Source organism: Trichosurus vulpecula, chromosome 8, assembly GCF_011100635.1.
Source record: "Trichosurus vulpecula isolate mTriVul1 chromosome 8, mTriVul1.pri, whole genome shotgun sequence".
Classification (NCBI taxonomy): domain Eukaryota; kingdom Metazoa; phylum Chordata; class Mammalia; order Diprotodontia; family Phalangeridae; genus Trichosurus; species Trichosurus vulpecula.
The window spans coordinates 74,992,418-75,101,995 of NC_050580.1; the positions used below are offsets into that span (position 1 = coordinate 74,992,418).

The 109,578-nt window shown below is 40.2% G+C and overlaps 2 protein-coding genes, 1 long non-coding RNA gene and 1 pseudogene across 5 annotated transcripts; 3 read left to right on the top strand and 1 right to left on the bottom strand.

Moving 5' to 3' along the window:
- Nucleotides 1–40,009: 40,009 nt before the first annotated feature.
- Nucleotides 40,010–40,863, bottom strand: LOC118830220 (annotated as a pseudogene).
- Nucleotides 40,864–54,273: 13,410 nt separating this feature from the next.
- Nucleotides 54,274–60,771, top strand: LOC118830222. Its single transcript, XR_005009006.1, has 3 exons — nucleotides 54,274–54,464; nucleotides 54,776–54,882; nucleotides 60,207–60,771. It is a non-coding gene; the product is annotated as an uncharacterized LOC118830222 (long non-coding RNA).
- Nucleotides 60,772–66,505: 5,734 nt separating this feature from the next.
- LOC118828284 (cytochrome P450 2C44-like) lies at nucleotides 66,506–92,920 on the top strand. Of its 3 annotated transcripts, XM_036734807.1 has the most exons (9): nucleotides 66,510–66,782; nucleotides 73,366–73,528; nucleotides 77,076–77,225; nucleotides 78,175–78,335; nucleotides 79,073–79,249; nucleotides 82,950–83,091; nucleotides 89,391–89,578; nucleotides 90,815–90,956; nucleotides 92,344–92,920. In XM_036734807.1, the coding sequence occupies exons 1-9, from the start codon at nucleotides 66,606–66,608 to the stop codon at nucleotides 92,523–92,525; spliced, it is 1,482 nt and encodes a 493-aa protein (XP_036590702.1). In that variant the 5' UTR covers nucleotides 66,510–66,605; the 3' UTR covers nucleotides 92,526–92,920. The 3 variants fall into 3 exon arrangements, with proteins under 3 accessions (XP_036590704.1, XP_036590702.1, XP_036590703.1); XM_036734809.1 differs by lacking the exon at nucleotides 90,815–90,956 and having other exon boundaries at nucleotides 66,506–66,782; nucleotides 92,344–92,528; XM_036734808.1 differs by lacking the exon at nucleotides 73,366–73,528 and having other exon boundaries at nucleotides 66,575–66,782.
- A 6,648-nt stretch (nucleotides 92,921–99,568) lies between these two features.
- LOC118829551 (cytochrome P450 2C23-like) lies at nucleotides 99,569–103,571 on the top strand. Its single transcript, XM_036736528.1, has 2 exons — nucleotides 99,569–99,852; nucleotides 103,380–103,571. Exons 1-2 carry the CDS (start codon nucleotides 99,676–99,678, stop codon nucleotides 103,569–103,571), a joined length of 369 nt encoding a protein of 122 aa, XP_036592423.1. The 5' UTR covers nucleotides 99,569–99,675.
- Nucleotides 103,572–109,578: the final 6,007 nt, after the last annotated feature.

The following is a 109,578-nucleotide window of genomic DNA, read 5'->3' on the forward strand; positions in this document are numbered from 1 at the left end:
TTGAGCTCGGGTCCTCCTGACTCTAGGCCCAGCACTCTATACACTGTGCCATCTAACTGCCCTTATAACCTGTATTAGTGAAGGAAATATCCACAGTGTTGAAATCGTGGCTATTATGAAGTAATGCCTTATATAGTTGTTTCTTAATCTTTAGCCTTTCTAACTTTGCTTTTTCTCTAATCCAGCAGTGTGTTGACATAATACGATTAAAAAAAAGGAGGACTAAGTGAACTTTATGGTTTTTTTCAGGTATTTACGAGGCTGTCTATGTAGAGGAAAGATTGAATTTGTTCTGCTTGGCCCTAAAGGGAAGAGTAGGAGCAGCGGGTGGAAACTGAAGAAGAATAGATTTATATTTGCTATGAGGAAGAACTACCTGACCATTAGTCATTCCAAAAGTAGGATAGGCTGCTTCAAGAGGTGGTGGTTTCTCTTCACTGCAGGCATTCAGGGGGTAAGGCTGGCTGATCATTTGTTGGGAATAGCTTCTTTAAAGGGGAATCAAGTGTAGTCATGGGTTGGATTCCATGGACTCTGAGATACTTCCCAACTCTGAGATACTATGATTCTTTAAAAAAAAATACACCAAGGAATATAATCTTCCATGGATTCCTACAGCACTAATGGGAGACATCTAACTAACTAGAGTTGCATCCCAGCTGGGATACCTTTCTCCATGTTGTGTCGCACTGTTGCTCCAACTCCCACATCTGCAGCTGCCATTTTTGTTTTTATTTCTTTGCCTCCAAATCTGATGCTTGCTACTTCCCCACAGAGCTAGTTTTATATTTGTTGCTGAGATCCTGCTGTTTTTTTTTCCAATTCAGCTGTTGCTTTCTGATGAAGATGTCTTCAGACGCTAGAACTTTGTCCTCAAAAGGAAACTGCCAATTCTCAGGATAAATTAAAATATTTCAGCTTTTTTGTTAATCTGCCCATAGTGCAACTCAGTCCGCACAGAAAAAATATCCTCGGGTCAAGATTTTTCTTTTCTAACAACTTGCAAATCTCACTCTCCTACGATGTGAATTACTCTATCTCTGCTTAGTATTTAGTTGGAGTTAATTTCTTCTTTCTTCAAGCGGCTACTGACAGTCGTTTAAACTTCCCTGACACTTTGACAAGTCTCAAAGAGGCACTTACAACACTGTAACTGGCAATTTTTACCTTCAATTCCTACAACTAAATTCAAGTTACTGCTTTGGAAAATTGGAGAATCAGATGTGATGACCTCTAAGGTTTCTTTCCTAGAGGCAGTTAGATGGCTCAATGGCTAAAACACTGGGCATGGAGTCAGGAAGACCTGAGTTCAAATCTGACCTCAGAAACTTGCTTGCTATATGACCATGGGCAAGTCACTTAACTTCTGCTGGCCTTCATCTACAGGAGAAGGAAATGGCAAACAATCCAGTATCTTTGCTAAGAAAACTCTATGGATAGTATGGTCCATGGGGTCATGATGAGTTGGACAAGACTAAACAACAAGGTTCCTTTAAGTTCTGTTTATTACTCTTTGAATTTGGCTTGATAGGAAGAAGGACTAAAATTGGATAAGAGGACAGACTAAGAGATACAGGACAGACTTTTGCTACTTAATTGTGCTTCCCTATGACATAGGGAAACTCGTCCCATCCCATTAGGTGGTGTCAAATTCTTTTAGAGTAACCAAAGGGGCTAAAGGCATTAAATCTGGGTGTAGCTAAAGAAGACTTAACATCAAGTCTCTTCTCCCTGAGTCATAGATGGTATTTACCTATTGGTTTTGTGTGCAGTTGAAATTCAGTGCAAATGCCATAAACTCCAGATGAACTAGGTAAGGAGGTATGACTGAATTGTAGAGTATGTAGATATAAATATATAAATGCATAATATATAATATAATATTTGTATAACAAATGTAATAAAAGTAATATATAATATATAATACAAATGTGTATATACACACATACATATGGAGAGAGAGAGAGAGAGAGAGAGAGAGACTGGGAATAGAGGAAGGGCAAAGATTATAAAGAGCTTTAAATGCCATGCCAAAGTCATTTAACATCTCTAATATAGTTACTATCTCTGGTAAGAATTCTAGGAATTGGTGAGCCAGTTGCCAAGGTTCAGATATGGTCAACAAACCTGTTTGAAAAGACCTTGTCACCTTCTGTCCTCTTTTCTCCCATACTATTCCTCAACAAATAAAACATTGTTTGTTCTGAAGCAGTTACTATTTCCACAACAGACTAAAATTCTTTGGAAACAATGTACAACTTATCTTGAAAGTGATGCTTTATTTGCATTTAATGAATGGGTTGTGTGGAAATAAGTGACAGCATGTCATCAAGTGATGACACTGTAATCAGAAAAAAATCACAGGTTGGTAAATGTGATTTGTTTTCTGCCAAAACACAGTGTTTTAATGGTTGACCATCATGTGAAAGATTCTATGGCACAAATTAAAAATTAACAAATTGACAATCAAACCGTTGATAACAATTTATGCATTTAATAATATCAAAGGTCTAAATTCCATTAAACAAGAAGAATTCAGCACAGAAACTAAGTGGCAAAATAGGTGTGCTTTCAATAAATATTAGGCCAAATAATTCATCCCACCACTTCAATGAAATTGTATTTTTCCAGGCTCCCAAATCATCTCTTAATGGCTAAATCTGATGACCTTTTCTCAGTTTTCATTCTGCTTGACCTGTCTGTGGCTTCTGACATTGTTAAACATCTCCTCTCCCCCAGGTGCTCTCTTTCCCTTTGCTTCTGTAACACACTTCTTGGCTTTCCCCATACCTATGTGACTGCACAGTTTCTTTACTAGATCACTCTCCTCCCTTCTTCGAAGCATAGGTATCTCTTAAGGCTCTGTCCTGGGTTTTCTCCTTTTCCTTCTCTACATTCTCTGTCTTTGTTATCTCATCCACTCCCACAGGTTCAGTTAGCATCTCTACACAGATGATTCCCAATTCTATAGATCCAGGTTTTAATCTTTCTCTTAATTCCAATCTTAGATTACCAACTGCTTTCTGGCCATCTCTACCTGGATATCCCACGGGTACATCAATGCCTAAGAATGGAACTCATATTTCCTCCCAGACTCAAACTTCTTCTCAGCTTCTTAATTTCTGTTAAGGGTACCACCATCCTCTCAGTCACCCGTGATCACAACTTGGAGTCATCCTTAATTCTTCCTTCTTTCCCTTTTCACCCTCCATATCCAATCAATGGTCAAAACTTGTCTATAGACCCTCCTTCTCTACTCCCATAACTCAAAGACATCCTCTATACATCTGCCAAAGCTATATTTCTAAAATTCAGATCTGACCATGTCAGATCCCAATGAAAAATCTTCAGTGACTATCACCTCGAGAGTAAAATGCAAACTTCTTAGCCTGGCATTTAAAGCCAGCGATGTCTGACTCCCACCTGTATTTCCAGTGTTATTTCATTTTATTTCCTTCACATACTTTCCATTCCACTTAAACTGAACGATTAGCTATCTCCTGTACATGACGTTAAATATTCCTCCTGCTTTTCGCCTTTGCGAAAGTAATTTTCCATGCTTGCCTTCCTCATCCTCTCCTCAGAATTCCCAGCTTCCTTCAAAGCACACTTTAGGTGCAGTTATGTGGCACAGCAGATAGAGTATTGGACTTGGGATTAAGAAGAACTGAGTGTAGACCTGGCCTCAGATATGTATCAGCTGTGTGACCCTGGGCAAGTCATTTAACCTCTCTGTGTCTCAGTTTCCTCGTTTGTGAAATGAGGATAATAATAATAATACCTACTTCCAAAGGTTATCATGAGGATCAAGTGAGATATTTGTAAAGCACTTTACAAACCTTAAAGCATTATATAAAGGCTAAATAGATATTATTATTATTTCTGCTATGCAAGGTCTTTCCTGATCTATTTCCTTTTTTTAAATTTTTTTTTGGAGGGGGAAGGCAGGGGTTAAGTGACTTGCCCAAGGTCACACAGCTAGTAAGTGTGTCAAGTGTCTGAGGCTGGATTTGAAACTCAGGTCCTCCTGACTTCAGGTCTGGTGCTCTACTCACTGTGTCACGTCTCTGCCCCTCTATTTCCTCTTTTGAAAAAATTAAATATTTCCCCCAATTACATGTAAAAACAATTTTAAACGTTCTTTAAAAAATTTTTTTTGAGTTCCAAATTCTCTTCCTCCTTCCCTCCCCTCCTCCTTTATTGAGAAGGCAAGCAATTTGATATAGGTTATATATTTTCAGTGATGCAAAACTTATTTCCATGTTAATCATCTCCATTTCCTTTTGAAATTACTTTGCATTATTTTGTATATACTCCATATTTGTTTACTTGTGTGCATTCTATATCCTCCCTATGGCGAGTAAACTTCTTGTGGACTGGCTTGTCTTCTGTCTTTTTATCTCCAGTATCTCAGATTGCATTGGACTTATATTAATTAACTTATTTACATGTTCTCTAACCCTTCCCTCCCCCTCCCCAATAGAACAAAAGTTCAAAAATTGAGGGTAAGACCTATTTCCTTTTTGCCTTTCTAGTCTTAGGATCTTGCTCCATGACTTGAACATGGTTGGTGCCTAATAAATATTTCTTGTTTACAGACCGAAATGAATTGGAAAGAGAATAAGTAGTCTGGGCCCCAGTAGACCAATTAGACTATTATAATAGCCTGTACAACTATACTCTAAAGGGTGTCTTGTGATGATTAAAAAGTTTGAGAGACATAGTTTCTGACTAATTAAATCATCTTATTAATAAGACCACCAGGTTTTAAATAAAAGGACAATCATTTGGTCATTTCTCTTAGACCAAAGACCCTTGATGGTAGTGGAGTCACAGTTTATATGCTCTTTGAAGAGGTGTTCCTGAGGGATGCCTTATCACCTCTGATTGGTTAATCAAATGGGAGGTGGGCTATCTTGGGATGTATGACTTGGGTCACTCAAATCTTGGTTAAAGAGACATAAACTTTCCATAGTACCTGTCTTGATAATAAGGAGGATCAACATTTTCCCAGGACCTGTTTGAACAAACAATGAGCAGGAATATACCTATTAGCCGAAATTTAGAATTTCTTTTACTGTCTGATTGGATCTTGGCTGCGGTAAATCTCTGAGATTTTCCACACTGGATGGTTTCTGCATGAGGAAGTAGAAAAGGGGGAAATCTTGGTCTTAATACAATAATTAGTTATTAAATAAAGAAATATTCACTTCTGACATTCCAAAAGTCTTAGTGTAATTTTAAACTATTTGGGATGCCTTGTCTTAGAACAGGGCTGTCCAAAATGTGGCAGTATGATTTATGTGGCCCGCCTACAAGCATATAAATTTACATAAATGCTGTAGTAAATGAAGCTGAGCTACCACAGAGCTCTCACTAAAATGGCAAATCAAAATATATTGTCTATTGTTTCAATAAAAACCTAAGGTTGGATAACCCTGTCTTAGCATAGTCTTGGTTAGTGATCTCTAAACTTTCATGATAAAAAATATAAAAGTAAACTTTCTTGATCACCCCCCCACCCCAATCAGTAAAACATTTTTGAACAAGTACCCCCAATAGGGGCAACGGGTAGCACAGTAGATAAGAGTTCTGGGCCTGGAGTCAGGTAGACGCATCTTACTGAGTTCAAATCCAGCCTCAGGCACTTAAAAGCTGTGTGGCCTTGGGCAAGTCATTTAATCCTGTTTGCTTCAAATGGCAAACCACTCTAGCATCTTTGCCAAGAAAACCCCAAATGGGGTCATGAAGAGTCAGACACAATGGAAATGACTGAACATACACCAATATATGTATATTTGTTTATTTATAAATTATGTCATGTACTATTACAGGAACAGAGTACCTGATAAACCCACAAAAATATAAATTTTAAAAGAGGAAATAAAGATGAAATAATGTTTTTAAGAGATTTATTTTATTTAGTAATAGTACATTAAACCTTTCTGTTCTAGAAAGCAAATGAGATTTCATGTTTCATTATTTTAGAAAAATCCCTGTGTTTGTCCTGAAAGATAGAGCAGACTTATAAAGAACAATTTGTTAATAATTAATTATTTAGTTAATTTGATTGATGCAGCTGGCCAAACAAAGAAATTTCCATTTTTAGTTATTGTTTACTGAAAGATACTCAATACAACAATCAAATAATATGTTATATCAGTCAATAAACCAAAAGAGCTTTTCAGCAGGAATCACGTCCTTTTGTCTGTAGATATTCTGTGTACACAACGTGAAAACAACCAACAAAAGTGAGCTCTCTTCAACTCGGCAGAAAGTTTTGAGTATAAATCCATTCTTCTTCCACCTCCCTCCATGTTTCTGTTTAATAGATGTTGTCAATACCTTCATTTCTTAGCTGTATTTGGATATTTTAATTGTGTTTTTGTGTGACTTGAGTTTTGTACGAGGAAGACCAGTTTGTCTGGTGTATACAATGCAGGAAGGGTAATATTGTATAATAAGGCTGGAGAGGTATGTTAGAAGCATTTTGGGAAAGACTTTAAATCCCACAAAAAGAATTTTTTGTCTTTGCTTTTAGAGGTAATTGGGAACCCCTGGAGTTTGTTGAAGAGGGGTATGACCTGCTCAGACCTGTGTTTCAGGGAGATCACTTTGGCAGGTATCTGTGATGAGGTAGATAGAGTACTCAAGGTAGATGGAGCAAGCAGGTTGCAGGATGTGAGATATGAGGTAAGATGCAGGATGTGACCAGCCAGAAAAAGTGATCAAAGAAGATCATGCATTGAAGCCCCCCACCATAGACTTACCTGTGTATTTTCACAAAGTATCCCCTTACCTGACATTCCAAAACAACTTTCCCCCTCCCCTTTCCTGTTCCCTTTGCTTATCTGTATGGACTAGGGAGCAGCACCCCTCTTCCCCCTTTCCCGGTCTTCTTGCTTGGCACCTCTGGGCTACTTGATATAACAGGGATTCCAGAGCTGAGCTTGTTCCTCCTCCCCTTTCCCCTATACCATCGAGCTATGTATAGACCAGACACCTAACCCCAATAATTGCTCTGCCTCCTACAGGAAGCAGGGGTGCTCTGCCTTCCTTAAGGAGTAGGGCCCGGCCATCTATGCTCTGTCTCTTGTGCGTGGAAACAAGGCACTCGAGTGCGTCACCCCAATAAATGCTTTTCTTTAAGTTGGAGGCTATCCAAGTGAATTCCTTCAGATGCTAGGACCCACTCATCTATTCCTCATCATTTTAAGTGGAACCCCAACATTCTTGGGTTGTACCCTGAACTCATCCTGTGAAGATTGAACTGGAGGAAGGAGGGTCTTAAGGCAGGGAAATGGACTAATTGGAAAGGTCCATGAGAGGTGATGAGGTCCTGAACTAGGGCAGTGGCTGCCTGAGAAAGAAGAACTAACGTTAGAGAAGTGGAGGCTGAATCAAGTCTTGTTAGACTTGGTCACTGATTGTATTTAAAGGATGAGAGTGAGGAATCGAGAATAACTCCAAGTAATGGCATGAACCTAGTTGACTGGAAGGATAATGGCATCTTCAACAGAAATAGGGAAGTTCAGAAGGCGGCTAAGTTTTTTGGGGGAGAAATATAATGTAATGAGATCTGTGTGGCAGATGGAAATGAAATGTAGTGCACAGAGTCTTACTCCCTGGTCATGCCTTGGAGTGCAGAGCCTGCTCTCTAACTGATGCCTTTCAGACACAAAGTGATCTGGGGGCTAGAGGCTTAATGCGCTGGGGCATGGAATTTTCCAATTGCATTTGGCTGGTTATAACTGCTCTGAGAGGCCAACATCCGATGCGAAAAGGGAGAGGTTAGGAGTGTCAGAGTTCAGGAAGGGGCAGAGCTAGGAAAAAGTGGGCTATAATGGGTGAAGGGTTGCTGTGATTGTATTAGAGACTAGCCCCATAATTGGTGACCTTGGGTAGGATGAGTTGTTTCCCATCTTCCCACCCTTCTGGTTGATCTCATACCTCTCAGTCTCATGCTATGCCCTCCCCCCCTTTGGAGAGCACTGGTTTAAGTGAACAGAAACATGGGCTTGAATATGTGGTGGCAGAGGGGGTGGATACGAGGGGTTAGATTCCAGAGGGAGAGGAGAAAGAAAAGGAATTATCATTCGATTTTCTTCATGACTAACTCTCCACGTGACCTCCCCAGTCTCATCTATAATCTCAGGATTGGCCAGACAGGTTCTACCGAAACCAAACAAATCAAAATGTTTTTCCTCATTACTTTCATCTTTGGGTCTAAGTCAGGTGGAATTAACAAACATCTTTAAAGGAACTGACTGAGTAGTAACACAGCCCACAGCTGTACAGAATTTTAGTTTGCAGAATGTTTTCCTCACAGCTATGTGAGGTAAGCAGTGCAAGTGAAGTCCACAAGCATTTACTAAATGCCTACTATGTGCCAGTTATTGTGATAAGCTCTGGGGATGCAAGTATTAGTATCGCCATTTTAGGATCATAGATGTAAAGTTTGAAAGGGCCTTAGAGACCATCTGGTTCAACCTCATCATTTTACAGATGAGGAAACTGAGGCCCAGAGAAGTTGCATAATTTGATCATGGTCACATGGGTGGTTAGTGTTGGTTGTGGTATTTGAATCTAGGGTTTTAAATCCCTTTTCTGATGCTTCTGTGATGTGGAGTTTGTTAAAACGGGGAGATGACCTGGTCAGACCTCTGTTTTAGGGAAAGCACTTTGACAGGTATATGGAGACTAACTCCAGTTAATTCCAGTTAATATCTTTGGGCCTCAGTTTCCTCAACCATAAAATGTGGGGATTGGACTACAAAGCTCCCTTCTAGCTTGACATCTAGAATGCTATGTCTCTATAAAACTGAAGCTCAGAGAAGTAATAAATTACCCAAAGTCATATGGCTACTGAGAAAATATTAATACTAATATTGTACTCTTTGTTTTTAGGGTCAAGACAGCCAGACATAATTTTATTTATCATTAATCTTATATCCAAGAGGGGAGAGGGAGAGAGAGAGAGAGACAGATAGACAGACAGAAAGAGAGAGAGACACAGAGAGAGAGAGAGAGAGAGAGAGAGAGAGGGAGAGAGAGAGAGAGAGAGAGACAGAGAGAGAGACACACAGAGAGAGACAGACAGAGAGAGACAGAGAGACAGAGAGAGAGACAGACAGAGAGAGACAGAGAGACAGAGACAGACAGAGAGTGAGAGAGAGAGAGAGAGAGGGAGAGAGAGAGAGAGAGAGAGAGAGAGATGTTCTAATGGATATATAGTACTTCATGGCCTCCAACAAGACCCTTCTCTCAAAGACATTTGGTTGCATTTCTTTTCATTCTTGTTTAGTTGTTTTCAGTCATGTCTCTGACATAGGAATCAACGTTATGGTTCTGGGTTAATGTTCAGAGTATTTGAATAACCAAGTCACTAACCCATTCTTCTTGCACCATTCCCCTTGAGGAAACAGTTATTGTTGTGTGTCTTTGTCCTTCATTCTCGAAGAGGACCATGACATCAGGTAAATGAGGACATGGCCCAGGAGGAAGCAGTGGGGTATCTCCCAAAGATCTATATCAAGAGTCTAAACTGAACAGAAGATGGTAAGAGTGCCCTCTTCTCAGTGGAATAGAGGGCAGTTCCCATGGGGTGAACCCTAGCCTAATCACTTCTGGCGATAGAGAATTGGAGCCTACCTTTAGATGCGTAAATATCCTGATCACTTGTGGGTTGGGGAAGGCAATACTAGAACAAGACAAAAGTTAGAAGGGTGTATACCACCCTGAATTTATTTATCTAAGAAAAGCTTTTTTTGTCCTTAAAACCAATCACCAATCTTTCCAAGAGTGTTTTCCAAGGATTTTGGAAAGAAAAGTATTATTTATTTCTTAACATTTCTAGAGAAACAAAGAAAATAGTTTTTAACATGCCTTCACATGCTAAAGTGACAAGGGCAAGATTTGATCCCAAGGCTTCTGAACCTAAGTCCAGAACTCTTTTCATGGCACTAAGCTACTTCTTTGCTGCTGCTGTCCATACCATAATCCCAAAGTGGCTGCATTCAACTTCCTGACTGCTTCCTTGTAAGCAGGAGGCTATTTTTATTTCTCAAATTTGGTTGAAGCCAGGGAGGAGGACTGGCTGACTGTCACCCACAGTTAACAATCTTCAGCTCCAGCCTAAAAGAAGATATACAAGTCCCACAAGCCCAACCTGTTACCTAACGGGCAAGATGATACAATAGATAATCTTCTGGGCTTGGAAAACCTAGCTTCAAATTCTGCCACCAGGATATACTAGCTATGGGACCCTGGGCAAATTACTCATGGAAAGAAGAAAAGGAAAGGAAATAGGCATTTATTAAGAGCCTACTATGTGCCAGGTACTGACCACTTTATGAATAAATATCTCATCTAATTCTCACAACAACCTTGGGAGGTAGGTTCTGTTTTTTTTTTAATTTTTATTTTTTTAAATTTAATTTATTTAATATATTTAGTTTTCAGCATTGATTTTCACAAGAATTTGAACTACAAATTTTCTCCCCATTTCTACCCTCCTGCCCACTCCAAGATGGCATATATTCTGGTTGCCCCGTTCCCCAGTCAACTCTCCCTTTTGTCACCCCACTCCCCTCCCATCCCCTTTTCCCTTCCTTTCTTGTAGGGCAAGATAAATTTCTACGCCCCATTGCCTATGTATCTTATTTCCTAGTTACATACAAAAACTTTTTTTTTTGTTTTTGAACATCTGTTTTTAAAACTTTGAGTTCCCAATTCTCTCCCCTCTTCCCTCCCCACCCACCCTCCCTAGGAAGGCAAGCAATTCAACATAGGCCACATGCGTATCATTATGTAAAACCCTTCCACAATACTCATGTTGTGAAAGACTAACTACATTTTACTCCTTCCTGACCTATCCCCCTTTACTGAATTTTTTTCCTTTGACCCTGTCCCTTTTCTAAAGTGTTTGTTTTTAATTAACTCCTCACCCTATCTGTCCTCCCTTCTATCATCCCCCCTTTTTTATCTTCCTCCTTCTTTCCTGTGGGGTAAGATACCCATTCGAGTGTGTATAGTATTCCCTCCTCAGGTCAAATCTGATGAGAGCAAGATTCACTCATTCCCGCCTCACCTGCCGCCTCTTCCCTTCCTACAGAACTGCTTTTTCTTGCCACTTTCATGTGAGATAATTTACCCCATTCTATCTCTCCCTTTCTTGCTCTCTCAATATATTCCTCTCTCATCCCTTAATTTGATTATTTTTAGATATCATCGTTTCATATTCAACTCACCCTGTGCCCTCTGTGTGTGTGTGTATATATATATATATGATACACATACATATATACATACATACACACCCATATATATATATATATGCACACATATACATATATGCATATTCCCTTCAGCTACCCTAATACTGAGGTCTCATGAATCATACACATCATCTTTCCATGTAGGAATGTAAACAAAACAGTTCAACTTTAGTAAGTCCCTTGTGATTTCTTTTTTTTGTTTACCTTTTCATGCTTCTCTTGATTCTTGTGTTTGAAAGTCAAATTTTGTATTCAGCTCTGGACTTTTCACTGAGAAAGCTTGAAAGTCCTCCATTTTATTGAAAGTCCATATTTTGCCTTGGAGCATGATACTCAGTTTTGCTGGGTAGGTGATTCTTTGTTTTGATCCTAGCTCCATTGACCTCTGGAACATCATATTCCAAGCCCTTCGATCCCCTAATGTAGAAGCTGCTAGATCTTATGTTATTCTGATTTTGTTTCCACAATACTCAAATTGTTTCTTTCTGGCTGCTTGCATTATTTTCTCCTTGATCTGGGAGCTCTGGAATTTGGCAACAATATTCCTAGGAGTTTTCTTTTTGGGATCTATTTGAGGAGGCGATCTGTGGATTCTTTCAATTTCTATTTTACCCTCTGGCTCTAGAATATCAGGGCAGTTTTTCTTGATAATTTCTTGAAAGATGATATCTAGGCTCTTTTTTTGATCATGGCTTTCAGGTAGTCCAATAATTTTTAAATTCTCTCTCCTGGATCTATTTTCCAGGTCAGTGGTTTTTCCAATGAGATATTTCACATTGTCTTCCACCTTTTCATTTCTTTGGTTCTGTTTTGTAATATCTTGATTTCTCATTAAGTCACTAGCTTCCATTTTCTCCAATCTAATTTTTAAGGTAGTATTTTCTTCCATGGTCTTTTGGACCTCCTTTTCCATTTGGGTAATTCTGCCTTTCAAGGCATTCTTCTCCTCATTGGCTTTTTGGAGCTCTTTTGCCATTTGAGTTAATCTATTTTTTAAGGTGTTGTTTTCTTCAGTATTTTTTTGGGTCTCCTTTAGCAAGTCATTGACTTGTTTTTCATGGTTTTCTCACATCCTTCTCATTTCTCTTCCCAATTTTTCCTCTACTTCTCTAAATTGCTTTTCCAAATCCTTTTTGAGCTCTTCCATGGCCTGGGACCAGTTCATGTTTTTCTTGGAGGCTTTTGTTGTAGGCTCTTTGACTTTGTTGACTTCTTCTGGCTGTATGCTTTGGTCTTCTTTGTTACCAAAGAAAGATTCCAAAGTCTGAGACTGAATCTGAGTCTGTTTTCACTGCCTGGCCATGTTCCCATCCAACTTACTTGACCCTTGAGTTTTTCATCGGGGTATGACTGCTTGTAGAATAAAGAGTACTTTGTTCCAAGCTTGAGGGGATGTGCTGTTGTTTTCAGAGCTATTTCTATACAGCCAGCTGTGCCGCACCAGCACTCCTCCTTCCCCAAGAACTGCCAACCCAGACCTGACTCAAATCTTAAGCAGGCTCTGCACTCCTGCTCTGATCCACCACTTAATTCCTCCCACCAGGTGGGCCTGGGGCCGGAAGCAACTGCAGCTATAGTTCTGTAGCTACACCACCTCCGCTGCCCCTGGTGTGGTGGCTGAACCAGGAACTCCTTCACTCTGTCCCTGCAGCTTTTCCCACTAACCTTCTCTGTTGTCTTTGGTGTTTGTGGGTTGAGAAGTCTGGTAACTGCCACAACTCACTGATTCAGGGCGCTAGGGCCTGTTCCACCTGGCTCCTGGTGTGGTTGGTCCTGCCCCTGCCCATGCTGGGGTCCGCTTCTCTCTGTTCCCCTCTGCTCCCAGCTCCCTGCATGATAGACCTCACCCAGTGACCATCCAGGCTGTCCTGGGTTAGAGCTTGCTACCCTCTGCTATTTTGTGGGTTCTGCAGTTCTAGAATTTGTTCAGAGCCATTTTTATAGGTTTTTGGAGGGACCTGGCGGGGAGTTCAAGCAAGTCCCTGCTTTCCAGCTGCCATCTTGGCTCTGCCCTTCCCCCTTCCCCTCTTTCCCCCCTCCCCCCCATTTTATTAATATCCCCATCTTACAGTTGAGGAAACTGATACAGACAGGTTAAATGACTTGCTCAAGGTAATGGAGCTAGTAAGTGTCTGAGATCAGCTTTGAACTCAGGCCTTCCTGACTCCAGACTTAGCTCCATACATTATATTACCTGGCTGCCCAAAACTGAAGCTGAGACTCTTTCCTCATCTGCAAAATGGGCTTAATAATAGCAACTACCTTACAAGACTTTTGTGAGAATGAAATGAAATTACATACACACACACACACACACACACATATAGCACTTGGCATACCTCAAAGTGCTACCTATTTAAATTATAGCTGTTATTATTACCTTCTCACTCCAGGTCCTAGGGGGCAGTAACTAAGCAGCCCTATCTAATCAGGAATCGAAATTTGGTGGAGCCTTGATTTCATCAGTGTCCTCTCGACAGGTGCATGTGATTCTTGACTCTGGGCAAATCAATTAACTTATCAGTGCCTCAGTTTCCTTATCTGCAAAAGGAGGGGGTGTACCTGATCACCTCTAAGATCCTTCCAGTTAAAATAATCTCTGATCCTATGATTTATATCCATCCTTCCTTCATAAACATTCCACCTTATGAGTTGGAGGCATTTCTTTTGTTTTTTTTTTTCCTGTTATCACCAGGTACTGCCAAGGAACTCTTTGAGTTGTCCATATGCTAACTCTCATGCTCATTGCATCTATATCCTTTAGCCCAACATATTTCCCTGCCTTGGCCAGATGGCCAGTTATCCCAGAGTCGGATCAAAAACACTGAATTAACCTTTAGAAGGAGACTGAGGGAAATCATTCTCAGTGAGCTCTTTTTGGCCAAAAGGAAATCATTTGCCCTCTTTATATGGGCAATATCCTGTCTATGAATCTCCACCAAGTGTCCAGCTTGGGAAGCCCTGGCTAGGGAAAAGCTCAGGGCCAAAGACCTGTGGGGTCTGGCTTCAGGGCTCAGGCTAGCACCAAAGGTTCTAAGGTGAGACCTCTTGGCCCAGATCTCATAGTATTATCATAGAATGTCAGAATTGAAAAGGACCTCAGTGGTCATAGGATCATAGACTTAGAGCTGGAAGGGACCCCTTAAGGAGTCATCTAATCTAACCCGCTCATTTGACAGATGAGGAAACCGAGTCCCAGAGAGTTAAAGCAACTTGCCTAAGGCTAATCGTTAGAGCATGGCAGTCAGAATATCAAAATCTTTGTTTTTTGACCTTATTTGTCCATTTTCCAGTTCTGCTGTTGAGAAGCAAACAGAAGACAAATTCTGTATATAATGTGTAAATGTAAACAAAATAGTACAAATGCATTCTCATCTCCTCCCATTCCCCTATTTCTTGCCAAGTATCCTAGGCAAGAGATTAAGATCAGTACTACCTGGGATACCTAGGTAGAGTTTTATGTACATGAGTGCGTGCGTGTGTGTGTGTTTGTGTGTGCATGTTATTAGAAGGGGAGGAGACGAAGTCATCTGGTGGCTAGGAAAACACAGGTGTTTTTTGGAAATGGAGGCTAAGTAGTACCAGAAATATACTTACCCCCTAAATAATCCATCACCTTATCATCTCTCACCTGGGCTATTCCAATAGGCTCCTGACCACTCTCCCTACATCTAGTCCTTCCCTTCTCCAATACGTCCTCCACATAGCTGCCTATTTGATTTTCCTAATTAATTAATTTGCTAATTAATTAATTCATTTTCCTAACTAATGTTACTCTCTTACTCCAGAAGCTCCCATGGCTCACCATCTCTTCTAGGATAAAATGTAAGTTCCTAAGTTTGGTATTTAAAGCCTTTAACAGTTGGGCTTCAACCTAAGTTTCCAGATTTATTTCACATATTCCCCCTCACTCTAAATACTGGCCAAACTGTCCTAATTGTTGTTTCTTGCAGGCTAGGCTCCATCTGCTCTCTTTGACAATCTGAATTCATTAATGTTCACTATGGGCCAGGCACTATGTTGCACACTTGGGGACATAAAGGCAAAAATGAAACATTCCCTGCCCTCAAGAAGCTTAGGCTCAAGTAGTGGACAGTAGCATGTATACAGATAAATGTAGTTGGGGGAAGGAGGAGGGAGTGGTTGGAGTTGGTCACATTACCTCTGATAATTTGACCTGGGTATGATTGGGCAAAGCTCTCTCTAGTTAGTTTCTCTCCAGCCATGATAATCAGTTACACTATTATAGTTACAATGTAACTTACCCCAAGATTCTATTCATTTTTAAAGATACAGTAGCATCATCCACATTCTCTATAGTAAAAGTTTTGAAGCTGATACTGAATGAATCATGAAAGACTCATTAAAGAAGATGGTCCATGAGCTAAGCCTTAAAAGCACTTAGTATGCTTTAGAGGATTATTGCACATGACTCTCAGGACCTCTACATTCCAGCCAAAATTGGCCTAAATGATGTTCTCCATCTTCCTGGTCCACACCTTTGCCAAGGCTTTAACCATGCCTGGAAACCTTGCCTTGTTTACCTTTGTCACAAAACAATCCCTAGCTTTCTTCGAAGCTCAGCTCAAGTATCTCTTAGTAGTCAACTAGGTGCACCAAATGGATAGAGCACTGGGACAGAAATCAGGAAGATCTGAATTCGTATGTGGCCTCAAACATTTACTAGCTGTATGACCCTGGCAAGTCACTTAACCTCAGTTTACCTGTTTTCTCAACTGTAAATTGGGGATAATAACAGTGCCTACCTCCCAGGGTTGTTTTAAGGATCAAATGAGATAATATTTGTAAAAGTGATTAGTATGGGGCAGCTAGGTGGTGCAGTGAGTAGAGTACCAGCCCTGGAGTCAGGAGGACCTGAGTTCAAATGCGACCTCAGACACTTGACACACTTACTAGCTGTGTGACCTTGGGCAAGTCACTTAACCCCAATTGCCTTGCCTTCTCCCACTGCAAAAAAAAACTGTAAAAAAAAAGTGATTAGTATAGTGCCTGACACAGAGTAGATGCTATATAAAACCTTATTCCTTTCCATTATAGGGAGCCTTTTCTGATTTCCCAGTTCCCTCCTCCAAATTACTCTGACTATATTTTGCATTTGATTTTCTATATACATACCCCCATTCCCACTCCCAATAGAATGAAAGTTTCCTAAGGGCAGGAATTATTTCTTTTGTGTTTCTGTATTCCCAGCACTCAGCACAATGCTTGGCACATAGTAGCTGCTTAATACATGTTTGTTAAATTGAATTGCTGAATTAATAATCTAGGTCTAGCTACCTGGGCCTCCAAGAACACCTGTCTCTTGCAGGGCTTTGACTTTTAGGTAGCATTCTGTTTATGTATTCTGCCGTGAGCTTGGACCACCTGGGTCCTCTCTCTCAGGCCCTGTTTATTGCTTTTAATCATCAGCTGCTTTGGTTTCATCCCTGGAGGGCGTGGGGAGCTGACAGTACCCTTGATTACAGCATCTGGCCCCTTGGGGGAAGAAGGGAGCAATAATGAAGACAACTGTGTGGTTAGTCACAGGGCAGACTATAAGTGGAGGGCCAAGGCCCAACTAGGTGGTAGTGGTGGTGGTGGTGGACACTTCCAGTTGGCCCAGGGTGTGTTGCAGATTGTTAATGGACCAATTGGTAAAAGCCAAAGAAGTTGAAAAATGAAAATGCGGTGTGGAATTTGCAAAGTGGCCATTGTACGCTTGACAAATGGGGAAAAACTTGACATCAAAGAACCACAGATTTAGAGCTAGAAGGAATCTTAGAAAGCGTCTAGGCCAATCCCCTCATTCTATAGATAAGGAAACTGGGCTCTCAAAAGTTTAACCAACTTGCCCAGAGTCACACAGGTAACAAATAGAATAGGATTTGAACTCAGGGTCTTTAACTCCAAATCAATCATGCCTTGGGAGGGAGTAAATTTCGCTCACTGGAGGTCTTAAGCAGAGGCGGGGAACCACTTGTGAGTAATGTTGTAGTAGAATTCTTCAGGTGTGGGTCACTGAAGTCTCTTTTAACTGAAACTGTGATTCTTTTTTCATTAACACTCAAAATTTTTACGCTTGTTTTATACTTGTTACCTTTGCAAATAAACCATCCCAAAGTCACTTGGACTAAACTATTGTGTTTGTGTGTGTGTGTGTGTGTGTGTGTGTCTGTGTGTGTGTGTATGCGTGTTTGTCCACGTAGTAGCAATTGGATTTGAAGATCTTTCCCACCCATTAATAGGCCATGTGACCTGCTTACATCACAGGAAGCCTAAGTTACATGTGGTGGAAGGAGCTTCCTGACAGGAAAAGGAAGTTATGTCACAGAAAATGCTGAGAGAGAAAGAGAGAAATGTTATGCCTACTAATGGCTGCTAATGGCCGCTAATGGCCGCCCTCGTGACTGTTAGAACTGAACAGGCTGACAGCTGTACTGTGAGTTTGTTTTGGGAAGACCCCAGCAGGGGGTCGGAGAAGTTTTTGGGATGGCCAGGCTCCATGCTGTGATATTCTGTATTGAATGTTTTGGGTACCTTGCTGTTATGATGAAGTGGACTGACTGGATAAATGGTTTGTGGGATATGGTCCTCTGGTATCTGAATAAATGGTTTACTGCTTCTACCTTCTACGTGGAGAGTCTCATATACTTTGCGATACGGAACTACATAGGCATTTCGACAATTATCATCCACATTGTTATTGCCTTACCATTTCAGTCCATCGTTCTTGAAGAGGACCATGACATCAGGCAAATGATGACATGACTTGCAGTTGACTTTGATTGGAGTGAGGGAGGGCTGTGCAAGGTTGCCACCAGCCTCACTTTCTCCTCCAGAGCCATCTGGGTCCAGTGGCCTGATATTCACCAGGATGACTAGAGATGGCCCAGCATGCATTGGGAGACCTGGCCTTTTCAGGTTAAGGACTAAGCTATATGTAAAGGGGAAAGGAGAAGTGGGTGCTAGGTACAAAGCACCAGAGGGTGGTGGGTATATAGGGATATGGGGCTAATGATCCTTGAGAGGGCAGATCCTGGCATCAAACTCTAGCCTAGTAAGAACATAAAGTAGTCTGGTGTTGGGAACAGTTTCAGACACATTTCCTTGGTAGTCACCAAGAAGTTGTAGGTTTCAGCTGAGTTCCAGTATGTGACCTCACATAGAGGTGGGAGCATCGATCTCTTGGTATGATAATGATTCCTGATCCTGGGATAGATATCTACATAAATAACTGGTTAGGGTAGAAATGGACATCCTGGATACTGGGTTTTCCTTTTCCTCCACCCCATGGAAAGCTCCTCTGATTTCTCTAGAGAGGAAGTAACCTGATACCACATCAGCAGAGGCGGTGTGCTGAGTGGTACCCCACCATGGCACAGTCCTGCTCGTCTGCCAACTAGGTTGACTCTGGTCTCTGCTTTACCTTGTGGTGCCTAGATCTGATCAAGATAATAATCTAGGATAACAATAAGAATTGATGTCCATGCCATACTTTAAGGTGGGCAAAGCACTTTATATGCCCTGTATCACACAAACCTTATAACAACCCTGTGAGGAGGATTTTACAGGTATTATCATCATCCTCATTTTAAAAGATGAGACAACTGAGCTCCAAAGAGCTTAGATGACTTCCCCATGCTCACAGAACTAATAAGTGTGAGATACAGAATTTGAATTGGTCTTTTTGGAAATTTTTTTTAATCCTTCCTTCCTTTCTTCCTTTCTTCCTTCCCTCCCTCTCTCTTTCCTTCTTTCTTTTTCTTTTTCTTTCTTTCTTTCTTTCTTTCTTTCTTTCTTTCTTTCTTTCTTTCTTTCTTTCTTTCTTTCTTTCTTTCTTCCCTTCTTTCTTTCTTTCCTTCCTTTCTTTCTTTCTTTCTTTCTTTCTTTCTTTCTTTCTTTCTTTCTTTCTTCCTTCCTTCCTTCCTTCCTTCCTTCCTTCCTTCTCTCTCTCTCTCTCTCTCTCTCTCTCTCTCTCTCTCTCTCTCTCTCTCCCTCTCCCTCTCTCTTTCCTTCCTTCCTTCCTTTCTTTCTTCAACTGAAGGAAAAAAATGAAAAACAAAGCCCTTGTAACAAATATGCATAGTCAAACAAAATAAATTCCCATACCAGCTGGGTCTGAAAAATGTATATCTTATTCTGTATCCTGAGTCTATCACTTCTCTGTCAAGAAGTAGGTAGGAGCATTCTTCGTTTTCAGTGCTCTAGAATCATGGTTGGTCATCGAGTTGATCAGAACTCTCAAGTCTTTCAAAGGTAGTTTTTTCCCCTTTTATAATAGTTATTGTATAAATTGTTTTCCTTCACTATTCTTCTTTCACTCTGCATCAGTTCATTCTGGTATCCCCCAGGTTCCTGTGAAACCATCTATTTTTTCATTTCTTATAGCACAATAGTATTCCATTATATTCATATACTGTGATTGATTCAGCTATTCCTCAACTGATGGGCACCGCCTTAGCTTCCAATTATTTGCTACATTAAAAAGAGCTAGTGTGAATGTTTTTGCACACATGGGTCCTTTTTGTCTTAGTTTTTTTTTTTAATTGGAATACGGACCTAGTTGGTGTTGTTTGGCCTTCATTCTTGAAGAGGACCAATGACATAAGAAAGGCAATGTTTTGACTTGCAAGTGAATTGGATTTGTGAGGCAGGGCTGTGCAAAATCACTAGCCTTACTCTCTCCTCCAGAGCCATCTGGGTCCAGTGGCAGAATATAGATCAGGACGACTGGAGATGGTCCCAAATGGAATGGGAGATGTTGGCCTTTTTTTTTTTAAGTTTTAAAATTTATTTTAAACTTAAATACAAAATAAGAAAAGAAAAAAAAACATTGCCACATACACAGCGGAACATGAGAAGACTCAATATAAAACAACAAATTTCCATTTTAAGAAAATCTATATAATAAATACAATATATTGTTTTCAAACTGTCCAGTTTTTCTTTGCTTCCTTGTAGGTTTTCTTTTGTTCTTTGCTGTGCACTTTTTACTTTATTTTTACCTCTTTCTCTTCCCCCAAAGAAAGCTACAATTAAGCGTGGAAAAAATGTGTATATACATATATATACATATATATATGTACGAACATATACATAGATATCTATAAACATCCACATATCTACACATATATGCTCATATATGTAAGACCGTACTATGCTTATTTCTTCTCATCATCTGTTTCTTTGAAGATGGATAGCATCTTTCTTCATAAGTTCAAGCCCTTCCATGTTTTTCTAAATCAACCAGCTCATTATATCCTATACCACGCCAATATTCCAACCCAATCGCATTCTATCTGAGAGATTGTCTCTGAAAGTTTTTTCTCAATTTTCTGCACTCCTTCTATTCTTGGCTGCATGGATTCTATTTATATAAGAAAATTTTAATTCAAAATAATCAAAATTATCCATTTTACAGTTCAACAATGCTCTCACCTTACAATATAGTTTAAGGTCTGATACTACTGAATCTGCTTCCTTTACATATTTTCCCTTTGGTTTCTTTGAAGTTTCCAAACATTTGTTCTTCCAAATGAACTTTGTTATTATTTTTTTCTAACTCAGTAAGATAATTTTTAGTAATTTAATTGAGATGGCATTACATAAATAGATTAGTGAGGTAAAACTGTCATTTTAAAAAAAAATTATATTGCCCTTACCTACCTGTGAACAATAAATATTACTTCAAATATTTAGATCTGAATTTATTTGCATAGAAAGTGTTTTATGTTTGTGTTCATATGGTTTTTGTGTCTGTTTTGGCAGGTATACTTTCTGGTATTTTATACTGTCTAGTTATTTTAAATAGTCTAAAATAATATTGAATAATATGGCTGACATGTAGTACAGTTTCCCTATCTTTCTCTTTTGATGAGATCTATTTTATCTTTAACTTTGTTTGAGATTATTATTACTACCCCTGATTTTTTTACATAATAAATTCTACTCCTGACCTTTATTTTATGTTTGTATCTCTCATTTTAATAGCATTTCCTGAAAGCAACATATTGTTGAATTCAAATTTTTAATCTGCTATCAGTTTCTATTTTGTGGGCAAATTCATCCCATTCTCGTTCTAAGCTATAATTACTTGTTGTATATTTTCCACCTTCCTATTTTTCCTCACTATCCTTCTCACTCTATTTCTATCCCTCCTCACTCTTCTGCTTTACTTCTACCTGCTACCTTGCCCTCCTATTTCTTAACCTACCCACCCCTCCAATAGTCCCTCCCTTATCCTCTCCCCCCTCACCCTATCCCCTTGCCCTCTTATTTCTCTCTGAAATTAGAAAACTATTATACCCTTTTAGATATAGATGTTGTTCCCTCTTTAAGCCATTCCTGATGAGAGTAAGGTTTCTGAACTACCTGCCCCCCCACCCGCCTTACTAGCTTCTACTGTATCAATTTTTCCTTTTATACCTCTTTTGTATGAGATAATTGCTCCTTTTTATCTCTCCCTACAGTTTTATTTTTTTTAGAATCAGCCCATCATACTCAGCTTATCCCAAGCTTTTCTTTCAAACTGCTCAAATAAAAATGACAGTCATAATAGAACTGATAATATTTTCATATATAAGAAGTAAACAATTTGACCTTATTGAGTCCCTTATAATTTGTCCTTAATGTTTATCTTATCTTTCTCCTGGATGCTAAATGTCAAAATTTCCCTTAGGTCCTGTTATTTGTGTCACAAATACCTGAAAATCTTTCACTTTGTTAAATGTCCATCTTTTTGCTGGGTAAGTTGCCCTTGGTCATAACCCCAGCTCCTTTGCTCTATGAAATATAGTTTCCCAAGACCTTCAGAGTAGTAACTGCTAGGTTTTGTTTAATCCTTATTGTAGCTCCATGATATTTAAATTTTTTTTTCTTGTTTCTTCCAATATTTTCTCCTTAACCTGGGAGCTTTGGAACTTGGCTATGATATTCTTATAAGTTTTCCTCTTAGTGGTGATGAGTGGATTTTTTCTTCTATTTCTGCTTTGCCTTTTTGTTCTAGAACTCCAGGGCAAACTAACTTGCTAATTTCTTGTGATACTGTATCAAGATTCTTTTTTTTTTTAAGTTATAAGTTTCAGGTAGTCCAACTATTCTTATGTTATTTCTCCTCGATCGGTTTTCCAGATCAGTTGTTTTTCTGATGAAATGTTTCACATTCTCTTCTATTTTTTTCATTCTTTTGATTTTGTTTTATTACTTCTTGGTGTCTTAGAATGTCATTAGCTTCCCTTTGATCAATTCTACTCTTCAAGGAATTATTTTCTTCCTAAAGTTTTTGATTCTCTATTTGTTTGACTTTCTTTTCATAATTTTCTTGATTTTCTGGAATTGCCTTATTTTTTCTAATTTTCCCCTCAATCTCTCTTACTCGATTTTTAAAGTCCTTTTTAAGTTCTTCCAAGAACTCTTTGTGCTTGGGATCATTTGACATTTCTCATTGAAAAAAGAGTGGCTTTTTTTTTATCTTTATTGTGTTCCTTTGACTATGAACCCAGATCTTCTCTATCCCCAAAGTAGTTATCTATGGTTGTGTACTTTCTCCTATGTTTTCTCATTTTAATTTTTTCTTGTTTTATTTTGTTTTTAGCAGCTATTAGTGTAATCAAGTTGTAGTCCAGAGGTATGGGGAATGCTGCCCCTAGCCTCAAGTCCTTCCTACTGTTATTTTCTGAGGTCTTCTTCAGGGCCCAACTCTCCATTCCTAAGCCACAGCTAGGGCCCCCAGCCACACTGTGCTGAAAATGACCTTGCTCCCTGTGGTCCCTCTGGTGGCTGCAAACTATAGTTGTCCTATCTGCCCCGGAACTGAAACCAGGGACTGCTCTCCTGCAAGTGCCCACAGCCAGCAGGGTCCCTGCCCCTCGTTACAACACTCATCAGATGTGTGCTATCGCTTTCTCTCCTGGATTGACAACCCCAGGTCAGCACAGCTTTCCGGGAGATGAAAGTTTCTAAGGCTGTCCGCCTCCCAAACCAGAGGCCCCAAGGGCTTGTTGTTTGTTGATTCTGCAGAGTTGGCCCAGAGGTGTTTGGTCTTCACTGTGCCGAACCTCTGCCCCTGGAGGTCAGATCTTTCCTGGGTTGTCTTAGGTGAACAACTGTTTTACCCTGACTTTTGTTTATTTTGGCTGCCCTACATTCCCCCAGAGGCAATGTTCAGTTTTTTTCTGCGGGGAAAATTTGGAGGGCTGAAAGTTTTCTGACCTACTCTGCCATCTTCCCAGAATCCTCTCCAGACCTTGGCCTTTTAAATCTAAGGCCATTCCCAGGTTTCATTAGGTCAACGGGCATCCATACACATTGTAGCAACTTTGGGGGTTTGGTGAACTGAGAACTTTGTGACTGAGAATCCAGCCCTTTGTCAATTGCGCTATGCTACTAGAGGCACACAAAGGTGAAAAATGTCATATTTGTTCCCTTCACTGAGCTTGTGATACGGAGCATGCCATGCACATGAATAAGAATGATATAAGGCATCATGTGATGACGCACAGAAGAGGTCCAAACTAAGTTTTATGGGAAATTTGAGGATAGGGAGATTGCTTTTATTGAACCATAAAATGTCAAAGATGAAAGGAAATGTAGGGGTCATTTTGCTGGAGACACCTCATTTTATGGGTAAGTAAACTGAGGTTTGGGGAGAGATTTGTTCAGGGTTACACTTCTAGTAATGGCATGTACCTGGACTTCATCTCCAGCAGAAGTAGAAAGTAACATACAGGGTTCACAAGCATCAGAAATGAACCCCCTGAATTCTAGCTAGAGTCTCCTTTGTCTCATTTCTAAATTTTGTAAAAAGGTCAGAAGCAATTATCGTAGCCCAAGTTCTGGATGGAGGTTTATTTACGCTAATGTTAGGGCCTATTCCTGTGCAACAGAGGAACAACGAGACTATGAGTAGGGCCCATCTTCTCACACATAGAACTGAAGGAAACCAAACACCTTTCTCACTCAAAAAGGAGTCATCCTTGGTATAAATTTTTAAATGTTAGCGCCACCTAGTGGTTCATGGTGGTTTAATAGTTGTCTTCTTTCCAGTTTGGACCCACCCATCTGGAAAGTTCATCTGGGAATATCTACGCCCCATGCTAGGCTGTCTGTCATCCCAGGGTTAGATTACCTAAATTTGAAGAGGTTTATCAGCAGAGGTTTAGTCATTTGGTAAATTTTTTTTGGCAATAACAAATCATTAAGTTATCTATTTAAGAAGGCAAGGGTGTATAATGTCTGGCAGGGCATGAGATATACATTTGTAGAGGGAGTCACCACATCTATGAAATCTCAGATTCTTGAAGTAGTGAAATAAGTATTACTTTTTAGTTTTTGAGTTCAGAACCAGCATTGTTTTCATTGTTCAGTCGTATCCCCTTTTGGGGTTTTCTTGGCAAAGATACTGGAGGGGTTTGCCATTTCCTTTAGCTCATTTTACAGATGAGGAAACTGAGGCAAACAGGGTTAAGTGACTTGCCCAGGGCCACACAGCTTTTAAGTGACTGAGACTAGGTTTAAACTCAGGAAGATAGTCTTCCTGACTCCACGTCCAGCACTGTATCCACTGTGTACCTAGGGACAGCCTTAGAGGACAGGAAAAAATAGATTTGAGTACTGCTTCTAACTGTAACTTTTTGATCATAGGCAAGTTACAGTCTCTGAATGCCACAGACAGCCTAGCATCGTGAAGAGAGCACAGGACTTTGTGAGTCAGGCTTTGTGAGCTGCTGATTACTGCCTATGTGATCTTGAGCAAATCACTTAACCTCTGGCCTCTAGTTGCCCTATCTGTAAAAGGAAGAGAGGAATAGATGCTCCCCGATCTAGGTAACTTTCAGGACTTCTCAGTTATAGATGAATTGATCATTAGGAATTCCCCATGCCATTAAAGTCACAGGTCAGGACCTCCTGAAATCTGCTTAATTCACTGTTGTTTTTTTTCTCTGATTTAAGATGACATTTATTTCTAATGGTCGTTTGTTTTTCCAGATATGCTCTATAGGTAAATACCAGTACACTGAGGAACTCTTTTATTAAACCTTATTCATGCAAAGACATACACAATTCATGAGGAAATTGATGAAGTGATTGGACAACTTAATTTCTTCTTTAAGAGACAGAAAGGACCTGCCCCGCCTTGTCCCATGGACATAGTCTTGTGCCAGATTCAGAGACATATTAACCTTACACCTTACACTGCGCCTCACAGAATGACAGGGCAATCAGTTCAGACAATGCATTATAATCAAAGTCAGAGGTATTTCAGGTGTTACATGAAAAAGGCCTAGAAGGGTGTGGTAACTCATTTCCTGATAACTCCTAATTCCACTTCTATTCTACTCTCACCCACACAGGTGCAAGCAAAAGTGATTCTGCCAGTAGAATGAACATGCAGTATGTGGGAGGAACAAGAAAATAAACTCATAGAACCTAAACAGACTCTTATAACCTCTTTTAGTTTCAGATTTCCAGCCCAGAATAGGTTCATATTGTGACTCACTATTTGATTGAATAACTAAAGGAAAGCAGTGACTTTAAATTTCTTTTTTTTTTTTTAAAAGTAGTTTTCATTGACTCCTTTTGCTTTCGTATCATCTAAAATATAGAAGATATAATTTAGAATCAAGATTTCCCCTTGTATCCCCGCCTCCTCCCCTCTTTTAGAGAGCCATCCTTTATAACAAAGAAGAGATTTAAATTCTAATGAGCTTGCCCCGGGCAGCATGTTACAGTGTAATGTACCAAATTTGGACTCTGAGGACCTGTGCTAATCTTGGCTCTGCCACTTACTGCTGATATGACTTTGGGCAAGTCATCTAACATCTTTTTGCCTCAGTTTCCTCAACTGTAAAATGAGAAGATTGAGTTAGATGATCTCAAATGTTACTTCTATCTTTAAATGTATGATCTATGATTTATTACTAGCTGTGTGACTCTGAGCAAGTCACTTAACCTCTGTTTGTCTTAGTTTCCTCATCTATAAAATGAAGACAATAAAAGCACCTACTTGTCAGAGTTGTCAATATCAAACGAGATAATATTTGTAAAACACTTAGTGCAGTGCCTGGCACATAGTGAGCACTATATAAATATTACCAATGATGATAATGATGATGAAGAAGAAACAGGAAATGAAGTCATTTTTGATTTGATAGTAGTATTTTTCCCAATTACTCGTAAAGACAATATTTAACATTCATTTAAAAATTCTTTGAGTTCCAAATTTTCTCCCTCCCTCCTTCACCTCCCGCATCCCTGAGACCATAAGCAATTTGAATAGATTGTATATTTGCAATCATGTCACATATTTCCATATTAGTCATATTGTGAAAGAAGACACAGACCAAAAGAAAAAAAACATGAAAAAAATTTAAAAAATGAAAATAGTCTGCTTTGATTCACATTCAGACTCTATCCATTCTTTCCTGGATGTGGATCACATTTTTCACTGAGTCCTTGGAATTGTCTTGAATAATTGTATTGCTGAGAATAGCTAAGTCATTCATAGCTGGTCATCATACAATGTTATTGTTACTGTGTAAAATATTCTCCTGGCCCTGCTCACTTCACTTTGTATCAGTTAATGTAAGTCCAGGTTTTTCTGGAATCTGCCTGTTTGTCATTTTATATAGCACGATAGTATTCCATTACAACCATATACCATAACTTGTTCAGCCATTCCCCAATTGATGGGCATTCCCTCAATTTCCAATTCTTTGCCACTGACAAAAGAACTGTTATAAATATTTTTGTACAAATAAGTCCCTTTCCCTTTTTAAAAAAAAATCTCTTTGGGATACGTACTTAACAGTGGTATTGCTGGATCAAAGGGTATGCACAGTTTTATAATCTTTTGGGCATAGTTCCAAATTGCTTTTCAGAAGGGTTAGATCAGTTCACAACTCCACCAGCAGTGCATTAATGTCCCAATTTTTCCGCATCCCCTCCAACATTTATCATTTTCCTTTCTGTTATATTAACCAACCTGTTAGGTATGAGGTCGTACCTCAGAGAAAGAGAAGGCTCTTTCTTTGATCATGGCTTTCAAGTAGTCTAATTATTCCTAAATTATCTCTCTTCAATTTTCTAGGTCAGATGTTTTTTCCAATGAGCCATTTCACATTTTCTTCCATTTTTTCATTCTTTGGAGGTTATTTTATTATTTCTTAAAGTCTCATGGTGTCATTAGCTTCCAATTGTCCAATTATGATTTTTAAGGACTTTTCTTTGGTGAACTTTTGTACATCTTTTTTCCATTTGGCTAATTCTGCTTTTTAAGGAGTTCTTTTCTTCAGTGAATTTTTGTACTTCTTTTTCTATTTGGCCAATTCTGTTTTTTAATGTGTTATTTTCTTCAGTATTTTTTGTGCTTCTTTTAACCAGACTGTTAATTCTCTCTTTGTAATTTTCTTGCATAACTCTATTTCTTTTCCCAGCTTTTCCTCTACCAATCTCTTTAACTCTTCCAGGAATTCTTGTTGGGTTTAAGTCCAATTAGAATTTTTCTTTGAGGCTTTGGTTGTAGGAGTTTTCACGTTGATATCTTCTGAGTTTATGTCTTGGTCTTCCCTGCCACCATAGTAACTTTTAATGATCAAATTCTTTTTTGTTGTGTTGTTGTTTGCTCATTTTCTGGCATATTTCTTGACTTGAAACTTTATGTTAAAGTTGGGCTCTGCTCACCTGGATGTGGGGAAGCACTGTTCTAAGCTTTAGGATTTATTGTGCTGCTGAACACTAACGCTCCTCTCCACCCTGGAACTGTGATCCAGAACTACTATAGGCAATAAAGTTGTCAATCAGTGCCAGCCATACCCAGTGCCAGCAAAGGCTCCCCCATAATCTCTTTCTGACCAGTTGTTTGACCCCCTACTGTCTCTAGGCTAAGAGCTCCTGAAGCTACTGCTGCTGCAGTGGCAGCAGTGGCATCCATTGTTGCTGCCACCACAGACAGACCTGCACCATGGGGGCAAAGATGTCTCTTGATAACTTTTCAAGTTTCCTTAGGTCAGAAAAATATTGTATCCTGACCTTTTATTGGCTTTGCCACTCCAAAATTTGATTTAAGGAATTATTTAAAGTTATTTGGAGGGGAATATTGGGACAATTCAGCTGGGTGGCTGGCGCTAATCCACCATCTTGGCTCTGCGTGATGCTCTAAACAATTCGTTTTTCCAAATCTAGCCACCCCATTGGTTTTCAGTGAGGTTTAAATCAGATAAGTTTTCAGGTTATTGAAGTATACTTATCCCTATCTCCTTGGTACATTTTTCAACTTTTCAGGATGTACAGCATGGTAAAAGCTCATTTTAAAATATTATATCACCCTTTGTGAATGTCAGTCCATAATAATAGTAGCAACAATAAAAAAGTAACAGCTAACACATATATAGCACTTGAAGGTTTGCATATATATGTATACATGCACATATATATCCTCATGACAATCATGTATTATCCTTATTTTTTTGAGGATAAAAGAGATGAAATGACTTCCTTAAACTTACATAGCTAGTAAACATGTCTGAGGCAGGAATAGAACTCAAATCATTTTTACTTCAGTATATTGATATAATGATTATAGTTCATTATTCCCTCAATGGGGCTAAGTTTCAGTCTCACTGGAAGTAAAAAATTCCCTAATATTTTGGAGAGTATATACATATATATTATGTATACGTATATGTATATGTATATATATACGTATATGTATATGTATTACAGTTTGATAAAGCAACTCACCTGAATTTCTTCTGACAATGATTTTGGTATAGCCTTGAATAAAAAAGTGAGTTTCATCAGTAAAAATTACCTTTTTCTAATCATCAGTGCTCCAGGCTTTGTAGCATCTTGTCTATAACAGGATTTTTTTCTCCATAGCCATGGTTAGCAGCTGGTTTTTTAAAATAATCTTCCTATTTTTTCAAATTCAAGAAGCCTATGTACTCTAAAGGAATCAATAACAACCTGTCTGGCTTCCAAATTCCTTTGACAATCTTTGCCTATTATCTGAAAATTAATTAAGGTGTTTTGCAGTAATGATTTGTAAGTTCTTCACATTATTTTAAATTTTTGATCACTCTTTTATTTGTCCTATGGTAGAACTGATCCTGTTTCATTGTGGGCTTGAATGATCCTTGAACTGCTTGACTTCCCCACACCAACAGTAATTATAATATCTCTAATAGTCATTGAAATGTGCTCTTTAAGAACTAGAACTGTTACATGTTTCCTTAGAATAACATATATTCTTTTAAATTCAGAATTAAATACAACAAAAGAGAACAATTAAACATGCATTTAGGTTACAGAAAATAACTAAATGTAGGGAAATTAACTCAATTTGGATTAATCTGGTTATGGTCAGATATTTTGACTTAGCCTGGTGTTATTAGAAGCAAAATGACATGACTGCTGCTGTCACAAAATGAAATCACATCAAAATTATTGCGTGTCCTAAGTAATTTGCATACCACTATCGTATTTAGTTATTTGCAAGTTATTTCTTCCCACCACATCATGTAGCCCTACTTAAAGTAGCCCTTTGTCTTAAATGGCAAAAATTGAGGACATTCTGAGGGAAGGAAGAAATTGAAGTCTATATGTTTTTTTAGTAGCCTGGCATAATAGTTGGAGAACTGACCTTGGAGTCAGAAAGACCTAGATTCAAAGTCCATCTCTGATATGTACTAGTTGGGTCATCATTTCACTGAGTCTTTGATGAGAGTCATTGAACTCCAGTGACAAGTTTCTTAATCTGTCAGTGCCTCCTGGAGACTCATTAAGATTAAACTGCCATAAGATTAAAAATTGCATAGCAGATGCTGATTTACATTGACAGAGGGAGTTTCCTCGTTGGGGATTCCCTATATAATGCAATCACAACTCTGGTCCAAAAGAAAAAAATCAAATATTCTCCAAATGCCTTCTTCCAACGCTCCTCCCATTTTACTGAGGAATTGGGAGTGGAAGGTGGAATGGGAAGAGGATAGATAAGAAACATGAGTAACAGTGATTCACCAGAACTACACTCAAACATAGGAAAGTTAATGGTACAGTTTCATATTTTTTAAGTTTAAATAGATGCTATTAGTGTGATATTTACTGACATATCCTTGGATGAGTCCGGGATTGCCAGGAGGTGCAATCCATCAATATTTATTAAGTGCCTACTAAGTGCCGGGCCCATTGCTAAGCTCTGTTTCAGCTGTACACCTGATAATGGTATACAGCTACCAGTCATTCACAGACTAGCACTATTTCAGGAGGATGAGGACTTAGGGAAATGAAATTAAGAATTTTCATAGTAAATGAATTGTCTTCATTGGCTCAATCATAGATCTACAGCTAAAAGGGTCTTAGAATGCCTTCAGTCTAAACACCTCATTATACAGATAAAGAAATTGAGGTTCAGAGAAGGTGAGTAATTTGCCTATAATCACAAGGCAGAGATGTGATTTAAATCCAGACATGGCAAGCACTTTTCCCACTACCCTACATTCCTAGAGAAAATAGCACCTGTGTATGTGGTGAAAGAAGCAGGAACTGAGTGCTAGGACCAAAGGAAACATTGATTTCCCCCCTTTAATAGTATTTTTTCCCAATTACATGTAAAGATAGTTTTCAACATTCGTTTTTGTAAAATTTCGAGCTCCAGATTTTTCTCCTTCTCTTCCCTCCTCCCCTAAGACAGCAAGCAATCTAATATAGGTTATATATGTACAATCATGTTAAATATATTTAAGATTTAAATATGAAAAACACACAGATATATGATTGGCATGGGAAACTGTAATGTGAATGAGAGGGACAGAGAGAATGGGAGTGAATGAGAGTCAGTTTGATCTGTGGAAGGGAGTGTCAGGCCCTAGCAGTTTGTGTGTGAGTATGGAGGAGGAACAGTGAGGCACTGAATTCGAAAGAGTTTGATAGGGACCAATGTTGTTTGTTCTTGGTTTTTGAAGAGGACCAATGACGTCATGATGTTGAGGTAAAATTTTGGATGATGGGTAATGTCTAGAGCATGAATTAGATTAAGTGAGGCCGAGCCTCACTCACTCTTCTAGAGTCATTGAAGTCCAGTGGCAAGACAAAAGTCAGGATGCAGGGGATGACCTTGGCATCTTCAATGTTTCACCAAGCTCTAAGTGCTCCAGAGCACCTGCTTCAGCCTCCTTCATGTCCATTGGAACAAATTGTTCTCATCCACCCATTCCTCTGGGAGAAATCTTTATATACTTGGGGTAGATACTCTAGGGCCTTTCACAAACTGCACCTAACTAACTGTTGGAAGTGAGTTAAGATGAAAGAATTGAGTGAGTCTGAGAAGATACTGAATGAGCTTAAGGCAGGGGATATTGGAAGGCTTAATAGGAAAACTTGTTCAATTCTCAATTTGAATGTCTAGTTCTGAGCTCCTTGTAGTGTCTGCAAGCGAAGAAAGTGGGACAGGTGGAGGCAGTGCACACAGTATGAGCGTAGCAGGCGGGGACCATAGAATGAGACAACCATGCACAGCCATTATACTTAATACTACTTGTGTAATTTAAAGCAAGGCGAGTCACTTAACTAATTTTGCCTCAGTTTCCTCATCTATAAAATTAGGGGATTAGACTAAATGGCTGGAAGATCCCTCCCACCTCTAGACCTATGATCCTATGAAGATAATTAATTTGCTATGGAAAGTTCTGAATTCCAGCTCCCACGAGTACTTCCCCTGCTGTCCACCATTTTGTATAACATCAAGGAGCTTCCCAACCTGATTAGTTTGACCATTTGCCAGGTATATTAAAGTGGGGATTTCTTTCACAAATAGGCTCGATTTGTTGGCTGCTGAGATCTCCTTCTACTGCCAAATTCTCTGATTCTCTGACCCAGGGCAGGTCCTTCCTGGATATTAATGGCTGTTTAATAAGCGATGACTTAATGCATTCCCCCTCCATAACAGTTTTTAAATTATATCTCAATCTTGATTTTTTGGATCCTTTTCATACTGTTAATTAGTCTGAACACATCTTTTTTTTCTTCTTCTGCGATTTTTCTGTGTGGTATAGTTTCCTTTCTGAAATCACCAGGATCAGACACTGACATAAAACACCCCAGGCTGGCTTCCGCTTTGGGCTGGCTGTCTTTGTTCTTTGTCAGCAGAAATGCACTGGCCCAGAAGGACAGCTGGAAACTAGAACTGTGTGACCACTGCCCCCTCGTGGCCAAAACCGAATACAATTTAAAGCCTGCATTTATGCATATGCATTTTCCCCACCTCCAACCCCCAGAATGTTTTTTCCCTGAAGAGGATGCCAGTTTAATTTTTGTCTTTGTAAATTCATCTTTTTGAACAATGCTCTTAAGAATGTTTGTTTAATGGAATCTAAGTTCTAAATGTTATGAGTGTTACTTTAACAGTCAGCCTAAACCTGACTCTCATTAGCTGCCACCTGGAGTATTTCTAGAGCTTCCTAATTTGTCTGCTTGTTTCCAGTCTCTCCCCTCTCTAATCTATCCTCCAACAGCTAGCTGCCAGAGGGATATTTCCAAAGTACAGTTCTGGCCTCAGAAGCTTAATAAGCATCAATGGCTTCCTATTTTCCCTAGAATCAAAGATGAATAGCTCTATTTGGCATTCAAAGCCCTTCAAACCTGGCTCCAACTTACCTTCCCAGGATTACTGCACAGCACCCACTCTCTGGTCTATCCAAATTCTTGCCACTGCTCACACATTCCTTCCATCTCTTGGCTACCTGCCTTTGCATAGGTACACCTCATGCCAGAAATAGTCCATCAATCAATAAGCATTTATTAAGCGGCTACATGCCAGACACTGTGCTAAGCACAAAGGCAAAAGATGGTCTTTATCCCTGAGGAATTCACAATCTAATGAGGGAGACATTGTATAGACAAATATAAACAGAAGCTATGTACAGGATAAATAGGAAATAATCAACAGAGGAAAGGCAGTAGAATTAAGAGGGATCAGGAAAAACTTCTTGCAGAAGGAGAGATTTTAGCTGGGACTTGAAGGAAACTAGAAAATCCAGGAGGCAGAGATGAGGAGGGAGAGCATCCCGGGAATGGGGAATGGACAGAGAAAAGTCCTGGTGTCAAGAGAAGCAGTGACCTACTCATGGAACAGCAAAGAGGTCAGTGTCACTGGCTATACACTGGGCATAAGGTGTAAGAAGATTGGAAAGGTTGTAAGTAGGGTACAATTCATGAAAGGCCCTAGAGAGTAATAGGGAAATTTGGAAAGGGGAGGGTTATGAGTTTAGTTTTGGACATGTTGAGTTTAAGATATCCATAGGGCATCCAGTTCAAAATACCTGCTAGGCAGTTGGAAATGGTGTTGCCCTTCTTTACCTCTAGGTGCCTAGCACAGTGCCTCCTACCTAGTAAAGCTTTTAAGATAAGTGCTTGTTAACTTGACTTCCCTTCCTCTCTTCTGAACTTTAAGATCATCAACTTTACTTAGCCATCTGTCATTGTTTTCATTCGGTAGAAGTTCTAAGGCTATTAATGTAATTATAACTATCATGAGTCCTTTAAGTATATTCTTTTACCCACTGGAAAACATTTGGAAATCAACCACATAAGTTCTAGTCCTAAAGGGAAAAGTCTATTCTTGTTGCCTTTCTTAAAGTTTACTACTCAATTAAGAATGAAAGCTTTTTATATTTTTATCACTTCCTGCCTTTGAGGTTATATTTGATCCTCATATCGCGGAAATGGAAAGGTGTATTTAACCAGAAAGGATGTGAGGCTCTAAGGGCATAATCACATACACAAATTCTGTATATGTAACTGTTAAATGTGTATGTATTATGTTTATGTAAATGTATATGTAATTGTTAAGCTAATGAGCAAGTAGATGGCATATCTAGAACAGACTTGTTCTTTTTGCCCTAGGTTAAGAGGTAGAGACAAGTAATGGCCACAAATTCAGAAGAGCAGAAATAAAGCAACGGTATCCTTTATACCCTCATCCTATTATAGTAGGCTTAGTGATTCCACATGATTGTAACAGTAAGATTCATTATGAAACACTTATAGTTCTCCTGTCATGGGCAGAGAAATTTGCCATGAAAGGGGGTGGGAAACAGTTGTATAAAACTCCCTTGGCTCTGTTTGATTTGAGGTAATAGTCACAAATACCTTTTGGTACAACCAATCATGCAATAGAGATCCACATTATTCAAAGGGTCTTATAGGCACAGTCATAATCTACCAGGTGGGAAATATTTCTGTTCAGAAAGGAAATAGCATAGTAGGGAAACTGAGTCCAAAGGATACTGCTATTACCTTTGTAAGACCTTCTCAACCTTCATAGTCATCTCCACTTGTAGTATTTTTAGATAGCACTCCCTTTTGAGCAGTTCTTGGCATTTTCCCTTGAAAATGGTGGGTCACTTACCATTTTAACAGTAATTCAAATAGTTATACCTGGATTCAAACTCAGAGCAAACAAAATCACAGACCCAAGATATTCCATCTCATAAAGCAACTATTGGCTGAGCTGAACTGTAAAATCTATGCCTTTGGCCATGTCTGCAGGAATGAAACGTGCCACTAATGGATACTTTTGCTTTCCTGTAACCCCTTCCTAAATATGCCCATGATCACTATTTCCTCCTAATCAAATCTAAAACAAGGCACCACCATAGCTTGTGACTGTTGAAATTTGTTCATATAGGCAATTGGTACCTGGTCCCCTTGCTATGTCTCTAATGCTGTGATGGCTGCATCAAACTTCTGGTAGGGGTATCTGAATAACAGCTAACACTTAGAAAGCGTTTAATATATACCAGGCACTGGGCTAATTACTTTACAATTATCATCTCATTTGATGCTCAAGACAACCCTGCAAAGTAGATGCTATACTATCCCTATTTTACAGATGAGAAAACTGAGGCAAACAGAGGTTAAATGACTGGCCCTAGGTCACATAGCTAGTAAGTGTCTGAAGCCACATTTGAACCCTGGTTTACCTGACTCCGGGCCCAGCTCTCTATCTACTGTGCTACCTAGCTGCCTGAACCCCACTAAGAAATATGACCTCATGATGAGCAGATAGATTTCAGGAAAATCTGGAAGGACTTACATGAATTGATGCTGAGTGAAGTGAGCAGAACCAGGAGAACATTGTACACAGTAACAGCAACATTGTTCGATGATTGACTTTCAGCAATGCAAGCATCTAAGACAACTCCAAAAGGCTTGTGATGGAAAATGGTATCCACATCCAGAGAAAGAACGACGGAGTCTGAGTGCAGATGGAAGCGTACTGTTTGCTCCCTTTTTTTTTTCTTTCTTGTGGTTTTTCCCTTTTGTTCTTTCATGACGTGACTAATATGGAAATGTGTTTAATATGATTGTACATGTATAGTCTATATCAGATTTCTGCTATCTTGGGGACCAGGGAAAAGAGGGAGGAGGGAAAATTTAAAACTCAAAATCTTATAAAAGTGAATGTTGAAAACTAAAAATAAATAAATTTAATTAAGAATAAACTATTTTCACTCATGCAATAAACTTTTATTGAACACCTTGTGTTGGTAAGAAAAATGGGCTCCTTAGCACTTAGTTCAACAAGTGCCCTTGAAGGGTTTGGCTTTTGTTTGCTTTAATTCAGTGTATTTCATTTAGTCTTACTAAGTGCTAAGCTTTTGAAGAGTTTGGCTTTTGTTTGCTTTGATTAATTCAGTGTATTTCAATGAGTCTTACTAAGTGCTAAGCCTCAGGGCCCAAACCCCTATTAGGTATAAAACCTTAGTGGGTGTGGATTGGCAACTAAGGTGGGGCCCAAGGTGGGGCTAACTCCAGGGAGGGCCTAGTTTACATGTCTGGGAGAGCAGAGGCTTTTAGACCACATGGGTTTAAGTCACCTCTTTGTGACGATTCTAGGTCACGTGGGTGAGTTGCATGTGTGACTCACCCCTGATGCTGAAAAAGATATAAAAACCAGGGGTTTTTATGTCTGTTCCTTGGAGCTCTCTTACCCACAGCAGTGGTGGTGCCGCGTGACTGGGCCAGCCCTTGTTCTGAGCTCCCGGGCTGAACCTAGACGTTGGTAACTATGAATTGTATTGTGTCTGTCTGTTTGTAATTTGTTTAAGGGCTCTCGAGATGGTGTTGATGAGGAGACTCTGGGCAGCTGTAGCTAAGGAGCCCTCCACCTTGTAAACCTGGCTGCTGAGACTTTGTTGAACTCTGGTAACTATGTATTGGTATTTGAATCAGACAAGGTCTGTCTGTTGATGTTTGTAATTTGTTTGTATTTTGTTCTGAAGTTCAGGATGCTGGTTTTTTCCTCTGAACTAAATGAATGATATTTACATGCTGAGTTAAAGTAAGCTTGTCAACCCCTTCCCTTGCTTTCCTTAGTTAAACAGATCAAAAGAACCTGTGCTGTTGGCAGCTTTCTGGGTGCTGCCTGTGGGTGGATCTTACTCCCCCACAGAAGCTGCTAGCCGGATTGTTGAAACACACCTGAAAAAGAAAAAAGAAATTTGGCATCTGTATATATTCTTTCAACATAGGGCTCCCTTCTTCCATGGGGAGAACTGTCTAGTTGAGACTAGATCCTCCTAATTTTAATTTCACAAAAGCCACCTGTACCTGATCTGTGAAGATAGTACCAAGTTGTGCCTTAAAGGCTATTCATGCTGGCCAAGAGGAGCTGGCTAGTGTTTTCTTTGACTGCCTTTAAAGATGGGCAATCAGAGAACAGTAATAGGAATAGGGGCAGGGTTCCTGCTTCTCTTGGCACTTGGCAGGATAACCACAGAATTGTACCTAGAATGGGGCAGCCAAGGCTTTCCACAGGTGATGTTTGAAATTGGAATGCTACTTGCTCCCCTCTTGTTGTCTGAGACTGTCATTCCTTTCCCTTGTGCCTCTTGGCCACTCAGAGTGCTCCCCACTTCCATCCCCTGCCATGGTTGGTCAGGGGAAATGGTTCTAGAAGAAGATGGGGGAGCAAGGTCACTTAGTGGAAGATGTCAGGGGAGCAATCAGGACAGGGGATTCTTGGATCCCCAAAGCCCCAAAGAATATGGGTTGGGCTTTCACAGGGTAGCAGAGAGGTTTTATTTATTTAATTTGGGGGGGGGGGAGGTTGTTTTTGTTTTTATTTTTACTGAGTACTGCCAAAAGAGAGGAGATGTTTAGCTCCCAGGCAGAACAGGGATATTAGTAATGGGCTAAAGAGACACCTAACCACATATTCTACCCCAGGGAAAGGAGAAAAGAAGCAGTTTAACACCCAGGCAGTTGGGGGACCACCATACTGAGGAATGATCTCTACCCATGAATGGGCACTTCTGGCAGGGCAAGGAGGGAGAGGGTAGACAGCCCCTCAACTTCTGCTGGAGGGTCAAATGCTCCCTGCCTTCTCTATCCCAGGAATCTTGTCTTTCTGTAGAGTTTTTAATCCTGCCAGTCTTCTAGAACTTTCTGGCTGACCAAAGTCTAGGATGGGGAAAAAGATGCAACTGAAAGTATGGCTGGAAAGAAACTAGTGAGCAGACATGGAGCAACTCAGGCAGCAGGCTAGAGCGTTTGAGGAGACTGTGACACATCTATTGAAATCCCTCAGAAGAAAGGCAGGGTTTGGGAGGGAGAATGACCTAGGACAGGGGTGGGGAACCTGTGGCCTGGAGGACACATATGGCCTTCTAGGTCCTTGGGTGCAGCCTTTTGACTGAGTCCAAGTTTTACAGAAAAAATCCTTATATTAAGGGGATTTGTTCTGTGAAGTTTGGATTCAGTCAGAGGGTGGCTCTTGAGGAGCTAGAGGGTCACATGTGGCTTCCAGGCCACAGGTTCCCCACCTCTAGGACGTAGTAGGGAAGGTGCTTCAAGTAGAAATGAGGTCCAAGGAGTATGCTGATCCCTCCTTCCTCTCACCCAGTACCTGGATGTTGGTGGAGTTGGTGGGGAGGACTGAAGAGCATACCAGGTGTTGGGGGTGGGGAGGGACCAGAAACACAGTGTTTTCTAAGACAAGCCAGTCTTCCCTGACCACGAGTCAGAGGATCAGATTTAAAGCTAGAGCTGGTAGAGACTTCAGAAGCCGATTACTACAACCACTTCATTTTACAGAGAGGGAAACAGAGGCCCAGAAAGCTTAATGAGTTGCCTAAAGTCATACAAATAGTAAATGTCAGAGGTAGGATTCTGCCTTCAGAGCCAGTGTTATTTCCACAAATCTTCTGTGGAAGATGTCTAGGGCAAAGAGGAGTTTTTAAAGAACAGAAAAGGGCAGCTAGGTGGCACAGTGGATAGAGCACGGCTTTGAAATTAGGAGGACTTCATCTTTCTTCATGCATTCAAATCCAGCCTCAGACATTTGGTAGCTATGTGACCCTGGCCAAGTCACTTAACTCTATTTGCCTCAGTTTCCTCATCTGTAAAATGAGCTGGAGAAAGAAATGGCAAACTATTCCAGTATTTGTGCCAAGAAAATGCCAAATGAGGTCACAACTCAACAAGAACAACAAACAACATGTTTTTTAAAAAATAAAATAACAGAAAGCCAACAAAGGACACAATGGAAGGGGAGGGCAGAGCAGTAAAAGGCCTCCAGAGGGGTAGGACTGAAGTAGATCAGTTGGAGGGACTGGGGGAGGGCTAGCAGGGAAAGGGAGTTTTCACCTACGTGCACTGCACCGTGACTCTGAATTGCATAGATTCAGAAAGAAGAAAAGATCTTGCCCTCCACGTGGCCGTGGATTCTCACCATCCTTGACTACCCCCTTCCATTCTAACTGAAGTTGCCCTAAATGTCAGAATTCTTAGTTAGGACTCTGAGTCACAGCGACACAAACAGGATATTTTTTTTTTATTTTTCACAAACAGGATAATTTGCTGTGACATAAATGGGGTCATTTGCTGTGATGCAAACCTTGCAATCACTGTCTTTGACTCACATAGGAAAGTTCTATACCTTCCCTTACCCCAAACCTGACCTTCAGCAAACTTCTTTGTCCTCGATTGAAATCAAAACACCTTTAGTTCTTAATACGCAAAAGTCTTCTCTTTCCCATTCTTTCTGTACCTCTTCTCCCAGTGGAACAGTTGGCAGAAAGAGAAAGGAGAGGAACAATGCCTCTACAAATTGGTCATAGAAAGGTTTTTCTTCACAGGAGGGAAGTGTGGTTATACTATTGTTCATTTTGCTGCTTTTATGCTCCAAGTTAAACGCTATTTTGCTTTTAAAAATTCTAATCAGTTATTTTATTTTTTTTAGGATGGTTGGCTGAAAGGCAGAACCTTTATGTTGCTTTCAAAACCCATGAACTCAAGAACAAATTTCTCTTAGGTCAGTCAAATTTGCAATACACAATGTTCCCACTTCCTAGTCTTTTCTGCATCGCCTACTTCTTTCTTGTGATCTCCCAAATCTACAGTGAAGATGACATAAAATTTTGCCTGAAATAACTAAAAAAATTTCCTTTCTCTTTCTCTTTGTCTGGGAGCTAGAGAGTGAACATAAGTGCATGGAGGCTTTTGACCCCCAACTATTATGTAGTTTGAGATATAAAGGAAGAATGTAATTGGTTTTTTATCTAAGGTCAGAGTTAGAATTAGCTTTAGAGAAAAAATATCCCATCTAGTATCATCTTTACAGAGTGAGCATTCAAAATTGATTCTGTTGATCAGTTTTTAGAAATACATTTCTCTTATTATTAATTTTTTTATTGTGATACCTTTATTGACAAAAATAATCCAGCAAATTATATTCACAGATGGTGACCTTGGTGACCACCCTTTCTGAGAGTATATCAGAGGGATTGGAGTGACATTCTCAATCTGCCCAATCTTCATTCCAGAACATGTTAGGGCTCTCAGAGCTGACTGTGGGCCATGGCCAGGGGTCTTAGTCCTATTTCCCACTGTGGCCCAAAGTTTTTTTTCCTGGAACAATTCGTGGCCCAAAGTTTGATGTGAAGGGCAGTGATACCTAGATCTTTACATCTCTGGGCAACATCCTGAGAGGCTAACATAGCAGCATAGGGAGAAGATTCATCTCTGTCAGCCTTGACCTTCATCCCACCAGTCACTCAGCAGACAGTTTCTTTGCCAGACCGATCAGTCACATGGACAAAGGTGTCGTTGAAGGAAGCAAAGATATGGCAGACACTGAACACATTCTCTCACTCTGCAGCCTGAGGTCCAAGGCTGATGACCTGCTCTTCCTTCTTTTCCTTCCCCTTGTGAGGGGCCATTTCTGCTCCTCCACTTGGGCTACCAGCACTGGAAAGGCTTATTATTCACCTTAAAGAGGAAAGTGGAATCTAATGACACAAGTTAAGTCTCTCCAGAGAGAACTTTCAAAGCACTAGAAAAGCCCATGTCTTGGAATTCATGAGACAGAAGTCCCCATCAGCCACATGGTGGTGGTGTATCCAAGTTTAAGGGATAAGTGAAAGATAAACCTGTAGCATCAGGGCTGATACTGGGTTTCCCAGGTGAAAATCTGAAAAATATTTGTTGACGACAATGGTAACATCTCAAAACCCAAACCATTTTCAGAGGAGAAGGGGGAGGCTACATAACAACAAAATATGAAAACATCAACCACAGTTATGTACAAAAGGGGATTTTGTGTGCCCTGAGACCTCTCAGGTAGTTAAGGTATTGGAAGTATCCCCGAAATACTGGTGACCTGGACTCTGATGTTACTATTGATTGGGTAGCCACCAATCAGTGGGACAGTTCTGCTCTTAAGAGTCAAAGTAATATATTGGTGGCAGTGGAGGAGATAGGGTTGCAGGCTGGCCCTCCTCAGAAGCATTTCGAGAACCCAAGATACCTTGGAACAAAGGAAAGCAGAGCAAATGGTGCTTCTTCCTGTTTGGATACCTCAGCAATGCAAAATACATGGAAATAGATTACAACTGCCAATCCCCCACCTGTTTATCATGTACCAGTCTATACATACATATATATGTATTTATATATATATATATACATACACAGACACATAGACACACACACACATACACATATATATACAATATAAGAAATTGATCTTATCAATTATAAGCAAGGGTTTCATATTGATCTTTGAGAGGTGCAGTGGATAGGGTACATGACCTGGAGTCAAGAAGACCCGAGTTTAAATCTTGCCTCAGACACTTACTGGCTGTGTTTCCCTGGGAAAATCACTTGACCTCTCTAAGACTCAGTTTCCTCATCTGTAAAATAGGGACAATTAGAGCATCTACCTCATAGGATTGTCAGGTAGCTAGGATAGAATGCAGTGTATAGAATACTGGATCTGGAGTCAGGAACATCTGAATTTGTTCAATCTTAGACACTGACCAGCTGTGAAATCCTGGGCAAGTCACTTCACTTCTGTCTGACTCACTTTCTAAATTTGTAAAATGGTGGTGATAATAACACTTACATCTTGGGGTTATTGTGAGGACAAAATTAGTTAATATTTGTAAAGTGCTTTGCAAACCTTAAAGTGCTGTGTAAATGCTAGGCATTGTTACAGGCATACCTCTCATTTTATTGTAATTCACTCACGTTGTGTCTCTTTGTCACATTTTGGTAAGTCTCACAATATTTCAAACTTTTTCATTATTATGGTATCTACTATGGTGATGTGTGATCAGCGATCTTTGATGCTGCTATTTTAATTGCTTTGGGGCACCGAGAACAGGGCCCTTAGAAGATGGTGAATTTAAATGACAAATGCGTGCTTTGACTGCTCCACCTACTGGCCATTTCCTGTCTCTCTCCCCCTCCTTGAGCCTCCCTATTCCCTGAGACACAATATTGAAGAATATTGCATAAACTTAGCTGGTAAAGCTGCGGCAGGGTTTTTGAGGAGTTACTCCAATTTTGAAAGAAGTTCTATTGTAGGTAGAATGCTATCAAACAGCATTGTCTGCTACAGAGAAACCTTTCATGAAAGGGACAACCGATTTGTCCAAACTTCACTGTTGTCTTATTTTAAGAAATTGCCACTGTCACCCAAGATTTCACCATCCTGATCAGTCAGCAGCCATCAACACTGAGGCAAGACCCTCTACCAGTAAAAAGATTACGACTCACTGAAGGTTCATATGCTGGATGCATCTTTTACCAACAAAGTATTTTTTAATTAAAGTATGTACACTGTCTTTTTAGATATACCATTGCACACTTAATAGGCTACAGTATGGTATAAACATAACTTTTATATGCACTGGGAAACCAAAAAATTAATGTGACTCATTTTATTGCAATATTTGATTTTTTGCTGTGGTCTGGCACTGAACACTCAATATCTCTGACATATACCTGTATTTAGCTGTCATAGAGATCAAATGAGATGATATTTGGAAAGTGTTTTGCAAACCTTGTGCTATTTATAATAATAGTAATAATTCTTCTTATTTTTATTATTATCATTCCTCAATGGCACCTTCAGGCTCCAAGTCACACACACACAACATATTGAAGACATACTGATGATAATCATAATAAATCAGCAAACATTTATTAAGTACCTCTTATGTGCCAGACATTGTGCTAGGTGATAGAAAAATAACTTCATCTCCAAGCATAGATTAGATAAAACTAGAGCTAAAATGGAGAAGTTCCTAAAATCCAGAGAGGGAAAATTTGAAGAACCTAAAGTCTTTGTGCAAAAACTTTTAAATTTTATATAATGAAAGGTGACCGTTTTATCTTCTGTGATTCTCTCTATCCCTTATTTAATCACGATCTGTTTCCCATCCATAGGTCTGAAGAGTATTTTTTCTTTGTTTCTCTAATTTATTTATGATGTGACCATTTATATCTCGGCATGTATCCTTTAGGAACTTATCTTGGTATATGGTATAAAGTGTTCGTCTAAATCTAATTTCTGCCAGGCTGCTGCACAGTTTCCCCAGCAGTTTTTGTCAAATAGTGAGTCCTATCCCCAGTAGCTGGAGTCTTTGAAACCCATATAATATTAATGAAACACAGGGTTCACCCATCACCTTAAGGCAGGCATAGAAAGATTTATATATATTTCCTAGTTTAAAAGAGGAAGTTTGATAAGCATTCTTAGAGCACATGGGAAACAGAGCTAACACTTACAGGAACACTTTTGGTACAGACATCACTTCATAAAGCAATAGTAATAGGTACAGGCCAGCAGATTTGTCACATGGAACCGAAAGTGGTTTAGATTTAGGTAGAGCCTATGAAATCATTGAGATCTAAGAGTAGAATCAAAGAACTCTTGGGGGGCTACATCCTCATGAATTAGATCATGTTGATAAACTAGGTAGTGTAATATTTGGAGTGCCAGACTTGGCAGCAGGAAGACTTGGATTTAGATCCTGCCTCAGACATGTATTAATTGTGCAATCCTGATCAAGTCACTTAAATTCCCTGTGCCCCAGTTTCCTCATCTGTAAAATGGATTCTAGCCATGGACTCCATTTTCAGGGCATTTTCTCTCACACACAGACATGGCTGTTCCCATGTATGTACGTGTACACATACACAAACACACACATTTTCTCTCACACACAGACATGCTTGTTCCCATGTATGTACATTTACACACACACACACACACACACACACACACACACACACACGCCCCTTCCTCCCTGTGTTGTTTGAATTTACTAAAAAGTCAACCTCTTTTACATCCCTAGTCTTGTTCTTTGTCCAGCAGGATACCTCTCATGGGTTTTACAACTTTGGAAAAATGAAGAATAAAGAAATTAATTCCACTCCAGGAAAAAAATTAAAGCACACAAACTAACCAATAAAAAAAAAGACTTAAAACTCAAGACATTTTGTAAATGACACAGCACATCCACGTGGTCTAGGATAGGGAGGAAACTGAAAAGCAGTTAAGAATGTACAGAATCAACAATAATTCCAAAAAGTAATTTGGGGAGGGGTCCTGGAACCTAAGCAAGAATGACAATGACTTCCCTTTCCCCTGAGCCCAGCTCCCAGAGGTGCTAAAAAAACATGAGCTAGCAGGACTTGAGTAACAGGACTGGAACCATTGCTTCAGAGGATTTCTGAGGCCTCTTAGATGCCCTCAGGTAACCTAAAGAGCCAGTCAGAGATAACCTATCCAAACAACATCTGGCTGTGGTCCATGGCTCCCTTGGGCAACAAGTGGTGGTTTCTGCCTCCCCTGATTCCTAGCTGGTGAAGAATTGGTGACCAGTTGAGTTTTCAGGTGACTTACTATTGTCCCCTACTAACCTAACTTTATGGAAGGTTGGTTCTCTCTGAGGCTGGGGTTCTTAACCTGGCTTCTATGGATAGATTTCAGGAGGTCCATGAACTTGGATGGAAAAAAAAGTTATAGATTTTCACTAATCTCTGTCTGAAAACTAAGAGGACATTCAACAATTGAGGAATGATTGGGTAAGTTATGGTGTGTGAATGTGATGGACTATTATTGTGCTATAAGAAATGAGGGACTAGATCGTTTCAAAAAGAAATGTAAAGATGTCTATAGACTGATGCGGAGTAAAATGAGCAGAATCAGAAGAACAATTTATACTATATTACAAAAGTGATTGATCTTGAGGACTTTTATAAACAAATCAATGGGTAGTTGGTAGAATAGTAAAGGCAGCTGATGGTGCAGGGGACAGAACACTTGCTGATCTTGGAATCCAGAAGACCTGAGTTCAAATCTGGTCTCAGACACTAAGCTGTGCCAGCCTGGGCAAGTCACCTAACCTCTATTTGCTTCAGGTTCCTTAACTGTAAAATAAGGATAATAACACCTACCTCCCAGGGTTGTTGTGAGGATCAAGTGAAATAACAATTGAAAAAGTACTTGGTATAAAAAAATGAAGATTGCAGAAAAAGCCTTTGACAAAATACAACACCCATTCCTATTAAAAACACTAGAAACCATAGGAATAAAAGGAGCCTTCCTTAAAATTATAAATAGCATCTACCTAAAACCATCGACATGCATTATTTATAATGGGGATAAACTAGATGCATTCCCAATAAGATTAGGGGTGAAACAAGGATGTCCATTATCACCCCTATTATTCAATTTGGTACTAGAAACGTTAGCTGTAGCAATAAGAGAAGAAAAAGAAATTGAAGGAATTAGAATAGGAAAAGAAGAAACTAAATTATCACTTTTTGCAGATGATATGATGATTTATTTAGAGAATCCTAGAAAATCAAGTAAAAAACTACTTGAAATAATAAACAACTTTAGCCAAGTTGCAGGATATAAAATAAACCCACATAAATCCTCAGCATTCCTATACATTACTGACAAAGCCCAACAGCAAGAGATAGAAAGAGAAATTCCATTCAAAGTTACTGTAGGCACTATAAAATATTTGGGAGTCTATTTGCCAAGACAAACCCAGGGCCTATATGAACATAACTATGACGCACTTTTCACGCGAATAAAATCAGATCTAAATAAATGGAAAAATATCAGTTGCTCATGGTTAGGCCGAGCTAATATAATAAAAATGACAATTTTACCTAAATTAATCTATCTATTCAGTGCCATACCAATCGAACTACCAAAAAATTATTTTACTGAGCTGGACAATAATAACAAAATTCATCTGGAAAAACAAGAGTTCTAGAATATCTAGGGTATTAATGAAAAGACATGCTAGAGAAGGTGGCTTAGCCATACCAGATATTAAACTGTACTACAGAGCAGCAGTCATCAAAACTGCCTGGTACTGGTTAAGAAATAGGGGTGTGGATCAGTGGAATAGGATAGGTACACAAGAAGGAGAAATCAACAAGTTTATCAATCTACTCTTTGATAAACCCAAAGAGGCCAGCTTCTGGGCTAATAATTCACTATTTCACAAAAACTGTTGGGAAAATTGGAAAATGGTAGGGCAAAAACTGGGCATAGACCAATATCTTACACCATATACCAAAATAAAGTCAAAATGGGTTCATGATTTAGGAGTAAAAACTGATACTATAAGTAATTTGGGAAAGCAAGGAATAGTTTACTTATCAGATTTATGGAAAAGTAAAGAATTCATGACCCAACAAGAGACAGAGAGCATTACAAAATGCAAAATGGATAATTTTGATTATGTCAAATTGAAATGTTTTTGTACAAAAAAAGCCAATACAACAAAAATTAGGAGGGAAGCAGAAAATTGGGAGAAAATCTTTGCAACTAGTATCTCTGATAAAGGCCTCATCTCTAAAATACACAGGGAACTGAGCCAAATTTATAGGAATACAAGTCATTCCCCAATTGAGAAATGGTCAAAGGATACGAACAGGCAGTTTTCAGAGGAAGAAATTAAAGATATCTATTGGCATATGAAAAAATGCTCTGGATCACTACTGATTAGAGAAATGCAAATCAAAACAACTCTTAGATACCACATCTCTCCTGTCAGATTGGCTAAAATAACAAAACAGGAAAATGATAAATGCTGGAAAGGATGTGGGGAAATTGGATCATTGTTACATTGCTGGTGGAGTTGTGAGCTGATCCAGCCATTTTGGAGAGCAGTTTGGAACTATGCCCAAAGGGCTATAGAAATGTTCATACCCTTTGACCCAGCAATACCACTTCTAGGGTTGTATCCCAAAGAAATCACACAAGCGGGAAAAGGAGCCGTATGTACAAGGATATTTATAGCAGCTCTTTTTGTGGTAGCCAAGAATTGGAAATCAAAGGGATGCCCATCAATTGGGGAATGGCTGAACAAGCTGTGGTATATGAAGGTGATGGAATACTGTTGTGCCATAAGAAATGGGGATGATGCAGACTTCGTAACAACCTGGAAAAACCTACACAACATAATGCTGAGTGAGCGGAGCAGAGCCAGGAGAATGTTGTGCACAGCCACAGATACATGGATTCCGGGAGGACCAACCCTGACATACTTTGCTCTTCTCAGCAACGAAAGGTACAAGGACAACTCCAGGGGACTCACGATGGAGAATGCTATCTTCATCCAGAGAAAGAACTGTGAAGTTTGAATACAGATTGAGGCGCACTACATGCTCGCCTTTTTTGCTTCTCTTTTGTTTTTGTTTTTGGGTTTTGTTTTTTTTTGGCATAAAGGTTTCAACAACCTTATTGGGAAGAAACACAACATCATGGTTTCAGCCCTAAGGAAGGCAGATGAATAAAACTCCTATTTGTTGTTGTTGTTTGTCCTGCATTCTAGAAGAGGACCATGGCACCAGGGAGGTAATGCCATGATATGTAAGTGAATTGAGTGAGGGAGGGCTGTGCAAAGTCACCAGCTACACTTTCTCCTCCAGAGCCATCTGGGTCCAGAGGTGAGATATAGATCAAGACCCAGGATGGAACTAAGGTCTTCAACAGGTTTCAGTTTGACTAAGGCAACATCCATTCAGTGATAAAGGCTTAATAAGAAATGAGGCAAAAGGGAAAAAAAAAAAAAAAGAAATGAGCCAGAGAATGGCCTCTTTACCTAGTCCAGAAAAAAAAAAATCAATCTGGAGGGGAAGACCCTCAGGGTTTCTAGCCAAAACAGAAACAATTGCTATTTACATTCATTCTGAGCCAATCAAGAAACTCCTACAAGTGGCTCTTGGCTGTTTCCCAAGGAAACAGAGCTAGGGTTGGAAGGAAAAAGCACAGTTTGCTGGAGCCCACCCAAACCTATGCTGGCTTTCCCTAATTACGGGGAAGCAGCAATAGGAGAAACAAACCCAGAATCCAGCTCTCTCTTAATGCCACAAAGACTTCACGTTTTGCATCAGATCCTTCCTTTACTTGGGTCATTCCAGAAGAGTGGCTCTCACTCCCTTTTTCTCCCCAGCCACAAGAGAAACAAAACACAAAACCAGAATGTTTATCCGTTCTGACATATACATTCTCACTTCACTAGCCTTTTAAATCAGCTTCTGACAGATTTGTTTCCTTCCTTTCCCTTTTTCATTTGAATCATCACAGCAAAAACGTGTCAGTCTGCCCCAAGGGAGACTGAAGGAGGGAGAGAGCGTCAATGACTGGAGGAAGAAAGAGTATTGTAGGCTTTGTTTTGTTTTGTGTCACTTACTTTTAAATTCCATCTCACTCTGAGAAGGTAGCATCAAAAGGTCAGAAGACTATAGAATAATTTGCCCCTACCTGGCCTAAGAAACTAGGGACAGGGTCACTATGCTCTGGAATCAGGAGAAACAACAGGAAGAAAAATCACCACCATCTGCTTGGCCCCCAATGTCTTCAGGGCAACAGGAAGCCACCAGGGAAGAGCAGCCAAGATAGGACTTGGTATTTCTGCCAAAGAAGCCTTCACACTGGCTCCCTCAGGACTGGAAATGATTCTGGTGATCCATTCTAGATTCATCTCTGAGATGAGATGGGGTAGTGGGAAAAGCCTTGGAGTCACAGCAGGGAGCTGGGTTCGAAACTGGACTCTGATACTTACGAGTTCAGTGTACTCGGTGTACTTCTCTGTAAAATGGTACCCACCTGACGTGCTGTAACGATGAAATGGGACAGTGGACAGCCCTACCTCATGGGGGGGGGTGGAGAAAAGAAAAGCAAAGAGAAAAGCAAATTTCTTGTAATAGCTATGTGCAGTTAAGTAAAACAAATCCCATTAATAGTTATATGCAAAAATATGTATGTCTCATTCTGCACCAGAAATCTATCACTTCTTTGTAATGGATAGCATATTTCATTATCAGCCCCCCGGGATGCTCATTGTATTGATCATTGCTCATATCTTTCCAGTTTATTTGTTTTTATAGTGTTATTATTATATGAATTATTCTCCTGGTTCTACTCATTTCATTTTTATTTAAGGAAGGAAGGGAAGGGAATAAGCATTTATATGCTATACCTACTATGTGCCAGGCACTATACTTTTCTTCATTTTTTAAAATTTTTTTTATTTAATTTATTTATTTATTTTTAGTTTACCACACACGGTTCTACATAATTTTGAGTTCCAGATTTTCTCCCCTCCTTCCCCCCTCCCTTCCCAAGATGGCACAGAATCTCATATAACTATCATGTATAACTTCGTATTGAATTAATTTATACACTAGTCAAGTTGTGGAGAAGAATTATGACCAATGGAATGAATCATGAGAAAGAAGAAACAGAACCAAAAAACCAAACTGATATTTCTCAGCAACCAAGATAGTTAGAAATTCAGGCAGAAGTTAATTTAGAGAGCAAAGTCCCAAGGAATCATACGCAGGCCTCTAAATTAACTATCTTGGTTTCATGCATTGAGGCACCTTAGAAATTCCCCCAAAGTTTCTAGGTTGCTGCTGCGGTACATATTAGTCAAATTGGCAAAGGACATAGTTAGACCCTTGTGCGTCATTGCTTTATTTCTGCAAAAACGATTTGGGACTGACACCCTCCAAGATCACTGCAGCCTACAAATGTAAAAGTAACAGAGATATTTCTGGCTTCCTTCAAGTCTCACCTAAAATTTTACCCTCTGCAAGAAGCCTTTTCGGGTCTCTCTTAGTGCAAGTGCCTTCTTTCTGGGATAACCTGCGATTTAATCTCTATATATTTGGTATTCACATAGTGTATCCTCCATTAGATTGTAACCTTCCCGAGGGCAGGAACTGTTTTTACCTTTTTACCCCCTGAGTTTAGTATGATGTCTAGCATGTGTCAGGTGATTAAAAAATGCTTGGCTTGCCTTAACTTGCATAGTGAGTGCGGTGGTCCCTGCCACCCACAATATAGGATCGTTATTAAGTGCTAACACTGGGATTAGAACAACTGTCTGCTAGGCCAGTGCCCTTTCCTTTATATGAAGGGCTCTTAATCTTTTTTTTTTTTTTGCAGTTATCAAAATATTTTTTTAGAAAGCAAGTTCACAGACCAGAGGTGAAGAGCCTCTACAACTGGGTTGGACCTGGAGTCAGGAAGACCTGAGTTCAAATCCATCCTCAAACACTTACTAGCTCTGACCCCAGGCAAGTCATTTAATCTTTGTCTGACTCAGTTTTCTCAACTGTAAAAAGGAGATATTAACAACACCTATTTTGAAGAGTTGTTGTGAGAATCTAAATGGATCAAAACTCAGTAAAAAGTGTCCTAAACTGAATGCCTTCTTAATATATAAGTGCTACCCTCCTGTCTTTTTTCTATACTGCTTCTTTCTTTCTTTCTTCCTTTCTTCCTTCCTTCCTTCCTTCCTTCCTTCCTTCCTTCCTTCCTTCCTTCCTTCCTTCCTTTCTTTCTTTCTTTCTTTCTTTCTTTCTTTCTTTCTTTCTTTCTTTCTTTCTTTCTTTCTTTCTTTCTTTCTCTCTTTCTCTCTTTCTTTCTTTCTCTCTCTCTTTCTTCCTTCCTTTCTTCCTTCCTTTTTTCCTTTCTTCCTTCCTTCTTTTCTTTCTTTCTTTCTTTCTTTCTCTCTTTCTCTCTTTCTTTCTTCCTTCCTTCCTTCCTTTCTTTTTTTATATTGTTTCTTTACATAGCTATAACCCAGTCATGAGAGCTAGTATACCAAATGTCACTTATACAATGAATTTTAATATTGGTTTTCCTCTTGCAATATGATCGCTAATTCTCCCTATTTGTAAGCCACACTAGGTACATTTGTATACAGAAATCTGAGGCCAAGGGTTTTATTAATGGATTTCTTCTTGGATAATTGTCTCCTAGTGTTGATCTCTTTGAATATTTTTCCTTGGATTAACCTGCCGTTCTCTGTGATATCACGAACATAAAAATACTCATTTCTCTATGCGTTGCTGCAAAATTCTCCCTACCCTCCTCTACACTTGTTAAAGTAGGATCCGCAGTCATTTTGTCTTGTTGGTAGCTTTCTGAGCTAACTCTCCTCCTTATTTGTCCCTGAAAATTGTCATGCTGCACGCTACACTGATGGCTCATCTGAAGGCTGAAGTTTAATTTTGTGGTCAGCTTCCTGCCTTTTTTTTTCTTTCTGATATGACATTATCTGCTCAGCTTCCTGTAATGGGCAACTGGGATTCCTACAGAATCCTACCAATAGAAGAGGTTCCACAAATAGAAATGTAATTATCAGCAAGTCCTGTCTAATTAACCCTAATTACTCACTTATTTTCTCCATTCCTTGTTGAACTCCCGATAACTCCTAATGCTTCCCTGATCTCTTTCTCTTTTTTCACAGTTGGTAGGTGAAGACTAATTTATACGTGGTCAATTCCCCTCTCTTTTTCGCAATGGGATGATATTATTTGCTCAGCTACCTTAATTTTATTTTTAATCTTATTTTTATTGATAACTTTTGTTTCTGTACCTTTTTAACATCCAAATTTCTTCCTCCTCCTCCCCTACCCCATCCCTTATACTAAAGAATAAAAAATAAAGATAAAGAAACAGTTCAGCAAAAACAATCAGCACATCAGCCATGTCTGACAATATATGCAATATTCTACCCTATGGTTCTTTGCCACTGCTGAAAAGGAAGAGAAGTATGCTTTTTTAATAATTACAGTATACGACTTAATTTTTTATATATAAATTATGTAAATATAATGTAATATATGTTATAAATACAATATATAGTAGAAAATAATAGATATTATATTAGGTCACCTTATATAATATTCCATTTTGAGTTTTTTGTTATTTCCATGTATACTGTTGTAGTTATATGTCTCCTCATGATTCTCCAAATTCTTCATATTCAATGCTGTTATGGTATATCAATAATAATAATAATGATAATTAACATTTATATAGAACTTTAAGGTTTGCAAAATGCTTCACACATATTGTCTCATTTGCTTATTCATCTCCCATTTCATGCATATTTGCTTTGTTTCCAGTTCTTTGCACCACAGAGTGCTAATGAACATCTTGGGGCATATGTCTGAAATTTTCTTTATAATTTTGTAGAATCTCTTAAGACTCTAAGAAGAATCAGCTTGAGTATCACCTTCTGTGGGGTGTCTTTCCTGTTATCCCCAACTGCTAAATGCCTTCCCATCTAATCTACCGTATATGTATCTAATATATACCAATTTATGTATATAATGTCTCTCCCAGTACAGAGCAATCTCCTTGAGAACGGGGACTGTATTTTTGCCTTTGCTGTCACATAGGAAGCATTTGATAAATTTTTTGATTGATTGATTTATGATTTCATATTGCTCTTTCTCCCCATAATTTGATTTTCTTCCGTATTCTTTTTGATCATGTTAGTCAAAGGTTTATCAATTTCGTTAGTATTTTCAAAGAACCCACTTTCATTTTTATAGTCTTTTTATTTTCCAATTTGTACATTTCTCCTCTAATTTCTAAGATTTTCTCTTTTTTGGTTACTTTGGATTTGCTCATTTGTTATTTTCAGCTTTTGAATTGCATATTTAATTTATAATTTTATGCTTTTCCAGTATTATAATATGCATTTTCAGAGATATAAATTTTCCTCTGAGTACCGCTTTATCTGAATACCAGAAATTTTGTTATCCTGTTTCCTGATTTTCACTCTCACGGTTATTGTTTCTATGATTTGTTCTCTGAACCTCATTTGAAACTGATGACAATATAAAAAAAAAGCAACAATAAATTTAATTAAATGAATTAATGAGTGGACGGGGCTAAAAAATAAAATGAGAAGTCAGTCAAGCTACTCCCCAGACTCTATAAAAACAGAGCTTGAATCCCATTGGCTCCTTTTGCCAGATGCAGGAAGGAGTCAGGCCCTCAATATAGGATTATATCTTCCAAAGTCTAACTATTAAGGGCATGGGGATGACTGGCAGGGACTAGGGAGGACAAGTTCTTCCCATTCACTCTTGCATCTCCAAATATTAGCATACATGAGAAGGTTGGAGACATAGGAAAGTACCCACACTTTCTATTTGTTTTACTTAATAGACTCAGCTCATAGAGAATTAGATTTGGAAAGGATCTTATGGATAAGGGATTTAGATGACGTAGGAGAAAACTGAAGGCCAGAAATGTTAGTTAACTTAATGAAATCTAGTCCAGGCTCCCATTTAGGGTTCCTCAAACAAAACCACAGCTTTGATTCATTTTTCAGAGGCAAAAATAATTTTTGTTGTAGGCTCTATGACTTTGTTGTCTTCTTTAGGCTGTATGTTTTGGTCTTCTTTGTCACCAAAGAAAGAATCCAAAGTCTGAGACTGAATCTGGGCGCGTTTTCGCTGCCTGGCCATATTCCCAACCAACTAACTTGACCCTTGAGTTTTTCAGTGGGGTATGACTGCTTGTAGACTAACGAGTTCTATGTTCCACGTTTGGGGGGGAGGTGCCAGCTCTGTCAGACCCGCACTACTCCTTCCCCAAGAACCCCCAGCCCGGGCTGGGCTTAGATCTTCAGCAGGCTGTTGCACTCCTGCTCTGATCCACCACTTAATTCCTCCCACCAGGTGGGCCTGGGGCCAGAAGCAGCAGCAACTGTAGCTGCCCCACCTCCGCTGCCCCCGGGGCTGGAAGCCGAACCGTGAACTCCTTCCACTCCCGCAGCTTTTTCCACTAACCTTCTCCCCAGTCTTTGGTGTTTGTGGGTCGAGAGGTCTGGTAACTGCCGCAGCTCACATATTCAGGGCGCTAGGGGCCCCATCCGCCCGACTCCAAGTTTGGTTCTTCCACACCGCTCAGGCGGGGCTCTGCTCCACTCCGATCCCAGCTCCCAGCTCCGTGTGGAATAGACCTCACCCAGAGACCATCCAGGCTGTCCTGGACTGGAGCCCTGCTTCCCTCTGCTGTTCTGTGGGTTCTGCCGTTCTAGAATTGGTTCAGAGCCATTTTTTATAGGTTTTTGGAGGGACTCGGTATGGAGCTCACTCTAGTCCCTGCTTACCAGCCGCCATCCCAAAAATAATTTTTAAAACTTTTAGTCTTAGCTCTGCCAAGATAAATGCTCCCTTCAAAATGTCTCTAATACCTATATGTTCTTTGCATTCTTTCCCTGAACTTTATTAGGCTCTCATTCACCTGTCTATTCCAATCATCTCTTTGTTACTTTCCTGGTCTCCAAGATAGAGTCTCTCTAATCTATCTTGAAAACTTCCTGGAATGGCCTTTCCTTTGCTTCTAATGTATCTACATCCTACCTCTTCAAGGCCCTCCCTCCAATCCTACCTCCATCTTAAAGACCTATCCTTGACCATGCTAGGTGAACATGACTTCTCCTTGTGCATGACCATTGTTCTTGTTATCTTGACAGAGGCAGTATAGTGGAGCCCCAGCTGAATTGTGAGTCTATACTGTCCTACCTTCAAATCCTGGAACAGATTTCTCTACCAGTATGTAAAGGGAAGTAAAGAGAGGGATGGGAAGAGAGAGTGGTAAACTGGGGAAATGTGAAAGAAATTTATCAATGTTGGAGCCTAGTTCCTCCCAAGTGATGACTAATCGATATTATAGAATGCTCTGAGAATAATGTCCAGACCCATTTCTGTCCATCGGTTGGCTGCCACCCCATATCTAGAAAGGAATGTGCTTCTAAAACAGGTTGCAATGATGAGATTTAATAAAAGCTTTGTGAATTTCTATCCATGCTATGTCTTCAGGGGTTTATTAATGACTAGAAAACAACATTTGGATCTCTTTTCAGCTAGCTGAAAAGAATGACCCTATAAATGCTGTGCTCCTGGGGCTGCAGAGAATCATTGTGTTGCATGGATATCCCAGCAGCAGAAGAAGCTCTGATTGACCAGGGAGGTGAGTTTGTAAACAGAAAACTACTACCAATATTTAAGCATATCTTCAGAGGATATAGTAGGTTTCAGCCCTTAAAGATTACCTAAAGCTAGCTATAATTATTCTTCTATCATGGAACAACTCTTTATGGAAAGAACAGAATTAGAGCATCACTGAAAGAGTTAAGGAGAGTGGTAGGTATGACTTGGTTGTAATATAGCACCAACAAGAAATTGCAAATGAAGATTGATGTAAAGGATGTCATCAAAAATATATGTGATTGAAAGAGAGGATGGGCTGGTCAGGTGGCAAGACCAAGGAGACTGACAACAAAAATCAGGATTGCAACTTGGGCTAGCTGCCTATCCATTAAGCCCCAACATCTGTCATGTGCACAGGTATTAGTGATCTGTGCTCTTATTTATTTTATTTATTATTTAATATTTTTAGTTTCAGCATTGATTTCCATAAGATTTGAATTAGATTTTTTCTCCCCATTTCTACCCTCCCACCCCACTCCAAGATGGCATATATTCTGATTGCCCGTTCCCCAGTCAGCCCTCCCTTCTGTCACCCACTCCCCACCCCCCATCCCCTTTTCCCTTACTTTCTTGTAGGGCAAGATAGACTTCTATGCCCTATTGCCTGTATATCCTATTTCCCAGTTGCATGCAAAACCAACTTTTTTTTGAGCATCTGCTTTTAAAACTTTGAGGTCCAAATTCTCTCCCCTCTTCCCTCCCCACCCACCTCCCTAAGAAGGCAAGCAATGCAACAATAGGCTTGAACATGTATCATTATGTAAAACACTTCCACAATACTCACATTCCGAAAGACTAACTATATTTGCTCCTTCCTATCCTGTCCCTCTTTATTCAATTTTCTCCCTTGACCCTGTCCTTTTTTCAAAAGTGTTTGTTTTTGATTACCTCCTCCCCCTATCTGTCCACTCTTCTATTGTCCCCCCTTTTTTTTATCCCCTTCCTCCTTCTTTTCTGTAGGGTAAGATACCCAATTGAGTGTGTATGTTGTTCCCTCCTCAAGTCAAATCCAGTGAGAACAAGATTCATTCCCCCTCACCTGCCCCCTCTTCCCTTCCAAGAGAACTGCTTTTTTCTTGCCACTTTTATGTAAGATAATTTACCCCATCTATCTCTATCTTTCTCCCTCTCTCAGTATATTCCTCTCTCATCTCTTAATTTTATTTTTTTAGATATCATCTCTTCATATTCAACTCACCCTGTGCCCTCCCTCTCCCTCTCTCTCCCCTCTCTCTCTCTCTCTCTCTCTCTCTCTCTCTCTCCCTCTCCATATATATATATATATATATATATATATATACATATGTATATGTATATATACACCTACATATATATGTATATTCCCTTCAGCTACCCTAATGCTGAGGTCTCATGAATTACACACATCATCTTCCCATGTAGGAATGTAAACAAAATAGTTCAACCTTAGTAAGTCCCTTATGATTTCTCTTTCTTGTTTACCTTTTCATGTTTCTCTTCATTCTTGTGTTTGAAAGTCAAATTTTCTATTCAGCTCTGGTCTTTTCACTGAGAAAGCTTGAAAGTCCTCTATTTTATTGAAAATCCATATTTTGCCTTGGAGCATAATACTCAGTTTTGCTGGGTATGTGATTCTTGGTTTTAATCCTAGCTCCATTGACCTCTGGAATATCATATTCCAAGCCCTTCAATCCCTTAATGTAGAAGCTGCTAGATCTTGGATTATTATGATTGTGTTTCCACAATACTCAAATTGTTTCTTTCTGGCTGCTTTCAGTATTTTCTCCTTGATCTGGGAGCTCTGGGATTTGGCAACAATATTCCTAGGAGTTTTCTTTTGGGGATCTTTTTCAAGAGGTGATCAGTGGATTCTTTCAATTTCTATTTTACCCTCTGGCTCTAGAATATCACGGCAGTTTTCCTTGATAATTTCTTGAAAGATGATATCTAGGCTCTTTTTTTGATCATGGCTTTCAGGTAGTCCAATAATTTTAAAATTCTCTCTCCTGGATCTATTTTCCAGGTCAGTGGTTTTTCCAATGAGATATTTCACATTGTCTTCCATTTTTTCTTTCCTTTGGTTCTGTTTTATAATATCTTGATTTCTCATCAAGTCACTAGCTTCCACTTGCTCCAATCTAATTTTTAAGGTAGTATTTTCTTCAGTGGTCTTTTGGACCTCCTTTTCCATTTGGCTAATTCTGCCTTTCAAGGCATTCTTCTCCTCATTGGCTTTTTGGAGCTCTTTTTCCATTTGAGTTAGTCTATTTTTTTAGGTGTTCTTTTCTTCAGCATTTTTGGGGTCTCCTTTATCAAGTCATTGACTTGTTTTTCATGGTATTTTCACATCACTCTCATTTCTCTTCCCAATTTTTCCCCTACTTCTCTAACTTGCTTTTCCAAATCGTTTTTGAGCTCTTCCATGGCCTGAGACCAATTCATATTTTTCTTGGAGGCTCTTGATATAGGCTCTTTGACTTTGTTGACTTCTTCTGGCTGTATGTTTTGGTCTTCTTTGTCACCAAAAAAGATTCCAAAGTCTGAGTCTGAATTTGTGTCCTTTTTTGCTGCCTGGCCATGTTCCCAGCCAAGCACTTCACCCTTGAGCTTTTTGTTGGGGTATGACTGCTTGTAGAGTAGAGAGTACTTTGTCCCAAGCTTGAGGGGCTGTGTTGCTATTTTCAGAGCTACTTCTACACAGCAAGCTCTGCCACATCAGTGCTCTTCCTCCCCCAAGAACTGCCAACCAGGATTGTGGCCCAAATCCAGGCAGGACAAAGCAGTCTTTGCACTCCTGCTCTAATCCACTGCTTAATTTCTCCCACCAGGTGGGCCTGGGGCCAGAGGCAACTGCAGCTGTAGCTCTGTAAGCAGCCTCAGAGCTGTACCACCTTGTGATGGCCAAGAGTGAATTCCTTTCGTTCTGTCCCAGAAGCTTTTCCCACCAACCTGCTCTGTTGTCTTTGGTGTTTCTGGGTTGAGAAGTCTGTTCAGCTCACCAATTCAGGGCACTGCGCCTGTTCTGCCCAGCTCCTGGTCTGGTTGGTCCTGGCACAGCCCATGCTGGGCTCAGCTCTGCTCCCAGCTCTGTGTGATAGACCCTTCCCAGCGACCATCCAGGCTGTCCTGGGCTGGAGCCCTGCTTCCCTTGGCTATTTCGTGGATTCTGCAGCTCTAGAATTTGTTCAGAGCCATTTTTATAGGTGTTTGTAGGGACCTGGGGGGGAGCTTAAGGAAGTCCCTGCTTTCCAGCCGCCATCTTGGTCTGCCCCCTGATCTGTGCTTTTTCACAGATGAGTAAACTTATACTTCAAAAAAGTATCCCACTTACCCCTCTCTCAGGTGGATATCTCCCTTTCATGGTTCTCAAGTACCTAGAGGGTTTTGTAGGTGTAATTTTTCTCTGCTATCAGCTCAAACCCCTAACAAGTAGGCTCCCTCCATTTTGTTATTTTTTTATTTTAAATTTTTTTTGGAGGCAATTGGGGTTGAATGACTTGCCCAAGGTCACACAGCTAATAAGTATCTGTGGGCAGATTTGAACTCTGGTCCTCCTGACTCCAGGGCCAGTGGTCTATCCATTGCCCCACCTAAGTGCCCCTTCCCTCCATTTTGAGTGGCTCAGTGACTAGCTCTCTAGTTCTACGTAACCACTTAACTCCAGTTAGCTTTTACAAAGGGACACCATGAGAGTAAACATAGAAATATTTTCCCTAACACCTTGGGGGCAGAATTCCCCTAATGTACCACTTTGGTCTCTAGATAGAGTTGGGTCATAACTTAGCACAGTTTCTACAGAGCATCAGTCCCACTAAGTTCAGGTCCAACATATACCTGCTACATGAGTTCTTTCACTGGGCTGATGTCCTGAGAGTCCCTCCTGATGCTTCTTTCTTCTTGCTTGCTCCTTGGGGTTATAATGCTGTTCTGGCTGAAAAATCTGTCCTAGATTCTGACTCCCAGACTCCTATAGCTCATTCTCCTGGCCTTTGAAACTCCCAAGACTGACGACTCTACTCCCTGTACCTAGAAAAAGAAAATGCCAAGGAGGCCTCATATGGCTTCAGAGAGGGAAGGACCAATGGCCCTTTCAGTCAAATACTCTTTCACCAGATACTGTGAGTGAAGGAAGCAGCTCACTCCATCAGATGCAAATACAGCGATAACATGGCCTCAGCTGACTCAGGCTATTTTTTAAAGATGCTGATAGTTACAGCTACTCAGCCAATGGAAAAAGGCTTCTTGCAATCACATGGTAGGCTAAGGGGATGCCAGTAACAGAATATCCGTACCTGCTGCCATCTGTCCCAAAGCACTTCCCTCACATGTGATCATGACTCTTTCAGAAACAACCTCCTAGTATCCTCCACATCTTAGCAAGTTGATGACAATCTCTAAAGGTACTAGACATACCCCTCATTAAGCTAATTTGTATGTCCCTGAGTTAACATGCAGGAATAAAAAGAATGGTGTTCAGACAAGTCACATCTGATTGTCACATCCACTTGGCACTTGGTAAGAAGGGTAATGATTTGGAAAATGAGATGAGGGTGTCTGATGTCTCCATCACTGAAATTATATTGGATGATAAACAGAAGGGAGCAAGTAGAGGACTAGGACCTTAGAGAATTCAGCTGATTTAATCAACTGAATAGCAACAGAATACATTGTGGAAGACATAATATTTATCATCATGTAAAGGGACATAGAGTGGAGTATCTTAGAAGGTAATCCTAGATTCTGTGAAGGTTATATAGACTTCAGAGGAAGTAAGTAAGAGCCAAGAGGCAACCTGGAGCAATGGATAGGTTCAAGTCACACCTCAGATATTTTACATATAACTCTCAATAATGTATTTAACACCCCCTACCCCCACCCCAGCTACATGACCTATATCACTGGATCACAAAGGGATTTGCTCAGCTGACTCCTATCTAGCTCCTTTTCCCTCACATGCTTCTTTCTAGCTATTGCTTATTCCAAGAACAAAATTCACCACATTTTCAATTACCTGGAAAATTTCACATGTGAATGTCATTCTCTGATTATGACACTTGAAACCCATCTCAAGAGCATGTCAGTCACCTGGATTAGCATCTGTTTCCTTCCCTGCTTATCTGACAATGGGACCACCAGATATGCTTGGCCTCTCTAGTATAAGATGGCTCATTGCCATCTCCACTGACCATCAGAGAGAACCTAATTTAAGATAACTCCCCACATCTCTCCCATCATCTTCTCTTTGATCAGTAGTATGTTTAAGTCTCTCTTGATGTACAATTTAGTTAAATGGCTATTATGAAGCAGATATTTGGTTCCTTTTAGGAAAATGCCTCTGTCTTGGGGAAGGCCTGGCTCGCATGGAGCGGTTTCTGTTCCTGGCCACCATTCTACAGAGCTTCACCTTGAAACCCTTGGTTGATCCAAAAGAACTTGACATCACCCCACTCATGACTGGAGCTCCAGTTTATAAATTATCTCTTCTTCCTAGATAAATGATGTCCTGTAGCCACAGCTTAATTGCTTTGTTCCCACAAATTGACAGCACAGTCAATCTCTATTTTAAATGACAATCTTGGTGTTTGCTGTTCGGAAGAAAATCTTACCTTCTTCAAGTTAAGAACAGTGTTTGGACAGCTCCTGCAAGAGAGACCTACAAGACCAAGGGACAATGGAGTCACCAAAGCCTAATACTTGGCCACTCTGCTTTGGTAGCAGCAAAGAACCACAGCAAAGGGAAATCATATGCTCAATTTAAGAGGTCATTCCCAATCTTAAGAAGTTCTGGAAACTTTGCAAATTGTCCTTCATGACCTGGTAATTGTTTCTAAATTTTGTTATGGTGCTGTTTACAGAGAAATAAAGGAATCACAACTTAGAGTTGTTTTTACCCCCAAAGCCTCATATTTCCACAATATATGGAATATGTATGTGTGTAAATGTGTGTAAATATGTATGTATATGTATATGTGTGTGTAATGTCATGTAACTTCACTGCAGCCTTGGTTCTGGACACAAAGCACACGCACTTTGTACTATGCATGCTCAACAATTGCTGCCCAAATTTGGGGTCACAAGTGGAAAAAGTTTAAGAACCCCTGCATGACAATGTCGACACAAAAGGCACGAATAAATATAATTAAATGAATTAATGAGTGGATTGGGCTAAAAAATAAAATGAGAACTAGACAAGAACAGAACTTGAATCCCATTGGCTACTTTTACCAGAGGCAGGAAGGCGTCAGGCTCTCAATATAGGATTATATCTTTCAAAGTCTAACTATTAAAGGCATGGAGATGACTGTCAAGGACTAGGGAGGACAAATTCGTACCACTCACTCTTGCATCTCGAAATGTTAGCATACATGAGAAGGTTGGAGACATACTTTCTATTTGTTTTTACTTAATAGACTCAGGCTCATAAAGCATTAGATTTGGAAAGGATCTTATGGATAAAGGTGCTCATGCTCATTGGAGGACATAAGAGGAAACTGAGGCCCAGAAATGTTAGTTGGCTTCATGAAATCTAGTCCAGCCTCCCATTTACAGCTCCTCAAACAAAACCACAGTTTTGATTCATTGTTCAGAACCAAAAATAATTTTTAAACCTTTTAGTTTTAGGTCTGCCAAGATGAATCCTCCCTTCAAAATGTCTCTAATACCCATGCCTTCTTTCCATTCCTTTTCCTGAACTTTATTAGGCTCTTATCACCTGTCTATTCCAATCATCTCTTGGTTAGTTTCCTGGTGGCCAAGATAGAGAGCCTCTCTAATCTATTTCGAAAACTTCCTGGAATGGCCTTTCCTTTCCTTCTAATGTATCTACATCCTACCTCTTCAAGGCCCTCCCTCCAATCCTACCTCCATCTTAAAGACCTATCCTTGACCATGCCAGGTGAACATGACTTCTCCTTGTGCATGACCATCACTCTTGCTATCTTGACAGAGGCAGTATGGTGGAGCCCCAGCTGAATTGTGAGTCTATATTGTCCTACCTTCAAAATCTGCAATAGATTTCTCTACCGTATGTAAAGGGAAGTAGAGAGAGGGATGGGAAGAGAGAGTAGTGAGCTGGGAAAATTGGAGAGAAAAGTTATTAATTTTGGAGCCTAGTTCCCCCCAAATCATCCAAAGTGATGACTAATTGATATTGTAGGATGTTCTAAGAATAATGTCCAGATTCATTTCTTCCCATCAGTTGGCTGCCACCCCATATCGAGGAAGGAGTATGTTCCTAAGGTAGGTGGCAATGATGAGTTTTAAGAAAAACTTTGTGAATTTTTATCCATGCTATGTCTTCAGGGGCTTATTTATGACTAGAAAATTACATTTGGGTCTCTTTTCAGCTGGCTGAAAAGTTTGGCCCTGCATACACTGTATGCCTGGGGTGCAGAGAGGCATTGTGTTGCATGGATATCCAAGCAGCAGAAGAAGCTCTGATTAACCAGGGAGATGAGTTTGTATACAGAGAACTACTATGGATATTTCAGGATGTCTTCAGTAGGTTTCAGCCTTAAAGATGACCTAAAGTTAGCTATAGTTATTCTTCTATCATGGAACAACTCTTTATCCAGAGAACAGAATTGGAGCATCACCCAAAGAGTTAAGGAGAGGGATATGGTAGGTATGACTTGGTTGTAATATAGCACCAACAAGAAATTGCAAATGAAGATTGGTGTAAAGGATGTCATCAAAAATATGTGTGATTGAAAGAGAAGATGGGCTTGCCAGAGCAAGGAGACTGACAGCCAAAATCAGGATTGGAACTCGGACCAGCTGCCTATCCATTAAGCTCCAATGTCTGTCATGTGTACAGGTATTATTGATCTGTGCTTTTTTTACAGAAGAGGAAACTGATACTTCAAAGAAGCATCTCTATTGCCCCTCTCCCAGGTGGACATCTCCCTCTCATAGTTCTCAAGTACCCAGAGGGGCTTGCGGGTGTCACTTTCTCTGCTATCAGCTCAAGGCCCTACCAGGAAGCTTCCCTCCATTTTATTTTCTTAATTTTAAATTTTTTGGGGGGGGGGGCAATGAGGTTTAAGTGACTTATCTAGGCTCACATAGCTAGTAAATGTTTGATGCTGGATTTGAATTCAGGTCCTCTTGACTCCAGGGTCCATGCTCTATCCACTGCGCCAGCTAGCTGCCCTTACCTCTTAAAATGAGCATGTTGGACTAAATGACCTTTCAGGTACTTTCCACCACTAGGTGTAGAAACCTATGTAGATAACCCATATATTAGTAGAGGTTCTTAATTCTAGTTCCCAAAAGCATTCTTAATGCTCTCTGCCAACTTACATGACATTAAAGGAATTTCCTAACCTAGGTTGGTTTGACCTGGGGTGGACACTTCCTAGATAGAAGTAACTGCTAAATAAGAGATAACTTTATGCTTTTATTTCCTAGGAATTTGTGTAAGGGTGTGTCCATATCATCAAGATTTGCCTGTAGTAAGAGACTGAGTTCTACCAAATCAGGTACCAAGTCAGGCCAAAATACTCAAGATCCTGTGGAGAAGGGAAAACCCAGACATTACTCATTGTTTCTCGGACCATCCTGCCATAGATCAGCATCCTGGGAGAGAGATGGACAAAGACATGTTTGTGTCAGGGAAGATGCCTGTGGATCCCAAACAATGCAGCCTTGAAGGGCTTTCAGAGGACAAGGTTTCATGATCGCAGTCAGTCTATTAATTACCAGAAGTGAACTGGTTTTTTTTTTATCTCTCTGCATACCATCTTGTTCCTGTAGTTCAGTAATAGCAAAGTAATATAGCTCATCTGTTAGTGATTCAGTACTCTCCCTTGTTCTACCGTAGACCCAACTTTCTGCTATCTGTATGGATCGTACTCCAGTCAAGGTGAGTGAGGCTGGTGACCTTGCACAGCCCTCCCTCACTCAAATCAAAGTCAACTGCAAGTCATGTCATCATTTCTCTGATGTCATGGTCCTCTTAGAGAATGAAGAGAAACGCAATACCCCACTTCTACATCCCCTCCCTCTGGTGAATGGGGACTCAGCTCATCCTCTCCCTCTCCCTCTTCCTCTTCCTCTCCTTCTCTCCAAAGGAAGGTAAATTTTGATGGCTGGAAGCTGCCCAGTTAACTTGGGTTTTACTGTTTAGATTCCTTTCTTCCTTCCTTCTTTCTTTCCTTCCTTTCTTCCTTCCTTCTTTCCTTCATTCCTTCCATCCTTCCTTTCTTCTTTCCTTCATTCCTTCCATCCTTCCTTTCTTCCTTCCTTCTCTTCTTTCTTTCTTTCTTTCTTTCTTTCTTTCCTCCTTCCTTTCTTTTTTCTTCCTTCCTTCTTCCCTTCCTTCCTTCCTTTTCCCTTGCTTCCTTCCTTCTTTCCTTCCTTCCTTCCTTCCTTCTTTCCTTCATTTCTTCCTTCCTTCTCTCCTTACTATCTTTCTTCCTTCTTCCTTCTTTCCTTCCTTCCTTCCTTCCTTCTTTCCTTCCTTTCTTCCTTCCTTCTCTCCTTTCTTTCTTTCTTCCTTCCTTTCTTCTTTTCTTCCCTCCTTCCTTCTTTCCTTCCTTCCTTTCTTTTTCCTTCCTTTCTTCCTTCCTTCTCTCCTTTCTTCCTTCCTTCCTTCCTTTCTTCCTTCCTTCCTTCCTTCTTTCCTTCCTTTCTTCCTTCTTTATCTCCTTTCTTTCTTCCTTCCTTCCTTCCTTCCTTCCTTCCTTCCTTCCTGCCTTCATTCCTTCTTTCCTTCTTCCTTACCTTTTAAGGAAAAATCTAGTCCAACCTGCCTGGGATGGACACACTGAGTATATGCTCTTACCACACACACTTCTTGGTGATGATGTCCTAGAATCTTTGAAAGGACTTTGTACTACTTAAATGAATTTAGAGCTGTTATTAGATGACACTGATCTTGGGGATGCAAGAGACCTGACATAGGCAGTCTGGGAGAAAAGAAAAAGAAAAACAAACACAAGGAAACAAAACAAAAATACAACACCAAGGACAAGAAGTAGGGTAATCATTCCCTGAAGGAGTGACCAGTTGTGGAAAGACAAAGCCAGAAAACCCAAGTTTTGGGTTGAGTCTTGGATCTTAAACATCTGGTCTTTTTGGTGGGTGTTGCCAAATCTTCTAGTAGAAAGTGATGATGATGAATAGGAGCACCACAAGAAAACACTAGGTCAGGTAGGGACATTCCCTACAAAGCCACCTAGCCACATCTTGGGTTCTGGACTCTCTAGGAAGGTGGCTAAGTCATCATTGTCCTCCTGGGCGCATTCTGTCCCATGCTCAGGGTTGATACTGAGAATCTCCCTGTACCATCTTCCAGGACTTCCTCCTTATTTAGAGGTACATCAAAGGAATACCAAATATTTACCCTAGTAGAGGGCTCTTCTCAGGGACAGCTTCACTTCTCTCATATGTGAGAGAGAGACAATTTCACCTCCCTCTTTTTGTGAGAAATCAAGTTGCTTCCCAACAATTCCTTAAGAGGTAAGTGTTGCCTTCCAACTGTAGGAGCTGTCCAATGGCCACTTGTAAGAACAATGCTGCTAACAGCTGTTGTGGGGTGAAAGATCGATAATAGCAGCACATAAGAGCGCTGCTAGCACAAGTTCTTCTCTCTGCTTTTCTAAGGAAATCAACTTTAAGGGCTTAACAATCTCACTTCAATCAAACATGCATATACAATTCACTTAGTTCAGGGGAAAAAGCCAGCATCCTGAACATCACAGCAAATGCAAACAGAAATTACAAACAGATCGAACAACACAAACCAGTAGACAGGCTTTTACCTTTCTGTCCAGCATCTCGGTACATAGTTAGCAGAGAAGCAACAACATCTAGGTTTTCAAGCTGGGGGCTCCTTAACAACGGCTACTCTGAGTCTCCTCTGGTCAAATCACATAACCCTCTTCCAGTGAGTGAGAGCCCCAAGCAAAATGCTAACCTCTGTTCGGAGTCAAAGGGCTTCCCAAACACGCAACTCCAAACCATGTGACGCTTCTTCAGGTGTCACAGCCATGTAACTCAAACCTATGTGAATTAAGCTTTCCCTTGACGTAAGCAGGTCATCAAAGAATCTCAATTTAATCAAAGAAAATAAAAAGGCCAAACTCATCAGAGGCACTTGATTACCTAAGTGCTCCAAAAGAGAAAACAGTAAAAAAGTCCCACTTTAATTACCATAACACCACTGGATATTATACCGGTAGCATTGTGTAAAGAAACCATCAGTTCAGATTCCAGAAAGCAAAAGGCTACACTGGACTGTCTTTGTCACTGTTCTTAATAGTGAAATAGTCATTCTCCAAAAGTAGGTAATAATTAAACCTTCAATTTGCTGGCTTGTCTTGGGAAAAGGCAAATCTCTCTCCCTTCTCACCACATACCTAAACTCACAAAAGGCATCCTGTGTGCTTTACATGAGTATAGTCATTCACCTATAGGTTAGAGAAGGGAATGAAACTCAAAAATGAGTAATAAAGATTGAATAGACACAGGCTCACTCTGAGGCTAACTATTCTCATTCAATAAAGATTAACCACAGGAGTAACAAAAGGTCTTACAGGAAAAATAATATTTAATTTGATCTTTGCCCACAAGTGATGCAATCAAAGTAACTTAAAAGTCAAATTCCATCTCTTTTAGGATCCCAGACTTGCCATTGGCTGATCAGTCCCACTCCTTGTTTACTACCACCCGTTGAAACTTTGTGGTTTGTGACCCAGCATTTCATTAAGCCCTCTGGCTGCCATGGAACTGTGGACCTTCACCACTCTTGCCCTTGTGGCTGTTGTCGTTTTCTTGTTTTTCCAGTTAGTATGGAGCAAAGGATATCAAGCAAGGCTCCCTCCTGGCCCAACTCCTCTTCCCATCCTTGGGAACATGCTACAGTTGGATTCCAAGAATATCCTCACAATTTTACACAAGGTAAGGGGGCTTTATCCTATGGTTCAATGGCAGCAGGTGGGCCATCCCCGAGTAACTCCTGTGAGGATTAGTAGTAGTCATGTTAATGGTCTCAATCACAATTATTTCAACTCAATTCCGTTTCAGCAGGGATTCAAGTGCCTCCTACATGCCAGACACTCCTCTGGACACTGGGAATACAAAGATAAAAAGCAGAGAGTTCCTGCCCTCAAAGACTTTACATTCTACTAAAGAAACACAACACAGAAAAGCAACTAGGAGTTCTATACAAAGTAAAGGCAAAATCATTTGGGGTGGAGGGTGAACTCTAGTAATTACGAGGATGAAGAAAGGTTCTTTTCATTGGACCAACCCTTAGAGACAGAAGTGATCTAAGAGGCCATAGATTCCAATGTTCTCCTTTTACAGATATGGAAACTGAGGCCCCCAAAGGTTAAATGAAATGCCCAAGTTTACAAAGATAGCAAGTGACACATTCAACTCCTACAATGTGTCTCCTTAGAAGACTGTTTTAGCTGAACCTCGAAGGAAGGAAAAGGTTGTAAGATTCAGAGGTGATGACAAAGAACCCTCCAGACTCAGGAAGCAGCCTATCCAGAGATGGAATATCATGGATGAGGAACAGCAGGGAGGCTGGGACATCCCTTTGTGGCACATAAGGACAGAGTATAGGAACTAATCTAGTGAGAAGTAGATCAAACATGTAGAGCCGCAGTGGACAGCCAGTCCATTCCTCTCTTTTCACAGGTGAGGAACTTGAGGCCAAGATAAATGAAGTAACAAGATCACTGGGGTAAGGTATAGTTCTTTCTATTGTCAGGATTCTCCAGAGCCAGGATTCCCATAAGTTTCCTGGGAGCGGAGAGATTATTGAACTTCTGTCATATGCAAAGAAACTCAATACAGTGGCTCATGTCACCTCTAAAGAATAAGTTTACGGTCAGAACAGCATGGCAACATGAGGTCCCAAAGGGCAAACACTGTCTTACTTTTGTCTTTGGATCCTCAACCTCTGGCACAGTGTGCCAGGAGGTGTAGGTGCTTTGTGGATCCTTGTTGATGGATTGATAGCAAGGGGAGTGTTTTCCTAATCTTCTCTGGATTTCCAAAAAAAGATCAAAACTAGTAACACCAAAAAATGGTTTCTTAATATTTCCACAGCTTTCCTAAACAGAGCTACTCTTCTGAAATTAATCAGCACCCCACTGTTCCTAATCTTTGACTCAGAAATTTTGCTGCTGGAGATAAACCCCCGAGAGGTCAAAATCTGAAAGAAAGGTCCTACATGTGCCAAAGTATTCATGGTAGCATTTTTTCATGGTAGCAAAAGCTTGAAAACAAAGCCAGTGGCCACCACGTGAGTAGTGGATTAACAAATTGTGAATTTAGTACTTCTTTTTGTCTCATGAGAAAAGACAAACATAAGGAATTGAGGGAAATGTAGGAAGATTTCTAAGAAGTGATACAGACTCTGGTATAGATACAGACTATATCTGATACAGACTGAAGGACCTTAAAAATAATATAAACAACTCTGATAATGGAATAAAATGGCCACTAACGTGAAGCCCAGTGATATGTAATTATAAGAACTAATCTGGGCCTGAGAAAAGATGAGGAAATGTACCTCACTCCTTTCCTTAGATGAGTATGTGGGCACAGGCTCCAAACAAGTACTGTCAGTCATGATCAATGTGTTGGTGCATTTGCTTTGTGTTACAAAGGAGGACCCACTGGGTGGGTGAGAGTGGTATATTTGGAACTGATTGCAATGTCAAAACAAAAGACACCAATAAACATAATTAAATGAATTAATGAGTGGACTGGGCTAAAAAATAAAATGAGTTCCTCCCTAGGCTACACAGGAACAGAGCTTGGATCCCATTGGCTACTTTTGCCAGAGGCACGAGGGAGTCAGGCTCTCAATATAGGATTTTGTTTTCCAAAGTCTAGCAAGTATTCCTAGACATGTCTGAGATATAATAATGAAGAGGAGGAGAAGGAGGAGAAGCTAGCATTTATGTTGTGCTTACTATGTACGAAGTAGTATGCTAAGCACTTTTTATAAATTATTATCTCACTTAAAAGGTGAGTGCTACTATTATCCCCATTTTACGGTTGGAGAAATTGAGGCACAAAGGTTAAGTGGCTTGCCCAAGGTCACAGATTTAGTAAGTGTCTGAGGTCAGATTTGAACTCAGATCTTCCTGACTCCAGGCTCAGTGCTCTATCCACTGCGACACCTAGGTGCTCTAGTGTATCAGTAAGACAAGATTCATGACCTCGAAGATGACCATAGTTCATTGTAGTTCAGAATCGCAAAGTATAAGATATTTTCTAGGTAGAAGGCAAGGGAAGTATATTTATTTAAACACCAGAGGATTAAATCCCCAAGGCAGTAATCCCAAAAATTGTATTCCAAAGCCAGTAAGTCCACCTCAATGTAACAACAAGGAAATTATAACAGTATTACAGCAAAGAACCAAGTCAACATGTAACCTTCCCCCCTGCTGGGGCCTTCCTGTAAACACTCATGAATCCCAACTGCCTGCTTGCCTGCATTCTTTCCCCCCTCAGTTCTCTGGTCTCTGCACCTCTCTGGTCTCCACTCTCCACTCTCTCTGAGTTCTCTACCTCACTACTCTCCAAGCTCCCTGCTGATTCTCACTCTGTCATCTCAGAGTTCTTATTTCTTGTCCTTGGCCTGATTTCTGACCTTAATAGCTACCTTCTGGGCATATACACTCTTCTTAGAGCCTGAGGGCCTCATGTCCCAGTCAGCAAAAGGGTGTAGGCCTGCCTCTAATCAAACCTCCCTCAACTGGCTCCACCTGAGGCCTATTGAATGGCTGGTGGTGGAAAGGAAGATCTTCATTTATTTATTTATTTTTCAATTATTATTTTATTATTGATTTAATGTTTTTTTTTTCAATATTGATTTCCACAAGATTTTGAGTTACAAATTTTCTCCCCATTCCTACCCTCCCCCCCACTCCAAGATGGCATATTTTCTGATTACCCTGTTCTCCAGCAAGCCCTCTCTTCTTTCACCCCACTGCCCCACCCATCCCCTTTCCCCTTACTTTCTGGTAGGGCAAGATAGATTTCTATGCCCCATTCCCTATATATCTTATTTCTCAGGTGCATGCCAAAACATCTTTTTCTTTTGAGCATTTGATTTTGAGACTTTGAGGTCCAAATTCTCTCCCCTCTTCTCTTCCCATCTACCCTACCTAAGAAAGCAAGCAATTCAACATAGCCCACACATGTATCATTATGTAAAGCACTTCCACAATAATCATGTTGTGAAAGACTAACTATATTTCCTTCCATCCTATCCTGTCCCCCTTTGTTCAATTTTCTCCCTTAACCCTGTCCTTTTTCAAAAGTGTTTGCTTTTGATTACTTCCTCCCCCATCTGCCCTCCTTTCTATCATCCCCCCTTTTTTATCCTCTTCCCCCTACTTTCCTGTAGGGTAAGATCCCCAGTTGGGTGTGTATGTTGTTCCCTCCTCAAGTCAAATCCGATGAGAGCAACATTCACTCATTCCCCCTCACCTGCCCCTTCTTCCCTTCCAACAGAACTGCTTTTTCTTTCCACTTTTATGTGAGATAATTTACCCCATTCTATGTCTCCATTTCTCCCTATCTCAATATATTCCTCTCTCACCCCTTAATTTTATTTTGTTTTATTTTTTACATATCATCCCTTCATATTCAACTCACCCTGTGCCCTCTGTCTATATATATATATGTATATATATATATATGTGTATATATATATATATATGTATATTTCCTTCAACTACCCTACTACTGAGAAAGGTCTCATGAATTACACACATCATCTTTCCATGCAGGAATGTAAACAAAACAGTTTAACTTTAGTAAGTCCCTTATGATTTCTCTTTCTTGTTTACCTTCTCATTCTTCTCTTGATTCTTGTGTTTGCAAGTCAAATTTTCTATTCAGCTCTGGTCTTTTCACTGAGAAAGCTTGAAAGTCCTCTATTTTATTGAAAATCCATATTTTGCCTTGGAGCATGGTACTCAGTTTTGGTGAGTAGGTGATTCTTGGTTTTAATCCTAGCTCCTTTGACCTCTGGAATATCATATTCCAAGCCCTTCAATCCCTTAATGTAGAAGCTGCTAGATCTTGTGTTATCCTGCTTGTGTTTCCAAAATACTCAAATTGTTTCTTTCTGGCTGTTTGCGTTATTTTCTCTTTGACCTGGGAACTCTGGAATTTGGTGAAAATATTCCTAGGAGATTTCTTTTTGGGATCCATTTCAGGAGGTGATCGGTGGATTCTTTCAATTTCTATTTTATCCTCTGGTTCTAGAATATCACAGCAGTTTTCCTTGATAATTTTTTGAAAGATGATGTCTAGGCTCTTTTTTTGATCATGGCTTTCAGGTAGTCCAATAATTTTTAAATTCTCTCTCTTGGATCTATTCTCCAGGTCAGTGGTTTTTCAATGAGATATTTCACATTGTCTTCCACTTTTTCATCCCTTTGTTTCTGTTTTATAATATCTTGATTTCTCATCAAGTCACTAGCTTCCACTTGCTCCAATCTAATTTTTAAGGTGGTATTTTCTTCAGTGGTCTTTTGGACCTCCTTTTCCATTTGGCTAATTCTGCCCTTCATGGCATTCTTCTCCTCCCTGGCTTTTTGGAGGTCTTTTGCCATTTGAGTTAGTCTATTTTTTTAAGGTGTTCTTTTCTTCAGTACTTTTTGGGGTCCCCTTTATCAAGTCATTGACTTGTTTTTCACGGTTTTCTTGCATCTCTCTCATTTTTCTTCTCAGTTTTCGTCTATTTCTCTTATTTGATTTTCCAAATCCTTTTTGGGTTCTTCCATGGCCTGGGACCAGTTCATGTTTTTCTTGGAGGCTTTTGATGCAGGCTCTTTGACTTTGTTGACTTCTTCTGCCTGTATGTTTTGATCTTCTCTGTCACCAAAAAAAGATTCTAGATTCTGAGTCTGAGTCTGCATCCTTTTTTGCTGCCTGTTCATGTTCCCAGCCAACTACTTGACCTTTGAGCTTTTTGTCGGACTATGACCACTTGTAGAATAGAGAGTGCTTTGTCCCAAGTTTTAGGGGCTGTGCTGATGTTTTCAGAGCTACTCGTACTCTACTGTCACAGCAATACTCCTCCTCCCCCAAGAACCACCAACCAGGATTGCGGCCCAGATCCAAGCAGGGCAAAGCAGGCTTTGCACTCCCACTCTCATCTGCTGCTTAATTCCTCCCATTGTGTGAGCCAGGGCCTCGGGAAGCTGCTGAAGCTGGAGCTCTGGAGGCATTCCCAGGAACTTTCTGCTATTGCTGACATTATCACAGCACCACCAATACCCCTCCACACCCACCCCCTCCCCCAGGGCTGAGGCTAGACCTCTTTCTAACGCAATCTAGCAGTTTTCCCACTAACCTGCTCCATGGTCTTGGCATTTGTGGGTTGAGAAGTCTGGTAACTGCCACAGCTCAATGATTTATGGCCCTAATGCCTGCACTGGGCCAACTATCAGTCTAGTCTGTCCTGGTGTGGCTCTAGCACCATGGGATAGACCCTTCACAGTGATCATCCAGGATGTCCTGGCCTGGAGACCTGCTTCCCTCTGCTATTTTGTGGGTTCCGCACTTCTAGAATTTGTTCAGGGCCATTTTTTACAGCTTATTGGAGGGATTTGGGGGAGAGCTTAAGCAAGTCCCTGCTTTCCAGCCCCCATCTTGGCATCACATCTAGGGCTGAAGATACATTATATGTTTTTTACATGCATGTGAGAGGAGAATTGATTCTATTGGACTTCTCCCTTCTCAGGCCAAGAAGCTTGACTTTACTATAGTTCATACTTATTCAAGATGTATAGTCCCAGTCAAGTCCAACACTGTGGTAGCCACTGTGAAGACTCTTACAAAACATGTGCTTCTTCCTCAGGGGCTCCCCTAATCTCTTACTTCTGATCAGGGCACCCAATTGATGGTGAAGCAAATCTCAAGTTGGACTTTATGGCAGCAAGAAAGGCATCCCCATGGCTAAATCTCAGGAATACCACCTCCCCATAGGTTGGAATTCTTGTAACCCTAATCTTCTGACCCAATTAGATTCTTAGGACAGCCTCTTGGCCTCCTTAATGGGAAACCACCCCACCTATATAAAATAAAGAAATTCTTTTCTTATCATACACCATCTCCAAAATTAGAAAATGCTACCCTGTTTCACTGTGGAACAGATCTCTCTACCAGCGTGTATAGGGAAGTAGACACAAGGAAAGGAGAAGAACATGGTAAGCTGGGAAAAGTGGGAAAAAAGTGAGCAATGTTGCAGCCTGGCTCTCCCTAAGTCAGCCAAATGATGACAATGGGTACTAAGTATGCATGCTATCCTAGGATACTCTGATAATACTGTACAGGCTCATTTCTGCCCATCAGTTGGCTGCCACTCCATATCTAGAAAGGAATGTGTTCCTAAAACAGGTGGAAGTGATGACTTTTAATAAAAAGCTTTGTGAATATCTATCCATGCTAAGTCTTCAGGGACTTAATTGTGACTGAAAACTGCCTTTGGTTCTCCTTTCAGCTGTCTGAAAAGTATGGCCCTGTGTACACTATATACATGGGGCCAAAGAGAGTCATTATGTTGCATGGATATGAAGCAGTAAAAGAAGCTCTGGTCGACCAGGGAGACAAGTTCCTACACAGAGAACCACTGCAAATATTTAATGCTATCTTTAAAGGAAATGGTAGGTTTCAGTCCTTAAAGGTTACTTAAGGTTAGCTGCTTTCTTCTTCTACTTCTTCTTGTTCTTCTTGTTGTTTTTATTGTTCTTCTTCTTTCTCTTCTTCTTTTTCTTCTGTTTCTTCTTCTTTTTCTTCTTCTTCTCTTCCTCCCATTCCCTCTTTTATTCCATCACTATCACTGCTCTCACTCTATCCCACACCCCTCTCCAACCAATAAAATCCCTTTCTTGAAAGAAACAGGGAGTAAAAAAAACCCAAATCTATCTAGTATTGATCACTTCTGAGGGTGTATATCTCATCCATTACCTACAGTCCTTCACTTCCCTGCCAAGGGGTAGAATAAATACTTGTAGAACTCTGATTGCTCATTTCATTGATCAGATTTCTTGTCTTCAAAATTGTTGTCCTTTACAGTGTTGTAGTCAATATATGAGTTGTTCTGATTCTGTTCACTTTGTTCTGCATCAGTTAATACAAATCCTCCTAGGTTTCTCTGATTCCATCTTTCCTATCAGTTTTATGGCACAATAATATTCTGTTATATTTTCTTGCTAATTATTTAGTCATTCTCCAATTGATGGACAGCAACTTTATTTCCAATTATTTGCTCTAATTAAAATAGTTCCATATTCAAAAAATATTTATGTCCATTTTCTCTGACTTTGGTCATGTACATTCACATCCAAAGCTCAGTAGGAGTACCTCCGAGTCAAAAGTTATCCACAATTTAGTAACTTTAAGAGTATTATCCCAAACTCCTTTCCAGAAGGAATGAACTACTTCATAAGACAACAACAGTGCATAAGCAAGCTCTAAAAAGATTCTACAACAGTTTTCAATTTCCTTCTTTTTCTATTTTTTGCCAAGCTAATGAATATAAGTAGAATGTTGGAAATGTTTTAATTTACGTTTTTCTTGTAAATGGTGATTTGGAACATTTTTTCCCATAAGCTCGTTAATAACTGTCATTTTTTCTACTGAGAATGCCTCTTCATATCCTTCAGCCATTTGCCAAATGGGGATAATTCAGCTAGTTTACAAATCGTAGATGTAGCAATAGGGTCAGCAAAAGTAACGAAAAGAACAAGTAATTAAAAGAAGAGAAATGAATGTATAATGGGCTTCTAGGTGGCACAGTAGATAGAGGGCCAGGCCCAGAGTTGGGAGAACTCATCTTGCAGAGTTCAAATCTGGCCTCAGACACTAATTAGTTGTAATGAGCCAGGGCAAGTCTCTTAATTCTGTTTGCCTCAGTTTCCTCTTCTATAAAATGAACTGAAGAAGGAAATGGCAAACCATTCCAGTATCTCTGCCAAGAAAACCCCAAACAGGGTGACAAAGCCTCAGACATGACTGAAACAACTGAACAACAATTGAGAAAATTGAGAAAATTTCAGTGATTTAAAAATATAACAATAATAATAGCATTTACAGTGTGTAAAGATGATTAGCAAAATGCTTTTAAAATGTTATCTCAGTTAATCTTCCCAACAACCCTGTGAAGTGGATGCTATTATTACCCTTATTTTACAGAGAAGGGAATTGAGCCAGATAGAGGTTAAGTGACTTGCCCAGGGTCACAGGGCAAATAAATGTCAGAGGCAGAATATTAACTCAAACCTTCCTGTCTCCAAGTACAGCGTCTCATGCACTGGACCACCTAGCTGAGGGCGATCAGTGCTTTTGGTAAAATAACAAAATAGAAGCCATATCCACCAAAAAAGATATCAGGAAAAAAGAATATAGTGAAATACTATTTATAATAATGACAGAACGTGCCACACTTTTAGGGATTAACCCACCAAGACACCTACAGGAGTTATAGAAATACAATTATGAAACAATTTTAGCAGAAATGAAGGAATAATTGCACAATTGGACAGAGATGCACAGTATATGATCTACCTAGCTAATATAAAGATGATAGCAATATTGTTCACTTGTTTTCAGTTGTGTCTGCCTCTTCATGACCTCATTTGGGGTTTTCTTTGGAAAGATACTGGAGTAGTTTGCCATTTCCTTCTCTAGCTCATTTTACAGATGAGGGAAACTGAGGATAACAAGGCTAAGTGACTTCCCAAGATCACACAGTTCATAAGCATTTGAGGCTTCTTTTGAACTCAGTTCTTCATGACTCCAGACCTGGCATTGTCTCCCCTGGGCCACCTAGCTGCCCCTTTTATTTGTAGATCTGATACAATAGTGATCAAAATCCCATGGACAGGTGTATAGAATTGGATAAAGCAAGATGTTTCATGTGTAGGAACAAATTGGTAAGAATGTCGAGAGGAATCATGGGGAATTAGGGAGTATAGGCAACTGTGAACAGTCAGATGTGATACAGGCCATTAATTCTCAACATTCTTTGTTCCATGATTAAAAAAAGAAAAAGAACAATGTAGTAGAATAGGATACGTGGAAGCAGCCTAAAAGTTCTGTGCTCCACCCAGTAGAGAGGGAAATGCCTGTCTGGCTCCATCTAGCCTCCATCTACATCCACTGTATAGAGAGAGGGATTATAGATGTCTCAATTTCAAGAACACTTATTGTGGCCTCTGGGAGAAGAATTTTATCGTTAGTTTTTTTTTAATTGGGTGGGATAGTATACTCAAGGTCAGGCCATCTGTGGAGAGAATCCCCTTTGCCCCTTCCCTCTTCACTTTGAGATGCCACCCTTCAAAAGTTCCTGATAGCCCATATCTCTCCCCATTTCCATCTCCAACACCTCCAGTCTTGGATCTTTGTCCTCTCAGGTTGTTGGGAAGGGCTGGCCTGTAGCACAGGGGCCAAAGGTGAAAGCTGATCCAATGGGGGAAGGGTAGATATAAACTGCCCCACTCCCGAGTTTACCAGCCAGCGTGGAAGATTGCAGGCATTAGCCTATCGTCACAAATCTAGTAAGAAGCAGAAACATGATTGGAACCTAATTCTCTTCTTGCTCTAGGTTTATCTAGCTTTCCATTCCATGACCCAGACAGACACGGTTCCAAGCAAGCATCTTATTAACAGAAGAATTCTGATGGTGCTCTGGTTTCAGGGTAACCATGAGATCACCTGGTTGAAGGCTTTGTCCCTACATGCCTTGTCTTGGCATTGCCATCAACATCATAATAAATGACAACAGGGAAAAACAACTGATATTTACACAGTGCTTCAAAGAGCTCTACATACATGGTTCCCTTTGAGCCCCTCCACAGCTCTGAGGAGTAGGTATATGGGTGTTATTATCCTTCTTTTGTGAATAAGGAAACTTAGGGTTCGAGAAGTTGAATGACTTGCCCAAGATCATCCATCTAGCAAGTTTCTGAGGCAGGATTTGAATTCAGGTCTACCTGACTCAATTCCAGCATTTTACCTACTATACTACCTTGCTGCCTAATGAGACAATTGCCCACTTATCACAAATTCTCTTCCACCTGTCCCATCCCCCACTCTCTCCCATCCACAAAAACTCTCCAAACACCTGGATTTTGCCCTCCCTAGAGCTTCTCATCCTCCATGTCACACCATGGAATTATTTCCTGTCTGCTCTGCTGATTCTTTCCCCAGGTATTCTTTCAATCAATGGTGAAAAGTGGAAGCAGATCCGACGTTTCTCACTCATGACCCTGAAGGACTTTGGGATGGGGAAGAGAACTATTGAGGAGAGAGTCCAGGAGGAAGCCCAGTGTCTGGTGGAGAAGCTCCAAAACACAAATGGTTAGTTTACACTGTTCATCTCCTGGTACTACGGTATGTGCCCACTCCACCAGCCCCAACCTCCTCTGTGGTGGGAGGGTCTCATTGTCTGCCTCACTCCACTGGCTGGCATTGTTCATCCATGCAATTATTCAATTGAACAAGTATTTTATAATGTAGTAGTGCAAGGCAATGCGTGATAGATGTTGATGGTACAACACCCCGACACAAGATAAGCTTACCTTCCAAGAGCTTACAGTATACTGGGATGATAGAACATATACAGAACTAAGTAAATAGTACATATAAATAAATACACATGTTTTGTAAAAACATTTGTTTTTTTTATATCTGTTTGTAATAAGGTAATACAAAGTAATTTCAGGATGAGAGTCAGACATTAAGAGCTGGTACAATTACAAAAGCTTTTGTGTAAAAGCTGCCACCAAAGTTGAACCTGGAACGGAGGTAGAGATTACAAGAGACTCGAAAAGGAGAAGGAAATTCCAGACCTGGAGTCCAGCCTATACAAAGACACACTGAGGTTGGAGATATAAGTGACAGAATGTTGTATATTAGGAATAGCAATTATTATCTAATACTCAGATCAGAATTAGGACTAAAGGAAACAGTCCAGGGAAAAATGTTAGGCTGGGGGTGGGGAACCTGTGGCCTTCTAGGTCCTCAGCTGTGGCCTTTTGACTGAGTCCAAGTTTTACAGAACAAATCCTTTTCTTAAGGAGATTTGTTTTGTGAAGTTTGGATTCAGTCAAAGGGCTGTACTTGAGGACCTAGAGGGCCAGATGTGGCCTCGAGGCCACAGGTTCCCCACCCCTGTTTTAGGCCAACCTTAAGAAATCTGCGACAAGTATTCAAACTGAGGTGGAGAGAAGTTGGGTCCCTGCCCTCTTAGTGCAGGGAGCCATGACATTAAGGCTATTTTTCCTTTGGTGGCTTCCCCACCCTTTAGCTCAGGCCTTCGACCCCACCTTCATCCTCAGCTGTGCTCCCTGCAATGTGATCTGCTCTATCCTCTTTAACCATCGCTTCGACTACGATGATGAGAAATTCCTGCACCTGATGGGAATGTTAAATGAAAATTTTAGGCTCCTAAACACCCCATGGATTCAGGTAAGGTCAAGGTTGCCTTGTGGTGATGTAAGTGGCCACTGAGTTCCTATTTGAATTGTGGGCTAGGGGAGACATCAGCTCTCTGAGAAGTGCAGTCACAGCCAGATCTCCAACAGGCCATACCATTATGGAGAAGAAAAGAGAGGGCCTAAGAGTGGAGACTGTATGAGGTTACTTTACCCCATGGAAGAATGTCCTCTGTTTCCTCCAAATTTATATGAGGAACTAACCAGGGTGCCATGTAAAGGGAACTGAACTTGGGATCAGTTACACAACCTCAGTTTCCAATGACCCCTAGGGTCCCTTCCAGCTCCATTTCTATCATCCCATGAATACAGCACCATCCTAAATGGAGGCAATCCCAAACCCCCAAAGGGAAGGTGGATCAATGTGTGTAAATGAAGAGAGAGCCACAAGATCCCTGCTTCTCAAAGTTCTAAGAGACCAGATAATCCATCCACCACCTCTCTCTGGGTAGTGTTGATTTGCCTCCTTCTCTTGGCATGGGGTATCCTGTAGGACACCTTCAGAATGCTTAGGAGGGCCAATTTCTTAGATGGTGGCTGAGGATGCATATTCAGATGCTTGGCTCCAGACAGCTATCAGGTAGATCCTCCACCTTTAGCCTGAAATAAAGATATTCCTGCCAGGATGGGAAACAACTAATGGTAAACATTGTTTTCTCCTTATTAAATCATTTTTTGGGGGGAATTGGGTGGGGTTTTCTGCCCTTTTAGCTCTACAATTTATACCCTTCACTCATAAAGCATCTTCCTGGAAGTCATAGGACCGTCCACAAAAATGTTCTCCAAGTGAGGGGTTTCCTAATGGATCAGGTGAAGAAACATGAAGAAACTCTGGATCCAAAGAACCCTCGGGACTATATTGACTGTTTCCTCATCAAAATGCAACAGGTACAGTAGAAGTAAGAGCCCTACCTTTTGGCTAGAGTTGGCACTGGCAATCCTGGTGCTTGGGAAAGCTTTTGTGTAGAATAAGTTTGAGTTGTAAAACCATGATTTTTATTGAGGCCCTTCTGGGAAGGGGAGAGACCCTTGGAAATCACCATCAGGGCAAGAGACAGAGTCCTAGGAGCCCCAAGAGGGCCTGCTAGAGAGGTTGGGATGGGCCAAGGAGAAGGCATTGTTGGACCAGGTCATTCCGTAACACAAGACAACTAGGTAGTTGATAGTGTGCTAGAGTTGGATTTAGGAAGACCTGACTTCAAATTCTGCCTCGTATATATTTATATATGCATATACATATATGTATGTATGTGTGTATGTGTATGTATGTATTATGTATGTGTGCATTGCATATCTGGGCCACGTCATTGCACAAGGCAACAAGGAGGCATAGTAGATTTATATATGCACATACACATATATATGTATGTATTATGTATTGTATATCTATCTATATGTATATGTGTGTATGTGTATGTATATATGTATGCATATATATGTGTGTATATATACATATATGTGTGTATATATGTATATGTGTGTGTATATATATGTGTGTGTGTGGGTGTGTGTGTATATATATATATGTATATATATGTATATATACATATATGCTTGCTAGGTGAACTTGGGCAAGTCAACTACCATCTCTGAGCCTCACTTTCTTCAATTATAATATGGAGATAATGCCTAATTAATGGAGTTATTATGAAAATCAAATGAGATAATATAGGTAAAGTATTTTCCCAACCTTAGAGGAACTATATAAACACATAAATATTAGGTATCATTATCAGAGAAAACTGTAACTCCAGTTACTCTATGCCAGGGATGGAAAGAGATGTAGGTAAATGAATTCTGCAGACAATCCTAAAACTTAATCTTCCCTAGTAATTTTGACCTTTTCTTCCCACTAATCATCTGCAGAATCATCTTGGCATAGTTGTAAATATACACTTGCACTCACATTTTTTCATTAATTACATTAGGTTATACTCTTTATATATACATGTGCAAATCCTAATTTTGCCACTATGTGTTCTTGCAAAGCCCCTTCACAAGGTAGATCATTGTAACTTGGATTCACTCCCCCACCCCTACCCCAAAACAATGCTATAGCTGAGAATATTTTCCCTGCCAAACATTCCGGATCACATAAAGCAAAGATCTGGCCAGAAGAAGAAAAGATCCAATGAGTATGCTTCTCTAAGGGTTATGCGTAAGCTCCTTTAAATTGGATTGTAATGTATTATATATATTGATTATACAAGGGACCTCAGTTTATACCCAAAGAAGAAAAAAAAATCATGTCACCGTAAGAAATGAGATTTAAAGCTCTAATGCATTAGTTACAATTAATAATGACCACATTTCATTAACAATAATTTGTCTGTCATCTTAGATGTCAAAAACATTTTTGACAAAAGCTTCCAGTCCTTGGATCGACTTTCCTCCCGATATATGTATGCGTGTATGTATATATGTATAGATGGAGATAGAAAGAGATAGATAGATGGTTGTATGGATAGCTAGAGATGGATGGAGAGCTAGAGATAGATGGATGGATAGAGATGGATATAGATAGATGAATGGATGGAGAGAAAAATATAGAGAGATACACACACGTATATAAAATGTGTGTATGTAAGTCTCTATGTATATAATGTTAAATGTATACATACAGAAGAAAATATCCAAGAAGTAAGGGTGGTTCAAGAGGCGGATATCTGCAGAGAGGTCAAATGCAATGATGACTGAGAAAGGGCCTTTGGATTTAACAATTGAAATGTTTTTCCTCTCCTCAGAGAGAATAGATCCACCTGTCATGTCATAAAGCATAGTAGATCAAAATCAATAACTGTCCTGGTCCCAGTGGAACCTACCTGGACATGAGGTCATGAGAACATCTCAACTTCTAGAGAGAAGAGTCAGGCTTCCACTACTCAGCCTACCTTCAGATTGGAGCAAAACTAAGGCAACAGACAAAGTCAGGGCTCTGCTCTCTTGTGGCCCCCTGGGAGGAAAGGAGGCAAAGGCAAACCTGTCCTCAAGCTGGGAGAGGACATGTTAAGCCCTGTCCCTGAAAGGGAAAGAAAGGGCAGAGGCAGTTCCTAGAGGCCACAACCAGAGAGAACAGACAGTAAGCTAAATCCAAAGCCAGACTTCAGAAATCCTGTCTGATACTTGCTGTTAAGTTAGGTAACACAACTTGCAATCAAATTGACTCCTCAGGTCCCTTCCCCAAAGGTCAAACAGTGCCTCTTATTATTGGAAATTGAGCCAGGAAAAAAGGGAATTTGCAAATGAGAGGGAGTCTCATACTCTTAAATGCATGCACCATTGCTTCTCCTAATCTGTGTAGCTCCTACTAAGTCAAGAGTATCCTCCCCTGTTTTAGAAGGGGAAACTGTCCTCTCAATTTGTGTGATCAAACTGGGAATCATTCATCCATTTGCTGGTGTGGTAGATTAGGAACAGAAGGGGGTAAGGGTAGAACACAATCTTCCACACCTTTACTCAAAAGCCTGAGGATGACAGCTGTTCACTCCCACATTGTTAAAGATAGCAAGGGGCTTAAATCACCTCATCATACTTCTCTACTTAGTGGTAATGGCTCACCACTATGAAATCCCATTCCTACTGTCTTTTCAATTATCTGTAGGGTTTGCAGGTTAGGTCTTCTGCAGATTAAATGAAGAGAAATGACTGTCAACAGAATGACATAGAGAGGCAAGAGCTGTAGTCACTAATAAAGGATAGTTAGAAAGAAAGATATAGAGAGGGATGCACATATACATATGTATATATGGCATGCATAATCTGAGAGTACATGGAGTGAGAAGTCTAGTTAATCTCATCAGATCATCTCTGTAGGGCAGGGGGTCTCTATAACCTTAGAATGTCTAGATGTGACCATAGATCTAGTTAATCTTAGTTAATCTAGTTAATCTGAATGTCTAGGTGGGACAAAAGTCTAAGACAATGGAGGCCTCTCTTTGAGATAGAATCAGAATAGAATATCTTGTTGTCTAGTCCCTTTTCCATCCTATCCAATTCTTCTTGACCCCACTGAGGTTTTTCTTGGCAAAGATACTGCAGTGGTTTGCCATTCCTTCCTCCACCTCATTTTACAGATGAGAAACCAAGGAAAACAGTGTTAAGTGACTTGCCCAGGGTCACATAGCTAGTCAATATCTGAGGTCAGATTGGAACTCAGCAAGAGGAGTCGTCCTGAATTCAGGCCTGGCAGTCTATCCACTGTGCCACTAGCTTCCCAAGGTAGGACCAAAGTCTAAAACAATGGAGGCCTCCCTTTGAGATAGGATCAGAATAGAATATAGACTGAGAATATATCTTTATTTTCACAACCTGCAGCTTCCATTTCTTTGTCCTTGAAGGTTCCTTTTAAATATTGGAAGGGCAGAGAAGATGGTTCCCTTTAGCTCACAGCATAGAGGTTCAATCCATTTCCTCCACACGGCCATCAAGTCTTCTGTGGTTGGACTCACTATATTTATATATCAAATCATCTAAACATGTTCATAAGGTCTCATCGAGTCATATTACATATAAAGTGGCTCCCAAATGGGAGATCTTTGGGACTTCTCATGTCTGCTTCTTTGATGCGTTTAATAATGTTGTTCTTCAGGAGAAAATGAATCCACAATCAGAATTCAGCTATGAAGAATTGCTGTCCACTGCATCTAATTTATTTGCTGCTGGTACAGAAACAACAGCCAGCACTCTGAGATTTGGGCTTTTACTGCTCATGAAACACCCAGATGTACAAGGTAAGAGAAACAATTCAGTGTGACCCACACAATTGAAAAGACATCAAGTTGGAAGGGGACGTGTTAAGCCCTGGCCTTGGTCCTGACTGCTTATTGTGAGCAGCAGTACTCCATCTGGTACAATGCCTTAAACATAGCAGCTACTTAACACATGCTTCTAACCAATAAATAAAATGAGGCCATTTCTCTGAGCATAATATCACTTATTAATAGGGTCATGTGATCTATTAATAAAGGGCAGATCAATGTCATGCCTCCATTTGTGCCAAAGACCCTGAGTGAGAGCAGTGGGGTCTTTCATAACTAATTGTGTCTTCCATCATTGGGACCTCCCCTGGTAATCCCTCTTGGTGGACATTTTAATGTGAGGAAGCTGGCTAAGAGTTCTCTTTGTTGTTGTTTGACTGTGTGTTGTTGGTTTTTTTTCAGTTCTGTCTGACTTTTCTTGAACCCATTTGGGTTTTTTTTGGCAGAGGTACTGGATTAGTTTGCCATTTACTTCTCCAGCTCATTTTGCAGATGAGGGAAACTGAGGAAAACAGGGCTAAGTGACTTTCCCAGGGTCACACAGCGACTAAGTGTCTGAAGCCAGATGTGAACTCAACAAGAGGGGTCTTCCAGACTCCAGTGCCAGCACTCTTATCCACTGCACCACCTAACTACTCCTAAGAGTTTTCAGCTCCCCCCAGTCTTTTTTTTTATTTTTTATTAATTTAAATTTATTTATTTAACATATTTAGTTTTCAGCATTGATTTTCACAAGAGTTTGAATTACAAATTTTCTCCCCATTTCTACCCTCCCCCCCACTCCAAGATGGCATATATTCTGGTTGCCCTGTTCCCCAGTCAGCCCTCCCCTCCAGCACCCCCCTCCCCTCTCATCCCCTTTTCCCTTCCTTTCTTGTAGGGCAAGATAAATTTCTATGCCCCATTGCCTCTGTATCTTATTTTTTAGTTACATGCAAAAACTTTTTTTTTTGTTTTTGAACATCTGATTTTAAACCTTTGAGTTCCAAATTCTCTCCCCTCTTCCCTTCCCACCCACCCTCCCTAAGAAGTCAAGCAATTCAACCTAGGCCACATGTGTATCATTATGTATAACCCCTCCACAATACTCATGTTGTGAAAGACTAAGTATATTTTGCTCCTTCCCAACCCATCCCGCTTTATTGAATTTTCTCCCTTGACCCTGTCCCCTTTCCAAAGTGTTTGTTTTTGATTACCTCCGCCCCCATCTGCCCTCCCCTCCATCGTCCCCCCCCCTTTTATTTTATTTTTTTTATCTTTCTCCCTCTTCTTTCCTGTGGGGTAAGATACCCAACTGAGTATGTATCGTATTCCCTCCTCAGGCCAAATCTGATGAGCGCAAGGTTCACTCATTCCCCCCTCACCTGCCCTCTCCCCTCCTCCCACAGAACTGCTTCCTCTTGCCACCTTTATGTGAGATAATCCACCCCATTCTATCTCTCCCTATCTCCCTCTCTCAGTATGTTCCTCTCTCATCCCTTAATTTCATTTTATTTCTTTTAGATATCTTCCCTTCATCTTCAACTCACCCTGTGTCACACATATATATATATACACATAGATATATACATACATACATACACATTCACTTATATATATATATACATAAACATATATATATATGCATATTCCCTTCAACTACCCTAATACTGAGGTCTCATGAATCATACACATCATCTTTCCATGTAGGAATGTAAACAAAACAGTTCAACTTTAGTAAGTCCCTTGCAATTTCTGTTTCTTGATTACCTTTTCATGCTTCTCTTGATTCTTATGTTTGAAAGTCAAATTTTCTATTCAGTTCTGGTCTTTTCACTGAGAAAGCTTGAAAGTCCTCTATTTTATTGAAAATCCATATTTTGCCTTGGAGCATGATACTCAGTTTTGCTGGGTAGGTGATTCTAGGTTTTAATCCTAGCTCCATTGACCTCCGGAATATCGCATTCCAAGCCCTTCGATCTCTTAATGTAGAAGCTGCCAGATCCTGGGTTATTCTGATTGTGTTTCCACAATACTCAAATTGTTTCTTTCTGGCTGCTTGTAGTATTTTCTCCTTGATCTGGGAGCTCTGGAATTTGGCGACAATATTCCTAGGAGATTTCTTTTGGGGATCTATTTGAGGAGGCGATCGATGGATTCTTTCAATTTCTATTTTGCCCCGTGGCTCTAGAATATCAGGGCAGTTCTCCTTCGTAATTTCTTGAAAGATGATATCTAGGCTCTTTTTTTGATCATGGCTTTCAGGTAGTCCAATAATTTTAAAATTCTCTCTCCTGGATCTATTTTCCAGGCCAGTGGTTTTTCCAAGGAGATATTTCACATTGTCTTCCATTTTTTCATTCCTTTGGTTCTGCTTTATAATATCCTGATTTCTCATAAAGTCACTAGCTTCCACTTGCTCCAATCTAATTTTTAAAGTAGTATTTTCTTCAGTGGTCTTTTGGACCTCCTTTTCCATTTGGGTAATTCTGCCTTTCAAGGCATTCTTCTCCTCATTGGCTTTTTGGAGCTCTTTTGCCATTTGAGTTAATCTATTTTTTAAGATGTTGTTTTCTTCAGTGTATTTTTCAGTATTTTTCTGGGTCTCCTTTAGCAAGTCATTGACTTGTTTTTTGTGGTTTTCTCACATCCTTCTCATTTCTCTTGCCAATTTTTCCTCTACTTCTCTAACTTGCTTTTCCAAATCCTTTTTGAGCTCTTCCATGGCCTGGGACCAGTTCATGTTTTTCTTGGAGGCTTTTGTTGTAGGATCTATGACTTTGTTGTCTTCTTTAGGCTGTATGTTTTGGTCTTCTTTGTCACCAAAGAAAGAATCCAAAGTCTAAGACTGAATCTGGGTGTGCTTTCGCTGCCTGGCCATATTCCCAACCAACTAACTTGACCCTTGAGTTTTTCAGTGGGGTATGACTGCTTGTAGACTAACGAGTTCTATGTTCCACGTTTGGGGGGGAGGTGCCAGCTCTGTCAGACCCGCACTGCTCCTTCCCCAAGAACCCCCAACCCGAACTGGGCTTAGATCTTCGGCAGGCTGTGCACCCCTGCTCTGATCCGCCACTTAATTCCTCCCACCAGGTGGGCCTGGAGCAGGAAGTAACAACAGCTGTAGCTGCCCCACCTCTACTGCCCCCGGGGCTGGAAACTGAACCGCGAACTCCTTCCCTCCCGTAGCTTTTCCCACTAACCTTCTCCGCAGTCTTTGGTGTTTGTGGGTTGAGAAGTCTCGTAACTGCCGCAGCTCACATATTCAGGGCGCTAGGGCCCCTTCTGGTCTGGATGGTCCACGCCGCTCAGGCTGGGCTCTGCTCCACTCCGTTCCCAGCTCCCAGCTCCCAGCTCCGTGCGGGATAGACCTCACCCAGAGACCATCCAGGCTGTCCTAGGCTGGAGCCCTGCTTCCCTCTGCTGTTCTGTGGGTTCTGCCGTTCTAGAATTGGTTCAGAGCCATTTTTTATAGGTTTTTGGAGGGGCTCGGCAGGGAGCTCAAGCTGGTCCCTGCTTTCCAGCCGCCATCTTCTCCCCCCAGTCTTTAGGAGGGGGCAAGGCAGTGTGCTGATGCTCAGATGGAACCGATCATGCCCCTCTCTAGCTCCTAAGAGATTCAAGTTGCTAGTAATCTTAACTAGAAAAACATAAGCTATGTCAGTCAGGTTTTCACTGACTTGGTTTCCCCCTTGTAGACCAGGTTGCCTCCAACTTTAATGAAGGGAGCAAGGAGAAAGCTCATACTCCCTGGGGGTGGGTCTAACTGAAACTGAGTCCTGGTTATAGAATAAACAGTAGAGAGGGTCCCATTTGGGTGGGGCCCAGACGCCTTGGGGACTAGGACTGATCACATCACTCAGTCATGCCCTTCAGAGACTGCCCAGCCTTTTCAGGAGTGGTGTCTTGACAAAAATAGGAAGAAAATAGATGGATCATAAATTAGTAATTTGTTATTAATAATCTTGTAGAATATTGATGTCTCTCATTTTTGAACTGAATACAACTCATGGTTAAGGATTTTGGCCCCATCATTGTTAGTGTTGATCATGGCGATGATGAGGATGATGATTTCAGCTGGCCTGTCAGAGGTAAAAGTAACCGAGTCCCAACGTCAGTTAGGAACAGCTTAGAGGCACTGGATCTCAAATCAACGTTCCCTTTTTCAAAATTATTTTAATATTTTTATTTAAAGTTTTGAGTTCAAAATTCTCTCTTGCTCCTTCTCTCACCACCCCAAACTTGACATGGTAAGCAATCCGATACAGGTTATCCATGTGAAATGTAAAACATTTCCATATTAGTCATTTTGTACAGGAAGACTCAAACAAAAGAAAAAAATGAAAGAAAAAAGTGAAAAACAGTGTGCTTCTGTCTGTATTCAATCAATATTGGTTCTTTCTCTGTAAACACATTCTTTTGGTTCTGCTCACTTCACTGTGCATCAGTTCATATCAGTCTTTCCAGGTTTTTCTGAAGTCATCCTGCTTGTCATTTCTTATAGCACAATAATATTTCATTACAATGATATACCACAGCTTGTCAAACAAAATTTTCCCAAACACATGATAACAAGACATGATCAAGACTAAGAAGCTTGAGATTCCAGTTGTGATCTTTGCTCTGGCAGTAAAGAGCGGCATTATCTTGGCAATAAAGCCTTAACTTTTCTTGGCCTCACTAGTCTCATCTATTAAAAAAAGCAAATTGCTGAGGACTTTCCAAGGTTTAATTTGCTGTGAAATAATAGTATGAAGATAGAAGAACTGAGTTTTTATCAGTCAAGAAAACTTAAGGAACATTTGTTCTTAAATGAGGATTCCTAAATTTGGGGGGGGCGGGTGGTCATGGACCTCTTGGAAGACTAGTGAATCCTGAAGACTCTTCCTTCCGATAATATTTTCAAAAGCGTAAAATCAAATATAGAGGATTACAAAGGAAACAAATTTATGTTAAAATAAAATTGTCAAAATGTTTTTTAAAAAATATTTTAAAACAAGTTCATTTATGCCAAGTTAAGAAATGCTGCTCTAGAAGAACAGATCATTCACAGAAGTATTTAGAAGAACGGGTAATAATTCCATCTCATTGTAATGAGTGTTGCTCATGTCCTGTATGTTGATACTTTGCAAACAATTTCACAGAAATCAGGAGAAAAGATCCAGTCCCCGACAAATACATACATATATACACACATATACATACATACATATATATAATACATGTATACACACGTGTATATAGATAGATATAGACACATGTATCTTTTGAGATGGCATTTGTAAAAACACAAACCAATAAAGACAGAAGAACCTATACTTTGGGGTTTCATAAAGTATCACTCAGTGATCAATAAAGAGGCTAGTGTGTGTGGGGTACAGCATAGTTCTAGGCTTGGGGGAGATGCTAAGTTTGAGTAAGGCATAGTGCATCTCCCTAAGGAGATTAAATTCTACCACCCTTTGACTTAACACCAGGTAGGTTGCTCAGTGGATAGTGTCAGCCTGGAGTCAGGAACTCCTAAGTTTAAATCTGGCCTTGGGTAGTTTCTAGCTATATGACCTTGGGCAAGTCATTTAGACTCTGTTTGCTTCGGTTTCCTCACCTGTCAAATGGGGATAATAACAGCACCTACCCTGCAGGGTTGTTGTGAGGCTCAAATGAGATAATAATTGTAAAGCACTTAGCACAGTGCGGGCCACTTAGTAGGCGCTATATAAACATTACTTCTTGTCCTTGTTGTTATTCTTTATGAACACCAGTTCAGCGCCTGTTCTGCCCATTCCACAAAATGCTTCCTAACGTCTCTTGTATCTCACCCCTTCTCTCCTCTAACCTTGCTACTACCTCAAAATAGGTCCCCATCACCTCATTCTAGGCCATTGTAAGAAGCTGCCACTGGTGTCCCTGCCTCAAATCTCTCCTCACTCCAGCTACCAAACTAGTCTTCCTAAAGCACGGGTCATGACACCCCAATTCAGTACAGAGGAGTGGCTCTCTTTTTACCTCCATGGTCAAAGAGAAACTCCTCTTTGTGGCTTTTAAAGCCTAAGACTTAAGACTTCTGAGATGTGCTGTATCTGTTTGCACATAGTTGTTTGCCCTTTATCTTCTTCATTAGACTGAGCTCCATCAGAGCACAAATATCTTCCTTTCTTTGTACTCTCACCACTTAAAACAATGCCTAGCATGCAGTAGGCACTTAATAAATACTGTTGACTGACTAACCAATAAACATGCTCATTAGACTTTGCAACCATCTGAGCTATTCATTGTCATTCATCTCAATATAGCCAAAGTTCATGAAGAAATTGACCGAGTGCTGGGCTCAAGCAGGAGGCCCTCCATGCAGGACAGAGTCAAGATGCCCTATGTGGACGCTGTTGTGCATGAGATACAGAGATATATTAGTCTTCTCCCCTTCAGTCTTCCCCGATCAGCACCCCAGGACATCAACTTCAGAGACTATGTGATTCCCAAGGTCAGATGTATTTATTTTCATTCTGATTTTCACAAGGTATAAAAACACTCTGTTGGCAATGGACACAGAATGTCAGCTCTATTTGCTTACTTTGTCATATAGAGATGCTTAGAGAAGCAGTTGTATCATAGAAAACAGAAAGCTGGCCTCTAGAGGCAAGGAAAGCTGTTTTCAGGGTCTGCTTCTGACACATATTTGCCTTGTTAACACATACTGGGCAACCACTTTACCTCTAGGGCCCCACGCCTCTAAGACTCCAAATTGTAGAGTAGGTATCTATGTTGAGAGAGAGCTTTTCCTTAACAAACCCAGCTCTGATTCCCTGTATTGGTGAAATGACAGGTCCACTTTCCTGCCAAATGGGGAGGCCTTTCATTGTGTTCGCTGATGGAAGAAAAGCAATATATTACATTGGCTCTAGCCCAAGTCTAAGAATTAGCAGATCTGGGACCTACTTCTGGCTTTGTCACCCAGTAGCACTGTAACTGAGGATGTCACATCATCCCTCTGAGCCTTGACTTCATCTACAGAAAAAATGGGTTGTATAGATGGTCTCTAGCTTCCCACATAGCTTTTATAAGCTGGATATGTGTAAGTAGAGCTAAAGCCAATCTTTTTAGTGAGAATGGTCTAGGAGCTGAGATCTGTGGTTTTCCTATAGTAAGAGGAGAAAAGGGGACTAGGAAACCTGCCACTAGCTCCTATGGATAGGGAGTGATGAGGTGTGCTATAGAGTGAGCTGGGCATGGTCATAACTTTATCACAAAAGAACTGACAGGAAATTGTATTGTATAATGATTATTTCATGCCTGGAGAATATGAAACACTAAGTAAAATTTAATTAACTTAAAATCTTAATTGAAGGTTAATATATTGTATATTAAAAATACAACTCTTTGAATAGACCAGTGTCCTAATATTGAAAGCAGACTCTTAAAAAACATGAAGGGTATGTAAGAAACTTGTCTCCATTTTCCATGAATCTCACACATCAGTGTTGTATTTAAACTATCAGCTACTACATGTTCTAGCAAAATCACCTTTTGAAATATCACCAGATAGGATGATGGAAAATGAAAGGCCTTTACTTAAGCCCTTTGCTCTCAAAAAGTAGTTGAGAGTTACTCACATTTCATCTACATTAAATGCATATACTTTGAACTATTCACGTTAGATATTTTATAATACATGTATGTGCAATATCCCAGCTACAACCTTCCATTTTTTTGATTCCAGGGAACAATTGTATTCCCCTTCTTCCACTCTATCTTGCATGATAGAAAAGCATTTCCCAACCCACACCAGTTTGACCCAGAGAACTTCTTGGACAAGTCTGGCAACTTTCAGAAGAATGACTACTTTACGCCTTTCTCTATGGGTAAAAATAATGCACGCTTTTGTCCATTTTTCAGTTTCATTGACTGCACCATAATAGAAGTATTGGTAATCACACTCCAAAGGGGACTGATGTACTTCTTGGAACCATAGAAATATTCAGATAGATGGAATACAACATGGGTTAGTGGAGAGCAGGCTCAGGAGATGATGGTTGGAATCTCAACTCTAATACTTCTAATGATGTAACTATGGCTAAATCATTTAATCTCTCAGCCTCAGTTTCCTCATACTAATACCTACTAATACCTACATCTTATACTTGTTATGGGAAAAGTGCTTGGAAACAGAGCACTACGTAAAGTGAATTATTATTGTTATTATTAGTAGTAGTAGTTCATTCCATTCATTAAGAAAATTGAAAGCTATTATTTGGTGTTAGGCAGTTAATATCAGTCTAAAGGTAGTGTCAGGAGCTTAACGCTTCCTGATTGATTAAGAATGCTGAATTTGGAGTCAAGAGAAACTGAGATTTTAATTTTATTTCATACATAAATTATGTAGCCATGTGCAAGTCATTTAACCTGTCTGAGCCTTGGTTTCCTAATCTGAGAAATGGGGATAATGATCCCTTTGGTACCTACTGTGAGGATGACACTGTCAACTCTTCTGGAGCTTTACTTCCCCTATGAATGTCAGGTTTTAGTTTTTAAATGACCCAGTCATCCTCAGCACCCATACTCACAGAAGAGAGGCAATGTGAAGCATAGTGAACTGAAGGCTGACCTTTGGAGTCAGAAAGCTCTAGGATAAAGTTCTGCCTCCGAAATATAGTCACTCTGTGTCTGTGGAGAAAGTCACTTTGGTTTTCAGGTCCTAGGAAATTCTTTAAGACTCTCAGTTATCAAGGATTTGCCTACCTGTATCTTTGAAGGGAATCATGAAGTCACAGGTCCAGTCCAACAGCCCCTACCCCCACCCCAGCTACATGATCTATATCACTAGATCACAAAGGGATTTGCCCAGCTGACTCCTTTCTAGCTCCTTTTCCCTCACATGCTTCTTTCTAGCTATTGCTTATTCCAAGAACAAAATTCACCACATTTTCAATTATCTGGAAAATTTCACATGTGAATGTCACTTCTCTGCTTATGACACTTGAAACCCATCTCAGGAGCATGTCAGCCACCTGGATTAGCATCTGTTTCCTTCCCTGCTTATCTGACAATGGAACCACCAGATATGTTTGGCCTCTCTAGTATAAGATGGCTCATTGCCATCTCCACTGACCATCAGAGAGAACCTAATTTAAGATATTTTCCCACAACTCTCCTATCATCTTCACTTTGATCAATAGTATGTTTAAGTCTCTCTTGATGTACAATTTAATTAAATGGCTATTATGAAGCAGACTGTTTGGTTTCTTTTAGGAAAACGCCTCTGTCTTGGAGAAGGCCTGGCTCGGATGGAGCTCTTTCTATACCTGGTCACCATTCTACAGAGCTTCACCTTGAAACCCTTGGTTGATCCAAAGGAACTTGACATCACCCCAGTCATGACTGGAATTCTTAGTGTCCCCCCAGTTTATAAATTATCTTTTCTTCCTAGATAAATGATGTCCTGTAGCCACAGCTTAATTGCTTTGTTCCCACAAATTGACAGCACAGTCAATCTCTATTTTAAATGACAGTCTTGGTGTTTGTTGTTGGGAAGACAATTTTACCTTCTTCAAGTTAAGCACAGTGTTTGGACAGCTCCTGTAAGGGAGACATACAAGACCAAGGGACAATGGAGTCACTAAAGCCTAATACTTGGCCACTCTGCTTTGGCAGCAGCAAAGAACCACAGCAAAGGGAAATCGTATGCTCAATTTAAGAGGTCATTCCCAATCTTAAGAAGTTCTGGAAAGTTTGCAAATTGTCCTTCATGACCTGGCAATTGTTTCTAAATTTTGTTATGGTGCTATTTACAGAGAAATAAAGGACTCACAACTTAGAATTGTTTTTACCCCAAAAGCCTCATATTTCCACAATATATGAAATATGTATGTGTGTAAATGTAAGTGTGTAAATAGGTATGCATATTTATATATGTGTATAACATCATGTAACTTCACTGAAGCCTTGGTTCTGGACACAAAGTACATGCACTTTGTACTACACATGCCCAACAATTGCTGCCCAAATTTGGGGTCACAAGTGGAAAAGGTTTAAGAACCCTTGCATGACAATGTCAACACAAAAGGCACAAATAAATATAATTAAATGAATTAATTAGTGGATTGGTGTAAAAAATAAAATGAGAAGTCAGTCAGCTACTCCCCAGACTAGACAAGAACAGAGCTTGAACCCCCTTGGCTGCTTTTGCCAGAGGCAGCAAGGAGTCAGGCTCTCAATATAGGATTATATCTTTCAAAGTCTAGCTATTAAGGGCATGGAGGTGACTGTCAAGGATCAGAGAGGGCAAATTCTTACCACTCACTCTTGCATCTCCAAATGTTAGCATACATGAGAAGGTTGGAGACATAGGAAGGTACCCACACTTTCTATTTGTTTTTACTTAATAGACTCAGGCTCATAAAGCATTAGATTTGGAAAGGATCTTATGGATAAGGGTGCTCATGCTCATTGGATGACATAAGAGGAAACTGAGGCCCAGAAATGTTAGTTGACTTAATGAAATCTAGTCCAGCCTGCCATTTACAGCTCCTCAAACAAAACCACAGCTTTGATTCATTGTTCAGAACCAAAAATAATTTTTAAAACTTTTAGTTTTAGCTCTGCCAAGATGAATGCTCCCTTCAAAATGTCTCTAATACCCATGCCTTCTTTCCATTCTTTTTCCTGAACTTTATTAGGCTCTTATCACCTGTCTATTCCAATCATCTCTTGGTTAGTTTCCTGGTGGCCAAGATAGAGAGCCTGTCTAATCTATTTCGAAAACTTCCTGGAATGGCCTTTCCTTTCCTTCTAATGTATCTACATCCTACCTCTTCAAGACCCTCCCTCCAATCCTACTTCCATCTTAAAGACCTATCTTTGACCATGCCTGGTGAACATGACTTCTCCTTGTGCAAGACCATCATTTTTGTTATCTTGACAGAGGCAGTATAATGGAGCCCCAGCTGAATTGTGAGTCTATATTGTCCTACCTTCAAAACCTGGAATAGATTTCTCTACCAGTATGTAAAGAGAAGTAGAGAGAGGGATGGGAAGAGAGAGTGGTGAGCTGGGAAAATTGGAGAGAAAAGTTATTAATTTTGGAGCCTAGTTCCCCCCAAATCATCCCAAGTGATGACTAATTGATATTGTAGGATGTTCTAAGAATAATGTCTAGATTCATTTCTTCCCATCAGTTGGCTGCCACCCTATATCTAGGAAGGAGTATGTTCCTAAAGCAGGTGGCAATGATGAGTTTTAAGAAAAGCTTTGTGAATTTTTATCTATGCTATGTCTTCAGGGGCTTATTTATGACTAGAAAATTACATTTGGATCTCTTTTCAGCTGGCTGAAAAGTTTGGCCCTGCATACACTGTATGCCTGGGGTGCAGAGAGGCATTGTGTTGCATGGATATCCAAGCAGCAGAAGAAGCTCTGATTAACCAGGGAGATGAGTTTGTATATAGAGAACTACTATGGATATTTTAGGATGTCTTCAAAGGATACAATAGGTTTCAGCCTGAAGTGACCTAAAGTTAGCTATAGTTATTTTTCTATCATGGAACAACTCTTTATCCAGAGAACAGAATTGGAGCATCACTCAAAGAGTTACGGAGAGGGATATGGTAGGTATGACTTGGTTGTGATATAGCACCAACAAGAAATTGCAAATAAAGATTGGTGTAAAGGATGTCATCAAAAATATGTGTGATTGAAAGAGAAGATGGGCTGGTCAGGTGGCCAGAGCAAGGAGACTGACAGCCAAAATCAGGATTGGAACTCGGGCCAGCTGCCTATCCACTAAGCTCCAACATCTGTCATGTGTAAAGGTATTATTGATCTGTGCTTTTTTACAGAAGAGGAAACTGATACTTCAAAGAAGCATCTCTCTTGCCCCTCTCCCAGGTGGACATCTCCCTCTCATAATTCTCAAGTACCCAGAGGGGCTTGTGGGTGTCACTTTCTCTGCTATCAGCTCAGGGCCCTACCAGGAAGCTTCCCTCCATTTTATTTTCTTAATTTTAATTTTTTTTGGGAAGGGGCAATCAGGGTTGAGTAACTTACTCAGGCTCACATAGCTAGTAAATGTTTCATGCTGGATTTGAATTGAGGTCCTCTTGACTCCAGGGTCCATGCTCTATCCACTGTGCCAGCTAGCTGCCCTTACCTCTTAAAATGAGCATGTTGGACCAAATGACCTCTCAGGTACTTTCCACCACTAGATATAGAAACCTATGTAGATAATCCATTTATTAGTTGAGGTTCTTAATTCTAGTTCCCAAAAGCATTCCTAATACTCTCTGCCAATGTACACGACATTAAATTTCCTAACCTAGGTTGGTTTGACCTGGGGTGGACACTTCCTAGATAAGAGTAACTGCTAAATGAGAGATAACTTTATGCTTTTATTCCCTAGAAATTTGTATAATTCTGTGTCCATATCATCAAGATTTGCCTGTAGTAAGAGACCGAGTTCTACCAAATCAGGTACCAAGTGTGGCCAAAATACTCAAGATCCTGAGGAGAAGGGAAAACCCAGACATTACTCATAGTTTCTCGGACTACCCTGCCATAGATCAGCATCCTAGGGGAGAGATAGATAGAGATGTTTGTGTCAGGGAAGATGCCTGTGGATCTCAAACAATGCAGCATTACAGGGCTTTCAGAGGATAAGGTTTCATGACAGCAGTCAGTCTATTAACTACCAGAAATGAACTGCTTTTTCAATCTCTCTGTACACCATCCTGCTCCATTAGGCCAGTAATAGCAATGCAACATAGCTCATCTGTTAGTGATTCAGCACTCTCCCTTGTTCTACTGTAGACCCAACTTCCTACTATCTTTGTGGATTCTCCCCCAGCCGAGGTGATGATAATATCCCACTTCTATATTCCCTGCATCTGGTGAAGTTGATCTGAATTTCTCTGAAGAGCTTTTGTACTCAGAGAGCTGCTAAGAACATCTTGACCTGTAACTCTCTCGTGAGGTTCTCTGGACTTTCCACTTGGTCAAAGGGCCTAAGCTTTTTTCAGCAATACAAAATCTCACGTACCTCATATTTATTTTGGTACCAGAGTGGTAAGAGTGCTAGACTTGAAGCCAGGAAGACCTGAGTTCAAATCTTGCTATAAGCACATGCTATAAGTCCATACATACCACATTCAAAAATGGAGGGGATAATAAAACGAATAGGAAAGGAACTGAGAGGTCATCTTGCCCTATACAATTTCAATACCTGTGAAACTGGTAAAATTTTATTTCCAGTTTTACTGTGGGTAGTTGGGAAAGAATACTAGGGCAAGGAATGAAATAAGGGTGAATTTTAGATTATTGGTAGTCTTCTCTCATAAGTTACTCATTCAGGCTCTGAATATTTATCATCTAACACCTGGGAAGGCATGCAGAGGTACTGGCCAACTTGGGTATTATAAGTACAATACTTAGTTTCTTTGTTGTTATTGTTATCCTTTAAATTACCATAGTCATTGTATCTAAAACTATCTTGTTTCTGCATATTTCCCTTTGCATATAATTTCATATAAGTCCTGTCACTCTTCTTTCTATTCTTCATGTTCATCATGTCTTATACAGCCGTAATAGTAGATTAACACCACCACTTGTTTAGCCAATCCCCAGTGGATGGACATCTACTTTGCTGTCACTTCTTCAACGAAACTCTGATTTGTGCTTTACATCTCTATATCTGGTCTACAATATGCTCAGTAGGTGCACACCAGGTACAATTTGAAGGGACTGAAATTTATTTTGAACTGAAGAAAGATGTAACAGGGAAGACTATAGTTTCAAAAGTACAGAGAAGTAAACACATACTCTGTTCAGGAATCCAATCTCCCCTGGGTTCTGGTCCCCACAAAACAGGTCCAATAGCAGAGTATTATAGGTCACATCTGACCAGGCTAACAAGGTGCCTTTTGTTCAGAATTCAGATGAAATAAGACACTTATGGTCCATATAACAGTTAACAATGAGCTTTCCTTAGCTCAAGGATATTCAGAGAAGGGAAAAGATTTTCACTGAAGATACAATGGATTCAGGTGAGTGCAACCTTCTTGTAATCTGCTGGTCTGTGGTTGGAAGTTTAAGAGGAGAGCCTCTTGTGTCTTGGCTGATTTGCACTCAGGTGCACAGAAGGCTCTGTCAACAGTCTGACCTTTAAATTTCTTTCTTGTTGTTTCAGTTGTTTTTCAATTATGTCAGACTCTTCCTGACCCTATTTGGGATTTTCATGGCAAAGATACTGGAGTGGTTTGCCATTTCCTTCTCCAGCTTATTTTACATAAGGGGAAATTGAGGCAAACAGGTGAAGTGACTTGCCTAGAATGGCACAGCTAGAGTCTGAGGCCAGATTTGAACTCAGGAAGATGAGTTTTCCTGACTCCAGCACTCTATCCATTGCTCCACCTACTTGCTCTATAAACTTCTAAACGAATTAAATTCCAAGGACGGTTTCAATAACTTTTAAGAAAAAATCTGGTCTGACCTGCCTGGGATGGAGACTGAGTATATGCTCTTACCACACCATACCCATTGGTGATGATGTCCTAGAGTCTTCGAAAGGACTTTAGAGCTATTACTAGATGACCCTGATCTTAGGGATGTAAGAAACCTGACATAGGCAGCATGGGAGGAAAGAGAAAGAAAAAGAAACAGAACAAAACAAAAATCCAACAAAAAGGACAATAAGTAGTGTAATCATTACCTGAAGAAGTATCCAGTTGTGGAAGGACAAAGACCCAAAATCTCAGATTCTCTTACCCCTTTGGGCTGAGTCTTGGATCTTAAGCATCTGGTCCATTTGGTGGGTGTTGCCAAATCTTTGCAGGTCATAGTAGGTCTTCTAGTAGAAAGTGGTGATGATGAATAGGAGCACCACAAGAAAACACTAGGTCAGGCAAGGATATTCCATACAAAGTCACCCAGCCACATCTCGGGTTCCGGACTCTCTAGTAAGGTGACTAAGACATCATTGTCCTCCTGGGTGCATTCTGTCCCATGCTCAGGGCTGATACTGAGAATCTCCCTGTACCATCTTCCAGGACTTCCTAATCACTTAGACATAGATTGAAGGAATACCAAATATTTACCCTAGTAGAGGGCTCTTTTCAGGGACAGCCTCACTTCTCCCATATGTGAAGTGTAGACAATTTCACCTCCCCTCTTTTGTCAGAAATCACGTTACCTCCCAACAATTCTCTAAGAGGTAAGTGTTGCCCTCTGTAGGGAGTTAGTGCCGACCCCAGGGCTGCTTGGACCCTAGCGCTTGGCATGTTTCCTGGGTAAAACCAGACAGGCTTACTAGGAGTTGGAACAGTAGGCGCCTGGAGGAAAGACTTCCATCCCTAACAGCCCCCCTTAACAGCACCCCCCTCTTGCTCTGATAGCCATCCTTTCTCATGCAGGCAGAGTCCATCCACCAAGGACTCACAAGCCCAGTAGGAGGAACACAGCTGACCACTACCTAATGCTCTTGAACCAGTGACTAACACAAACATGCTTTAATTAATGGGAACTTCTTTGATACTTTACAAGGGCATCCTGCCCCGTGCCTCACATAGCTCATACAGTTCTGATAATCAGTTTGTATCCTGCCTGAGCCTTCCCAGGCCTCTTTAGATACTGTAGAACAGCACTCCCCTCCTGTTCTCAGCCTTCCCTGTCACTGTAGAATAGCACTCCCCTCCTGTTCCCATACTCCTATGGAAACCACCTTACCACAGCCCTAGTTTTCCCATACACTTGTAGGCAGCATAGTTTACTATAATCCAGATTCTTCCCACCAGATATCGCTACTAATTTAAGTGCAACAATACATTACTGAAGCACATCTCTTTTCCCAAGCTTTCATCCCCTTGAACACCTGCTTGTGCTTATGTAGTGCAAAAACCTATAAATATGGATAATGGCTTCCAATAAATCGGAGTTATAACCATCATTGCTCCCGCCTCATCATTGCGTACTGAGATAGGGCAACTTGCTGGTCAAGACCCTAACAGCCCTCCAACTGTAGAAGGTGTCTAATGACCACTGGATATTATACTGGTAGCATTGCGTAAAGAAACCATCAGTTCAGATTCCAGAAAGCAAAAGGCTACACTGGACTGTCTTTGTCACTGTCCTTAATAGTGAAATAATCATTCTCCAAAAGTAGGGAATGATTAAACCTTCAATTTGCTGCTCTTGTTTTGGGAAAAAGCACATCTCTCTCCTTCCTCACCACACACTTAAACTCACAAAAGGCATCCTGTGAACTTTACATGAGTATAGTCATTCACCTATATGTTAGAGAAGGGAATGAAACTCAAAAATGACTAATAAAGATTGAATAGACACAATAGGCCCACTCTGAGGCTAACAATTCTCATTCAATAAAGATTAACCACAGGAGTAACAAAGGGTCTCATAGGAAAAATAACATTTAATTTGATCTTTGCCCACAAGTGATGTAATCAAAGTAATTTAAAACTCCATCTCTTTTAGGATCCCAGACTTGCCATTGGCTGATCAGTCCCACTCCTTGTTTACTTCCACTTGTTGAAACTTTGTGGTTTGTGACCCAGCATTTCATTAAGTCCTTTGGCTGCCATGGAACTGTGGACCTTCACCACTCTTGCCCTTGTGGCTGTTGTCGTTTTCTTGTTTTTCCACTTAGTATGGAGCAAAGGATATCAAGCAAGGCTCCCTCCTGGCCCAACTCCTCTTCCCATCCTTGGGAACATGCTACAGTTGGACTCCAAGAATATCCTCACATTTTTAGACAAGGTAAGGGGGCTTTATCCTATGGTTCAATGGCAGCAGGTGGGCCATCCCTGAGTAACTCCTGTGAGGATTAGTAGTAGTCAGGTTAATGGTCTCAACCACAATTATTTCCACTCAATTCCATTTCAGCAGGGATTCAAGTGCCTTCTACATGCCAGACACTCCTCTGGACACTGGGAATACAAAGATAAAAAGCAGAGAGTTCCTGCCCTCAAAGACTTTACATTCTACTAAAGAAACACAACACAGAAAAGCAACTACAGGTTGTATACAAAATAAAGGCAAAATCATTTCGGGTGGAGGGTGAACTCTAGTAATTACGAGGATGAAGAAAGGTTCTCTTCATTGGACCGAACCCTTAGAGCCAAAAGTGATCTAAGAGGCCATGGAGTCCAAAATTCTCCTTTTACAGATACAGAAACTGAGGCCCCCAAAGGTTAAATGAATTGCCGAAGGTTACAAAAATAGCAAGTGACACATTCAAAGCCAGGGTTTTTTCTGCTGTCCTACAATGTGTCTCCTTAGAAGACTGTTTTAGCTGAACCTCAAAGGAAGGAAAAGGTTGTGAGATGCAGAGGTGATGACAAAGAACCCTCCAGACTCAGGAAGCAGCCTATACAGTGATGGATAGGGAACAACAGGGAGGCGAGGACATCCCTTTGTGGCTCATAGGGACAGAGTATAGGAACTATTCTGGTGAGAAGTAGATCAAACATTTAGACCTACAGTGGACAGCCAGTCCATTCCTCTCTTTTTACAGATGAGGAAATTGAGGCCAAGATAAATGAAGTAAGAAGATCACCGGGGTAAGGTATAGTTCTTTCTATTGTTAGGATTCTACAGAGCCAGGATTCCCATAAGTTTCCTGGGAGGGGAGAGATTATTGAACTTTTATTATATGCAATGAAACTCAATACAGTGGCTCACGTTACCTCTAAAGAATAAGTTTATGGTCCAAACAGCATGGCAACATGAGGTCCCAAAGGGCAAACACTGTCTTACTTTTGTCTTCGGATCCTCAGCCTCTAGCACAGTGTGCCAGGAGCTGTAGGTGCTTTGTAGATCCTTGTTGATGGATTGATAGCAAGGGAAGTGCTTTCCTAATCTTCTCTGGATTTCCAAAAAAAAAAGATCAAAACTAGTAACACCAAAAAATGGTATCTTAATATTTTCACAGTTTTCCTAGACAGAGCTACTCTTCTGAAATTAATCGGCACCCAATTGTTCCCAACCTCTGACTCAGAAACTTTGCTGCTGGAGATACACCCCAAAGAGGTCAAAGTCTGAAAGAAAGCTCCTACATGTGTCAAAGTATTCATGGTAGCATTTTTTTCATGGTAGAAAAAGCTTGAAAACAAAGCCAGTGGCCACCAGTTGGGTAATGGATTGACAAATTATGAATTTAGTAAATGTTTTTTTGTCCCATTAGAAAGGACAGATATAAAGAATTGAGGGAAATGTAGGGAAATCTGTAGGAAGTGATACAGACTGAAGTAACAGGACCTTAAAAATAATATAAACAGCTCTAATAATGGAATAAAACGGACACTAAAGTGAAGCCCAGTGATATGTAATTATAAGGACTAATCTGGGTCCTGAGAAGAGATGAGGAAATGTACCTCACTCCTTTCCTTGGTTGAGTGTATGGGCACAGGCTCAAAACAAGTACTGTCAGTCATGATCAATGTGTTGGGTGCATTTGCTTTGTTACAAAGGAAGACCCACTGCATGGGTGACAGTGGTATATTTGGAACTGATTGTAATGTCAAAACAAAAGACATCAATAAATATAATTAAATGAATTAATGAGTGGACTGGGCTAGAAAATAAAATGAGAGGGGCAGCTAGGTGGCGCAGTGAGTAGAGCACCAGCCCCGGAATCAAGAGGACCTGAGTTCAAATGTGACCTCAGACACTTGACACACTTACTAGCTGTGTGACCTTGGGCAAGCCACTTAACCCCAATTGCCCTGCCTCCCCCCTCCAAAGAAGTTAAAAAATTTTTTTTTAAAAATGAGAAGTCAATCCATTCCTCCCTGGGCTACACAAGAACAGAGCTTGAATCCCATTGGCTACTTTTGCCAGAGGCAGGAAGGAGTTAGGCTCTCAATATAGGATTTTGTCTTCCACAGCCTAGCAAGTATACCTAGATGTGTCTAAGATGTAATAATAATGAGGAGGAGGAGGAGGAGGAGGAGGAGGAGGAGGAGTTGGAAAAGAAGGAGGAGAATAAGAATCATTATCAGCAGCTGCTGCTAGCTGTATATTGTGCCTCCTATGTGCCAGGTACTATGCTAAGCACTTTTTATGAATTACTATGTCACTTGAATATAACAATAAACTTATTTTTTTGGAGGGGGGAAGGTAGGGCAATTGGGGTTAAGTGACTCACCCAAGGTCACACAGCTAGTAAGTTCATCAAGTGTCTGAGGCCAGATTTGAACTCAGGTCCTCCTGACTCCGGGGCCAGTGCTCTGTTCATTGTGCCACCTTGCTGCCCTGAATATAACAATAAACTTAAAATATTAACGCTACTATTACCCCATTTTACAGTTGAAGAAATCAAAGCACAGAGGTTAAGTGGCTTGCCCAAGGTCATAGATTTAGTAAGCATCTGAGGTCAGATTTGAACTCAGACCTTCCTGACTCAAGGCTCAGTGCTCTACCCACTGTGATACCCAGCTGCTCTAGGGCTGAAGATATATTATATGCTTTTTACATGAATCTGACAGGAGAATTGATTCTATTGGACTTCTTCTCCCATCTCAGCTCAAGAAGCTTGACCTTACTGCAGTTCATACTTATTCAAGATATATAGTGCCAGTCAAGTCCATCACTGTGGTAGTCACCATGAAGACTCTTACAAAACATTTGCTTCTTCCTCAGGGGCTCCCCTAATCTCTTACTTCTGATCAGGGCACCCAATTGATGGTGAAGCAAATCTCAAGTTGGACCTTATGGCAGCAAGAAAGGCATCCCCATGGCTAATTTTCAGGAATACCACCTCCCCATAGGTTGAAACTCTTGCAACCCTAATCTTCTGACCCAGTTAGATTCTTAGGACAGCCTCCTGTACTCCTTACTGGGAAACCACCCCACCTATATAAAATCCAGAAATCCTTTTCTTACCATACACCGTCTCCAAAACTGGAAAATACTACCCTGTTTTCCTGTGGGACAGACTTATCTACCAGCATGTATAGGGAAGTAGACAGGAGGAAAAGAGGAAAGAGCATGGTAAGTCGGGAAAATTGGAAAGAAAACTTAGCTATGTCGGAGCCCGGCTCCCCCTAAGTCAGCCAAATGATGACAGTGGCTACTAAGACTGCTTGATATCATAGGATACTCTGAGAATAATGTCCAGGCTCATTTCTGCCCATCAGTTGCCTGCTACTCCATGTCTAGAAAGGAGTGTGTTCCTAAAACAGGGGGCAGTGATGAATTTTAATAAAAGCATTGTGAATGTCTATCCATGCTATATTTTCAGGGGTTTAATTATGACTGAAAAATTACTTTTGCATCTCTTTCAGCTGGCTGAAAAGTATGGCCCTGTGTACACTATATACGTGGGGTCACAGAGAATCATTATGTTGCATGGTTATGCAGTGTTAAAAGAAGCTCTGATTGACCAGGGAGATGGGTTTGTACACAGAAAAACACCACCAATATTTAAGACTGTCTTGAAAGGAAACAGTAGGTTTCAGCCCTTAAAGGCTACCTAAGATTAGCTGCTTTCTTCTTCCTCTTCCTCTTCTGTCTTCCTCCTCCTCTTCTTCTTCCTCTTCTTTTTCTCTTCTTTTTCTTTTCTCTTCTTTTACTTCTTCCTCTTCTTCTCTTCTTTTCCTTCTTCCTCTTCCTCTTCTTCCTCTTCCTCTTCTTCTTCTCTTCCTCCTCTTCCCTCTTCTTCTTCCGTCACTATCACTACTCTCACTCTGCCCCACACCCCTCCCCAACCAATAAAATCTTTTTCTTGTAAGAAACAGGGAGTAAAAAAAACCAAATCTATGTAGTATTGATCACGTCTGAGGGTGTATATCTCATTCGTTACCTACAGTCCTTCACTTCTCTGCCAAGAGGTAGAATAAATACTTGTGGAATTGTCATCGATCATTTCATTGATCAGATTCCCTGTCGTCAAAATTGTTGTCCTTTACAATGCTGTAGTCAATGTATGAGTTGTTCTGATTCTGTTCACTTTGCTCTGTCTCATTTCATACAAATCTTCTCAGGTTTTTCTGAATCCATATTTTCATCACTTTAGTGGCACAGTAATATTCTATTCTATTATCTTGCTAATTATTTAGTCATTCTCCAATTGATGGACAGCAAATTTATTTCCAATTATTTGCTCTAATAAAAATAGTTTCTTATTCAAAAAATATTTATGTCCATTCTCTCTGACTTTGGTCATGTACATTCATGTTCAAATTCAGTAGTAGTACCTCCGGGTCAAAGGTTATCCACAATTTAGTAACTTTAAGAGTATTATCCCAAACTCCTTTCCAGAAGGAATGAACTACTTCATAAGACAACAACAATGCATAAGCAAGCTCTAAACAGATTCTACAACAGTTTTCAATTTCCTTCTTTTTCTCATTTTTGCCAAACTAGTGAATATAGGTAGGACGTTGGAAATGTTTTAATTTACGTTTTTCTTGTAAATGGTGATTTGGAACATTTTTTCTCATATGCTTGTTAATAACTTTCATTTTTTCTTCTGAAAATGCCTGTTCATATCCTTCAGCCATTTGTCAAATGGGGATAATTCATCTACTTTACAAATCATAGATGTAGCAATAGGGTCAAGAACAAAGTAATTAAAGAAACAAGTAATTAAAAGAAGAGAAATGAATGTATAATGGGCTGCTAGGCGGCACAGTAGATGGAAGGCCAGGCCCAGAGTTGGGAGAACTCATCTTGCAGAGTTCAAATCTGGCCTCAGACACTTATTAGTTGTGATGAGCCAGGGCAAGTCTCTTAATTCTGTTTGCCTCAGTTTCCTCTTCTATAAAATGAACTGAAGAAGGAAATGGCAAACCATTCCAGTATCTCTGTCAAGAAAACCCCAAACAGGGTGACAAAGACTCAGACATGACTGAAACAACTGAACAACAATTGAGAAAATTGAGAAAATTTCAGTGATTTAAAAATATAACAATATATATTTATAGTGCTTGAAGGTGATTAGCAAAGTGCTTTTAAAATGTTCTCTCATTTAGTCTTCCCAACAACCCTGTGAAGTAGATGCTATTATTATCCTTATTTTACAGAGAAGGGAACTGAGTCAGATAGAGGTTAAGTGACTTGCCCAGGGTCACAGGGCAAATAAATGTCAGAGGCAGAATATTAACTCAGACCTTCCTGTCTCCAAGTACAGCATCTCATGCACTGGACCACCTAGCTGAGGGCGATCAGTGCTTTTGGTAAAATAACAAAATAGAAGCCATATCCACCAAAATAAGACCAGGAAAAAAGAAGATAGTGAAATACTATTTATAATAATGACAGAATGTATCACAGTTTTAGGGGTTAACACACCAAGACACCTACAGGACTTGTAGAAATACGATTATGAAACAATTTTAGCAGAAATGAAGGAATAATTGCATAATTGGACAGATGCACAGTATATGATCTAGCTAACTAATATAAGGATGATAGTAATACTGTTGTTCAGTTGTTTTCACTTGTGTCCAACTCTTCATGACCTCATTTGGAGTTTTCTTAGGAAAGATACTGGAGTGGTTTGCCATTCCCTTCTCCAGCTCATTTTACAGATGAGGAAACTGAGGCAAACAGGGTTAAGTGACTTGCCCAAGATCACACAGATAGTAAATATTTGAGGCCTCTTATGAACTCAGATGTTCCTGACTCTAGGCCTGGCATTGTCTCCACTGGGCCACCTAGCTTTCCCATTTTTTTTGTAGATCTGGTGCAATAGTATCAAAATCCCATGGACAAGTGTATAGAATTGGATAAAGCAAGATGTTTCATGTGTAGGAACAAATGGGCAAATATGTTGAGATGAATCATGGGGAATTAGGGAGCAAAGGCAATTGTGGACAGTCAGATGTGAAAGCAGGCCATTAATTCTCAAAATTCTTTGTTCCATGATAAAAAAAAAAGAACAATGGAGAATAGGATACATGGAAGCACCTCAAAAGTTCTGTGCTCCACCAAGTAGAGAGGAAATGCCCACCTCTCTCCTTCTAGCCTCCATCTACATCCATTTTATAGAGAGAAGGATTATAGATTTCTGAATTTCAAGAACACTTATTGTGGCCTCTGGGAGAAGAATTTAGGTGTAACCTGAGCTCAGAACCTTTGGTGACCATCTTACTGAAACAAGACATCCTCATTTCAGTGGACTGGTCATCAGAAGTTCTAGGTTCACATTCCACCTCAGCACTTTATTCTAAAGCAATTTTAAGGTCCATCCCACTGGCACTGAGGTCAAGTGACACTTGGAGTGCAATATCTGTTCGAGCCACCAGAGGGTAGACTGAGATCTCACTAGACAGGGCCAGGTTCTGAGCTCCTTTTCCAAGCTATTTGCATGTACGTGGGTGGGACCAATCCTTTTCTTTTCAATGCCTTTGCTAAGGTTTCTTTCAAATATAAGGATGTCATTTTATCCCCTAAAAATTCATGATTTACTTGGATCATGCCCCCACACCCACAGAAATTCTAGCTCTTACTCTATCACATGACACTTGGATTACCTCTGGTATTTAGGTTACTATAATCTTCTGAGGCTACTCAGTCCCATAATCACTTTCTCTTTGGTGCTCAAAGGGTATAAAGAGCAACCATTCAATAAGGGGCTCTTTGGCTCATGAGAGAATGGACTGCAGGCAATATAAATGGGTGGCACTGGCTTATCTCAGTAGTCTGGGGGAAATGTTGTCAGAGTATATTTGTACAATTAGAATTTTGGATCCAGACCCTACCCAAAAGGAAAACTCTCTCGTGTTCCTTGGTTTGCTGCATTTTTTTTGAAAATTTTTTGAGGTTTTTTTAATGAATATTTTTTATTTATTTAATATTTTTGGTTTTCAGCATTGATTTCCACAAGATTTTGAATTACAAATTTTCTCCCCATTTCTACCCTCCCCCCACTCCAAGATGGCATATATTCTGATTGCCGCGTTCCCCAGTCAGTCCTCCCTTCTGTCACCCCACTCCCTCCCATCCCCTTTTAACTTACTTTCTTGTAGGAAAAGATAGATTTCTATGCTCCATTGCCTGTATACCTTATTTCCTAGTTGCATGCAAAAACTTTTTTTTGAACATCTGCTTTTAAAACTTTGAGTTCCAAATTCTCTCCCCTCTTCCCTCCCCACCCACCCTCCCTAAGAAGGCAAGCAATTCAACATAGGCCACATGTGTATCATTATGTAAAACCCTTCCACAATACTCATGTTGTGAAAGACTAACTATATTTTGCTCCTTCCCATCCTATCCCCCTTTATTCAATTTTCTCCCTTGACCCTGTCCCTTTTCAAAAGTGTTTGCTTTTGATTACCTCCTCCCCCTATCAGCCCTCCCTTCTATTGTCCCCCCTTTTTTATCCTCTTCCCCCTACTTTCCTGTGGAGTAAGATACCCAATTGGGTGTGTATGTTATTCCCTGCTCAAGTGAAATCCGATGACAGCAAGATTCATTCACTCCCCCTCACTTGCCCCCTCTTCCCTTCCTACAGAACTGCTTTTTCTTGCCACTTTTATGTGAGATAATTTACCCCATTCTATGTCTCCCTTTCTCCCTCTCTCAATATATTCCTCTCTCATCCCTTAATTTGATTTTTTTTTAGGTATCATCCCTTCATATTCAAATCACCCTATGCCCTCTGTCTCTGTCTCTCTCCCTCTCTCTCTCTCTCTGTCTCTCTCTCTCTGTCTCTCTCTCTCTCTCTCTCTCTCTGTCTCTCTCTCTCTCTCTCTCTCTCTCTCTCTATATATATATATATATATATATATATATATATATGTATATATATATATATATGTGTGTGTGTGTGTGTGTGTCTGTGTATGCATGTATGTACTCATGTATGTATATTCCCTTCAGCAATCTTAATACTGAGGTCTCATGAATTATACACATCATCTTTCCATGTAGGAATGTAAACAAAAGAGTTCAACTTTAGTAAGTCCCTTATGATTTCTCTTTCTTGTTTACCTTTTCATGCTTTTCCTGATTCTTGTGTTTGAAAGTCAAATTTTCTGTTCAGCTCTGGTCTTTTCACTGAGAAAGCTTGAAAGTCCTCTATTTTATTGAAAACCCATATTTTGCCTTGGAGCATGATACCCAGTTTTGCTGGGTAGGTGATTCTTGGTTTTAATCCTAGCTCCATTGACCTCCAGAATATCATATTCCATGCCCTTCAATCCATTAATGTAGAAGCTGCTAGATCTTGTGTTATCCTGCTTGTGTTTCCACAATACTCAAATTGTTTCTTTCCGGCTGCTTGCAATATTTTCTCCTTGATCTGGGAGCTCTGGAATTTGGTGACAATATTCCTAGGAGTTTTCTTTTGGGGATCTTTTTCAAGGGACCATCAGTGGATTCTTTCAATTTCTATTTTACCCTCTGGCTCTAGAATATCAGGGCAGTTTTCCTTGATAATTTCTTGAAAGATGATATCTAGGCTCTTTTTTTGATCATGGCTTTCAGGTAGTCCAATAATTTTTAAATTCTCTCTCCTGGATCAATTTTCCAGGTCAGTGGTTTTTCCAATGAGATATTTCACATCGTCTTCCACTTTTTCATTCCTTTGGTTTTGTTTTATAGTATCTTGATTTCTCATAAAGTCACTGGCTTCCACTTGCTCCAATCTAACTTCTAAGGTAGTATTTTCTTCAGTGGTCTTTTGGACCTCCTTTTCCATTTGGTTAATTCTGCCTTTCAAGGCATTCTTCTCCTTATTGGCTTTTTGGAGCTCTTTTGCCAGTTGAGTTAGTTTATTTTTAAGGTGTTCTTTTCTTCAGCATTTTTTTGGGTCTCCTTTAGCAAGTCATTGACTTGTCTTTCATGGTTTTCTCGCATCATTCTCATTTCTCTTCCCAATTTTTCCTCTAGTTCTCTTATTTGCTTTTCCAAATTCTTTTTGAGTTCTTCCATGGCCTGAGACCAGTTCATGTTTTTCTTGGAGGCTTTTGTTGTAGGCTCTTTGACTTTGTTGACTTCTTCTGGCTGTATGTTTTGGTCTTCTTTGTCACCAAAGAAAGATTCCAAAGTCTGAGTCTGAATCTGAGTCCGTTTTCGCCGCCTGGCCATGTTCCCAGCCAACTACTTGACCCTTGAGTTTTTCATTGGGGTATGACTGCTTGTAGAGTAGAGAGTGCTTTGTCCCAGCATTGAGGAGATGTGCTGTTGTTTTCAGAGCTATTTCTACACAGCAAGCTCTGCCACACCAGTGCTCCTCCTCCCCCAAGAGCTGCCAACCCCGACCTAGAGGAGGATCTAAGCAGGCTCTGCACTACAGCTGCGATCCACCACTTAATTCCTCCCACCAGGTGGGCCTGGGGCCTGAAGCAACTGCAGCTATAGCTCCATAGGCAGCCTCAGAGCTGCACCACCTCTGCTGGCCCCAGGGTGGTCTTTGGTGTTTGTGGGTTAGAAGTCTGGTAACTGCCATGGCTCACTGATTCAGGGCACTAGGCCTGTTCTGCCCAGCTCCTGGTCTGGTTGGTCTGGGCACAACCCAGGCTGGGCTCTGCTCTGCTC

Excerpts from the sequence above, each read along its gene's own strand:
- LOC118828284 (XM_036734807.1), top strand. The coding sequence starts at position 66,606 with ATGGAACTGTGGACCTTCACCACTCTTGCCCTTGTGGCTGTTGTCGTT. Across the intron at positions 73,529-77,075 it reads TGCTATCTTTAAAGGAAATG|GTATTCTTTCAATCAATGGT; the intron begins GTAGGTTTCAGT and ends TTCTTTCCCCAG. Across the intron at positions 90,957-92,343 it reads CTTTACGCCTTTCTCTATGG|GAAAACGCCTCTGTCTTGGA; the intron begins GTAAAAATAATG and ends GGTTTCTTTTAG.
- LOC118829551 (XM_036736528.1), top strand. The coding sequence starts at position 99,676 with ATGGAACTGTGGACCTTCACCACTCTTGCCCTTGTGGCTGTTGTCGTT. Across the intron at positions 99,853-103,379 it reads TCCTCACATTTTTAGACAAG|CTGGCTGAAAAGTATGGCCC; the intron begins GTAAGGGGGCTT and ends CATCTCTTTCAG.